This window comes from Myripristis murdjan, chromosome 15 (assembly GCF_902150065.1).
Source record: "Myripristis murdjan chromosome 15, fMyrMur1.1, whole genome shotgun sequence".
Taxonomy (NCBI): domain Eukaryota; kingdom Metazoa; phylum Chordata; class Actinopteri; order Holocentriformes; family Holocentridae; genus Myripristis; species Myripristis murdjan.
Genome location: NC_043994.1, coordinates 7,408,848 through 7,553,026, shown reverse-complemented (window position 1 = coordinate 7,553,026; position 144,179 = coordinate 7,408,848). Strand labels below are relative to the sequence as shown.

Below are 144,179 nucleotides of genomic sequence, written 5' to 3'. Positions count from 1 at the left end.
TGTGGCTATTTTTGAAGTCTCACTTTGTTCTCCAATCTCAATGCAGCACTGAGTACTTTCTGCACTGTAACTTTTTTCCGTCAATTATAAACTGTTTATACTTTGTAACTGACTGTGCCAATAGTTATGTGGTACCGCATTTCTGCTGAGTTCTTTTTATAACATCTGAGATAGAGTAGGCAACAGTGGCTGCTGTACTAGTACAGGATGGATGCAGGACAGGCACTTCTTTAATGACTATTACTGGAATATAAGTCAGCTAGTGAGAAGAGAAGAGAGAGAAATGCCTATATCCAAAGGAAGGGGAGGTGGGAAAGTTTAAGCAGTAGGATGGCTCCAGATCAACTGGGATAATCTGTGTGGGGAATGTGAAGGAGAAACATTCTGCTTTCCCCCAGAAACCAAGACATTTCAACCATCAGTTTCTCTGGTAGCCAGCAGTATGTTTTGTACTGGGAAGCTTCCAGTTGTGACAGCCTGATCTGTATGAATATGAAGTGGAATGATGCTGAAAAACAGGACAGATCCTCAACAGACCTTCCAAGGGCCGGGCACTGCATAAAAACTGACTTGAGTAAGAACATCGATTGACAGTGGAGTCAAGCCACCAGTGTTTTATTGCAATATTTTAAACAGGTGAAGGATGGCTGAAGGTTGAAGACAGAGGTTGTTGTCCATGGAGAGGACCACCCCTGACAGCACTGGTCATTTCAATTTAATTCACATCAGAGAGCTCAGCCTGCTGCTGTGAACATCAATCACTCATAACGTCACTCCCTGTGTGAGAGAGATGCAGACATTTATGACGCATACAGACGCATTTTATGCTTTTTGAGTATCCACCAAATTAAATTGTAATTTACATGAGATATTCCTGAGGTCTAGCGTGGCTTCAAGTAATAATTCACCCTAAAATTACAATTGTCATTATCTGTAATGTGGCATCGCTCAGTGGTCAGCTCTTCACTGCCTTCTATTCCCTATATATTCCCTCTTTTATTGCTACACAGACAATACCAAGCTGTCTGCATCCCTAAAGACAAGTGACTCCAACTACTTAAATAACCTCTTAAACTGCCTCTCAAATACTAAATGCTGGATATGCTATAAAGTTCTTTAGCTAAATACCAGTAAATCTGACGTGTTTTCTTACGTCTCTTTGGACCCTTCAGATCCGGATTCAGGGCATTTGCAGAACACTTTCGGCCAATATTAAACCTGCCACAAGAAATTTGGGAGTGCAGTTTGAATCGGAATTCTGCTTTGGGCTACAGGTTAAGAAAGTCATTCAGTGTTGCTTCTTTCACCTGAGAAATATCAGAAATATCAGATACAGTTTTTCCTCTACTGCTCTTAAGAAAGTTATTCATTTTGCTACAAGAGGCCATGGACTGAGTGAAAGCTCTCGGTCATCTGCAGCTTGTGCAGAAGGCACCTTCTTGGTTTCTAACTAATTCAAGGAAGCCAGATCACATCCGTGCCATTTTAGACTCTTTGCATTGGCAGCCTGTTGAATACAGCACCAAATTTTAGACCTTAGCCATCATGACAATCCACTTTTTGTGTTTCTGATTGTGTTCTTCTGTGAGCCCGATTGCTGATAACATTTCTATGATGGCTAAAATAATTGCATATGGATTTTTTTTTCCCTCGCTAAGTTAGAGGTTGAAAATCCTGACGTCTTACTAGCAGAAATGCAGTGGAATGTGCCTTCAGGTCAGAATTCCTTGTAGGAAACTTGGGCAACAATTCTCCAAATTTTTCATGGTGCACTTATCTGACATGACATCATAATTGCAGCATACATTGTAAATGCTGCACAGCATTAAGTTCAACATGTTTATAATCCTCAACATACAATGCTAATAAGAGCTATTATCAGCCTCTCATGACCTTAAATCTGTCAATACACCTTTTTGACAAACTGTTAAATATATAAATTTGCACTTACAGTTGCTAACACTCTATGTTAACTAGCTTGCTAAAATTGCCAAATATAATTACTTCAACTGAGGGAGCTGGACAGGGATTATGTTTTTGACCCGTTCTTTTTGTCTGTTGGCAGGATATGTTGGAAGTATTCTCATTTTACAGCTAAAGTGGATAAGAGAGGCTGGGGAGGTATGGTGCCCTGGAGAAGCAGGTTGTTAAGGATTTGTAGGCAGGTCAATATTTGCGCTGCTAATATTTAAACTAGGAGGCAAAGGCATGTGACTGGTGCATAAAGCAGATAGAAAGGTTAATGTGTTGTTGTAGGAGTGCTGGGTAATATATCAATACACCTGTAAATCAAACTCGTCATATCAGGCTAGATATTGGTCATTGTATTCGCGTCAGTAATGACTGTCCAACTGTAGTGATTGTTCATATCGTGCAGCCCTAGGTAGGTTAGATAATCTACCTGGGTTAGCTTGGTGTGAGCATTAGCTTGGGAGTTGGTTGATAGTAAGACTTACAGCTTGCATAAATGGGGCCTAACTGTTTAGAAGCAGCACTGAGGTAGGATTTGAATGGCAGTGGCTGACTCACTGTGTGTTTAATGGCTGTACAAACATGGAGCTTAAAAAATAAATCAGTTTTCATTTGGGCAAACTGTTCCCTCATAGACATACAAGATTCAAAAGCATTGACTCTGACAAGCCGAGCAGCAGCATGTTGTAATGAGTGCAGAGGTTGTCTTTCAACCAGAGCAGCCATATTCAAACCTTCCTACTGGCAAACATCTGCCTCGCTGAAGTGTCCTGAAGAAAGACGCCTAATCCCTACCAGCTACTGGCTGAGCCTACCTTTAGCCTCTGACTAGGACTACATAATAAATCTTTTCATATATCTTTGTGCGTGCAATAGTTGCAGGACATGTGATGTCAAGTAATGCAAATTAACTTGAACATCATGCTAGAACTTCTTTGTTGCTTGATACAAAAGGAAAAGTCACGTCATGCTCTGGTGAATGGGTGCAGTTAATGAGTGTATAAAACCACTAGTTGCCAAGCACCACCTGAAAATGCATCCTGCCTATTTTGGTTGTTGTTGTTTGGTTGTCAAGTGCATCCCTTCATCAGAACACATAGTGAACTGATCACTGTGCATATAGTGCTTGCATGTCACTTGATGCGGCTACACAGATACTGTCGCCTGGATGTTGGAGGGAGGTGTTCAGTGACTCGAGGCAGCTTTTGAGCGCTTGCATTCCTGTTATCAATGGTACCTTGTTCTGGTGCTGGTTAAAAGTTAAAAAGTTAATGTCACGGAGCTGGTCTGTTCCCTGATTAATTAAATTGATTACATGGACACACACACACACACACACACACACACACACACACACACACACACACACACACAACTTGCAGTATCTAGATCTATCTCTACTTACATCTTGCCAGTGCAAATAAATGTGTTTGTTGCTTGAGTCTGAGAGTTTTACTATTCTGAGCCACTGTGGCTGAGAAGATAACAACAGTAACAATAGTGGAGCAAAATGGTAGATTACATGGAAATAACACAACTGTGATACAAAAGTCCATTTGTAAAGTTTATTAATACCTCTCCACCTGTTCTGATGTCGCTATGGCAGTTTTTTCCAATATCGTGCAGACCTAACTCTGACCTCCCTGTGGACGAGAGCAACAAAAAACATAATTTCCCCAATTATTATCTTTAGGTTTTAGTCAATCTGTGAGATTGTCAGTTTTTGCTTACATTTCGTATGTTGTTGTGTGGGTGTTGTGTTTGTGTTCTAATTACAGTGTTTCCTCTTGTTTCAGGAGACCCAGTGGTATGAGGAGACCACGGTGGAACTGATGGCTCCCACCATGCTTCCTGAGCTCCACCTCCTCAAACGGGTAATGCCTGGGGAGCAAAGGTTTGGTTGAGCGCAGTCAACAATGAGCCCAGTTTTAAATGGGTAGTGCCCTGTCAAGTAGTTGAAGGTTATCTAACTGATGTGGCTGTAGAATACCGTTAAACATTGGTTTTGATTATCACTTCTCACAGTATTAACAGTATTAAATATTTTTACTGGCCAGTCTCAGTGGAGATAAACTGACTGTGTTTAAACTGGCTCTTTCTGAAGCCATGTTTCAATATAAGTATTATACAAAAAAGTAGAATCAGCTGTTGTTTCTAAAATATACTGACCAGGTGAATCAAGTAGAAGCCTGTGTTTGGTTATTGATGTTATCCATTAAATCAGTAATGAAGGGGAGGAGACATCGTAAAGACAGATATAAAACATTTGCTTCAAGATGAAGTTGAAATTATCGGTTGGTTGCAGGTCAAGGTGAAGGGGCCGCGGTACTGGGAACTGTCCATCGACCTCAGCAAAGAAACGCAGCACCTGAAGTAAGTAGAGGGACTTCTAATGCCACCTTTGAAGATCTAGCAGGGGAGCTTGAAGAGGGTCTAGTCAAAAGTCTCAAATAACTCAAAAAAATTAGAATATCATGGAAAAGTTATTTTTTTTCTGTAATTTAATTCAAAAAGTGAAACTTTCATATAGTCTAGATTCATTACACATAAAGTGAAATATTTCAAGCCTTTTGTGTTTTAATTTTGATGATTACAGTTTACAGTTGATGTAAATCAAAAATTCAGTATCTCAGAACATTCCAGTAGTACATAAGACCAATCACAAATACAGAAATAGACACACTCAATACTTGGTCGGGGCCATCAGCCTGTGGCTCTGCTTAGGTGCTATGGAAGCCCAGGCCGCTCTGATAATGGCCTTCAGCTTGTCTGGACTGGAAATAAAGTTTTTATGAAATTATAAAACATTTTTTGATTGGTCTTATATATTCTAATATTTTGAGATACTGGATTTTTGATTCTCATCAGCAGTAAGCTGTAATCATCAAAATTCAAACAAAAAAAGCCTTGAAACATTTCACTGTAAGTGTAATGAATCTAGAATACTTGAAACCTCTTAAATTAAATTTTTGAGATACACTTGTAGAATCAACAAATATCAGGACTCCTCCGCAGTTCAGAAAAGTATGCAGAAAATCTGGAATATGATTTTTAATCATTTCAAGGTCTGGAAATGTATGGAGAAATGAAGAAAAAGTAGCAACAAATGGATTATAATGCATTTTTCCTTTTGAAGAAGCAATGTTTTATAGAAAAAGCAGTGTGTAAATTATGTGCTAAATGGTTTGATACTGTATATCAGATATGGATGAGGCAGCCGTTTGTAGTCACACAGAAGACAAAAAGCACACAGGTTTTAAAAGCACCATCTGGGCATATCATCTGGCAAATACCTTGATATAGATATAGAGATGATTTTTTGGGGGTTTGGCATTTTTGATAAATGAGTTTTTTGATTATTATTTACACAGAGGTTTTTGATATATACGTTTGAAGAAACATTAAGAAATGTACCTCACTTTACTGTAAGGAAGTGTTTAAAACCAGGAAAAGACAATGCTTATGCTATATCATGATGTTACAAATATCCAGATATCCAAAATCCCAGATGATATCAATATACTATCAATATATTGCTCAGCCCTACCGAGAAGTCTGGAAATTTTGCTCTGGAAAAGTATGGAATTTTGAAATGGAAAATGTGTAGGAGCCTTTAAATACTGTAAAAGTGTAAAAGTTGTCAGGGACCACCTGTTTAATTCCATGAAAAAGACAGATCGAGTGAACGCCCTGATCCTTTGATTTGGCTTTTTAAATCAGCCTTAGGTATGACAGAGCAATGAAGATAAGGGGGAGAACACATGTTCCAAGAGGGATTTTAGGCTATAAAACAGTTTAATCCCACAGCTGCATAACAAATTGTATAAATGTAGTAAAATGTCCCTGTGAATGCTTTGAAAATATAGTAGAATGTAGTACAGTCCCATGTCACATTCTTACATTGCTAGAGGTTATTCCTAAGGGATGTAATTGATTTTTAACCAAGCCAATGTCATATTGAACAATAATATAGGCTGCTTCATACCATCACATTTTCTGTCTGACTTATAATCACATAAGTTAAACACTTGTCTTAATGTGTGACAGGAAGCTCCATCGCTTGCTGTGGTTAGCGCTCTTACCGACACATAAACACACAGCACACATTCTCCACTCCTTTGCCTCATAATAAACCACCGCACCGCCACTGCCCATTTCTTCATGCTGTTTTGGGAGTCCTCCAAAACAAGTACGTTGGCAGTTCTCCCCTCTTTGGCCAGTACGTTACACATGACACATTACTCATTTAACTGTAACAAAGATTTTTCAAGGCTTTGGTTATAAGACGTTCTGTTGCTTCCTCTAGCCTGTTTCCTTTTACTGGCTCTCTTGTGAAAGCAGAAAAAACGGAATTACTTAACCATTATTATTATTTAAAAAAAAAAAAAAACATTGACAAAAACAGTTTAAATTCATAGAATATGGTTAAATCAACACAACATTAGGTCTTCATGGATTATCATGAATTATTCAATTAAAAGCATTTCATATCAATTCAGGACAAAATCAGAGGGTCTCTATTTCTTTGAGCAGATCAAAGCAGTTGAATCGGCAGAATTTCTAACCAGTGCAGCCTCTACAGAAAGCAAGAGCAGGCCTTTTTCACAGGTTTTTCGACCTGCTCCGTATTGTGGACTGTAACACTGTTTGAAGGATACGCTGCATGTTGTTCTCTGAGTGAATCTTGGCATTTCCCATTGGCTGTGGTCAGTTGAGCCACCGTTTGATGCGTCCTGGGTGGATCCACCAAACCATCAAAATTCCAGGATCTTTATCCATCCTCCATCTTTGATGATGATTGTTTTCGAAACACACTCCAGTAGTTTGATACAAATGCCAAACCTGCCCGTCTGTCTCACTCTCAGGTCCATCCTGTCCAGAGACGGGGTGTTGTATGTGAAGCTAAGGGCAGGCCAACTGCCTTACAAAGACGACCCACAGGGCTGGAAGAGCCTGCTGGCCTCCACTGTCAACCACCGAAACTCTGGAGTCAGAGCCTTCAAGGTAAACACTAGTCCCGCGGGGCCGGGTGTGGTTCTCTTAGACAGTTTTCTGCAAGAATATGTGTGGGGCTGTTTAGGTTAACAGGTGGCTGTGGGTGATGGTGAGGTCACACAGAGGTACAACTACGCTGATTGGCTGTCCTTCGTGAACCTGTCCCCTTGTGATTAGTTTTGAATAACGGACAACAACACAACCAATATCTAGCCAACAAACTAACTAGACTAACAAACTATCTATCCTCAAAATGGACGTCTTGTTTGAAAATTCTACTTTCCGGTTTTACTTCGATCTCACATTTGGAACATCTCATTGTTGTCACCCACATTAAAAGCAAAACTGAACTTTTGTAGAGTGTTGGGTTATATAGTTCCCTGGGTGTGAGTCCACATGGTGGAGAAATATTCTCAGTAGTTACTCTGTACTCCCCTGGGCTGCTGTGCCACAATACTGTTTCTATCTCTCCATTCACTTCCACAACACAACAGCTCCCAAAATTATATAAATATTAAAATATCTAAATATAAAAAACAAGAAGTCCCGGTGCCCTTTTTTTTTTTTTTTTTTTTTTTTGGTGGTGGTGGTGCAATTACAATTTTTTGTACAATAAGCCTGTTTCTTCCTGATGCATGGTTACTATCTAGATGTTCCCTCCAGACACTACCTGCCAAATCTACCTTCCAGTAAAAGAAGCTATCATCAAAAAAAGAGACATTTTATTTCATTTGATTCCTCCAAAAATGGGTACAGGGGCTTGTTTTTTATATTGACATAATCCACTTTGTTTGCATTCATTTATGTGCTTGAAGTGTTTTGCTTTAAGCCAAATCTCCCACAGTTTTGGAGCAAAGAGAACAACTTGTTTCTAGTTTAGTCAAACCTAAAGAAGTCACTCATATCTAACACCATCTAGCACCCACCAATCAGCAAATAACACCCACTTAGAGCAAGTAACACCAGCTAACCATGCCTGCACACTGTCAGCAACCCAATTAACAACTCCAAAAGTCTATATCCTGTCGAGCTCAGCAACCAGCAGAAGTTGGCCAGTGTGTGGACACACATTGAGCTTGCTGGCTGAGAAAAGTTGACCTTAGCTGAACTTTTTGCAGCCATTGGCTAGTATTTTTTAATGAACTGCTAGCATTTCCTGATGTTTTCCATGGATATTCAACATATCTATAACCTATTCCCATATGAAACTCCGTGGTATCTGGATGGAATGAATGGGAATGTGGAAATATCTCAACATGATTTTTTTCCGTGCCCATTTGGACAGTTACTCATGGGAATAAGGCAATGAGCATGTTCTAGTGAGAAACTGGAGGTGAAGTGCCTTGCTGAGGGGCACCAGGCTATAAACAGAGGTGAAATAACTGGTTCCCTAATGGCTGGGAGTGTCTGGTCAGTTTTGGCAGGTTGTCACTGCAGGTTCAGCAGTCAGCTGTGTGGTTGACAGAATATTACTGGTTTCCTGACAGCCTGCTTCCCTGTTCCCTCTGCAATGTGCCGCTGTGTACTCTGTCAATACGCCTGCAGGTCTGCATAAAAAACATTAGTCATTCCACTTGTCTTCTTCATTTTCCCTCTCCCCCTCCCATCCTCCCTTCCTGCAGCCACAGTTTCCTCTTTCTATTTCTCTCTCCACTTTACTTCTAACATCCTTCACTTCTTCCCCCTGACTTTGGATTGTCCAAAACCATGCAGACATTTCCCCTGGGTCTCTCTGGTTTCCTTCCCACTTTGGAATTTGAATTGTCAAAATAATGCAACCTGTTTCCCTCTGTATGTGTGTTTGTGTGTGTCTCCTCAGCCTGAAGCCATCTCCACCTTCACCTCAGAGCCAGCCCTGGTCTCCTTTGCTGAGTTCTTCTGTAAAGCCTCCGATGGAATGAAACACGTGAGAATTCAACGCAACATAAATCCCACTTTTTGCCAAATATTCTGTGTTCTTACAGTCACTGTGCTATTGTATTTACCTGCGACATACAAAAACATTCCTGCGACATAACGGATAGAGCCTCTAGTCAGCTCCAACAATCAGAAGTAATGTAAAATGAGCCTATAGTCATGTCTACTTAATAGCACCAACAACAGAAACAACCCAGAAACATAAAACCCTGAATGTGATATGGCTACATTTAATTACAACCAACAGGGTTTTTGCTGTTCCATGAATTCCCAGTATTTGCTGTATGTTTGAGAGGTATATTCCAGAAACATCAGGTTGTTAGATACATTTTCTTGGATTTCCTGCTCAACTGGAATGGAAACCAGACTTTTCAACCAATTAGAAAACATGATCGACAGAGCCACAATGATAACCAGCTTTAGGTTTGTCTTAATATGTGGTGGGTCCAGCTAAACACAAATCTTCCTTCTTCCTTCCTCCTTGAAAATCTAAATAGGCGTATTTGCATTCCCCCAGTTTTTCAGCTAATGTTTTGCATTGTGATGCAGGTGTTCTTCAGGAAAAGCTGTTTATGAGCATCCTCATGTTCAGCTGCTGCATGCGTGAAAAAAGGAATATACTGGATATTAAATTATAAGCACAACTTTAGGAAAAAAATGCAGGAGCCAGCAGTTAAATCAGCACATCATGTCGCTGGAGTCCATGATTGCACGTGGCAAACAGCACCACCTTTTAAGTGAAGTGTATAGATTGTGCTTAATGACCGGTGTTTAATCCTCTTGTTAATCACTTGACTCCCATATTCTGAGGCAAAAACAAAAAGGTCGCTCCACTACAGCCGTGAGTTAATTGGTTAGACAGCTCAGTGGCTGGTCGTTTCAGCCCACACCGTGAAATGGAAGCAAATTTGTAATTTTCTACCATAAAGTTCTGTAATTGAATTTAAGGACAAAAGGAAATTAATTTCTTTCCGTTTATCTATCAGCTCAAATGCACCATCTCTGATTTTCTCTCTCTGTAGCCATCTTACTAACTTCCTCCTTTTCTTTGCATTTGCATTGAATATGTGTTTCCTGGCAGTTAATTACAAGTTCTGTTGACGTCTGGGTTTCAATTTAGTGTGAAATGTGTCCATGTTCATCTGTCTGAATGTATTGGCTGCTTATCTGTCTCTATATTTCTGTATGTCTCTCTACCTGCTGTCTGCCTATCTGTGTGTCCGTTTGTTGTCTCTCCTGTTCTTTTTCATAGTTATCTCTGAATTCCCTGCCCCTTTTGCCTCAGTGCTTTTCAGCGGTTTGCATTATTCTGCAATGAACATTAAGGCTACAGGGATGTTTTCACCCTTTCCATGAAACAGAAGATGCTTACCTTTTCTTATACTGTGTGTGCAGTTAAAAGTTACAAGTGATTTCATATAAAGAGAGGACAACTACTCCCATGAATGAACTGCCACATTCTTCAACTCATGGAGGCTCTTCTTTATTGAGTTCATCATTAATCAATGTCATTATATAAGAATCTCATCTTAATGTTTGGAATTTCTTGACAAGTACTTCTGTCCTGAAAAAAGCTGATTTAGCAGCACCAGCAGCCCCTCTACATCATGTGCAGATAAAATATCTGTTGTTACTTTGGAGGAAAAATATCTGCCAAAATTTTGAGAGTTGGCAAACTGGAAACATTTTGTCTTACTTTCTAAAAAAAAAAAAAAAAAAGCATTGGAATCTGATATTGCACGTTTTTAATTAGTTTTTTTCAATTTCATAATCATTTTATAACTACAGTTAGATAATTGTGTCAGAAAATGTGCACTGAAATGTCTGTAACCTGTCTGTGTTTTTATTGAATCAGCACACAAACCCATTGTTTTCCTGTGTTGTGTGCAGAGAGAGGACACTCTGACCTTGTTTTCCGCCATGCTGTACGAGTGTGTGACCCAGGAGAGCCCAGAGATGCTGCCCACATACATCGCAATCGAACAGGTAACACACACACTCACACGCACACACTTGTGTTTACCAAAACGATCCTAGAGAATGGAGAATGTGTTTGTCACTGCATATTTGTCCTGCTGACTTTTATTTATTACTGATTGTACTGTTACAATCTGGAATGCCAAAAGTACTGTTTAATTAAGGTTTATTATTATACCAGGTGACTCAGACATGCTGGCAGTTAATATTTTACTAATATTTTATGTATCTGTGCCTGTCTGCTTACTTGATGCTTCTCTGTTTAGCACTCAGCCTCACAGAATTACTACTTATTTTACTTATTTACACCATTTGTCCCAGAGGGAAACACTGTCATCACTAACTCACTGACATATTTAAAAATTAGAAACTACCGATTTTAAAATGACGTACTCCTCCCCTCAAAATACATCTTTGACAACAGAATAAATAAACGTTCGGAAATGTGTTGTTGGGGAAATGGTCAGTAACGCTCCCCCTTGCCTCAACAGCTGATGTGATAGGTACCAGTCTTAGACACTCTTTGATATAAAAGGGTGGACAGTTACACTTCATTTGGCTACATTTTGAGTAAAATACCCTGTTTCCAACATACTCAGACTGAGACAAGATGTTCCATACCGTTTTCACATCCAGTGGTTTGGTTCCTACTGGTAGCACTTGTGTTAGCTTGTGTGTATTTGACATACACATTCTGGAATTTTAAAAAAACAAATGAGAGTCGTTTTAGAAGATGTGAAATCTTGTCGGATCTACCTACAGCTTCAACGGTGTGTGGAAGGATACATACATGTGTTCAGCGGTTAGAGTCCTACCATCTAACTTCTCCCGAAATGACTCTTTGTTTTTTTAGAATAAATTCCAAGATGTGTATTTCAAATACACATTATCTACTGTGTACATAAGACAGCGTCAGTGTTCCTGGAAGATTTATTTTTTCCTCATTTATACTTCATTCATACTTCTTTTATAATGCCTTTCTGTCACACATTTTACCATGACCAAAAATTTGCAGCTCTTGCGATTTGGATATTTCACATGGATATTGAGATATTAATTTGATTAATTGGTTCAGCCATAATTCAGTCTGATTTTGTATTGGGCAGCTCCCTGATGAGCTGTGTGTGGAATTGTGTCAAGGTGAAGGACATCATGGAAAATAGCAAGCGTGCTCTATCAGTTTTCCCTGGATAAACAAAGGGTAAAACTAGAAGGCACTTGGTGAGCTTAAACCTCAGCCAGCTCTGAATAATTCTCCAAGTTGCTCTTACCCCCAAAGACTTTATTCCTCTCTCTTCAGGTTTAGGACACTTATGATCTGCTGCTATGTTATGAACCACCCAGACCTTTCAGATCATCTGGGACAGAATGGCTTAATGTGTCTAGGGTCAAGACAAAACATGATTATAGTACATGTGCAGGTATAATAATCAGCATTTTTGCTGGTCTCTTGCAGGCAGTGGGTGCTCTGCGCCGAAGTGACCTGCCCCAGACCTTCCCGCTGTGGCAGATGCGTCTGGTGGTGGAGCTGTGGGACAGCAGGGTGCTGCGGGGCCCCACCAGCCGCAATGGGGCCCTCCTCACCTCCGAGTTTCTGCCTGTCATGAAGAACATGATGGATGTTACACTGGACAACTGGCTTACAGGTGAGGGGAGGAGACAGGTTGGACTGGGTGCCTGTCATGCATGTTCTACACTAGTGAGGGGCGATATGGACTAAAAATTTTATCACGATAATTTCTGGTATTTATTGCGATAACGATAAAAGTGACGATAAAAAATATAAAACAATTCAACTCCATCTTTTTGACTACAAATCTATCACCACATTCAGTCTTGAGAACCCCACAAATACTGCTCAAAAATAATACTTACTGTAGTCAAATACGCTACTAAACTATACCAATTAAGTTTAAGTAGTACACCTGTACTGCATCCTTTGTAATCACCGCTTTTTTGCAAACTTTGCATATGACAGATGTTTGCTCCTCGTCAGACTTACTGTAGCCAAACCAGTTCCAGATAATCGAGCTGGAGCCTCGTTTAGCAACGAGCTCTTCACTATCAGCCCCGCCTTCCGCCATGCTTGTTATTGTGCTACACGTGTGAGCTGCCGGCTGCCAGCGGCGAGTGCGTTGCGCACGTAATTACGTCATCAACAGGAGTTTATCGTTATTATCGCGAGATGACATATTCTTACCGTGGGGAATTTTTTTGACGATATATCGCAAACGATAACATATCGCCCATCCCTATTCTACACAGAGTGGTGGCACCTAAACGTCTGCCAACTTGTAGATAAATATGCAACATGTAAATTGATCCCCCTGGAAACTTGCTACTGGAGAAAGAAATGTCTCAGGCTCTGGAATTTTTGTTGTCTGTACCAACATAGATACTGTACCCCAGCACAAAAAGCAAGCTCCATAAAGGCATGGTTGGCTGAGTTTGGTGTGGAAAAGCTTGACTGGCCCGCACAGAGCCCTGACCTCAACCCCATCCAACACCTTTGGGATGAACTAGAACGGAGACTGTGAGCCAGGCCCTCTGGTCCAATATCAGTGTCTGAGCTCACAAATGCTCTTCTGGATAAATGGGCAAAATTCCCACAGACACACTCCAAAATCTGGTAGAAAGCCTTCCCGGAAGAGTGGAAGCTATTCTAGCTGCAAAGGGGCACCAACTCCATACTAATGCCTATGGATTAAAAATGGGATGACATAAAAGCTCCTATAGGTGTGATGTGGAGGTGGTCCAATACTTTTGCCCATATCGTTTATCTGTCAACAGTAGTATGCTAGTTAACATTTGCCTCAAGGGCTAGAATGTTTCCTATTGCTTGGCAATGGCAGCCTTGTCTCTCTCATTGGCTAATGTGGTACCACAGGGAGAGTGGTGTGGTAATTATACAGATTTTAAATCCTTGATTTCCAAGATGTTTGAAAATTTTATGGGCAACCCCAATGAGTCTGCAAACAGTTGGAAGGTGTACGATTGGATCTGTAAACCGCTCACATTATCAGGTATCTGGATCTGTAAACCCCTCTCATTGCCAGATAATCTGAGCCAAACATCAGTGCCAGCCAAGGACCCATTGCACACAGTACGGTGGGCAATGCATTTCTTCATATCAGACATTTTGTCTAGTAGAAATTATTCTTGGCAGGCACATTCTTTTGTTTTGCCAGCCTTTTACCTGATGAGCCAGAAATTAAATTTCCTGATGCTGTTGAACACAAACTGCCTGCTGAATCTGTATTTGTGGGAAGATGGTGGGAGTTGGATCAGTTCGTTGAATATTTCACAGCCTAGATGTGTCTCAGCTTGTTATCTAGGGTGTAACACACTAATATCATGGGTTTAAACAGTCCATGCTCATAGACTCAAACAAACACATTCCATTAGTAGCTCACATTCTCACACACACAAACACACACACGCACACACACACACACACACACAGCGTGGGAAACAGGTGAGGTAGTTGAACCAGACTGTGATTATATAAACAGGCCTCAGCTTTCACATTCATGAAACTTCTCAGCACTGGCAGACTGTTCAAAGGAAACACCAGCTAGCTTGGCTCCAACGGTTTCATTTTTTTCCACGGTCTGGTCTGATATGTTCAGATGTATCTTGTTTATTTTTTATGTCTTTTTCTCCTCGGTCTTAAAAAGGCATGATCGCTGTAGTGAATTTGTGAATGAAGGGTGCTGAATCTCTGTGTAAAATATTGAGTCCACCTCAGTTCCTCAGGCTCCTGCTGCTCATGAAATTCTTGGCATGTCAAGGAGTTTTGGGAGGTGTACACTCGACAGGAAAAGTTAAGGAATTTGGTCAATTCTCTCGGGGAGTTAAAGAATATCCCAGAATGTGTTCAACAATTTATTTCACACATTCATTGCATTGACCGGAGGTCTTTCAGCCAAACCAGGGTGGAAACTGTTCACCCCTCTAGGAAAACAACATTTAACACATTAACAAGGAATATTTGTAGGTCCTTGAAGAACGTGGATACAGTTACAGAAAGTCATGAAATGTTATGATGGACCACAGTGGGAGCGCCTGTTAGAGCTACAATGACAAATATTAAAAATGATCAAATAAAAGTGCAGTCTTTGTACTGTTTGAGAAGAGGCGATGAGATCTACTTTATAAACTCCTTTATTAACCCCAGCTGTGAAAGCAACACCAAAGCACAGAGAAACACAACACACAAATGACCCACAAACTGCCAACCATAAAGTGGTAAAGATGAAAATTAAATGAAATATAGCAACAGAATGGACAAAGTTTCTGGTTAATATTAACTGCAGTGTAAAAACATGGACTAGATAGAAAATACAGAAAGCTATCATGAGGAATGTAGATTAATCTGTGTATATTGGTCACTAACAAATAATTTAATGAGAAATTTATAGAAGAAAAAATGTGAAACATGATGCAGACGTAAGATTAATACTTGTTTTCATCAACAAAATCCACACTAAAACTAATAATTCAAAGGACTAAGAATGCATTTCAGCCAAAAGACTGAAACTAAATCAAAAAGCAGGAGCATGAAATAACCATGTTCAGAGATGCAGTGATTTTTTATCAACTTTAGTAAATTATTTAGTTTTTTTGTTTGTTTTTGTTTTTTTAAACTGGTTTTGAATTCAGTAACATGTCAGATTAAAAAAAAAAAAAAAAAAAAAAAGATGTTTTCAAAGAAATTTTAAATGTGGCTTCCTGAAACCTGCAGATGCCCTGCATAGAAATGCAAGCTCAACTGAAGACGTGCCGCTGTGTGTGTTTCCTCCTCCAGACAACAGCTCAGTGCTGAGGTCCTACATGAGGGGCGAGGCCCTCACTAAGGACACCCAGTCCACCATGTTGGCCTGCTTCCTGGTGTACCGCTCCATCCCCTGCCTCAGGAACACACACACACAGCTGGAGGGTAAGAGACTCACACAGAGAACGCTCCCTCCTATTTGTATGCAAACACACAGCCACATACAGTACACAGAATCACAAACCTAAACACACGAGCAGGTCTTTTCCATCAGGGCTCCTACAGTTTTTGTTTTATCAGGCACTTTTAAAGCTTTGGAATGAGGTTACATCAGATTACACAGAGAAAACTGAATAGTGTGACCTCAACACACAGACGTTACACGGGACACTTTTTTCATGCAACACCTGCAACTGAGTTTTGTCAGAGTTGCATGTACCTGCAACGGCGCATTAGGACCACCATAGGGGGAAAAACAAATTACGGAGCCAGGGGAAGGAAGGTAATATTCTGGAAAAAAAACAAAACAAAACCAAACAAACAAAAAAAAAAAAAACGTTGATTTTCTCTGGGATTCAAGTAATAAATGTACAAGAGAAAAGTCACAAATTTATGAGAAAATACTCAAAAATTCTGAGATTAAGTCACAAATTTATGAGGAAAAAACTCTGGAGATTAGTTTATTTATGTATGTATGTATGTATTTATTTGTTTATTTATTTAGTTATGGGACAAGGAACTGTGGCAGTATATTAGGTTCACTGTAGGGAAAACAACAAATTATGGAGCCGAGGAAGAGGGGTAATATTCTGAGAAAAAAAAAACAAAAAAAAACCTCAGAATTTCAAAGATTAAAGTGGTAAATTTATGAGAAAAAAAACTTGAAAATTCTAAGATTATAAAGATTACTAAAGATTACTTTTTGGCCAAAGAAGTACATGGCTTGACTCTGAGAGGCTGGATCAGCCACATAAACAGATGCTGCTGCTGCTCGCTGTGTATCAGGCCTGCAGCTGATGACCTCATCAGATTCTACTTTGTAATTGGATTTAGTAACAAGGAAATCCCGCTGATTTTACCCCAGAATCACAATATTATATTTTATATATATTATTTTCTTCTGCATAGGCCCAAGTCACAGCAATGTTTCTTCAAAGTCCAGATAGTGAAGAGAGCTCTGCAATTTTTTGTTTTTTCCCTACAGTGGCCCTAATTCACCGTCATTATTCATTATTCATCATTCAGTTAACTGAAACGTTGGGTGAAACTTAGTTGCATCAAGTTGAAACTGTTTGAAGTTGATGCTGTTGCTGTGTTGGTGCTGTGTGAAGCCATGTCCTCTCTCCCTGCAGGCTGCACCTCACTGGGGGACATGCTGCTGCGCTGCAGCCACTTGGGCATTCCTTTGCGAGACCTGATGAGACTGGTCCCTGTGCTGCTGGGCTCTGCGTCTGGACCACAGACACTGCCTGGCCTCTCTCAGCACGTTTACTGACACCGCTGCTCAGCACAGGCCAGCTGGCAAGTAAAAGCCTCAGAGATGCAGTCTCACACTGCTAGCAGATAGAACTGATCATCCACAGTGCCTGATCGCTAGCTGCAGCACTCGAGGGTTTGCAGCAGCAGGGGGGAACAAATCCAGTACAGGAATAGGAATAGTTTGAAGAAGAAAAAAAATCATATTTTGTTTTCTTTTCCGCCAGTAGAAGAGGGAAAATGCTCTGGTTCAAATTGCAGATTGAAAGACTAGTGTGTTGTCTTACTATTCATTTGTATTTCCACCATTAACAAAGAACAGGCTGTAGCGGCGTTTAAATACCAGTACCAGCTGCGGTAAAATGGCACAATGAATGCAGGACAGGGACTTTTTTAATGGCTGTCACTGCAGCAGAGCTTGTACTTGACTGTTGTGCTGGTGGGCAGAAGTCACCCAGAAGTTCAGCTGCTGCAAACCTTTTCTTCACCAGCCACAAAGGAAACTCTGCTCAGCATCTCTTTGGTTGTAGAAAATGAATGGGTGACAGGTAAATGCATTGTAAGGCTTTAAACATGGAAATGTGTCAAGTTAAGCCTACAGGATGGACACTGATATGACTACAAGGCATGGAGGAGTTAATGTGCACACGTCCAGACTCCTCATCAGGTGCCTGATGCCAAAGGCAAGACAATAAAGTAGACGTTTGCCTGCACACTGGATTAGTGCTGTGGCTTATTCAGCAACATTACACCATAGGTAGTTTTAGCCAAGAACTCTGATAAATCCAAGATGTTAGCCACAGTTGGTCTTGTGCTCGCTTTTGTTTTTCTTGTGTATATATACAACTTTGAATAAAACTCCTCAGAAAGTAATCATTCAGAGAAGGTTGAGACTGACAAGCTGCTGAATAACTATGGAAGCACTGTGCAGTGCGTACTCCATTTTTGTCTGTTTTATTGCCTTCAGTCATTGGCTGAGACTGGTCAGCCTGCATATATATTAAATTCAATCCCATTTTTTGCATTTTTGGACACCAGTGTGGTATCTCTGTTTCCCCCAAAAATGAGCTTTTAAAGCAAATTGAGGTACAAAAAATTTTGCAAGAGTCTCCTAATCTCCCTCTGGTATGTTTTTGTAATGAACTCATGTCCTCAAACGAGACTGAAAAATTCTGCTCTTCAGCAGAAAAAAATGTCGACTTAGCTTTGTTTTCCAGTTTATGACTTAAATAATCTTTATGAGTCAGATGTTGCTACTGGATCACTATATGACACCACCATGATATCTTCAAGGGCCTCAGACCAGGAAGCCAGGACACGGGAGCAACCTTTCCCTCCATGTGTTTTGCGTCGTTGTGTATTTGCAGTGTAATGAACCATTTCAGCAACTACAAACACAGTGAGAAGAGAAGCTGATGGCTAATTCAAGCAGTTTAAAAAACGGAGGGGAGAGGCTTCCTCAAAGACTGAACTGGGAAAATAGAAAGTAAATGATGATGGGTAATGCAGTACAAAATTCAGTGGCTGTTTTCACATTTACCCTCTAAAATGATTTTCAGCCTATAAAGTGCCTGGTTGGTTACCTGCCACAGTAGCTGCCCACTGTCCGTGTGATTCCTCCTCTGCACCCTGGACAGTGTGCTGATCTGAGACCAGTTTGCCTCTTAAACAGGAAGGGAAACAGCAGCCAAATGGCTGGTGCGTTTGGTATTGTTATGCACTCTACCATCCATGTTGGCAGGCACCCCTGCTACTGTCTGGACGGTCTGTTCAGAACATCAGTTTGGCTGGCTAAACAGTGAAAGTGGCTGGTCACTTCTGGAACCCACAAATGACAGTGGATGGTGGACAAAAAGGCTTGTTTCCAGCCCCAGGAGTGTCAGTGGAGTGAATGTGACCAGGGGTACGACGCTGAGATCAGCCTGCTCCGTCTCAGAGGCATTACGCATCTTGGACCTGATCGATGTTTTTCAAACTGCATTTTTTGAGCAAAAATAAAAGAGGAAAAAGGACGCTGTCATTAATCAAAGTCAACCAGTAACAACGTTCATGACTTCACAGACTTTTCCATCTTTTCCTCCAGGTTTACACACAAAGTGGCCTGACTACACAATGATATTGCAGTATCATCCTCACTGTAGATTGTATGTAAGATGTTTGTACTACAAATGTGTGACTATGAATGAAATAAATGAAATGGGATTCGTGGCAAGCGAGTGATTTGCATTCCTGGTGGTCTCATCAACCAATCCATCTTGATTTTCATTACAGTATGAACTGTATCTGAGTGATCAAGCAGTGGAGAAGTTAGAGAAACATTCAGCATCAGTTAATGCTCTGTGTTTTCATATATACTCAGTCATGTGCTCTGTGTGCTGGTGTTGAGTTTTCCGACAAAACAGAACATGAAAGCAATGCTGTTTAACAGCAGACCTGGAAGTTCCTAAATGTCAGACTTCCTCAGCAGCCCATGAATGCAGCATATTAGTTACAGCTAAAAACAAGCACTCTAACGGAAGAAAAAAGTTATCAACTGATCTTTTGGTCAAGGCAGCACCAACTGTCTAATTTTGGCCAATTCATGTTTTGTCCCAAATATCCCAATATATCCCTGTCTTTAGTCCTGGAATTTCACAAAACAAGTCCTTGAAAGTACCTCAGAAGTCATTGAATTTGATGCAAAGATGAATGTGGCAGCCCTAGTTACTGTATGTGTGTGTGTGTGTGTGTGTGTGTGTGTGTGTGTGTGTGTGTGTGTGTGTGTGTGTATCCGCTGCATGTGTGGAAGGATGTGCAGTGTGTGGGCTGTTAGTTGTCAGCCAGCAGGACGCTCGGGGCCACAGTACAGTACATTTCTTAGATCACTGCTAACTAACAGCTCTGAGAACATTCCAGAGCAAATGAAAAACATGACAACAAACAATGTGGCCTACACCCTTTTCCCAGAGCTGCAACACATAGAGCAGGTATTCACATTCAAATCAAGCTTATTGAATGCTACGTTTTCTTAAATGCCACTAAAAGCTTGGATTTTCACTGTCTGCACATTAAACCGCAGTCATTCCCACAACTGCATGATTAACAGCATATGGGTGCCACCATGGCTGTTCCGAAAGAGATGCACATCGTGGAGCAGAAAGTGTCCTTTCTATGCCTTGTAAACCTATGCCATTCCTCATACCAAAGCTAATTCCCCTGGTTTGGGTGGATACATCACAGGATTGTTGCATTTATTAAGCACTGAAGTTGCTGGTCCGCCCACCCAGCATTTGAACATCAGTGCACTTTCTGCCAAAAGTTGAGATTTTCACCAGTACTTTTCACTGTCAGGACGGCAGGATAACAAAAAAATCTTTATCACTCCTTTTCTCAGGAGTTTTTTCAAAGTGTTTTAATCTTGAAACGTTCCTGCACTCAAATATTTTTGAGGTCTGACAAATGGCCTTTAAACTGTCAAACCCACACAAGAGCTGGGACTTGAATACCACTTTTATGGTAATTTTTTTTCTTTCTTTTTTGTCTTATGCAATTCATGGCTTCCGAGACAACCTGGATTTTTTTCACAGATATCTTAGATGCAGAAACTTGATATCATCTCATTTCCTTATTTATAGTCAAATGAACTTCTTTAGAAATACATAAATTACAGCATATAGCTTTGTTAGAACAGCCATCGATCTTTGCAGAAGTTATTTCCCTAATAAGAGAACCTGCTTCACATGTTTGTATGACTCCGAGCAAGTAGAAAAAAATGCCAAATTCTCCAAAAACAAATTATTCCTGGGAATATATCCCCAAGCATAACTTTAGCATAGATTTTGAGGGAAATATGTGAAAGATGAATTCATGCTTAGACAGCAGATACCAGGTTAAATCAGATTAATGTGAAGGGTTATCTGACAAGAAACCTGGCTGTTGTTGGGGTCAGACTGCTCATCTTTTGATGAAAAGCCAACCTGTCCAGCCAGGTACTGTCCTTTGTGTATTTTACAGTGCCTCAGGAACATGTGGTGTATTTAGATAGGTAATGATCTGTGTGTTACATTACTGTGGATTTAAGCTGGGAGATAATATGTCCCAGTTTCCTGGATACAAAGCTGTTTGTCAGTCAACATGCCTCTCACCAAACATTCCAGAGAAATGTCACGGGGCAGTAACCAGTACACTGCAAAACCAGGACCAACAGGAACTGGGAGGGCATGTGGGCGGCTTGGTGTTTCTGTGCAAACATCAAAGTCTGGTGGTTTTAATAGGCCTGCTCTTTCCACTAGGGGCAATTAAAAGGACTGTGCTTCTTTCCTAAACTTGAATCACCGCTTGCTGGATCTGTGCTGGTGTAATGTCACAGGGCAGTATGCCCACACATTCAGTTCAGACAGCTGGTACTTAGCTCAGATTTGACGAGGGAAATAGTGGGCTTCTAAATGATCTATGACCGTTACAACAGCGCAAGAATATTTGTTGTATGTGCTGTCTGAACTCAGATCGGGCTTTTAGTTATGCAAATATTTCTTGAAAGCAAAGCTGCTCTGTAGGCAGAAATATTCTTGTTGGTTAAACCTCAGGGGGTGAAGTGAAAGAACCGCTCGAGATACGAGGGGAGGAGGCTGATGCTAATACTAATGGTCTTGATGCTAACTTAAAAGGTATTCTAGCCATACTAAAGGCCTTTACACACTGACTCTGACACTTTTGTCCGTCATTAAAGTTTTCGGAACAGGTTTGGTTTTCTGTGTTTTTTCACAACAAGCTTAATAAATTGATGGAACAATTTAATGGACTCTCAAGAAGCTGTAGATACCTCATGCATGATCTATGCAAAGAGGCAGTTCAGCCATCATGAATGACCAGATCTACTGGGATCTCTGGCACAGCCCTGAAACACAAATACTATCAGCTCTGCAGGAAACAGACTGATCCCAGGACAGCTGCTGGCCAGGATCGTGTTTTGAGGTGATGCCCTGAATGTCTGTGGATCCAGTTGAAAGGCTGATCACCACAGCTGGGCTGTTATGTTTATCTCCAGATTCAATACTATCATGATACTTGAGCGCCAATTCAGCTTTAGTCCCCGTGCCGACAACCTGGCATGACATGCTTGGTATCAATGGATTTCTTAGGTCATCGTTTTCTGTATGATACCATTATCTTAAATTGATTCAGTAATTTAAAAAAAATGTTTAAAAATCGTTTTTAAAAACATCAAGTGATTTTTTTCCCCCACCCCACTGATCACCTAGTGCACAATTTTCGATTTGCCTATTAAACTCTTTGCTGTTCTTAGCTGATTCTCAGGAATGGATGGAACCAATATTTACTTTTTCTCTCGTTTTGAGCATTTTGGTAATACAATTATAAAATGTGTGCAAGGTTTCTGTGCGTAACGATTTTTACCAGATGACTAGGTCAGCTAGTTTGCTTAGCTTCCCACTTATGACTTACCATGCAGTCTGCTTAAACTAGTTACCTAACCTGCTGACCTTTCAAGACCATATTTTGATTTCCTTTTTTGCCATGAAGTTCGCCAATAAGCTAACTTGTTCTCTGAAAAATTATTTCTTTGGCGCCACCCATTAAAGTTTAACTCACCCAAAGACATTCTGCCTCTGAGAAATGTCTGCAGAGCTGATACTGTGTTCTCACCAAATCAGAGAGATTGTAGGTACAGCTTGACAGCTGCTGTTTATGAAAAACTTGCATTTATGGTTATAACGATAAAGTGTTGACGCAGTATTAAATTCTAACAGAGCAGGAAATTGAAGGAATGAATGTCACCAGTCATTTCCCAATGTCCCCAGCTGCCATTTGCAAGTTTTGCAACACCATTTTAAACAATTTTTAGAAAGTTGTGGTTTGCCGTCAACCCCTGGATAATGTATTTTAATGTCATCCTAAAATAAATAGGTTACTGTTATTCTGATCTCTCACAAGGATTTTTTTTAAACCTTAACCTTTTCATCATTATTTAGCACAGTCACAATCTAAACGCTACACACCCCTGTAGAACCATTGGCATTCCAGTCTCCTGCACTCAAACATGAAAGCACCTCTGCTTTTTAAGGACAACATGAGAAGTTCTCAGAGGGGGAAAAATTATTGAAGTCTCAACAAATTTCGTCATTTTGAGTTTCAGATCAGAGGTTCAGATGTCCAGGTGAGGAGGACCACGGTATCAGATTAATCTGGGCAAACCTCGCTGTGCAAAAATGGATGTATTTTGTGAAAATGGAGTACAAACAGGACTACAAATCTTTAAACATTATGTTTTCAAAACCGTTGAGTTATCCTCACATTTTATGCCAGCAGCGATTCCACTCTTGAACCATAACCAATCTTAATTTATGGTATGATAGTGTCAGACTGAAGCGTATCTTCTCATTGGCTCCTTATTTCCAGAATTGACAGCTAATCAGTGATGACACGCCCACTTTCCTTCTCTGCCTGTTGCTATTGCTCAGTTCCTTCACCTCGCTGCCACTGGTGGCATGAGCACCAAGACAGGGTAGAGGTCAGGCAGGCCATTCTGTAAAGGAATGCATCACCTCAAAACTGTATATTTTGTGTTATTTACTCACCCTGAGTTGTCTTGAATGTTTAAGAAAAAAAAAGATTTAGTTACATGCCTCATAGAAAACAAAGGTTCCAAAAGCTGAAGGCAAATCTGTTAGAAAAGAAATGATCAGCAACTTTGACCAACAACATATATATATACACTACTCACAAAAAGTTAGGGATATTCGGCTTTCGGGTGAAATTTCAGGATGAACCTAAAATGCATTATAACCTTTACAGGTGAACTTAATGTGACCTTCTGTAAACTTTTGAATGCACATGTCCAACTGTTCAATGTTTCAGTACTTTTTGCACAAGTTGCTGTTCTCTAACAAGGAGTTTAACGGCAAAATTCACAACAGGTGTTTGATCCATGAAACGACCAATAAATTTCCTGGTTCAATTAGAATTGGTATTTAAACAGTCCTCCTCATTATGCTGTTCACATTTTGACATCATGAGACCAAGACGACACCTAACAATTGATCAGCAGCACCTCGCCATTGCGAGGCTTCAAACATGATGTTCTCAGATGGAAGTGGCCACTGAGCTTAGAGTGTCACAGAGTGTCATCAGCAGGTTGCAACAGAGATACAGAGAGACTGGAAGAGTCACAGAAAGGCATAGAAGTGGACGTCCTTTGGCCACATCCCACACTGATGACCGCTTCATTGTGAACAGTGCCCTGTGGAACCGGATGATGAATGCCACTCAACTCCAGGCACATTTAAGGGAGGTGAGAGGCACCCAAGCGTCACGTCAGACCATTCCAAACCGTTTACATCAGCATGGTCTGCGTGCTAGACGACCTGCAAGGGTACCTGACCACACCACCAGGCACAGGTGTCATCGTCTTGCATGGGCCAGGGAGCATTTACGCTGGACGAGGGACCAGTGGGCCTCAGTGCTGTTCTCTGATGAAAGCCGATTCATGTTGAGCAGAAATGATGGCCGCCAACGATGTTGGAGACGTCAAGGAGAGCCCTATGCATCAGCCACTGTTGTCACCAGATGAGCCTTTGGTGGTGGTGGTGTTACTGTGTGGGCAGGTGTGTCTAATCAGTACAGAACTGTCCTACACTTTGTGAATGGTACAGTGACAAGCCCATGCTACCTGAATAACATGATTAATCCAGTCATTGTGCCCCTGCATGAACAACACAGGCCTAATTTCATCTTCATGGACGACAATGCTCCAGCTCATCAAGGTCGTATCATTAGGGAACGGTTGCTGGAGACTGGGTTACCTCAGATGGAGTGGCCTGCACTTTCTCCAGACCTGAATCCCATAAAAAACCTATGGGATCAGCTGAGTCGCCGTGTAGAGGCTCGGAGCTCTGTACCCCAGAACCTCAATGTCCTGAGGGCCGCCCTTCAAGAAGAGTGGGATGCTATGCCTCAGCAGACAATAAGTCGACTTGTGAACAGCATGAGACATTGTTGTCAAGCTGTAACTGATGCTTAAGGGCACATAACAAGTTGAGACATTGACATTTTTTGTTGTGGTATACCCATCACTGTTGTTGGCTTTTGTTTCAAGAAATTGTTTGAGATGAGGAAATCACCAGTGCATGCTTCTACTTAAATGCCCTACTTTCATGATATAATATCACTGTAGCGTGAACTTTTTACATTTTCCATAAATTTCACCCGAAAGCCAAATATCCCTAACTTTTTGTGAGTAGTGTATATATACCGTATTGATCTGAATATAAGACGATATTTTTTCCATTGAAAATGCCCGGAAAAAACGCCCTCGTCTTATATTGGGGGTCTAAGCAAATACACATGTATTGTACTTGCATATGTTCCGTGCTTGAATACAGTACACTTCCCCCGCTCTGGCACGGTTGGAAGGAGTGTGCTCCAGCACGGTACGGGCGTTCATGCACGAGCACATGCATGGTCACGCACGCGGCGCGCGAACGTGGATACAGCGTAAACCATGCAACTTTCCTCCTGCCTCCACAAAATCGTTTAATGCGCAGCGCGATTACCGGCGAATGGCCGCGTCGCGCAATCAATAATCAATCATGTTGTCTGTGTCGCTGTCCATGGTGCTGCTGCAACCGCGTATAAACAAAAGTTGATTTATGATGAAAGGTATATACGGCAGTCTGTGTGTGCCGCGCACCTGTCAGATCCTGCAGACCTGACCGGGTGGGCGCGGTGCCGACTGAGGCACCGGCCGGTATCAGGTGGGCCGGCCGGTGTGCGCCGCCACCCGCTTGAATGTAGCAGCCAGCTGACATGCCGCTCCGGCTGTCAGTTGGACGCTTTCTGAAGTTACCTCCAAAACTGTCAAGGTAAATAAACATCCCTTAACTCCTTAACCCTGGCCATGAGTGCAATGTGAGACAGTGGCGGTCTCAGAAAGAAGAGCTAAAAAATGCCCACAGCCAGAGAAGGGCTTTTCGTGGTCCACAAACTGGTCGATTCAACGAGACTGACAGGAGGGTGTGCGATTTTGTGAATGAGAAACATAGTGAAGGACTGCCCGTTACGAGGGCTGTGATGCAGCAAAAAGCACTTTAAGTTGCCACAGAGCTCACCATACCCCACACTGAGTTTAAAGCTAGCATGGGCTGGTGTTGCAGAATGCAGTGGCGGATTTAAGAAATTTGGGGCCCAAGGCAAAGGCAGGCATGGGGCCCTCTGAGATGAGAGGACAACACACAAAACAGGGGCCCCGAGACACACATAATACGATAAGCATTCTGCTGGCATTTTAGCGAAAGTATTTTAATCAAAAACATAATTAATGTGCGCAAATAAGTAATAACTGTATTAACCATAAGTGTATGAGGAGTTTTATGGGGCCCTCAGGAACTTGGGGCCCTAGGCAACCGCCTAGTTTTGCCTAATGGTAAGTCCCCTCCTGGCAGAATGTCCATATAAAAAGTATTTTTCCAAAAAAGGGTCTTGAAAAAGAGGGGTCGTCTTAAAATCAGGGTCGTCTTTTATTCGGGTCAATACGGTATATATATATATATATATATATATATATATACAGTATATATCTATCTCTCTCTCTCTATATATATATATGTATATATATAAACATGATTTCAAATTCTCAAACTCTCCATGCAACGTAATCCAAGCCTTGACTTACCAGTCATGTGTTGAGCACATCCCAAACCAGCGTACTTTTGTTAAAACATTGCTAAATAAACCAGCTCTGGAAAACACCTCATGCACAAGAGCCTGTCCATAACCTTCCTGTACTTTCCCCCAAGGTTAAACTCGGCCTCCAGCTTGTTCATTGGTCAGGAGTCCAACTCCAGCCTAGTGGCCAGCAACAAATACTGGCATTTTACGTTTCTGCAAACCATGTATATGTTGAAGTGTCACGTTTTTGAGTTTTGTTACATAATATAAAGCGAGCGAAAAATACATTAGGATTCAGGTTGGATGGTAGAAGGCACAATCAACAGGACTTTGCTTCTGCACAACAGGGTTTGAGTCCCATGGCAAGCAAGAGCCAAGTTTATTTTTAGCTAATGTTCACTATCTAATATTAGCGAATATTAGACAATATTTGGTAACATTAACCATGACCTTTTCCTAACCTTAACCAAGTAGTTTTCGGGGCTAACAAAGCTAACAAAGCAAACGTGAAATGGCCACATCTTATTCTGACAAGTGGGTAGTCAACTCAGTTACTGGCTACACTTACCCCTCAGTTTTATGTCCTTTTTGTTGTTTCTCAATATCACCAGTCGTCTCTGTTCTACCAGAAATGGCTGCATTTTGTGGAACATTTGTTCTCCATGAAGCGTGGGACGAAAACATTTGTCGTCAGACATTCGAGACAACTCTGGGTGAGTAAATGATACAAAAGTGAGAGTTTTTGGTGTAGAATTACTTCAGCCAGAAGACCTCAGTCTCCTGTTTTGGCAAAACATCCACCGTGCTGCATTCCTGAGCATGACATTGAATCCCTACCTGCTATAGGAGTGCTGCTCACTAGCTGACCTTTGACCTTTTATCTGCAACACAGAGAGAAGATAATTTACCCTTCAGGGATCAATAAATAATCACATTTGAAAATCATTTTGATATTGGAGATGCGGGAGCTGAAATTCTCTGTTGGATTCATCGTAAATCAGTCTAGATGAGCGATGTGTGTTGAGATAACTTCACTCAGATATGTGTTGGAAATGGGACACCCTTGACCGAGTCCCATGTTTGTGAGGACTGTCTGTACTGAGCCTGTGGGAAAAAGAGCAGAACCTTGAGGGAGAAGCCTGTTGTGTTTGTTTCCACAATAAACCAGTGTAAGTATGTCACAGTGAACACACCCTCTGACTGTGGCTTCCTTGCATCCTGCCTGAACACTGACACACAAGCTATTTAAATGCATATTTTTAAGCTTTGCTTATTATAAACATGTTACATATATATATATATATATATATATACAGTCATACTTGGGAGCTGCCCAGTGCAACCGCAGTCCGCTACTGTTGACCACCAAAGGATCTCTGGCTTTTGAAGGCAATGCGGAAGTCGTTGGAGTGATGGTGTGTCTATCGCCCTCTGCTGGCTCGCTGCAGAACAGTCAAACTCCACCCACTTCACTGTAAAGCAATGGAGTGAAGAGCTATCGCCAATGTAGAAATGTAACACAGTGGTTTTTGTCCAATAAAATACAGCTTCACTACCTGATTTAACACACGTTTTGAATACACATGAATACACATCACTTGATGGAACATCCATGTAAAATCCTGTCGAACCCTTCGGAGGCCATTCTCCCCTAACTCAAGTGCACAGATCAGATCCAGCCTTGCAACACAGAATCATCACTTACTCAGAGATATTTTGTAAATCTATACAGGAAATTTATCATGTAGCATTTAAACAGAAACAGGGTTGGGTTCACCTCAGGATGTCCATTGCTTCACATAGAGAAGTTTGTTTCCGCGTGAGGAAGTTGTCATGCCCAGCCTTTTGAGAGGTCAGCTATAACAAAAGCTGCAGGACCTAAATCCAAACCTCCACACCCAATGGGAGCAGTCTTAAAGAGACACACTTTCCTCTCCATTAATAGCTACTGTCTGGGTGCCCTTGAGCAAGGCACCAACCACTCCAAGGTACTAACTGCACTCTGCCTACCTCAGCCTTCATTACAACTCTTTCAGCAGTGTTCATTGTATCCATGTAAGCTGTTTGTGCCTAAATGTGGTATTATCACAAAGCTCTAGGATAGCTGGTAGCTTGGCAATCTGAGAACAGGCCTGTACATCAACCTCATTTCAGTGTCGACACATATGCATGAGGAGCTTCCAGACCGTGGCAAAACAGCACCAGCAACTGCAAGTCATTTTGCTTGCTTTACACTGAAATGGGTGGGGTTTACCACATCAATAACACCCAGGCAAGTTATCTGTCATAGAAAAGCATAGCCTAAACAGACTTTGAGACACGCTCCTGTATTCAACCAGATGTCCTACATTCATTGTATTTTTCTGTATAGACACTGACTGCGACTCCACCCATCTGGCTCCTAAAGGCTAAAATAATATGAAAAGTATTTTTAAACCTTATGTGACCCAAGACTGGATTTTGTAAATGCAGATGCAACTTATACAGCTATTAAGATGAACACACTTATCTATGTTTTAACCTGCAGCCATTCATCAAAAGATAAATGATATGTATGTATATGCATGGGAAGTAAGTGACAGGGTGTATGTACATCTGGGGGTGTGTGTATGTGTGTGATCTAGTTTAACTGGCACAGATGAAGGCAGACAGAGGACTCCATTCATGAGTCTCGCCTCAGTGCAGCAGGGAGGGCAGGACTGACAGCTCTCTATGGAGTGGGTGTGACCAAGTATAGACAGAAAAAGTATTACAGTGCAACTCTCTCAAAGCGACACTCAACCACAGTATGAATGGTGGAGCTGCAGAGGCGAAGCCCATTTGCAGCAATTAAGAAAGTTAGTGGGAGTAAGGGAATTTGAGGGGGGTCGGTTTGCTCTTCTTTAAGTGGACTTTTTTTTCCTCTGAAGAGCAAACTTTTATTAGGTTTTTTTTTTTAAATGGTTAAGGTCCAAATCGGCGCAGAGTGCGCCTCGCAAATATTGTTTGAGTTTAAAAAGAAGCGCAAAGTGTGCGCCCCGCCGCCTGTGATGTCTGGTAAGTCCGTGCATTCATTTTAATTTGTGAATTGAACACATTGAAAAGTCAGCGCTTCTCCACTTCACAGCAGCACTGTCCCTGACAGCTCCAAATGAGGAAGCGCACTGTGTGCCTTGAGGTACTTTGATGACACAGTGCGTTCACTGGGGTTAAATGTATGCACCATAGCAACGATATTTCTTTCTCTCTCTCTCTTTTTTTTTTTCTTTTTTTTTTTTTTTTTGCACTCGTGACAAGCGCACAGCTAGACAGTGCAGTATTGGTAACGGGTAAGAGGTGCACAGGGCTTTGGAGAGCCAGCCGTGCAGAGCGCACTGATGCGTAATGGGCGGCATATGCGCACAGATAAAAGGAAGTATGCGGTGTCAGTGTGAGATAGTAACCCGGTCTTCCTCTTCCTTTTGAATTTTTTGAAAAAGTCATTGAATGACTTGCTCTGAAATAGCTCCTTCGCCATACACTGGTCTTACCACAATTTTGCCACGATTGCACAACAGAAATTCCCATTGGCACAACACAACACTAAAAATAATCCTGACTTGTGTCACCTTCTCTAATCTATTTTTTAGCCTTTCTTATCGGTGCATGAGGCCTGGTCATCTCTTGGAAAGAGTCTTTAACTCAGTGCGTCACTGCAACAGCTTCAGCCCAGCTCTGTGGCCAGGGAACGTTAACTGAGAGATGCTGCTTTCAGGTCCTGTAGGAATAATCCCGATTACAAGTGCAGTGCACATGAAAGTTTGCAAACAAAGTTTGAAGGTAATGCTGCCTTCAAGTGCTGTTGGAAACATCTCAATTTATGACTTTATTGGGCTGCTTGTAATATGCTGTAAACTCATAATTATTCCACATTATGATACATGATAAAACTAGAGGGAGGGACTGTTCATTTTTCTTTTTCATTCATTGACTTGTGTTCATTGCACATGATATGCTCAGACTCCTGTGATTGAGCTCTGAAGAATCTTAGGGAAACATTGCATATCACCACCATGCCCCAGTGTTTCCAAAATCACTTATTGGAAAAAAGGCAGCACTGCAATTACAACTCAAAGGTGGTGTACTCATTTCTGATTAAATTATCACTCATGGGGTATGCTATGTTTTTGTTGCATTGTATTATGTCCAACAGAAATTAAAGGCAACACCACACTGCAGAGTCCATGCAAGTGATTTGCCCAGCCTTGATACAGTAGTCACTAATGTCCTATGCATGTGTTACTTGTTTTCTTTATTTCCTCTTTGTGAGATATTTCTTACTTCTGTGTTCCCGTAAAGGGTAAAAAAAAATATTCAAACATTTTATTAGTCACTTTTCTTCACCACACATTTCACTGGTTGCATTCAATTTTAAAACCAAGATGCATAGATAGATAGCTGCAAGCAAGGGCATATCTGTCAACTCAGTTAAAATACACAGAGCCAAAGGTTATCTTCAATTTAAATAACAGGCAGGTGTTATTTTAGAGCTTCGGTAACAGTTGTTTCACAACAGATAATTTCCTGTCATAACTGCCCATCTTCATGTCACCACCTCCTCTCTGCATTATTTGGACTCACTAACCCTAAATTTGTAAATGGTGTGTGTGTGTGTGTGTGTGTGTGTGTGTGTGTGTGTGTGTGTGTGTGTGTGTGTGTGTGTGTGTGTGTGTGCGCGCACAAGCATGAATGTTTGTTTCATTATGAGTTGCATGGGACTTCCCTGTCCCTGTTTCCTCAATTCATGTGGCTAGAGACAGAGCAGCAGTCAACCCGGATATGGGCTGAATATTGAGAGAGGGAGAGAGAGAGAGAGTGAGAGAGTGTGTGTGTTTCAGGGACAGAGAGGAAGAAAGATTGCATATGTGAGAAAGAGAGAGCGGGAGTGTGTGTGTGTGTGATAGGGAGAAAAAGAAAGTGTCTGTAAAAGCGAGACAATGGAAGTGTGTGTGTTTGTGTGTGTGTGAGAGAGAGAGAGATATGGAGGGAGTGCGTTTGCATGTTTTATTTATAAAACCTTTATTTAAACAGGTTAGTTCCGCTGACATCAAGCAGCTGTGTGTATGTGTGTGTGTTACAAGGAGAGGAAACTGAGCAGAACAGTCATTTCCTTATTCCTCTTCCTTGCAGCCAAGGTGACCTCAGCAGTAGATGCTTCCTCTTGTCATTTGCACCATTTTGCATCCCCAAAAATTTCAAATGTCCTTTTTTTGGAACAGTTTTTCACATTCAGTTTCCAGTTTGTTTGTTGTGGCAATGCAAATTTATTTGATTGGCAGGTGAGGGGCATTTTAATTTCAAATATGACCACCAATTAAAAAGCATGCGCAGGATTTGAGTTAACACTGACCAGGTCCAAACTAATCCGCATTCACACCATGTAGGAGAAACTGGAAATCTGACCTGACAACTCAATGCTGATGACTAACTATAAGAGTGTTCATGCATTTGTTCAAATTATCGTCATAGCGAAGAGCGCCGCAGATTTACACCAGCAAATGCTAAAGCTAACACTAACATGTTGCATGAATCAACTGAATAAATATGTAGCTTCCAGCTCCATGTGTGCTGATTACATTATTTTATAAAGTGGGCGAAATCGCGTGACCATCCAAGTAACAGCAGGGTTTGATTTTTTTATGTTCAATACGAACGTTACTTTATGTTTTGAACCCTTAACCATTACGACAAACTTTTCCCTAACTTCAACAATAACCTTTTACAAACCGGAACCAAGTGTTTTCAGTGGCTAGCGGGCCAGTTCACTGGCTTGTGTGCTAGCTTGCTCACTAGATAATTTGCTCACGTTCATTAGCCAACGTTATTTTGCTCAAGAAACAGTCCCCTGCGTTGTATCAAGGCTAATTTATACTCCCTTTACATATGAAAATAAATATGTCCATTTCAAACCATCACTACTTTCATGTGTCCTTTTTGTGAGCATGGATGTTAAGCAATAAATCCACTAGAGGGCAGCTCAGAGTCCAAAGTTTCTACAACAGCAAACATGGCAACGGTGGAGGAGATCGTAATAATGGAGCAGCTACAAAGAGGCAGAAGTGGAGGCAGTGTGGTAGACGGTGGTGGTCATTAAACACATCACCACAGGAGGACGATAATTCTTTTCTTTAATGGATGAAATGCATGCAGAGGATGGACAAAAGGCCCCATCTGTATTCGTATTTAACAATGAGCATAAACCTCTCGAGATCTCCTGTGGGTGGTATGCACTCATAATTTAGAAAACGTATAAGAGGACTGGAACAAACGACTGATGTGGTCATGTGGGTTGGAGGAGTTGTTGGGAAGCGAGACGAGGCAGCAGGGAGTGTCTTAAATATTTACTGTGACAACAGCCAACATGAGGGATAAATAGCAAAGATCTCACAGAAAAGCAATAGAAAACAGGGCTTTTGATGTGCAGTGATGTAAAACAGTAAGGAATTGGCCTTTAAGGAGTGATAACTAAGTTATGATCACTGCTTCCCTCTATGGGCAACCAATGGGAACTGCAACAGCATCAATAGTGTTCCTACCCATCCCCCACAGGACCCCTCCTCTTCATCTGAGCTGTGATGGCCTGTATGTGACAAAACAGTCAAGTTAAATGTCCTTATAAAGAGCACAAAACAGCTCATTGGAGCCAAGATCCAACAGAAACGTACAGTTAAGCTGTCCTATCAGCACTCTAAATACTAGTGGACTGAATGTCATGTTTGTAGTGAGGTAATTGAGCCACAGAGACAATATTTGTGGCCAGTTTGTGCTCCAGGTTGGTAAAAGACTATGAAAACCAGTCTTGCACCCTCCTCCTCATTTCTTTTTGTTAAAGGACCATACCAGTGATTTTGAACATGTGGCCCATTTCCTACTATTTCCCCTCAATTTAGTTTAAAAATAGACTATTTTGCAAATAATGAGGGCATATTGAAGATTCGACAACATATAATCAAAATTTCAGTTTTTGGTTATAACACCCACCTTACAATGTTGTGGTTCTACAGCTTGCCAACATTATTAACCACAGAAGTGATAATTGGCTGTGAAAAGCAAATGTTTCTTTAGAAACCCTTTTCTGGCGCAGGGACGATTTCACTGCTGTATTGAATGAACTGTCTTTCTCTCTCTCTCTGCACGTCACAGATGTTCTTGTCAGCTCTGACCATACTTGTCACTTCCTCTTGATAAGCTCTCTCTCTCTCTCTCACACACACACACACACACACATGCACGCTCACATGCAAACTCAAACAGTAGAGTACAATATGTGCTGGTTTCAGTTCATTTTGAGATGTAAGAGCATGCCCGTCCACCAAACCGCCATGTTCTTTTGCTCAGCATTGCAGGCCAGAGGCTTCTTCCAGTACACCAAACTTGTTCACACTGCTCAGCCAACACCAGTCCACTAGTTGGAAAAATGCACTAGATCATGTGAAGGAATGAATGAAGCATTTTTTAGAAATAGGTCAAAATGCACAAACTGTAGAAGGTGTTGTACTGTAGGACAACCCTCCTACTGTGGTAACACTGAGCTCTTGAAGACTTCTTCTTGGCCCATTTACTACAATTTACCCAATTTTACATTCAACACACCATTCTGCAAATCATAAGGGCGTACTAAAGATTTCACAACATATCATCAAAATCCCTTGATTTTCATATTTGAACTTTTTGGTTGAACGAGACACCGGATAATGTTCTGTTTCTGCGACTAACAAAGTCTTCACCATTCATAGCCAGCAGAACTGATAATTGGCTGCGTTAAGCTAATGTTTCCCCGAGGACTATTTTCCTTGACATAGGGATAGTTTTAATCCACCCAATTTCAAGTCATCAAGACCCAACAGTGCTCCTGCTTTTAGGAAAACTAATGTGGACGACTTTATTATGGTGATGGAATCGTCGTGTGAAGAAAGCTTGAAGTCTCTTGAAATTCATTTTCATATCGTTGTGGAATGAATGGAAACCAATGGCTGGAGAAAAGGGAGGAAAAATGATATTGGAGTTCTAAAATATGACTGCTTACATTGAGGAAAAAATAAGCAGAAACATGAATTATACACATTTTGTAAATATAATCCTAAACATGTAGAACCACTAGTATGCCCATGACCTTTTGACCTTTAATGTCATTCATTACCATGAAGCCGCTTTTCCATCGTACCATTATCACAATTTAGCATGTCCAGGTTTCGTGATATTCAATCAGTGTATTGTGTCAGCATGCGGAGGAGTAACTCAAACCAGGAACTGTGTGATTATAAGTTTCTGTGTGCCGTGCCCTCTGACGGACGTTTTGCTGTGGAGACAGAGATAGAAGGAGGGAGGAACGGGTTAGAGAAGACGCGCGGCGAGACTGAAACCATGAGCTTAAACTGTACAGTGGTTCTCAGGTAGTGTCCCTGTCCGTGACCCCGCTGAGGGTGCAGGCACACATCACTGCTCTGTGTGCCTGGCTGCTACATGCACTGCAGTCACAGAGAGACGCAAACCACAGCTTGCTCATTCAAATGAGCTGAAGCTTTGTGGCTTTTTTCACAGGGACAAAAACAAACGAGTACAGAGCATTTACATCACACACACACACACACACACACAGACATATGCACATATACTGTATTTAGCTCTGAGTCATCTCATTGTCTCAGGACTTGGGGGTGGAACACATCATGCTCCTCATGTCTCTGTTTCACAACCAGCCCGCTGGCTTCTGATTGGTCAGGTTACAACCTGGATTACAATGCACTGTCTTGTCAAATATATCGGGTTGATATTAGCGTTCATTAAAAATATGCTATCAGTTGATATCAGCTTTTTTTTTCAGCTCTGATATTAGTCAGTCTCAGATACGATGAATATGAATTCAGTTAGACTATATATTTATAGTAGTATATATTTCTAACGCTATATATTCTAACACTATATATTAGTAACACTACACTGGTTCTTCAACTATTCTAACATGACATTAGAATAGTTAGAGTAGTATTATAGGTAATATATTCAGAAACAGAATCAGAAATACTTCATTGATCCCCAAGGGGAAACTCAGTCAGTTTCAGTTCAAATTCTCAAGAGAAGAATATATTATCAACGTAAGTGAAATGATAAGAAATATACAAAAGAAAGAAAGAAATCTAAAAATATGAGCATCACAAATTTGTGTAAAAAAAAAAAAAAAAAAAAAAAGCACATTATCAGGATGATCAGAATTGGAAATACTGTATTGATCCCCAAAGGGAAATTGGCTTATATTACAATTGGGTTAATTATGTATAGATACGTGCATTAATCATACTTGTGAATGAATCATACTTGCAAAAAGTCTGCATTGTTTCTAAATATGTGCATTAATCTTACAAAATATTACAACAATGAATACATAAATAAGAAATTGCACACATGTAAAAAGTATACCTATACACCATATATACACAGGGATATTGCAGTGTTGAATTGTTGTCAGGTCCTACAGGTATAAATGATTGCACAGTGAAATTAAAGTTAATAAAGTTAAATAAACAGTTAATAAATTGTGTACAGGCTATCTGAACCTGAGCGGTAGTAGTAGTAGTGGTAGTAGTAGTAGTACTAGCAGTAGTGGTATTAGTAATAGTAGTTGTAGTAGTAGTACTTGTAATAGCAGCAGTACTTGTAGTAGTAGTAGTAGTAGTAGTAGTTGTTGTTGTTGTAGCAGTAGTTGTTGTAGTACTAGTAGTAGTAGTAGTAGTAGTAGTAGCTGTAGTAGTAGTAGTAGTTGTAGTAGTAGTAGCTGTAGCAGTAGTAGTAGTAGTTGTAGTAGTAGTAGTAGTAGCTGTATTACTAGTAGTTGTAGTAGTAGTAGTAGCTGTAGTAGTACTAGTAGTAGTAGTAGTTGTAGTAGTAGTAGTAGTAGTTCTTGTAGTAGTAGTAGTAGTTGTAGTAGTAGTTGTTGTAGTAGTAGTAATTGTAGAAGTAGTAGTAGTAGCTGTAGTAGTAGTAGTAGTAGTAGTAATAGTAGTAGTTGTGGTAGTTGTTGTAGCAGTAGTAGTAGTAGTTGTAGTAGTAGTAGTAGTAGTAGCTGTATTACTAGTAGTTGTAGTAGTAGTAGTAGCTGTAGTTGTAGTAGTAGTAGTAGTTGTAGTAGTAGTAGTAGTAGTTGTAGTAGTAGTAGTAGTTGTAGTAGTAGTTGTTGTAGTAGTAGTAATTGTAGTAGTAGTAGTAGTAGCTGTAGTAGTAGTAGTTGCAGTAGTAGTAGTAGTAGTAATAGTAGTAGTAATAGTAGTAGTTGTAGTAGTTGTTATAGTAGGTGTAGTAGTAGTAGTAGTAGTAGTTGTAGTAGTAGTAGTTGTAGCAGTAGTTGTAGTAGTAGTAGTAGTGGTAGTAGTAGTAGTTGTAGTAGTAATTGTAGTAGTAGTAGTTGCAGTAGTTGTCATAGTAATTGTAGTAGTAGTAGTAGTAGTTGTAGTAGTAGCTGTAGTAGTTGTAGTAGTAATTGCAGTAGTAGTAGTTGTAATAGTAATTGTAGTAGTAGTTGTACTAGTTGTAGTAGTAATTGTAGTAGTAGCAGTTGTAGTAGTAGTAGTAGTATTTGTCATAGTAGTAGAAGTTGTAGTAGTAGTAGCAGTAGTAGTAGTAGTAGTAATAGTAGTAGTTGTAGTAGTTGTAGTAGTAGTAGTGGTAGTCATAGTCGTTGTAGTAGTTGTAGTAGTAGTAGTAGTAGTAGTAGCAGTTGCAGTAGTTGTCGTAGTAATTGTAGTAGTAGTAGTTGTAGTAGTAGTTGTAGTAGTAGCTGTAGTAGTTGTAGTAGTAATTGTAGTAGTAGTAGTTGTAGTAGTTGTAGTAGTAGTAGTTGTAGTAGTAGCTGTAGTAGTTGTAGTAGTAATTGTAGTAGTAGTAGTAGTTGTAGTAGTAGTTGTAGTAGTAGCTGTAGTAGTAGCAGTATCGGAGTGGGGAGTTTTTGAGTCTCATGATGGTCTGAATGCATTTTCAGAGGCTTTTACGACATTAATAAAACAGAAATCTCAGCTAAACATATTTCTGGGCGGTAGCATCTTCCGCATCTTCCTCGAGTACCTTTTTTTCCTTTCTCCCTTTCCGCACCTTTCCTCTTTTCCCCCGGATTTGGGGAATTAATTTGGGGGAATTCATTGTTAACTTCAATTCAATCACGCAACCCTTTCTTCCACCTCCTCTCCTCCCCTCCACAGTCAGACACACACACACAAGTCACGACATCCCCTCCTCAAAATGCTGCCTGTGTTTACAACGTACTCGGACTGTTGGGGCGGGTGTTAATCAAAACAAACCAATCACGTCTTGATCTCTTCACAGGTTGCTGGCCTCTGGTTGGCCTGCCCTGTCTCTCTGACTTAAAAAAAAAAAAAAAAAAAAAGATCTGACTGACCGGACCGGCCTGACAGCTGATTGGCCTGGCCGGCAACCTGTCTTAAAAAAAAAAAAAAAAAAAAAAAAAGACAGGCAGGTCACCAGGCCAGTGACGGGCCGGCGCTTCGGGGATTCTCCCGGTTCTCCCGATGTACAGTACAGATGTCTGGGCCTGGAGCTGGGTGTAGCATGGCTGGAGTTGTGTGTTAAATCAAAATCCACATAATGTAGACAAGAGACACAAGAGCTCACAAACGCAGCACCAGTTTCTCTTCCTAATCCTCAGCCCTGTCAGCTGTGTGTGTCAGTGTGTGTGTCAGTGTGTGTGTGTGTGTGTGTGTATGTATGTCTTTACAGTGCATGCGTGTTATTCCCATGGCCGCCTGTAACCTTTATCCTTCATGTTTGTTTTAAAAAAGCAGTGAGATGTGAAAGGAGGTGGCTGATCAAACTGAACTGGGAGGAACATTGCTGTCTTATCACAATGTGTTTGGCAGTGTCTAGACAGTTAATAGCTAACAGCATCTGGTCCATATGGCTTGCTTGTGTTATCACATGGGTATTGTTATGCCTTCATCAAGCAAGTTGGAAGGATGCTGTGTTTTCATGTAAAAAAAAAAAAAAAAAAAAAAAAAAAAAAAACTGCCAATGGATTTGTCTGAAATTTGGTGGACAGATCAGCCTTGATTCAAAGTTCAGTTGATTGGATTTTGGTGGTGATCCAGATCTGGAATTTCTGCCATTAGACATTATATTTTTTTAAGCCATCACTGTCATGCTGCGTTCATGTACGGTCAGGAGAGTCCAACTTCTGGAAGTTTGAAATCAGCTGTTTAATACTGTTCCTTCCATGTGCTGCTTTCAAGCCAAATCAAACCCCAAAAGACAGATAGAAAACAGACAAACTGCTCCAGAGGCTCGCAGCTTTGCAAGTTGGAGAATTGTTCCGCGCTCAGGTGGACATTTGAGCATTATTGACTGACTTACATACTGAACAAAATTTGAAACGCAACATGTGTAGTTTTAGGTCCATGTAATTCCTGTATTTTATATAATTCCTCCAATCGCTGTGACCACAGTTTGTTCCTTTGTTTGTTCCAAACCTCTTAACACCACCAACAGCAGCTTCTCTGTGTTCAGACTAAATGCGAGGCAAGTTTTTTACGCAACTCTTTTACATAGAAAGTCAATGTAAAGACGCAAATCAACTCAAATTTGCACCAGGCAACGTGAACTCATGTCAGGCGACACGAAAGAATGCAAATTTCCGCGTCGTGAATGATGCGACAGTGCAATATTTGTGTAATTCATGTATGTGTGAGTTGGTATTTTTCAACTTGGATTTGTGTTTGTATTCGCGGAAGTCAGCAACACAAAACTTCACTTCATATTTGGTCTGAGCACGCCATTATATGACCCAAAGGACCAGTTCCTGAGACAGCAAGGTAATGAGTTAACTAAAATGCAAGCCACTAAACATTCTTGGTTATGGTTAGGAAAAGGTTCGTCATGACGGTTAAGGTCAGGAAAAGGACAGTATTAACATTAACGCTAACGCTAAAGCTAACTAAAAATGAACACTGCTCTGCGCTCTTTGGAGTTAAGCTAAGGTCAGCTGACTTAAAAACATATTGAATGAACCTCCTCATGCAGACTTTGTCGCTCCTTGACACAACACCATAGTGTTACTCACTGGACTGCTGAGGTCGCCTAGAACAGTCGCTAAAAAACATTGACATTTCTTTCATGTTGCATTTATATTTTTATTAACTGTAGTTTTACATTGTGATTGCTTATTCACACTATTTAAAGAAAGTGTAGTTCTGGCATTTAGTCTGCACCATATCTTAATAAATTTGATGTGGTGGCCTTCTCGTATCAGTTATCTGTATTTGAAATTTGAAGCAAATCCACTTCCTCAATTGACTGCATTGAGAAATCATTGATCTTTTCAGGCATATAACAGTAAAGTCTTGGGGAGCCCAATCTGCCCACTTATTTGCAATGTTGTGCAAAGGTTTTTGCAGACTACTTCTGTTCTGTGACCAATCATGCTACTCAGTCAGAGCCAGTGCTTTCCAGTAACTGAGGCTCTGCCACTGGTTGCAGGTAACAGAGCAGAGGATGTGAGACAGCTCTGGTGTACACGCCAGCGAGGGGTTAACTGTCTAACCCGAACTCTCACCCTGTGCAGCGTTTTGGTAACTAACGGCTGCCACAAGTGCACCGTACAACCCGTACTCTACCAGTGTGTTGTTTTTAGTCAGAGTTACTGGTTTCCAGTAAAGATCTGCACCCAGTGGCTTCACAGCAGAGGAAGTGGTGGCGGCGGGGCCTGAAACTCCTGTCAAGAAAAGAAGAAAAAGTAGGCTTTCACTTGCTAGTTGCTACTTAAATCCTAAACCTAATCTATTCATGTAAACTGTGTTATTTCCTTTTTTTTTTTTTTTTTTTTTTGCTTCAGGCGCATTTACATCATTTGCTTCAGACGCATTTACATCATTTGCTTTAGATGCATTTACATCAGTTCCTTACTGTGTATTTACATCATTTACATACTTTTCACATGCATTTGCATATTTATTTTTTTTGCATGCAGCTTCACTGCTCACTTACTCAGAACACCCTACAGTCAGCACATAGGTAGAACAAGGAGTCCACCTCTGTTGTGAAGAGGTCAAAGGTAAAAGCCATGGCTCTCTGATAGTAAATATCACAAATATTTCTGTGCTTTACCTTGAGCTTGTGCTCTTGCTCTGCTTGACTGTGCTGTTGTCATATTTCAACCTTAAATATGCAGCAGGCACAGTATGATTTAACATCACAGGTCTGAGTTTGGCACTGAAAGCTCAAATATGCAAATAACAAGTCAGAGCATTCATAATGTCTGATTATTTGAATAATAATACTCAGATACTGTCCTGTCTGGTTCTGTGTTTAGTATATGAGATTTTGCTTTGACTGTGATGGATGCTGTATTCACAGTCACCACCTGGTGCAGTGCATGAGCTTACAGCACCACTTAGTGGAGAGGTACAGCCATTACATTCAGTGTAGCTAACCACAGCTGCTGCTACAGCGCAGGTATCCTGTTGTCAGCTGGTACAGGCTCCTCTGCAGGTTGTCATATTCAGATATAATCATAGATACATCTGACCTCTGTGTGGAATAAGGAAAGAAATCAGTATTCTTATGTGTTGTAATTAATGGTATTATCTCATTATTTTACTTATCATTTATTTTTATTTTACTTTGGCTTACGAAGACACAATGCTCTTGTTAGAAAATGCAGGTTCTCGTCTAAAAAATGATCAAAAATGTTATTTTAATTTTTTTTTTTTTTTTTTTTTTTGGCGGGGGGTGCAAGTAGCATTTTGGATTTTTGTGTTTGTTGGTTTGTTTTTGTATAAAATTTTGAAATGAAATCAAATCAAAGGGTTATATTAATCCTGCCAAAATTAAAAGCCCTCTCCTGGGCTTCTGGGTTCTATAGGGTTAATTTTAGCTGGTAGACTCAGTATCCATTACTACCTTTCTGAAGAATAACAACAGATGCTGATTTTTTTTTTTTTTTTTTTTTTCTGTGAGAATCTGGTGTAAATACACTCAGAGTCAGAGTGCAGTAGCACCAGGGAAACTGAAACCACGCTATCACACTTGGCAGTGAGAGGTAACAGTCTGAATAATTTGAAGTTCAGCACCCAGAAGTCTTGTGAGGTGAAATCAGTAAACAGCACAGCACACTCCTGTTCACCAGGCCCACCTGTCTCCCATGTTTTATACCAAAAGATACCAAAGAAACAAGGAAGTTTCATCTGAACAGTCTGACAGACAGACTGAATCCACTGTGTCTCAGTTATGGGAGGCTGATTCTCCTCTCTGTTGCAGGACAGTTAGTGATTTAGGCTGGTAAGATGGTGGATATGTACATTATAAGCTTGCTTTGTGTAGCTTTAACACCAGCTGCTGCTAAATTGTGCCTGTGCCTGGGAAGTCTGTCTGCTCCACAAGCCACTTTGCAGGTAACTGATCTATTTGGCTATTTGGCCAGTTAAAACGGTGAAAGTGTCTGACAGACACAAACTAAAGTGACTTAGCTGCCCTGACACCTCACCAGGAAGTCTGTAGTTCAGCATTTGCATCTGCAGGGGGCAGCATTTCTTCATTCCCACCATTTCAGTTAAGCTGCTGGGTTCCATGTCCTGTGTTGGAATTGGGAGTCCCCGTGTGTTTCTGCCCTCCAGCAAGCAGTCAGTGGGCACTTTCAATATCCAGCATTTCTGGAGCGTCCGTGAGCCTTGTCTGAAGCTCCACCCCCCTGGGGAATAGGAAGGTATTGATTGGTTGCAGGGTGTCAGCTGGCTTTATTGACTGGCATATCCCAGACAACAATGGAGGAGAGCAGTGAGAAGCAGTCAGAGTTTGGTTCACACAGTTGATCAGCTCACTGAAGACAGAGACGCAGCTGAGGCAATGCATTAGGCTAATTCTGTGTGTGTGTGTGTGTGTGTGTGTGGACTCCCTCTCCCTTATGGTTCCTAGTTGCTCTCTGTTCCCACACTGGGACATCCACACCATTGTTACTCTTTTGAAGCCTTCCTATCATCACGATAGTATAATAGTATTAACTGCTGATGTATTATTAATAGTTAATAGTTATTAAAGTCCATATAATTTCATTTGTTTGAGTTTCTTCTCAAGTCTACCACAGATTAGAATAGGAATAATGATCTTCCTGATGTTTTGCAAGCATTACAGCATGTATTACAGTCAAGTCATTTCAGTCACTTACTGGCAATGCAAATCCAGAAAACAAACCTCATACAGTGCAATTTCAAAATCACCAGCGGGGTATGTGTTTCATTTTAATATTGTCATGCACGCTGATTAACATCTGAAAAAAAGCAAGCCTGTCCAATCGCTTTTAAATGAGGCTCCACAGGGTAAGTACTGCACGGGCGCTGAATGATATCATTATGCCACCTACAAAGTGTCAGCCTTGGTGGTCTCACACTCATGCATGAATCACACCCTCAATCTCTCAATCAAACCCTCTCTCGCTCACACACACACACACACACACACACACACTAAGACCTACAACGTTCACACACAGGGCCACACACAGTATCTAATAGACAAATTGCAGGGCACTTTTCCTCCTACGCTGTTACACGAGATGGAGATGTACGCAAAGACTGGTGCACACAACTTGAGCTCATGCATGCAAACACACGCACACATTCAGTTTCAATTAACTCTGTCTGAACTCAGTGGACACACACCCACACACACACAGGGTAACCCCTGTTTTCAGAGGGAAAATGTGCGCGTCACCGCCGCCTGTCTGTGTGCTCGGCCAGGGTAATCAGAAACACAATAGCGGGCTCTGTCTACCACCTGGGAGCTAATGGTGTTTAGACTGATACAGAGGTGAGTCAGCTGCCCTGCTTCCTCTGACTCATGACCTAGACAATGACATTCAGGCTGGACAGGGAGCTGATGGGGGAGCAGTGGGTGTTAGGGAGAAAGAGATGAAGACATGGGATACAGGGGGCCACAGACGTGAGTAATGAATAAACATAAGACATCATGGAAAAGGCCCCTTAGATAGCTCCTAAGTAAGACAAAAAAAACATTATTTTCCTTATTGTAAAACAACATCACATCCACGTTGTGTATCTGCTGGTTGCGGCTTCATTGAAGCTACATGACACCTATACTGAGTGATAAATTCAAACCAAGATGCCGTCGTTTTATGGTTGCAGCATTACATCAAATATGTAATGTCCAGACGTCTTGTGCATCATTTTATACACATTTTCCTGTACGTCAGCAGGACATTGAAACCTCCTACAGAGTTTTTAGATTTTTTAACTTTACCGGTATTGCCAAGAACATGTGACAAGACCTTTTGAGTGAAATAACTTAAGATAAAATTCGGCCTGTTTAGCATTTACATTTAACTTAATAGAAAACCAAAGTCTGATGCAGTTTTGTAGAATGTATGGTAGCATTTAGATAGCACGTGCAGTCCAAAATCCCACGGAGAATGAAATGAACATGAAATGAAAGATAAACTAGCATGATTCACATTTTGCTTAAAGTACCTGAAAGGGCAAAACAGCATATTTCACAGATGTCCGTCTAAAATAATATTTTTCATCAGGGTTTTGGTCTACACACTTAATGGTGGGGATGCTAATCTGTTATTCTAATTTCTACTTATGAACTCTTTTTCATACAGTGTGTTTAGGACTGCCTGTGCTTTAAAACTGCGGGGGCCGGGCCAGGTCTCTGATGTCCGTGATGCGGTCGCCCTTGTTTTGTTTCTGCTCTTTGGCTGACTATTGAGCCTGAAGGAGAATGTGATTCAGTTAAATCTATGAAGTTTCTTATAAAACACAGACTTGAAAGGATTTTTTTCTTTGAATCAGACACCACCAGGCCACAGTGGTGTCTGATGCTATAATTAGAGGTGGAATTGCTCTGCTGAAGTAATTGCTGTAGCAGTGGAGGCGCACAATTTTGCCATAACCCTACCTGAGGTATAACGAAACACCATCAAATCTCTAAGGTTTCTCATGTATGACCTGGGATGACTTATTTTAAACAAAACATAACTGAAAAAAAGTAACAAAAGTGAGAGTATAACTCCCACCTGGACTTGGTCATGCAATAGCACTTGCCTGACAGAAAACCATTGTCTCCTTTTGTGATCTTGGCTTGTGGGACTGTAACCAAGACCGGGCTTGTCCCGAATCACTGGCAACAAAATCCAGTCCAGATGTATTGTTGGCTGCGACGTGCATTTTAAAGGCAGGCGGGAAGCCCAATCTCATTAACTTGTGGAGAAAGAGGTGGACTGGAGCCCAGTCTTTTGGAGATGATAAGACGGAAGAGGTGCATTGTGGGCCTAGTCTGGACTGCCATTCATGGCCCTGAAAGAGAGAGAGAGATGGTGAGAAATGCTGGCTCAAGACTACATCTCTTGTGGGTTGACAAGGGGGATTGAGCCTCCAAAGATAAAAGGAGAAGGGGGAAATGCGAGTGCGACAGCAGCCTGTTGACGTATTTTTCCCAACTTGGACAGATAAATTGAGAGGATGCCAGAGAGGCTAATAATAATCTTTTTTAGGAATATCCTCAGGGCATACTGTATACAGTGGAGACAGGTGCAAAGACTGAGGAGAAAGCAGGAAATGGAAATATGTGAGTCATCTTCCTGACCAGATTAGTTTGTAGTGTTTTTTGGACTAGAACTCACAAACAATAGGTGGTTACCTACCAAAGTGGCTGGTTTACTTTAGATTGATAGATAGAACACTTTTTTGATCCCCAGAAAGGTTAAATGAAATGTTGTTTTACTATCCAAAGCCAAAAACTGACAAGCATCTGACTGGTGACTTGGTGGTTATTTCCCATATTACATACAGACTGTCTGTGTATCTCTGTCTAGGTAGCTGGTGCAGGTGCAACATAGTTGATACATGATATAGTCGAGCCATGTGGTGTAAACTGGCCATTAGTTACTGTAAATACTGTGAAAAATGAGAATGAGGAAGAGGCTGGACAGATAGCAGGACAGGGGGAGTGAGACAGGGACAGATAAAGCAAAAGACAGGATGGGGCGGCGCAGGTGTGCAGCTGTGTGTGTGTGTGTGTGTGTGTGTGTGTGTGGGTGGATGGGTTTGTGTGGGGGGTGACCACATGTGGGAATAACCCTGTTTTCTGCAGCGAGATGCTTTACTCATCTGTGTATTCCTGAAGAACGCACATGACAGGTCTCATTTTGAAACATTACGCTAATACCCTGTGGTGATACACCCACTTATACATACATATGAGGATTTTTTTTTTTTTTTGTTAAAACAAAGAAACAAGGTGATAAAACCACAATCTTGAACACAATGATCAAATCTGCAGGAGGGAAAGAAGCAAACTTACATTTCAACACTGAGGTAAAAAAAAAAAAAAAAAAAAAAAAAAAAAAAAAAAAACAGAAAAAGGTCACACATTCTGTCATTCTGCTAGAGTTTATTCTTATGAGGGCCGAAAAGCGTTTGAAACAGCATTTGGACTATCATGGGACAGTGTGGTCAGGGAAGAACTTCCATCATAACAACAGCAGACCGCATGACTTTCAACTTTGAGCAATACAACAGTAAACAAAGCACCAGCACAACACCCAGTAATACTAAGATAAAATAGTGTAAAACTGCGCATTGACTCAGTGGATACAGTCAATTCAGTTCTTTACTGGCTGTTTTTTTGCTAATATTGAATAAAATGCTCAGACTGCTTAAAAGGAGCAGTCGTGGCATAACAGAGAATGACAAAAACACACTTATTAACTATGGCAACTGGGGTTGAATTGTGCCGAAATCAACAAAAACAGAAACAGCTGGTTATAATTTTTACTGGAATCAAAGTGTTTCTGGAAATGATGAAGCACAGCACCGGTACTGTCCCGGATGGTCTCTCAGCCCCGTGCGCAAACTGAAACAGAGCTACCATCCGCTTACATAGAGGGGGCAGGATGAGAGGAGATGTACGGCTGCCATCTCACTCTTTATCACTTTACAGCATAATGTAACAGCCATTTTACAAGAGCTTTTTAGTAACGAGGATTACAGGACTCTTCAGGTCAGATAGTGGCACCAGATGCTCTTTCACACTCTTTGACAGCAGTGACTCTGTTCAAGGTTTCATTCCCACTGGACGCCAAAGATAGATCACTGTACTATTCATTCTGATATGATGTGTGCTGTTATTACTGACTCATCTGTAGAAACGCAGTCTCCCTCAATTCTCCCACACCGGGGGTACGCTGAGCCAGCATTTCTCAGACTTTCTCTCTCTTTTTTTCCTTTCTCCCCCGTCTGCCTCAGACACGTTCCGTTTGGTGTGCTGAGGAAACAGACTGTGTAACTGCATACCAGCCCAGTGAGCATACCTCTTATCACTGTGTAGTAATGCAGCAACAATGTCTTCGAACCCACAAGATCCCAACCTTTTTTCACAGTTAACCCCACACTGATTTTCAAAAATTTATCTGATTTCGACATTTAAAATTGTTGAAAATTACATGCTCACATCATATTGATAATTCAGTTTATGATTAAACTTAGTAAAACTCAAGATTTTCATTTTTTCAGCATTTTCTTTTTTAAGCTCTTTGTAAAGGTTGTAAAGTTTGATTTTCTCTTTTCTTTGTCTCTTCAGCCATGGTGGTGCTCATGGCTCATGCTAACTACTGAATTTTCCCTCCATTTACTCCAATCCGGCGATGTAAAACGTGTGACTTCCTGTTTGCCAGAGGTTTTTTCCAGGAAAGAGCTGTCAGACATCAGACAGCAGCTGGAGGAGCTTTCATAACCTAGCTGTAGGTTGAATTATAGGTGTTTTACCAATTAGCAATAGCAAAATTAGCATTTGTTTATATGAATATGTTCATGTCACATGAACATACGACATGTACATTATCCCTTCAATATATCATTTTTGGGGAAATTTACTTTGTCCGATATAATACAAAACAGTTGTTCCCAGCCTGTTGAGCGCATGCTTTTGAATTTTATTGTGTCACTGCACTATATTATTATCTAAAGTCTGACGGTTGGCTTCAGAGTGGCTTCAGAGGGGCTTCAATCAGGCATGGTATCTCCGTATGTAGCCTATGCAGCAGTAGCTCTGCAAAACTGCCATATCCTGTTCAACAGTCAGTATACAGCATATCTAATTAAACCAAGCTGAACTAGCATCCGGTGCAGTGATATATGTGAGAGTGTGTTTCATATTTTGGTGAATGCAATTATGCATGTCTGAGATGTCTTGTCCAAATGTATTTGTCTTGTACAGTGTGTCTGTGAGTCCATGTATTTGAGCCATGTGTGTGCGTGTGTGTGTGTGTGTGTTTTCACCAGCGTGGGAACTGCACAAGAGGAAGTGTGTATTTATGAAGTCAGCTCAGAGTTCCCATGGTTTCCTCGGGACAAGAGACTGAACTGGACAGCATGGGAATTCATTCCTATAACAACAACAACACCAGAAGTCATGGCATTTTTTTTTTTTTTTTTTACAGTGGCTATAGATAATATTATGTAACAGTGGCCAAATCTGGACATGCTCTTTCATATTCATTTTCAGACTCAGCTTCTCAAGTATGTGTGCTTCAAACTGAAATTCAAGAAACTGGATTTGGCCGTTGTTAGGTTACAATTATGGACAGGTATAAGACAAACGTTTAACATAAGTTTTGCTGCTAAAGGCTGAGACACAACTGATTTTTTAGAAGGCCTGATGTTTTAGAAGGCCACCCTGGGGATTATTTCAAGCATTAGTTCTCTCAGCTGATTCCAATGTTGTTTTCCATAGGTTTTCAGAACTTTTCCACAAACCAATACACCCTGGGTGCACCAATGCATCCACCCTGAATGGTGGAACATTGGTCACTGTCAGGTAGAATATAGATCAGATCTGCTCAGCTTTCTCTAGGGGAATACTCTATTTGTCCTGGAGAGGACCCCCTCTGGACATTTTGTCGACCCCCATGTCTATGGATATTCTCGATGTCTATGGATATTCTGGATATTGTCGACCCCCATGTTCAAGGATCTGGGATGTGGTGGGCTCTGAGGGAGCAAAGGTGATGCTCTGCCCACATCAGGATGGACAGTGTCAGTCTGTGTAGGGGACCTGACACCCCCTTGCCTGATGCAAACACTGTATTCCCTTTATTCCCCTTATTATTTACCCACCCGTGGAGGCAGGGGAGCCAACCCCTCTGGCCTGGGTAGGACACCTCATGAGCCTGTTAGCACTAGATTTTGAAGCAACCTGAGAATAAAAATAAGTTGTGGAAGAAAAGTCACTAGAGAGAGAATACTGGTTGGCGCAATGCCATTTATTGAAACCAGTGTGATTGCAAGGGTGTCTGCAATTGGGAGGTCGACCAACTCCACCGTCCTGGCCCTGGCCACAGTAAGTGGACGGAGGTTCTTGAAAGATCCGGTGGTGTTTCTGGCAGGCTTTTCCAAGGGTCTCTCCCTGGAGGGAGACTGGAGCGCTGCCAGCCTAGCAGCCTCTGGTGCTGTTGCTGCTACCACAAATGAGGGGGCTCAGGAGGGTGCAGGTGGGACCAAAGTCTCATGGGAGATGAGGACTTGGCACTATTCCTGAGAAGTCCAGCCACAGATGCCCCTGACCCACCTGTGCAGTGCATTTGGCCCTCCCGCCATTGATAATGAAGGCCTGTGACATTCTCAAAATGGCAGCTGCCATCACCTGAACCTCTCTTAACTTTAACAGGATGAGTTTGGTGTGCTGACTGGCAAGTTTAGAGAACCCATGAGGAAGGCCCGGTTGTTAGCGAGTGCAATCACCTGATTAGCACAGGCATAACTATGGTCCCAAGAAGTGGTCATAAGCTTATCCTGTTCAGAGGGAAGAGATGGCTAATCACCTAGGCAGAGGGTAGATGAAGGGAGGAGGCAGGCCCTGTCTTCATCCTTACACAGGGGCGATTCCTGGTGCCACTCCCACCCTTCCACAGCTCAGTAGGGGCCATAAGGAATGGTAGGGTTCTTGACTTGCATGGGTGCACTCCATTCACATTGGGCATACTCATGGATGGGTGCCATCGTGGGGCAGACAACATGTTGGTGACCTGCTGCAGCAGCCCACTGGTTGGCATCATCTAAAGAAAGAGCCAGGGGAAGAGGAGTGCCCATCCTGACAGTGTCAGAGGCAACCAACACAGGGAGGTCATCAGCTGGGTAGTGGTGGGCAACCTGAGGCTATCCATCATCAAAGAGGTGGTCGGGGTCTTCCTCCTCAATGACATGATGGTCATCAGACTTGTCATAGTTGCTCTAGACGCTCTAGACGCTAGTTGCTCTAAAAACCTCTGCTCGCTCTCTTGCTTCTCACATTGGAGAGTGAGGCAGCCATCACAGGACCGGGCATTCTGCTTATGGCTTGTCCTCAGGCACACAAAGCACTCAGTGTGGTTGTGCTGGAGAGGCAGCAGGCAGGAACAGGAGGAACAGGTCTTAGAGGTCATGATGACGAGCTTAAGAAGAATGCTGCAACACTGGATGGTCAAACAAAACCTTGCAGAAGATCCAGAGGTCAGGTGGCTGAGTGAAAAAGAAAGAGGACCAGGCAGAGGTTTTATAGGGGTTGGACACTAGGAGGCGCCTAAAACCTGATTGGCAGGAGAACGAAGATCTGAGGCATCACCTCAGGTGCTGAGGTGATGCCTCGATATATTAAACCAATAGCCAAGTCCATTCGAGGGTGGAGCGTGTATGACATAGAACTATGTCTAAATATGTTCAATGACCTTTTTTTCAGTGACCGAGATGAGACAAGGACAAGATGACAGGCCATTAAAGACTGTGACTATGTTTACATGCAGTATTGTTGATGAGTGGCTATATTAACATGCTATATAGTTGATGAAAAAGATGAAATGAGATGAGATGAGACTAAAATGTAGTTTCAATCAATAAATAATAAATTAATAAAACCAATAAAACCAAACTCTCTCTTTATTTTAATTTGTTTTCAACAAAAGAGGAGATGAAATATTGCAGACTGTTTTTTTTTTTTTTTTTTTTTTTTTTGGTGGAAGTGAGGAGGTCAGAGTTCAATGAACCTGAACTGGAAATGGTTTCTTTTTCTTTTTTTCTTTTTTTTTTTGGTGGAAGTGAATGAGAAGTATAGTGAGAAGTTCTTATTGGTTTCATTTTGCAACTTTTGCATTCCTCTCTTTTTCATGGAATTCTCACTTGTCTCTTTTTTCTGAAGCCATGTACTCATCAAGGACCCCCAAATTGATACACATCAGGCCATGGACCCATATTTGATAAGATATAGTCTCAGGGATCCCCATCTGATCATATTTTGCCACATCATATCCGTCTATACTGTATATTGGCAGATTAACAATGGTGTGAAACATATGAACAAAATTGTATGACTGGGCTAACCTGCAATATTCTCTATCTTGAGTCGATGATCCTGTTGAGCTCACAGTGGAGATGTCTCGTATGTTGTCGTGTCTCGTTTGTAGTGTACTGTTTGTCTATGATTGTACTGAGTGTATATCTGTGTGCAGCTGTGCCCAGCACTTTTTGCCCAAGACAAATATCCCTTCGGGACAATAAAGTTGATCTTATCTTATCTTATCTTAACCTCTAGCACAACAAAATAATAATGAAATTAAAATAGTCCCCGTGTATCTGGGGATCCTCTGGAACCCCTCCAAGGACCCCATGGCAGCCACCGGCCCCCAGGTTGAGAACCACTGCTTTACATCCCCAAACTAGGGCCTCTATTATCTCAGAGCACTTAATCTCCAGTTTCTTCAGTAGAGCTGCTGAAGAGTCAGTAGCAGAAGACTGGTTATATTGAGAGTGTGACTGTATGAATGTATGTAACTGTTTAAATGTAAAGCACAGTGGTGCTGAGAAATGTTGAAGCTTCTCTGGATAAATACAACAGAGGAAATGTCACTGCTGGGAATGCTGAGAAAAAGGAATGCTGCTTTTTTCCAACTGAAGTAGATAGGGCTGTTTCTCATGACACACAGGGTGAGGTCAGCATATTGGTCAACTTCTCAGGCTTGGTTATGCGTACACACACACACACACACACACACACACACAGTCCTCTCTGGTTAAAGAGAGAGTGAAAGCTTTGAGGCCTGAAGTTTGCAAAGGGGGTGAAATTCTGTCTTAAGTAAGAAAGCCTTTCATATATGTGTGTGTGTGTGTGTGTGTGTGTGTGTGTGTGTGTGTGTGTGTGTGTGTGTGTGTGTGTGTGCGTGTGTGTGTGTGCGTGCATGTGCGCGCACCCTCCAGAAGTTGGCTAGTCATTAGTAGAGAGCTCTGTCAGTGGAGGAAGTGGTTACAGATGACTCAGCCAAGCCATAGCGCTGATGCATTTCTCTCTCCATTCTGTCTTTGCTCTCTTGTTCCTCTCTGTCATCTTTTCCTGTTCTGCCTCTCCCTTTACATTTGATTCATTCTGCTCTGGCACCTGATTTTCTTTCTTTATGTCTCCAATTCTCTCACTCGCTTCCACCCCCCTCTCTCCTCTTTGATTCATCTTGACCTCTGGAGGTATTCCTCGGTGTGTGTGTCTGTGTGTCTGAGTAGGACTCTCAGCAATGTGTGTGGGAAGATAGCTGGCTTCCTCCAGGGTGATTAAAACATTCCTCTTCTCTTTTTCCTCTCCCTCCCTCCCTCCCTCCCTCCCTCTTTCTCTCTGTGCTCCTGTTAGTTTTCAGTGAGGACGTTAAGAGGAGAGGCAGAGGATGAAGAGACATGACAAACTGGTGAGTTAAGGTAACTTTGTCATCTGTCTTCTGAACTTTGGGTGCTGTTTATCAAACCAAGTAGAAATGCGGATCTAGGACACCGAACGTCTGTTTTCATCTTTAAATGTTTGAGCTGGTCAATAATACTTAACCTCTGATTCTAGATCAACACTTACACATTTAAAAGCTTGGTAAAGGGTTAGATTTCTTTCTTTTCTGGTCCAGATTGAGTAAACTTGAGATTTTTTTTTGTCATTTCATTTTTGTATGATTGGAGAAAACACAGGAGTGAAAGGGCAGGAGAGATTTTAGAGCAACATGGAAAATATTGCAAATATTTCCTGAACTCTGTTGAATTGGCCTGTGTGAGGCAATGAATGGAAACTGAATGTTAGTTTAAGTGTCTTCAGACAGTAGCTGATCTTCTTGTAGATGGATCATTTACAACGAGAAGTGAGGTTTGTCTTCCGGAGTGCTGATTTAAAACTAGCAAATGTTACGATCTAAAAGTGAAAGTAGATGATCACAGAGATGATGAATAGGACCGTGAAGGCAAATGTTTACTGAGTGTTGGCTGTTGGTCAGATTATCTGCTATATTTGGAACTTGGCATAATACCCACATCTCCAAAGTTAGTCATGTAATCATGATGTGACGCACTGACCGCACCTCCACAGGGCACGAGTGAAATTAACGCTGTAGTATCGTATGTTGATATTAAAATCGTGTTTTAACATTTGTCTTAGTTGCCATGCACAATCAGTGTGCAGGAATGAGTCTTAGCGATGCTAGTGAGGGTTTCATACTTTGAAGTGACACATTTTGAAGAGACAACAGGATCTAATACTGTAAATTGACAGTGTAAGACCGACTATGAGCAGATTATCCACATGTATCACTCTGACTGTATCCGCTGCTATATTATACATATCACTCCAAGAATATCAGGGTGTAGAGGGTCTTCAGGAGGTGGAACACACCCTCTGGAGGCTACAGAGGAAGTCCAGCTCTCTCAGGCAACAGCAGCTGTGAACAGCTGATTGCATTTCAAAACATACAACTTGGCCATCTCAACACACTTAAAGTGGGAAACTGGGTGCGTCATCAATTGCTAGTCCCACGTTTTGGTAGAAAGGTCCAAAGAGACAAGAGCGGAATCACTCCTGAATTAGTGTAGGTGTCGTGAGGATACATCTGGACTCATTAAATGTTGTGTTTTAAGATTTGTGGTCCTGTACAGAATTTATTTGCATGAAATATATATCCATTTGAGCACCACAAGGGTCACAACAATTAATCAGATCCCGTGCACTGTTCCAGGTATTATAAGTTATGCTAGCAGTGTTGGAGAGCAGAAATCTGGGAGGCTGAAGGTTTTATAGATCACTGAAGCAGCTGAGGCTTTCAGGGCAAATCCAATTCCTTTATTTTTGCAATCTATTGTGAAAACAAATCGGGTTTCTGGTTCCTGTTTGCTGATAATTTTGTCCTGTATACATGTGAAACCATGATGTAATGACCACGTAATAGATGTAAAGCTCCATTACGTCGACTCAGTCTAGTTTTAAATATACATTTGCGAGCACATTAAGACTGGTAAACATGAGATGTTAATTTGAGTGTCAGCTACTGTAACTGTAAGCTAGCAAACACTGGATTTATGGATTTGGTTCATTTGCAGCTTAAAACCTATTCCACACCACATCAAGACAAGACGTACAGCCATGCTAAATCCAAAGCAATAGTCTGAAACTGCAGTTTCCCCCGCTTCATTTTCCCATTCCTCTGTCAAGACAACTAGAACTGAACGCTTCAAGTCACTTTGGTGATCTATAGACTCGGAGGCCAGGAGGCCTGGGATGATAAACTCCTCTCCCGATGCAGGCCTGTCATGATACTCTGATATGTACTGTGAACCTGCAAGTGCCGCGATTATTATGATTTATTGCGATTTTTGTTCGTGTTTTTTAACACGAGACGATGCGAGAAAAAAAAGTTGAATCATACACTTCTGCAGACTGTATATCATGAGTCATATTTCCAAAAACAATGCACATCAAGTATTTAAGTATTTAACCCTCCTATTATGTTTGGGGTCAGTTTGACCCCATTCAGTGTTTAATGTCTCTAAATAAATTATAAACATCATTTTTTATTATTATTATTATTTTTTTGCTTCATATTTAATGACTTTTCCTAATTTAATGGGTACTACCGAGTAAACATGAAATTCACATGATGATATGTTTTCAATGTCCTGTACACACTTTGTACGCATCTGTTATAAATAAGCCATTAAAACACCAAAAATTAATATTTCTTTCCAATTTTAGGTCAATCTGTGAGATTTTATGGTGATTTGCATATTTTTCCATAGTCGCGTAACAGGAATATTGGATGTATAAGTGGGGGTGGGGGGTTATGTTTTATTTAAAGGGCTATTTAGGTCATCAACAAAGAAACAAAGTACTTGACACATAAACTTTGGTAACAATTTTAGTTATAATAATTTTGTGGAGGTTTAAACTGCTGGGGTCAAATTGACCCCAAACTTAAAAGATGTAAGTAAATTTGAACATAACAGGAGGGTTAAACACTTAAGTATTGCAATTTGATATTATGATTTATTATGATTTTTAAAAATTATATCAAGAGGGAAAGAAAAAATTAGTTAAAAAAAAAAAAAAAACGGAATCATGATACTTAAGTGAATCAGTATTTTCTCCTACGCCTATTAGTCTGTAGTCTATAGATCATGATTGGTACTGTCATAGCTACGAAAAATATCAAAATAAACATTAGCATTTGAGACACATCAGAAAATGAATATTTATGTTAAAATTGCATTATGATATACTATCCCGGAGTTGATAGCAAACAACAAATCTCAAGAAATAGTTTTAAAAGTGAGTTTCAAACCCTGCAAAAGTGACATATGTACGCACTTCTGCTGACCTCATCGATTCTGTGCGTAGATAGCTTGTTAGCTAGCTAGCCACAGTATCTGGCTGGTTATCACCATCTGTTTTTAGCACATCTGGTTTACACATGTGTGAATCTACTTAGTAACTGTTTAGGATTTAGTATTACTGTGTTTCACCAATTAATAGCCCGGGCGTTTAATCCGCAAAATCAACTTGGACCCCAGGCGTTTAAAAGAACCAGACGGCTATTCGCTGCAGGCCTTTATTTATTTTTGCACAGACCTTCACCAGGCCATTATTGTGATGACAGTTACTGTCCAACATATTTACAGTCGGTCGATTTAAGATTACAGTACACCCTTTTTTTTCTAACATTAGCTAGCTCTCTTATTTTGCCAGAAAACGGAAGTGCCACACAGTTATTGTGCAGCTAACTGTTTACTTCTGCAAAAATAAGGTGAGTAGCCTCATTTTGGGTTACCTCAATATAATGCAAATAATCGCCCCGGCAGTTATTCGGGTGGGCGTTTAATACGCAAAATGGGTGCAGACCCCAGGCGTTTAGAAGAACCAGGCGGCTATTTGCGGCCGGGCGATTAATTGGTGAAATACGGTAGTTCCTTTGCTGATCCGGCCTACTGGCTAGTTAGCTATCTATAACAAGCGTCTCCAGCTTTCCTCCCAGGACGGGAACTATTGGCTGCTCAAAAATGAGAAGTTGTCAGGTGGCGTCCCACACTAATTTGCATATCACTGTGTTACTGCACCCCTCTCACTGGTGAGACGGGGCTATAGTGACCCGAACTCAACATCGTCCCTGCCAGGCCCTGATCCACTCCTGTCTATTCCAGTACACAGCAGACTGACTTGATATGATCAAACTGCGAGCTGTATGGTTTCCATTCTGAAATATGTTACAGAGGAAGTGTGTGTCTGTCATACCAGCCACCTTGTGTTTCAGCTCTTTCCCTCCAGTATGATGTGCGTGGGAAGTGTTGTGATCATCAGACCGTTTCAGATTAGACAAGGCAAGTGGCACAAATTAGCATTTGCCATACAAATTTGTCTGTAAATGCTTTCGGAGTCAACGCATTAACGTCATTTGCCACGACAGGAGAAGCCGTTAGATTTGTTGCTGGTTGCTTTTGAGAATTAAAGATGCCAGGGGATCTGTACAGTTGATAAATCTGGTGACAAAATTGCCAAGATGGCAGCGTGTTAACAGGCAGTTCAGGCTGGCTGAGCAGATGCTTAGAGAATAGGGCTACAGACAGCAAACAAATTTGCGTTCAAGAAGAATGCCACGGCAAAAATGAGACAACTACAGTTTGGAACAAACTGACAAAATTAAAAAATAACCCGACAACAAGCCTAATAACAAATAGCCCAAATAGACAATCCCTGAACCAACTGGCTAACTTTCCTTTAATAATTAATAAATAACTAAATAAATAAATAGATAAATAAATAAATTCTTGTATTTTTTAGTTTGTCTGCTGATTCAATAGGTTCAGCCAACCCCATCTCAAATTAATAAATAAAATATAGAGGACTCTTTCTGCCCACATAAATTTGGACTAATTCACAGCTGTACAAAGCTTAAGATCTTGTCAAATTAGCCATAAATTTGTCTGCTTACTTGCTTCATGTAAAAACTGGAACAAGTTAAACACTTTTTGATTACTATACTGAATTGGTTCATTCATCCATTGAAGCTATAAAATACTCAGTAGACCGCCGTGTCTTCCGACCAAAGGGTGGCGCTGTCCTCACATCCACGAAGGTTTGCTCAGTCTGGTCCCGCAAATGAAATACTACCTCAAACACTGATGGCTGAAGGGACTGAATGCATGACTCACTCCCATCTGTATGGTTTCTTTCGCACAGTCCGATACCTGAATCGTTTGTTTGGTCGAAAATGAAGATCTCAGTTAATCAACTATTACGCCAGCAACTGAGCTGAATGAATGAATTGAATGAATCAGACACTACTGCTTGTGCCATGAAGTAGCATGTTGTTCACGTGTCACGTTAATATGCCAGTGAAAGGATAAGCAACAAAGTTTGAGGATTTAATTTGTTTTTTTGACTTCATTACCTTGTTTTGGAGGGCAGCCTGGCGGCGCTGAAGTCACTGAACTGTTCACTCTCGGTTTACAAGTGTGTTGGCTTCCCAAGAGCTGGACAGAGCCCAGTCCAAACACAGATCCTGAGCCGATGTGAAACTACAGTTCAGTTCAGCTGGTTTGGGAATTTGTGAATTAACCCACCTCTATAAGGTATCTCTCTTTTTCGATCCCACTTGTCATATTTTTTTCGTATTTCGGATGGACCTTCATGATGGCATTGATGTGGTTTTTAGGACATTTGTGATGCTACTGCAAAGCCTCTATGCATACAGCGCACTCTTCAATCCATATATTTTCTTGTCACACTGTATGCCATCAAATATAGTAGTAGTACGGTAATGCACTGGTAAGCGGGCTGTGGGGCATTCAAGTGAGATTACAAATCTCAATTCCATTTTAGATTTGTCCTGTACAGTCAGTCTCAATGTGGCACAACACACAAAATATCTCTTTCACATGCCCTCCTGATTTTTCTCTCCTTCCTCTCACCTTGCTCTGTTTTATAAGTGGTCGTGGTTTCCATATATTGTCAGAGGAAGGTACACACTTACACACACACGCACACACATATATGCCAGCCCTGTTTCATCAAAGCAACCCCCCTCCTCCTCTTTTACGGTAAATGTCTGTTTTTGTGATCTGTGGGCATGGATGAAGTGATGCAGTTAGTTTTGGTATCATGTCCGTAGCCGTGCATCTCTACCACCGAAAGAGACCGAGAGCAGTGCAGCGGGGGTAGGCGTGGGAGGGATGTGACTGAGATGACTCAGCGCTCTGTTGCTGGGTAGAAAAGCACCCAGCAATCTCCCACCCCCTTATCAATAAACTGTATCTGATGTTAACTGTCTCAGGCGAGCACTTATGTAAACCATACTATGCCTGTGTAACATTTGCATCACAAATCACCCAGCAACAACGTTTGAGGCCATCATGGAGGCTCTATGGAGAGTGGGCTGTACACAAATCATGTTTAAATATATAACAGCCGGTTTAGAAAAAGTGAGATAACCCCAAAAATTGTTTTGGATACAGGTCAATTTAGGTATGACTAAAAGTGAACAGTCTGATGAAGTATTTGTTTCCAAATGTGGGTTAGGCTGCTGTGACACAGTAAACTTTCTTCTTCAATTCTAGTCTCTAAATTTAAACAATTGATAGACCTTTTCCACAGGGGCTGTTTTGACATGAAATAGCAGGGTAAACATCAGCCTTGCTAATAACATTGAGGTTAAGGTTTTGTTCCATTTACAGAGCCAGAGTGTTGCTGTTGTTCAAGCTGGTTCACTGGAAAGACTCTTCTACACTTAAGTGGAACAGAACCTAAATTAATGTAATCAGTAACACCTGTGTTTACCCTGCTATTTCATTGCCACCAGGCCTATTTAGACAAGCAGCTGATGTTAACATTAAAATGTGACTACTGTCCACGGCTAATGCTATATCCTCCACTAGATTCCTTAGCTAGTGTGCAAATCTAATACAAAGACAGGGGTTGTTAGCTGATCAGATACTATGCTTTGCTTTTTAAATACAAAATCAGTCCAATGTGTCAGTGGTGAAATAATCAACAGGAATTAACTGTGTCTGTCACATTCTGTGAAAATGATAAACTTTCTAATATGGCCGCCGGATGTGCTGTGTCACCTGAAAGGCCTCTAATGGACAAGGCTCTCAAACAGTTCACTGGAATTATTATTAATTGCTCTTTCAGTGAAATCAAATTATAGCTTTTGGTGAATTCGGGTGATATGTTTGGTCGTTTATTGATTTCACCCAGGAAATTAATTTTATTTATCAGGAACATGAATGAAGGGATAAGTAACAGATGGCCTTGAGACAAACCCCATCATAGTTTGCACTGTCACTACAGTTTGCAGTGGCATTGTGTGGCTGTGACATTACAAGTGCAGCACCGATGTGTTCGGTTTGGGTGACAGGGAATATATTTTAAGGTTTTTGCTCAGCAGATAAGGGCCACTACAGCAGATGTGAAATCTTGATATGTGTCATGCAGAGAATTAAAGCAGAAACGAGAGAGCAGAAAATGAGTTTACACGTCTCCCTCGGGGTATAAGGTGATCACCCCGTTGTTTCACAGCCTTAGAATAGACCGTATTTTACATTTTCGTCATTAAATTCCTTCACGATATTCAAAATGTAACAAACAGATTAATGCAGACTCATCAGATTTTTTTAGTGCTCCATCTAGATTAGAGGCCTTAATGTTGTTTGCATTGTAAACCAGGTGAGGAAGGCCCACAACTATCAGTCCTGACAAGACAACTGAAGGCTTTTTTTCCCCTAAAGGAACTCAAGGAAACAAAACCAGAACAAAAAGCAGGCATCCAAAAAATCCATTGTTCCCTGATAAAGGCCAGCACTAACCATGTTTTTTTTTTTTTTTTTTTTTTGGTAATGTCACAATGTGCCTTGGATGTCCTTATGGGTATACCAAATGTTTCACTCAGGAAGTACCCCAAAACTTTCTTTGTTTCAGTTGTTATGTATCATTCTTGAATTAAACCTTTCATTTGGTCAGGCTTGAGTACAGGTGAGATTGGCCTGGCATCTTCTAGATGGGGCAGAATATTCAGCGTTCCACCCCTGTGTGATAATTATAAAAGGATCAACTCAGTATCTCCTAATATATCTGCCTCCCACCCGTCTTTTGCAAACCCATGTCTGAGCTATTTCAGGGCTTCAAAATCTCTGTCTGATCTGTCACTCCCTTTATCATCTCCATCTCTGCTGATGACGATGACGTGTATTTAACAAATCAAATTCAGTAACAATCATTGTCTTCAGTCATTTTCTCCACTCGAATGTCTGTTTCTCGCTGTATATCTGACGCTCCTAAAATGGCGCTGAGGGTGTGATCGCTCTTCAAAACACCTATTACTAGAAATATCGTAAAATCTGTAGTGATATTGTCTCAGTTTCAACCTTAGGTCTAGTGTATTTTTAAGGTTCCTGTAAAGTGCTCTTTAGCAAATAGAGAATACCAGTAACAGATACATACATGACGTAATAATAAAAAGGTAAAAACAAGAGGAAGAACAAGCACATCATAAACCTGTGTGTGTGTGTGTGTGTGTGTGTGTGTGTGTGTGTGTGTGTGTGTGTGTGTGTGTGTGTGTGTGTGTTTGTCTTCATAGTGGGTGGTTTCAGTGATGTCAGATATGAGATAAATAAATGTCAAGTCGAAATCTTGCCAAGGAGAAAACAGTAGTAGGCCAGGAGTGTGTGTGTGTGTGTGTGTATGTTCTGAGACACCTTTACTCATCATGAATTACGGTCTAAACTACAGTAAATGACTAAGAACACAACAATCATTACTCCACAAGTAGTAAGAAAAGTCACAAATTACAAGGAGGATTTCAGAAGCACATATTCTGCAGTTGGCTGCTCGCCGGCTGTCCGCTGACTCTGTCGACCCACGAGGGAAAATGAACCTCGTCGTTCCCCCCGAGGTTACGGGGCTGGAAAAAGCTTCAAAAATGTCCTTTCTGTCAGATTTAAAGTTCAACATGACTGCCATATTTTGAGACGGTAGTGTAGGTCTTTCACTGAAAAACAAATGAGCTCTCACAGGAATCCTTTGAAAGAAAAATATACCGCCCCAAATTCATCAGCATACATGTGCTTTTTGAACCTCTCCAGCACCCTTAGGAAATCTCTGTTCTGTCTAATCTTGTGTAATATCGTGTCTTACCTCTGAATGATTTGGAATTCTTGAATGTCACCAAACAAGGCCTTGAAAACCATGGAAAAATCCACAAATTCAGTGTCCATGTGGGTGTGGGAGCCCTGCACCGGGGTCAGCTAGGCGACAACATCTGCTGGATTGCTTTACAGAATATAAAAAAGAAGAAAGAACTTAATTCCAGTTTCATTGTTCTAATTTCATGCTAGTTTACCTGGTCCGAACGTAGATCAGCTGTTACTGCCTCTCAGTAGCGGTGCCGCTGTCTCTGTGGCAGGAAGCAGTGGGGTCTATGGGAAATGTGGTCCTGATTTAGAGAAGCACTAGCTCCAACAATAACACAATTCAAATGTAGGCGCTAACAGACGTCTCCACCATGGTCATTTGTTTCCTGGTAATGAGGTATCCTGGTTAATTTGACAAACATACACTGATTTTTCAAAATCCTTCATATGAGATAATCCTACTTGTGTCCAATGGCAATAACTGACTCTTTTCCAGACTTTTCTTGAATCAAGTGTCATTTTGTTGATGCTAGTGAGATGATCTGCCTTGTTTCAACATACATACGACAAAAAAAACAAAAAAAACAAAACAAATTATGTTGGAAACAATATAGTTGCATTGGAAACATGTGTTTTATTTATTTATTTATTTATTTTTAAAGAAAAACAAGATTTCCCTCTTGTTTCCAATGCTAGTGGAAACGACTGTGTCCAGATTTTCTTGAAACAATAAGTTTTTTTGTTGTTGTTGTTGATATACTAGTGGGATGATCTACCTTACTCTGCCTTGTTTCAGACTTAATTATACATGTTCCCTGGGAGGAAGAAAGCAGTCCTGAAACAAGTGAAGCTGTTTTGGAAACAAGCAGGATTATCTCACCCCACTGGCAGATTTTTTTTTTTTTTTTTTTTTTTTTTTTTTTTTTGAGAAAAACAAGATTTTAACCCTGAATATGAGGCTAAATGACCTGTTAACATGGTGAATCTTTGCAATGTGCCTTCTTATGATCACTGACTGGAGGTCAAATGTAATAGCATGGCATGAAACCTGTGAACTTACGGTCACAGGACGCCTCCTCTGACTGATATGGTGACCCATACTGGCCTGTTTTGGGTACGTGTGAATCTAGCACCCCCAAAGAGTGGCCCTGGCCTAACCATGTTAATCACATGGACTATTCAGGAAACATCTGACTAAGTTTTTGAGTCGGTGTGTCACTTTGTTTCCAGTTGCCTTGTTGCATTAACACCATGTGTAAGTGTGTAAATGTGGCCTGCACGGGGCAGATTTCATACTGTATGGCTGTTTAGGAAACTGAAAGCAAGCATGTGCTGTCAGATGACTGACAGTAATATGGGGTCCTGTGTAAAGGTCACTGAGTCTGTGTGTGTGTGTGTGTGTGTGTGTGTGTGTGTGTGTGTGTGTTAGAGAAAGAAATTTAAAGTTGCTTATTCATTGTTAGAGTTGCTAAATTACTGTCATTAAGTTTCACCTTATCTAGAAGAAAGAAGTGAGAGGAGTGGGAGGGAGACGACAGAAAGAAAGAAAGAAAGAAAGAAAGAAAGAAAGAAAGAAAGAAAGAAAGAAAGAAAGAAGTTGTACAGTGACTCATTGCACTTTGAAGGCTGTTTCTAGTTCCCGTTTATTGACCCTAGTCACCCAGTCCATGGTGACAGCAGCAGCGCTCTCACACAAAGTGCGTTTCTCTTGTTCTCCACTAGATGGCGACGTGTTCACACAGAAAACCAGCCGAGGCCCTCCATGTATTCTTCCTCTTACAGCAACCCCCCTCAAGTCTACGCCTAAAACACCCCAAATCAGTCTTTATTCTCGATGCTTATCTATTCAAGGTCGATCTGTTATTCACACAAAGCACAGGCAGGCTCTGCATGTCACAGCAGCACCAAGTCTGGCTTGTCTGCAGAAGCCAGTTTGCAGGGCAGCTCATCCTCAGTGCAGCAAGCTCTCAGACTAAACGACAGCGCTCCTGCAGTCAGTCGCGCTGATACTCCTCAGGTGTTGTGATCGTGGCCTGCTCATGGTGTGCTGTTCTGCTCAGCGGCAGGTTCACAGGCTACCATGGTAAATTATGTTGTTTTTCATCTCTTAAAGCATCACTAGGCTGTAAGATTCCTGGGAGGGAATGAAGGTTTTGCTGTGACTTTCATAACAGTACGCCTACTTCTCTATTTTTAGTGATTTTCTCTTTAAAAAAAAAAAAAAAAAGTGGTAGAATTTGCATTTTAAAAACCTAGGTGGGCCTACATTTCACACGCTGTTTTTCACATTTATCTCAAAATACACGCGAAAATGTCGATGGAGCTTTTTAAAGCAGCTTTTTAACGGCAACCACGGGTGCTATATTTTTTTATTTAAACGAAAAAAACTGCATTAGAGTTTCCCAAAGGCTCCCATTACACAACTCCTCTTTAAAGATCTGATCTGAGTATCTCACCTTCAGTTTAATAAACTACAAACGCAGCGCCGCTGAAATATGAATTCTGACACATTCTGAGGCCGTTTAGCGTCCATTTTTTAATTTTAGAAACTGACATGGACAGGAAAATAGAGCCTACGTTTTTGTTTTTTGTTTTTGTTTTTTTTTCGTAAGTATCCCAATTATAAGTTGGAAAAACTGTTTTGATAAGGTAACAAGCAGCCTATTAAATCCTAATGTGCAGCCAAAAAATATCGAAGTAAACTATTCTTATTCTTCTTATTATTATTGTTGTTATTATTGTTATTGGTATTATTGCATTAACCTATTTATGATGATGATGATTATTATTATTATGTGGCCAGTGTGATCAATAATCAGACATGAAGTCAAAGCACTGTCAGTTTAAAGGGATGACTGGCCCTACAAACTGTTGTCTTGCTTCCAAATGAATTTCAGTGTTTGTTTGTTTGTTTTTTTCCTTTGTTCTCCATTATAATGCCAACATCATATCCGATCCATTAACCCACACTTTACCAGAGGTAAGCCGTGCGAAACGACGCCCAAGCCACCGTGGTCCTCAGGCAGTCCGGTCGGCCCGGACCGCCTGACGCTGTGCGTCGGCGGTGCCGGTTTGAAACACAGCGAAATGGGAGGAAATCTCCATGTTTCCTTCCATTTCCATCGTCTTGTTTTAATCTTTCTGCTGCAAACGCGCTGCTCCGATGCGCACTGGAGGACGTTAATGGGAAAAAATGTTTATGGCAAGAATGTCGTTTGAATAATGAAAAAAACAAAAAAACAAAACAAAACAAAACAAAACAAAACAAAACAACAACAACAACAAAAAAAAAAAAACAATAAATAAATAAATCACAAAAAACTCAGCATTTTTGGTGTATCAACTCATTTGTCCAAACACACACAGAACAATAAAGGTGCTAAACGGAAAACAAAAAAGGTTCTCTAGAGGGATGCCACAGAGGAACCATGTTTGGTTCCACAAAGAACCTTTTAGCAAGAGATACCCCAGAGAACCCCCTAAGGTGCCTCAAAGAACCATCAAAAATAGTCCCTTTAGGAAGCAGAACCCTTTTTATTGTTCGTCAGTAATTTTTCAGAATAAAAGGTTCTTTTAGCGTTTTAAATCAAATGATTGTGTGCAGGTTGAAAACCAACATGATCATGTTGTTGGCCGGTTCTCCACGTTCCTTTATCCTTCATTGGGTTCCAGACGAGATATTAAAAATGTCAGCAGTGACGCTGTGGCATTTCTCACTGTTTTCTGATGGTTTATAGACAAAGATATTAATCCATTCACTGAGAAAATAATCTGCACATGAATCCACAATGAAAACAATTCTTAGCTGCAGTCCTGATCTCATGCTGCCACCAAATAACTCCAATAAAAATGAAGAACCTTTGTACTTTAAAGAACCACATAAAGTGTGTGAGGAACCATTTCCTAAATAAAGAGGTTCTTCAGCTGGGGAACCAGAGATTATTTAGTAACTTTTTTTTTTTTCCTGAGAGTAAAGCACAACTAATTTATTATAATTCACATCATATCACGCTGTTACTAAAGCAGGAACAGGCCGCATCAAATTATTTTTTTCTTCATTAGAAATCGAATAATGAGGAGCTCACTCAAGAGAGGCATTCAGAGATTTTCCTTCATGATAATACTTTGAAGCAAATTTACGTCCCGACCAGAATGAAAAACATCCCGATTTCTTCTGCAACACACCAAGCCTGTGTCGCCACGGACTCGGTCTGAGGCAGCAAACATCCGAGTGCAGGATCACTTTCTAAACAACAGGAATCGATAATCAAATGTCAGGGCAGATAAGCTTCCTGTGCAGCGGCATGACAACACCTCTGACATTTGGACCTGCTCAGGCGCCTGGTTTTCCTGCTCGGCCGCTTTCCTCAGCTGCACGTCCCGAGCCGGCAGGTTTACTCGCGTCACAAAAACAGGAGTAAGAGCAGAAATAACAAAAATATACGTAGAAAAATGCATGTATTAAACCTGCTCTATAGCTGCAGAAAGGTTTCTGCTCTATTGCCCGATAATAAAGATCAGTCTCTTACCTCCTATGGTATTCCTGCAAAATTCATATAATTTGCTGTAATATTTGCCCTCTATTATAATAATTTCCTTTAATATTTTCTTTAAAAAAAATAGACAAACTTATTTTTAAAAGCCTTTGCTAGACTTATCGGATTTTTTAATTCACACCGACCCATTTGGTAAGATCGGGTATGCGCTTCTTTTTCCTAACAATTACTGCAATAAAGCGGTGGAAATATCGAGGGGAAAATAAAGAAAAGGAAAGTGATAAAGTAGAGATCTAAACGGGCACCTTAGGCGTATCGGTCACTTTTTATTTCATAACTGGCAGAAAAAAGATGAATCTGTCGCCCTGATATGAAATCAGCTTCAGCGTTTGAATTTCGCTTTCTTTGAACTTTGACTACATCAAGTTTCACGTCTTTAATCTGCTGTGAGCGTGTTTGTGTGTCTGAGTCACCTTGGATGCCTGCGGTCGTGTGGAAAATAATATTCACCTCTCACGTTAGCGCTGTAAGAGGGAGAATGATTGACAGGCTTACTGCAGGGCGTCAGATGCGCTTCTTAATGTGCACATGTTTTTTATTGTTTCTCAAAATAAAAGAAATGCTGAGGGACAAGAGAATATTTACAGCGATGCGGTGAGAGGAAAAAAAAGGAGGTAAAATGTAGAACCTGATGCCAAGTCAAGCAGCTACCAACACGAATATGAATCAAATGATTTTAGAAGAAACATTCATTTATTCTTTCCTTCCTTCATCTCCCATACCACGATATGAATTCACCTCGTCCATTTATGAGATTAAAAGGTGTGCATAATTCTACAATCAGTTAAATCCAGGATTATTATCCAGAAGAGTTCTTTTTCAGCTTTTCCAAAACAATTCTAAATTGACAACAAAGTATTAGTTTTGTTGTAGATTTTCACATTCAAACACACTGACCGACTTAATTATATGGACTTGTTTATAAAAATTGTAGTAGCCTAACTTATTACTTATCGTATTAATTGCATTTATAGTAATTGTTGTGATAGAGGTGGGTATTTGGAGTGTTTTGGGGGGGTTAAAAATAACATTTAAAATATTCAAAACATGTCTGTTAAATGGAGTTGTAGCCTGTGGCTCCTCGTGATGGTTGCATATTAATTTGATGATCTGGAAACTGAAGTTGCTCTCAATGCAAGTCACAACAAAATCCACCTTAACTCGGCTTTCTTTCCAAAGGGAGACAATTCCTGTGAACAGACTCATTGCACTGCCTCTGTATAGATGTGGGAGAAATGAAGTCTTTGTCTCCTCGATGGAAATTTATTCTTAATGATTTGACCTTATAGAAACACCAAAATTCTAAATACCTTCATTCTAAATTGCACCTTTCAGAGGAAAATGACACCTAATATTACAAAACGAAATCCAAAAGCACACCATAGGTTACAATTAAAGACATGAACCACAATGAGACTCAAAATGGTTACAGTGCAGTGTGTTTCTGAGGGCAGTGTTCTGTGTGTGTGTGTGTGTGTGTGTGTGTGTGTGTGTGTGTGTGTGTGTGTGTGTGTGTGTGTGTGCGTGTGTGCAGAGCTGACTGCGGTATTAACATGGGAAAAACTGAATCCAAAATATTTTGGAGTGAAAGCCTTCACTTGGAATGACCTAATCCACTCTGCTGAGTTCATTATTGTCCCAGAAGGAGAAATAAAACTGTTCCACTGCCTCTACCTCGTATTTCTTTATTTAGCACTTGCAGTATTTATTAGACATGATCATTGCAGGGGACAGAGGAATGTCCTGCCCAGACCCTGTGGTTTAGACTCGGGGCACTTCTTCTTGCATTAGTACTTTATGATCGGACTCAGATGTTTTCTCCCTTCAGTTTTAGCTAATACCTGCTTTCAAAAGCAATATTGTTATCAGTCCAAAAATCTTTTTTTTTTTTTTTTTTTGCCTATCTTTTCCTGTATGCAAAATTTGGCATTTTGTGCCATTATTGCAGCTGTCAAATTAGCAGCAGAACAAAACTCACTATGGTGGTGTGTTTGAACAAAATAATCTTACAACAGACCTGTCCTGAAATGCTGAACCTCTTTTGCACCTGCATCTTTATTCTGGATCTTACAAAAATTTATATCAGTTATCTGCCTCAAAAATATACATTGCATTATACTGTGATCTAGATTTTTGTGCTTGTTTTTTTTTGCAATGTTAGCAGCTCTAGATAGTAGTGTCATCATGAAAATGTAATTTAATTTTGTTGCAGACTGTGAGCATCACCAGCTATTTCTTTGAAGTTTAGCAATGATTTTGATTTGCTCACACATGGCACTCTCATGGGAAGCTTAAATGACTATTCTGACATTTTGGGAGTTTGGTGCACTGGTCACCTTATCTAATATGTGACAGGAGGGTTGCTGCAGAAATCTGTGCCTCGCCACATAGGTCTGTCCGGTGTGCATGCATAATGTTTCAGAATGAAATTAAGCCGGAAACATTAAGAAAAAAAAAAAAAAACTCCTTGAGAAGATTATCAGTCAGTGTATCTAAAATACAGAGGAGCGTGGATAGCTATCACCAGGGCTCGAATTGAAAAGCAGTCTATTAATCTTGTGCCGTCCGGTGTTTCATAAGACAAGGCATCATATTTTGAAATGGTGGATAGCTCAGTTTGGAATGCAACATTTGATGTGTCGACTGACTTGTTGTTGCGAGGTTGAATAAGGGAAGTAGTGCTACACAAGGCCTGCACCAGAGAAACAAGAGATTACTATCATTAAGCCACCCTGTCCCGCTCACAACACTCCTAACCACCTACATACACACAGCCATACCTGCTCACACCCTCATAGTCTGTCACGCAGATAACACTCACACACCCACACACCCACACAGTCTCCCTCGTCTCTTCTCTCTCATACACACACACACACACAACCGCACATCCACCGTCCATCCCTCAGCACGCACTGGTGCAAAACATTTAGTATTCATATTTGCCAGATGCAGGCCACAGTGTGCTGGTCGCCTTGACAACTGTAGACCTAAATGACAATTTAGGGTTCCTATACCACCGTTTGCACACACTGCTTTTCACCCTTCTTGCCAATTCCCACTGACAATATTTCAGCTTCTTTCCATTTTCACCAAATGGCCATAATGATAAGGTGCACCTAGGCAGTAATTTAAGTGAAATGTTACAGAACAGGTTAAAGCTTCATACAGTGAATGTACATGTTTTGCAAGTGGCAGAAGCACAGAATCATTCATCAGCGCTGCTCCACCACTGAGATGAATCAGTTATCCTCAGTTTATTACAGAATAGATGCAAGCAACTGCTACTACTGTTACAACTAATACTATCACTACTGCAACCGAAGTGTTACTATTGCTAATATTATTCCTTCTTCTATTGACCTTTTTCTCAATATTTTGACATGAAATAGCAGGTAAACACAAGAGTTACTAATGACCATAATTACGGTTCTGTTCAATTTTGGTCTAACAGAGCCAGGGCCTGCTGTTGTTCATGAAAGGCTCACTGAAACGGGACAGAGCCTTAATTAATGTCGTTGGTAAAACCTGTGTTAAGCTGTGTTTTCATGTCAGAATGGCTGCAGTGAATAGGATTTATCAGAGCTACCATTCCTACATATATTATAATTACTATTACAACAACCACTACTGCTATGACTGTTACTACGATTACAACAAATAATTCAGTGCTTCTTCTACCTCTACTGCTACTACAGCAAGTGCTACTCTATTCTTACTCCCACAAAGACTGGCTTTGCATGGTGCAACTGAAATGCAACTTCATTCTTTGCAGCGTACTTAATTTTTGGGTTCTGTAGGAGAAACATCCTGTTGGGTTTGCACCACGCATCATTTGTAATGTTCTGTATGGTCTAGTGAAATACAGTGGCAGAAAAAGTTACAATTAACTTAGTTGCAACTTGCAACTAACTTCCAACATGGAAGTTGCATTGCGTAAAGCCAGTCTAATTTTAGAGCAAGTACTAAAATTAGTACTACAACTACTATTGCATCTATTACTACTGCAAGGAGATGACTGCTACCAACCACCAGACTTTCTACCACAGTTACTGTGCCATTACTACTACTATTGCTGCAAGTACTGCCATACACTGCAACTACTAACACACCTACAATTTACTATGTTATTCATGTACCATTAGTTCCACTTTTTATTGTGTATTTGCTGAATTGCACAGTGCTCCGTCCTCCAGAGGTTTGGATAAAAATAGTTTAATGTCTTTTCAGTTGTTGAAATTCCATGAAATGTTCAAGAGTCCAGAGGTATTAAAGTTTTACATTGCAATATCATGGTACTTCAGTTGTCTGCAGGATGGAGGATTAATGCAGAATAAATGGACAAGACAGCACTCGATGCTGCTGTTGTAGAATCAGCAGTAGCAAAGTCATTTTTGTTCCAATCACTACCCAAATCATGTTAAATATTAACCACCTGTGTCAGTTCTTCTGCTGTCAGAAATGTCACTTTCCTCTCCGCTGTTCAGTGCATTTCCTGGTGCTCCACGCATCGCTACCATGGCATTTAGAGCAGACGATCATGAACCTTGAACTTTAAGATAAAAAGGTTGTGAAGAAAAAACAAAACAAAAAAAAAAGGGTATTTGAATTTTGCACACAGCTGTAATTAGCAGGTGGATGATCCTGTTATGTGCCACAGGCTAAAAATACGCAGTGTTGCCAAGGGATCTATATAAGACTCCAGAGCCTCACCTAGCTTCTAGGGAAAGAAGACAAAGACGGGAAGGGAAAGAAAGAGGATAGGGAGATGAACTAGCTTGTGTGTAGGTGTGTGACATAACATTATTCCCCTACTTCTTTTGTGTAGAGAGACTTTGTAGTGTGTTCGCAACCTTGGCTGGAGCCATCTTGGCGGTTCAGCCAGCAGAGAATGAACTGTGCACATAATGATTTAGATAGCCATGCTTGAAAAAGGACACCTGAAGAAGCTTGTTGTGGCTGCGGAGTCATTCAGTGACGTTCAAAGTAAGAGTGAATATATAGGCTGGTAGATTTGTTTCTAAAGTTAGGTTACAGTAAGCTGTCTGCCCTCTCTGCACTCTGCACAAAACATTGAATTGTAGCATGAGACAAGTCAGCTCAAACCAGAACAAACTGGTTAAAAGCAGGTGAAATTAGCAATATTAGCCAATAGTGACTTCTAATAGGTACATTAGCTAGTGTGCAAATGAGATAAGTTCTCAAGAAAACAACTCGCCAACAAACCCAATATTATGTAAACACAATATTGATAATAAAATGATCAGTTCCCAGTCAAAAACAGCACAGAAATCTACGGAGCCCCCCCTGGAGTCAGCTGAGAAAAAATGAAGACTCTCAGTTTAGGAATGGGTGTGCACGGTTTATAAACTGTACTGTCGGATTGATAATCTGTGCCCTCGAATCATGAATCCATGTTTATGGAATTGTAAACCGTGCCCTCGGATTTTCAATCCACACTGTTCCGGTGCCGTTTGAGCGCATGGATTGCAAATCCAAGGACACAAATCCATAGACGTGGATTTGGAATTCAAGTCTGCGCAGACTTCTAAACTAAGAGTACATGGGTCTTTTGGTCTTTTTTTAAATTAATTTGAATTCTGTGTGAAGAGTCAAGATGCAGTTCAGGTATTGCTCCAGTGTGGCTGAAGACGGGGTGACAGGAGTTTCTAGTAAGAGAGCTCGGGAGGGAGACAAAGACAAAGAGGCAAATGAGGAGAAAGAAGGAAGAGAAAAAAAAAAGTAGCATTAAGTAGACAAGGGTTAAAGTGAGGGGAGTGCGTGGGCTTGATTTGACTCCACAGATGGCACACACACACACCAAACACACAAAATGTTGAAATGTCAGCAGGCAGCAACACCAGTACCTCCTGTCAAACACCTCTCCCTGAATAGTAAGACTTGGCCTGAAACCCACAAACCTTTTCTCGGTTTTGTTTTTCAGAAGTTGACAAAAAAAAAAAGAAAAAAAAAGAAAAGAAAAAAGATAAAGAAAAAATGTTGTTTTACCCTGAAACTTCAGATGATATGTGTTGATGTTGCCGAGACATGTTCATATTCCCGGAGGCCTCAGCCTGATAACCTGTTGGTTTATCAGAAACTGTTTATCACTGACTCGGTGCCTTTCTGCAGATTAGTCACACTATATTGTTTGAGGGAAACAGATCACTTATTCGAAATAGAGAGGTCATGTGCTGAACAATTACTTGGCAACCCGCTCACCGCCCACTTCTTTTTTTTTTTTGTTTTTTTTTTTGTTTTTTTTTAACAATTTGAAGCGCCGTCATTCTTAAAGCATAACTCGAGACATTTTCCCATCAATTTCAACCCTAACAATTTGAAACCAGACACACAACAGCTAATCACATCTATGAATTTATCATATTTTTGACCCTGCCTCTCTTCTGTTGACTGCTGCTTAAAAATGCAGTTTATCACCCATATTTATCCTTAAATTTCCCATACGTAGAAATATTCTCCATACTGTACAGTAAAATCACATGTCCTGTATCTTGCTATGTCCTGCTCATTCGCATGCTTCACTGGAGCTCTATCACAACTATACTCAGTGGAATATTCAAATCCAAGAAAGTGTTTTCTAGGGCTGCACCATTACATCAGATGAAAAAAATCTCAATGCCTCGCATGTCATTTTGCACACATCCACATAATTCACCAGGATATATTTAGTATCTTTGGAAACCTTGGGAACTTAGCTAAAATTTAAAATAAAGCTCTGCACATAATGAGTTTGTAATGATGGACCGTGGTGCGGTGTGGTGCTGGCAGACTGGGGAGGTTAATCACCAGGGTTTAACATGACGTTAGAATAAGCAAGGTTTTCCTTACAGGACAATATGCTGATGATATGCTACTTTTCAACAGAGTCACACTCTTGTTACATTACCATCTTGCCCCTATTCACAGTAAATAATTCCTTATTTATCCTGCCATTGTTTATTATTGCTATAGGCCTATTTGACCCTGGCGGCATTAGCAAAACATGAATACAGCTTATTTGACCCTCTTTAGATTAGGTGTGGCACGGTGGCCTGAAGTCTCAAGAGATTGTACTCCTTGAAAGCCACAGAGTTCAATTCCCATAGCAGCCTTTTGTATTTTAAGGGCCCCTGATAGAAATGTGTACATGTACTTTTGTTTCTCGACAGGAAAGGCAAAGTTGGCAGTGTCACATGGCAACGTAGTATCACCAATTTCTAGATTTAAAACATGATCAGTACATCAGAGTGTAAGTAGTGTAAGAAAAAAGGATATGAACTGATAGTAGGCCTGTTGTCTATCACAGCCTTATCAACTGTGAGTCAGTAAGTGTGTGCGTGTGTAAGATCTCTCCCACCTGTGGTCGTGCTGAGTGTGTCTTCCAGACTGTGGGAGGCCTGCAGACTTGTAGAACCTTTTCAACTGTCTGCCACCAACACACACACACACACACACACACTCACACACACACACACACACACACACACACACACACACACACACACACCGTCCAGTGATGCAGACTGATTAACACATGCCTAATTCTGTGGAAAGTTCACGACATTTTTTTGATGCACAATAGATAACAGCAAGATGCTTATTCACATATTTTAAACATATTTTTCTGTAGCCCTTGCATTGTGTATGTTGGACACGGCATTCGTGTAATTGTTGACATTCTGTGTTTAAGGTAGAGAGCAATACAGGAAGGTTGACCTCGTGGTTAGACTAACCATCATGAAACTGAAACGTTACAGGTCTCATTCCCACAGCGGCCATATGCCCTGTTGGAGCAAAACAACAAAGCATGTTACTGCTCACTGCTCCCATAAGGCAACAGCCAGATCCACAAAGTGTAAACTGGACGCTGGGGCACGTGACCTTCTCATAATTTTGATAATTCACCTTTCGTACAGCTGTCTCTCTGCAAACTGAGGCGGGAAAAACAAACAAACTTTGAACTCTAGTTTTTACAACCAAACGGAACAGCAACAGTGATTTGGAGCGGCCTAAGTGGTGAATGTGTGTCGTATCTTTGTTTGGTCTTGGTGTTAGTTTCACTGTTGATAGTAGCACACACTAATCTCCATCACTGGCTGACTAACATCATGCTGGATGGACAACAGCGGCCAAGAGGTCAACTCATCATCTGGGCTCAAATCGCATATTTGTACAAGTAAACGTGAGCAGATTGTGCCTAGCATTGGTCCTTGCTGCAGTTTATCATCCTAAAGGTCCTAAATGAGCCATGCAATAGTGCCTAAGCAGTTGCCTTAGTATGGCTTTAATCATATATGAATATGTTGTAGGGAAATATGTCAGAATTTCGGACATGTATTATTTTGTCTCCATCTTCAGTGCCAGACATCCCAGACATCACCTGTCAGTCAAGTGTGGCCGGGCTCTGTCGTGTCTTTCTCCTTCGATTTTTTTCTTGACGGAGTTTGTGTTTCTGTAGGTGTTGCTCCTTTCCTCGTCACGGTGGCTGTTGTTGCTCACTTTAACGACCCAGTTCTTCTTTATTCCAAAACACACCACTGTCTCTACTGCTGGAGACCCTACAAACACATCATTTCCTGTGTACCAAAGGATTTTGCCGGGGGAAAGCTCGCTAGACACAACAAAACATTCATGAACGGCGTATAGGTTGATTTGGATGAGACTGTCATCCTGCGTATTGTTGTCAGGACGGGGATACTTCTGTGATTGCTAGGAAACTGTTTGAATGGTGCTTTGGCGGCGTGTTGTCTCGCTTTGTTGTCTGTCGCCGGGAGCGTTGCCCGACAAAATTACCGAGCGCATCGCCACTCGTGACTGGAGACGCAGAGATGAGAAGCAACAGTTGTTGTTGTTTTTTTTTTTAAACCATTAATTATTCAGGGAAAGTGCAATGAGTATGTATGCACTTTTTAAGCATCTTCCTGTATGCTGCTCCACATGCTCATTCTTTTTTGTTTATCATCCAGGGCGAGTAAGTGAAATGTTTAAATGGATAAATTAATTCATTTGACTGAAACTGAGAGTGATCATTTAAAGAAAGTCAGTTAAAGTAATGGTGGTGTGGAGGTGTATGAGGCCTAATTATAATCAGTTTTGTTTCCTCACCACTTCAACACTTTCAACAGATGGTGGAGTCATTTTCACGCCTCACTTCAAAATGGAGACGAGTGTTTGTAGGCCACAGCTCTCCTACCCACTTTTGTTCTCTCTCTGTCTGTCTCTGTCTCTCTGTCTCTGTCTCTGTGTCTCTAAAGCCTCCCACATTTCTCTGCTCTGTAATCTGAACTGTCATTGGCAGGTCGACATGCACCACAGTTCAACTATCATGTCTTTCCGTCTCCCTTTTTCTTCGTTTCAACCTCTTTGTTGCCTTCCTTTCCTTTTTTTTTTTTTTTGTTGTTTTTGTTTCTTTCATTTTCTCTCACTCTGCGTCAAGGGGGAGCAAAAGAAGATTTCGGCTCCTCTCGCTGCTTTGAGAGTGAATCAAAATGAGACTAGCTTTGATCGGTGACAGTCGTTGAAATTGATTCCACATCTCTGAAACTATGATGCCTCAGAGTGAAATTGAAGCTATGACGTGCTAACACGCTGTAGCATTTATCGGTGTCAAACTTGACTTGTAGACGCATAAATTCTAAAAAATGGCCCACATTTCTTTCCTGTCTTATCTAAAGTGTTATTTGGAGAGGGTGTGCGTGGTTCATGATGCAAATGAAATGTGCTGTTTTCTTTTAAAATGTAAATTGCTGTCCTGTCTATCCACTTTAAAACATGAGTAACAGAAAAAGGGAGGGAAAACAGATTTCATCTCCTGAAATGAAAAGGGGAACTGTTTTTTGTTGTACTTTTTAAATCAGAAACCAATCTGAGCTTTTAGAAAACAACTATCATGCCCTTGTTTCTCTATTTTTTTCTTTTCTCTCCCCTCTCATAGCCTTGCTACCTTTTTTTTTTTTTTCTCCCCCTCGTCTTGAAAATATCAGCGACAGAGAGAGAGGAAAAGCTGATTTTCAGCTCCACTCCTCACCGTTCTCTCATCCTCCCAGCTTCCTTTTTCATTTTTTGAAAACGCACAACCGCGACTCAACGCATCAAAGACCAGCCTCGACTCCTCTCCTTTTGCTCTCTGACTAATTTTGATAGTAAAAAGACGCAGAGGGAAGCCGATCTGTGTCTTCTTATATTTTCAGGCGGCACAGTCATGCTGGATTATGTCATGTTTTTTCAGGTGCACCGTTCAAAATAGGTCGGGCTGCCCGATCGTCTCATGGCGAGGGTTTTTCACATCCCCCGGAGACAAAGCCAGTCTCTATCATCTGGGGAAAAATTGTCCACCTCAGTGCCAAACTGTCTTTTCATGTGCTGCATCTGCTGGACGGTAGAAAATTGTAGTCGGTGGCTGGGGGCTGGTGTTTTGTCACAGGCCCTGAAAGTTCCTCAGCGTGCCTACGTGTGAAAAACAAAGTTCAACTGTTTGTGCTGGTGGGGAAAATGATGCTAAGTAATTATTTACACTCAGACCTGTGCACTTTTGCGTGGTTTGTTTGTCCCAGCTTCATGTTTTTTAATAAATAAAACCATTAGTCATATTGAAACTCTGAATCAGAATGAGAATTACTTTGATCGATGATGCTGTAAGGCTGACATATAAACTCTTAACTTGTGGGTGGAGTAGTGTTAATCGTTTATTCATTTCTTTATTTTAGTATTTTTTGAGATAAAATCCACATGACATTTTGAGAGATGACACAGACACAGAAGAGCTGTTTTTTTTTCTTTCTTTTTTTTTTCATTGGCTTATAAGCAAAGCTTTTGCTTGTGTCAAAGTTATTTCTGTAACACTCAGATCAATTAGTTTCTGACATTTAGCTCTAATTTCTCAATGTGCTCATATGTGTTTTCTCAATCTTTTTTTTTTTTTTTTAACAAAATCAACAAATCCTGTTTATGAAATGACAATGCATAAAGCTCATATGCAAATTAACATATGGCTCCAGCCTAAATTTTTAAATTCAGAAATTTGTGGGTCATAGTGAAAATAAGGTGCTCGGAGCAGACAGTGAAACCCAAATTTGTCTTTTATTCGAGTCAAATTTGTTTTTCACTACGTACAACTTTGTCATTGTGAAAATACAGTGCTCAAACTGATACATGAGCCTTTAAGCTGTTGAACGCAATTGTGTTTTATTTGTGTCAGACTTGTTTTCTTCTTATAAATAAATTTGTAAGTCATAGTGAAACTATGATGCTTTGGAGTGATAATATTACCAGAGCACCAGGGGAAATTTGCCTTGTGAAATGTTCTGTTCTCTCGCAACCCACTCAGTTTCGATTGGAAAAATCTTTTAACCTTTTCAGCAACAACAAATGCTTATTATAAAAGCAGAAAAAAGAGAGAGAGAGGCAAATGAGCGTGGCTGAATATTGTCAGGGTGCTGTGTGTCCTCGCCGTCAGGTGAAAGAGAAAAAATCCTGCCATGCGGCGCACAGAGAAGTGACAATTTGCACGATAATCAAGTCATCTATAAAAGCACAGTTTGAGTCACTCCTTTTGTGAATTTGTGCTTCGGCGTATTTATACGTAACATTTCCAATCCCACAGCACATGCACTAACAAGCACGGGGGATAAAGCTGAGGCTGAATTTCTCTCTAGCACTTTCAAAATGAGACTCATTATTTCACAGCATGCCTGGTACGTACACGGTTGACTTGATTTCTTTCTGCCTGCCACCAAATTGTAGTTGCTGTTCAAACACTTTGTTCATGATTAGACAGAATTTCCATGGAGAACTTTCACAATAATGTTCTGCTTTCCAGTTATTAATTTGACTGAGTGTGTGTGATGAGTGTGTGTTGAGTGTGTGTTGACTATATTTGCTTCAGCCTGCCATCCAATTGCAGTCACTGCAGTCAAACATTTTTATTCCTTATTTTGAAGCGTTTGTGATTGCATTTTCGACAGTTCTGGGTATTATTTTTATTGTATGTGTCCTATTTGTTGATTTTATTTCCTTTTTCTCACACTTAGCCTTGTTAAATGTTTCCTCAATTACTCTGCCTGTTTTGTGGGGTGGATTGTAAAAAGAAGCAGTTTGTAATGATTAATTTTACTGTTCACTGTTCATTACATTAGACTGGGAGTTCCTGTTGCCAAACTGAAACCGCTCATCCGAATCATTCTGCTGATGGGATGTTGGATAATGCTGCCGCCGTATCGCTCCTTTTTTGATTTCATATGCCTGAGATCCTAATTCAGATATGACCATCTGACTCTCGCCGAGGTAAAAAAGTGACATAATTCGGAGTAAATGTGTCGGGTTTTGCTTGAGCTGTCAGTCAGTTTGCCCTGCTGAGAGACCGTGGGTGGCATTACTTTGTTGCTTTGACTAATCTGCTCAGTAACATGTTCCATATGTGTGTGTGTGTGTGTGTGTGTGTGTGTGTGTGTGTGCATACACCCAGATATAGACTATATCTGGGTGTATGCATTCAAATCTGCATGGTTGTGTGTGTATATGTGTGTCTCTGTGTGTATATGTATGTATACCTGCATGTATATGTTTGTTTATATGCATGTATGAATTTGTATGTATCTGTATGTATGTATTTGTGCAACTATAGGTAAATGTGTATGAATGTGGGTACATGTGTATATCTGTAAATTTGTATTTTGATGTGAGAGTAATGTGTGTACATAATTCTGTGTATATATATGTCTGTACAGATCTGTGTGTGCATTTATATATGTCTGTTTGTGTTTTTTCTTATGTGGACAGTATCTGTGTGTGTTTGTGTGTGTGTGTGTGTGTGCGTGTGTGTGTGTGTGTGTGTGTAGAGTGCTATGTACGTGCACATTTGCATGCACGTGGATGTGCATGTGCCTTCAGCCGCTGTGTGAAAGGAGCCTCTTCCCTCATTTGAACCAGCTGACATTTTCACATTCAAATGAGAGATTGTTTATCATTGTTTGAGGCACATGACACGATTTGATGCTTTGTTTGAGCTCGTCACACACATCACGGCAACACGCAGCCACATAATACAGCGTAATTAGGCTCATACCAATAATTATGTAATATTTCAGCACCGCCGGGAGAAGACCTTGCATCTCCAAACTGTCAGCATTTAAGGAACTAGGAGAAATAGCCTTGTTTTTAGCTTGACCACCATGTTGTGAGCTTTTATTTTGATAAGTACATTGAGTCATCATATTTATTAGAATTTGAATGTTGCGCTGTGATTGTGTGGTGTTACTTTTTGAGCTGAAATAATAGTTGCTGGTATGTCAAATTGATTTAATGCTCGGTATCTCTGGACTGCACTCTATTAATATTTAAATTTAGAATTCCAAGCTCCCCATGTGTTTTTGAATGTGCCCAAGAGGCTTTTCGAGGTTTTCCACAAATCCAAGGAGCTGTAGGATTTTCTCAGTCCATGGCACGGATCCCTGAAAATCCTTGTCATTTTGGATTTGAGGAAAACAACATGAAAAGTGCTGCTTTTTAATGAAAATACCACACCCAAACTCATCAGAATGCCTCAGATCACTATGACTGAGAAAAATTCTGCGATGAAGATGAGGAAATGAAGAATTTCATCAGGATCACTTGATTATTTGACATGAACAGGAGTAAAACATGAGGCCTCGGTGATGGCTTGTTTTGGCCAGCGTCAGTCTTACCCCAAAACATGACGATTTTCAAAAACAAGACCTTGAAAATCATCGAGATAAAACCATTTGACATCCAAGTGAGTGTGGGAGTGCAGAACCTTCATTTGCAGTGAAAATGTGAATTTAAAACATAAAAAAAATCACCAAAATTGCCGTGATGAGACATGCTAGGGCTGTGAGCATTCCTGAACCTGTGCTGTTAATGTCACGTCGTGGGCGCTATTTGTTCAAGTGCAGCCGTGTGAAACTGAAAATTCAAATGATTCATATAGATATTTATCATGGCATCACCACACATGGTATAGTGGCCCGTCTTGTAAAGGAGACAATATTGCAGTCATGTTGTGTGTGTCAGAATGAGAGGTTTTCTTCTGCGTTTTCACTCTGTGGTTGCTTCATATTTTGCCTCGATTTTGGTGAGTGAAATCAGGTTCATGACTGCAAAGCGTGTCACTGTGCATGTTAGAATGTGAGACTTTCTAATCTATGGTTTCAGATGAGTGTGATGTGTGGAGGTTCAACGTCATTTTGAAAACGTTCCTGCCAAGATTTATTTAAATTTACTACTCAAGCACTTTCTCTGTGTCAGAGAATTTTTTGATGCATTCATATGATTTTTGAACGTGTGAATGTGTGTTGAGTGTAACACCATGCTATATCCTGCCTGCCAGTACGCTGCTGCCGGGTAAAACCCACACAACTGCAACTTCACTCATTTTTGCCTCCCCCCCTCCTTTCTTCCTTTCATTGAAAGTTGCCCTGGTCATTTGTTGTCGGCTGTTTCATGACCCCTGAGTCCTTGAAAACCAAAAAAAAAAAAAAAAAAAAAAAAAAAAAAAAAGGAAGAAAAAATAAAAAGAAAACACACACACACCAATACTCTTCATCTGACTCACCACGTGTATGTTTTTCTTACGGGTTTCCACCACCCCTGCCAACACAAACGCTCTCGTAGAGGATTATTTTAAGTTCCCTCATTGTTCCAGGCTTTTGCGAATGAATCACCGGTTCATTGATATTACTTTATACACTCCTGTTCTTAGAGCATCGTTAAAAATATTTTTTGTCTAACTTTGTGTTGCTTTTTGATATACCTTTAAGCACATCACATAATTACTGCCTCACATATTGACTTGATATTGTACTTGACATGAAACTGGCTTTTTTTTTTCGTAATCAAATTTGGATTAACCCTCATATTTATGCTTTTTAGATTATAACCTCTCACAGCCAGACCCATATCATTCCAAGCTCACAGTGAAATGTGTGCATCATGTGTGGATCATGATGAAAAATAACTGTAAATGTGTGTTATCTTAGATTGGATGTACTGCCACTAGTATCACCACCACTTTTACTGCCTGTATTACTGCTACTACAGCATGCATCATTACCAAAAAATCACAGGGATATTACAGATGATCATATTCATTCTAGTAACAATGACAAAGCCTCTAAAATCATGCTTCCTCTGCTTGCTCATTGTGTTTAGCCTTTGGTAATATTCTTCTTTTCATTTGATTTGCTTTCATTTCATTGGATGAATTGACTGGATTCGATTTGAGTTAATAATTGCTCAGCCTGGAGGAGGCTTCCCTCTCTCTGTGGTCTTTCCCAAGATTTCCTCCATGTTTTCCCATTTTGGCTTCTGGTGTTTTTTTGGCCAATTTGTCCTTGCCCACTGTGAGGGTTCCGGTCAGGGGATGTCGTGTTTTTTCCTAGAAACTGCGGACTTGTAAAGCCCTTTGAGACTGTAACAGTGATTAAGGGCTCTACACACACTTGAACTCTGAAATGAATACGCACCAACCTTCTGGATGCAGGTGAAACATGGCTCTGTCAGATACATTTTGCCAGGTGAGGATTTCTGAGGTCGTCAGTGGCTGCCATGAACAGTTTTAAGAGAAAATATCAAGCAGGCAAATAAAACATAATGCCTCTGTCAATATGGATTTATGCTGCAGAGATGTCTGTTAACTGGAATAATACGGATAAAACATGTAAATTAAATTTATTGGGTATACTGTGGTAATTAACCTGATCCTGATGATGAACCCAGTGAAACGCTTCAGTTCAGCAAATATGACACTTCACTATCAGGTGACGAAAAGCAAAATCAAAATCAGGTGACTGTCACATGTCACTTGAAACCATACAAACACGGGAGATGAAGTATCACCTGCCTGTTTGCCTGCTGTTTGAAAGCAGCCTTTAGTCTAACCCGAAAACCCTATAGCACAAACCCTAACCCCACTTCAGCCCCACAACCCAGATATTCTGGGGGGTCCAGTACCAGAATTATGAAATTTCAGAGTCTGATTCAGTTACTTTTGTACCTACATGACACAGGCTATTAGCAACCATTATGATCACTATTCCCCCTATGAATCCAGAAATATCTTTTGGTGTGTGGCACATCATTTTACATGAACATTGGTGGTCCTAGGGGAGTGTGTTACTGTGCCTGCGCAGAGCTCCTCTATATTTGGCATTTACTTCAAACTTCAAACAGATCACATTTTTCCCGTGGCTGCAGTTAAATAATTTGCCAAAACTGCTTATTAAAAAAGGCCTCTGTGTAAATACCCCTGTTGTTGCACTTTATGTTCTGTTCCTTGCTACATGTGTAAATATACTGAAAGTACGTTATATAAAGAGTGTTGACAGAGTGCATGAATACCGTTGAAAAGGACTCTGTGACTCCAGCTTTTTTTTTTTTTTTGGCATTTGCATTTGAATTTGCCCGTCAGAGCGCAGTACCAGGACAAATACAGTGAGTGAGATGTGTGTTGACTGAATATGGAGGCTCACTGAGCCATGTGGGAGCTTGGATTTATGACTTTGTCTGACTTCTAATCCAAACGGAGTCACCCACCAACTCTTAATCTCAGAATGTTACTTTCTTTACTTCTAAATAGCTATATTATTATTATTGTTATTATTATTGCTGTTGTTGCTGGTAGTGGTGGTATTATTATTATTTTTAAATGAAAATTTCTGTCTAACAAAGTCGATTGCAACATGGTGCTAAGGTTTTATTTCCCATCCACTTTCCAAGGCAAATGCTATACCTGCTGGCCATGTCCTGGGAAACAACAGAAGCTGGCAAATGTAGCTGAATGTTGCAATAATGTCACAGAAACTAGTTAATAACATTTGTAAATTTCATGTTCACTTTTTTTGTGATAATAATGAAGCAAATCTCTGAATGTTACTTTTATAAAGCTTTATTTCCTAGCCAGTTACAAAGCAAATGCTATACCTGTTGGCCATGTCCTGTAAAACAACAAAGGCTGGCAAATGTTGCTGAATGTTGCAATAATGGCACACAGACTAGTTAATAACATTTGTAAATTTCATGTTCATGTTTTTGTGATAATAATGAAGCAAGAACAGTGAGAGGCTTAATCGAGGCTAATCACTTTTTTTTTTAGCAACTAAATTGTTAGCTTCTGACGTGTTAGCCAGCACAAGCTAGTTCACAGCTGCAGATAATAATGAAATTTCACTTGTAAAATGCAAAACTAAACTTTCTAAAAGACATGCAGGGTAATATCAGCTCAGTAAATATGCTTTATTGATATTGCTGTGTGTTTTGAACATTGAAGACTGTATATTTCTAGTCTAAACCTTATTTACTAGCCCTCTGCTGTGGCTCACAGTGAGACATCTACTCCATTGAAGGCTCTGGTTTGCATCAGAGTGAACATCAGTGAATGTTTCCATTTTCCATGTCTATTTTGCCATCAGAATATGACAAATATTCCCCATTGCACTTGTGTCAAAGCAGCATCAGAGTTTACTGGCCAAGCATGACTCCTCACATCAAGGAAACTGACTGACAGTTTCCAGTAACTCTCACTGCACTTACATTAAAAAGACAACAACAAACAACAAATTTCATATTTGCATATTTCAGCTTGGGTGCCTCCAGTGGGAAACAAACTCCAGACAGCATAAGCTCTGGTTCATTATAGCCCACTGAGCTTATTTTACAGGGCGTATTAATAATCCTTTCTAAAAATGTATATATCTGTATGTATTCTGGGTGATGAGTGAGTTTTAAGGGAATCGGTAACAGTGATGTAATAACAGTGAGACCTCAGTCCTTTGTTCGGAGACAAAAGTAGTGAAAATCTGGTTTTGTGTAAAGTGACAAAGAAATACTATATATTTTTTCTGATTATTTCTTTAACTAGCACTTTTCTATTGTACACGATCATGATCACAGGATTATTAGCTGCACTTTGGGCACTGTGACCTTCTCTGTCCTGTTTGTTGCTGCTAATGCTGCTGATCTAGGAATCACCTGCATTGACTCTGCATGTGAACTTGCTGACAGCTGAAATGTAAACATATTCTTCAGTATATATTGAGTGTTGAAACATATTGTGGATTTTCCCTGTAGCTGTGCTCTGCCGCCTCAGCGGCCCGCTGATATTAAACCTCTCACTTCCTTTTTGAAGCTGTTTTGTTTACCAGCCAGCACGCTATTTTTACTGGAGGCCTCTGCGCTCCCTCAGTCTGATTCAGTGTGTTCTAGAAAAGGATGCATCCTTTTCGACACGTGTCTGGTTCGGGACAGCACACCGTTGTGCAACATTTTAATGCAACATTTGATAGTATTTTGTGGCGGTGCAAGTCGTTAGTGTAGGATTTGCCACATTGGATTATACATTACTATTACAGGGAGTATTTTCAAGGTATGATTAGTAGCCTATAATTATCTGTGATTGCCAGTTTAGCTGAATTTTCACGATGCAGTAAACCATACCCACACTCCAAGCAGGTTCAAATCAAAACCAAAATTACTGCAAATACTGTGTAACCCACTTCAGTCCAGAAATAATCACTAGCAATACCTGTGGGAATCTAGTGATTTGTAATAATTGCAAGATCATATTACTGTATTCATATGCAGGTCTGCCATGTGTGTTATTTGTGAAGTAAAAATGCAAGCACAAATGACCCTGTATTTTGAGGACAGAGACCCCCTGATAGTAATAATCTTGCCAATCAGCCTCAGTCGTTTGAGCTACAAATTCTCCTTTTCTTGGCGCACAATGTCTTCTTTGTCCTCGTGAAAATGTGTGATTTCTCGCAGTAGTGGGCACCGTAGAAGACAGTTCTGAATGCATATTCGATGCAGATGTGGAGTTTTGCTTTGCTCAGCCAGGAACTGATGAGTTGTAAAATCTTGACCTTGAATAAATGTATCTGGGGCAGTAGTGTTTTCATTTTTACGTGCGTGTGTGTTTCACAGAACGCAAAGGCTGTTGGGTAATTCATAAATTACACAACAGTAGTTCCTTTGTGACTATATGACTAAAAAGTCAGTCATGTGTGTGCAGGCAAAACAGTCAAACTGTGACATTTGTTACTTAATGGGAACTGATAGACCAGTGTCTTCTGTTATCAAACTGGGTGAATGCCCCAAATACAGTGTTTACACCCGTCATGATGGCTGAATTTATTACGTGGGCTTCTGCTTTCACAGAATTCTGGTTGCATTAGCACTACAACACCCTTTGAGGACTCAGTAGTTAACGTAAGCGTCCCAAATCCGCCCTCAGCCTGAAGCTCATTTCCTAAAACCTTCTTCCAACATCAAAAGAGGGACAGTGAGCACCCGAAGGATCCTCTCTGCTGAAAATAATATCTCCAGGTTCGGTCAGGGTCATGATAGGGTTCATCAAGGATGGCTGTCCCATGACTGCAAGTCAACCAAAGCTATTCACAGAGCATTCATTTTGGAACTCATTTCACAATCTGCGAAAAGTTGTTTTTGACACATACCAAAGACAGCGCTCACTTTTTTTTTTTTTTTTTTTTTTTTTTTTTTTTACTTCAAAAGAGCGAGGAATCTGTTTTCCCTGTGAGTCACAGAACCGGGTTATCTTCATTCAGGCGTTCATCTGACTAATCAATGAATCACTTTTCCTTCTAAAAAAAAAAATCGTAGTGAAAGCGGAACTATCAGAATGCAAGCCTCAGACCCTTTATTTAGTATGATGTATCTCAGTGTTGTTAGTGTTAGGATGTCTGGAGAAAGTGTTCGCCCATCTGTGTTACCCACTGACATATTAAAATAACAACACACAGTATATTCACACATTGTGGCGTGGACCAAATGTTCTGCCGTGTTCTTTTTAATGGAGTGCTTGACTTAAAGTAAGTTGCAGTATCTTTCTTTCTAAGTGGCCTTCTAAATGTGTGTGTGCGTGTGTGTGTGTGTATGCCCGCATTTGTTGTTTTAATCCAAGAGAGCTTTTTAAATCTTACAAGTAGTAATTGTAGTGTAGGTCGTAAAGTTGGTGATGGTGCTCACATTAGTAACACTTGATAGGAATAGTAGTAGTAGTGATAATCACAGTTAAGTTATTATTTCTATTACTGTGTTAGTGGTAGTAGCTTCAGCAATAGTAGCCCAAATAGTGCTAATATTGCTGTAATGATTATAGTGGCCATAGGAATAGTAGTGGCAAGCTTATCTGTATTTTATTGATTCAACAATGGGGAATTGTACTTGCTTGTACTTGTTACAGGAATGGTAATGATTACAGGAATATTTAATAAACAGAAATGTCTATTATCTGAGTGCTAGTGCTGTGCTTCAGTCTGTATGTAATGTTGGCGATCTGGGAATAGAAATTGACTGCACTTCTTATAAGATATTTTGGTTAAGGGCATCTGATAATGTGCATGTAAACGTCCTTACTGCTGTTTGGCATTATTGAATGAATTTCAGTGTATTCTACTGTTATGCTGCTGTGGGTAAGAATGCCAGCTGCGAGGGGAAATGCAAAAATGTGAATCTCACAAATAAAACAAACCCACAAACTATAAAAAGTAAGAAAAAACATGGCAAAAACACAAATCTTGAAGTTAAATCTAATGCTGCTTTTGTACATCAATGTTTTGTGCAGAGTTTATTTTCAAAGTGCTCTTTAAGTATCTCCACCAGATAGTTTTCAAATGAAAAGTGGCAGGAAAGATAACCACAATTAGATTATGTGCAGGTTTGCTCCCTCTCTCCCCACATCATGGTGAGTCACCATGACCAAACCTTGAGCACTGTAAAAACACACTTGCACCTTTCTCTGCCATTGTTCTCGGCTCTCATTTGGTGTCACATTCACTGCTTGGCTGCAGCAGTCAGGCAGCAGTTTAAGGTGAGGACTGGGGTTCAGGGTTAAGCTTGGACATGTAAAGAAATTGGAGCTCCTCTTAAGTACATAGTCATACAAACACGTTTGCATGTGTGTGTGTGTGTGTGTGTGTTGATACAGACAGTGCCCCTCAGGCGGAGTTGTTTCGTCACCTCACCGTCTGCTCAGAAGCGTGGGAAGGGGACTCGCAGAGAGAGACAGAAAGCGAGAGGCAGAAAAGAGAAGAGATGAAGAGGAAAACTTGAAATCCAAGACCAGGTCAGTTTGTACTGAAGGTGCACAGGATGCAAAATCTCATTTCATGGTTTCAGACAGAGAAAGAGAGGGAGGAGGAAATAAAATACAGCCCTGTGTAGTTGAAGGCACTGTCATGTTATTTCATTTCATTTCATTTTTTTCACTTTTTTGTCATTTTTAAACAAATTTTACACAAATTTTCTCGTCATTTTCTTAGCATTTTTGTTATTCTAATTTTCTGATCACTTTCTTGTATTTTTTTATACCTTCTCTGCTAACTTTTGGGGCATTTTCCTCTACTTTTCTTGCTAATTTGGTCATCATACATTGCACATGCAAAATGAAAATTCAATAGCAATAACTACATGCAAAAGTACTAAAGTATAACAGTAGTGTGGTAAACAGCTAGTAAATGTAAGATATGAGTGATTGTGAGCTGGGATGTGTGATTGTGAGGAACTTGTGATTCTTCCATGTAAAATGAATAACAGCGAAAAAAAACAGGGATAAGGAAGTAGGCAAGACCAGTTTTATTCATTATTGTATTTTTTTTTTTTTTTGCACCGTGCAAAGAGATAGCCACCAATTAGACAGTGAATGAAGCGAAAGGCGTTTTTATTTTTATTAACTGTAAAAGCGACTAAAGGATAGGAATCACAAGGTAAACAAGGATGTAAACACAGAAAACACAGATAAGAGAACAGGAGAGAGATAGGATTTGTGCTCCAGTTTTGTTGATGTTTAAGAGCTGACCTGAAACCACCCACATGAGATCTCTGTCTCTCACTCAACTCACTCACACAGAGAAAAACAAGCTTCAGGTTTAGTCAGCCCTCTGCCCACACAAAGCCTCTGTGCATCTGTCTGCTGTGTGTGGGACAGTCCGCAGACGTTGCCTCATGTGTTGAGCATTACAATACGCGCCTGAGTGGTGACCTTGCTGTGAGGAAAAATCTCACAAAATTTCATGAAATGAGAGCAAAGTGCAGCACAGGTTTGTGTGCTGTGGATGTGAACAAGACAGAGATGATGTTTCTGCACTGAGGTTAACTGACATTTCCAGTGTGAATTTAGGTTTTGCTCAGTTTCCACCACTAAAATGTTAAGTGACACAGTTTTTACATGTATGTGAAACAGTAGATCATTTTAAATTAGTTTTGCCAATGCCCTTGGGCTCATTCACATCCCAAATGGCATGAAAAAAAAGAAAACAACTCTGGAGTAATTTGCTCCACAAAAGTAATCTATCACTAAATAAGAAAATAAGAAGCCAATTGTGTTTTGCATACATGTTTAAAGTTCTGGTCACTGTTTCCATTCTCTGCCAGTACATAAGTACACCAGCTCTGGGTCCATACCACCTCTGCATGGCCCATATCTGTGGACCTAGAGCTACTTTTCTTCTTATGTCAACCACAACCCATTCAAGTGTGCAGACAAAGCAAAGTGCAAAGCTTCTGCCAGCTCTCATTTTTAAAATTACATGGGAAATAAAACTTGATTTTACACAACTAGTGCACCGCCTTTTCAAAACGTTTCCGTTCAGAACGGGCTGGCGGCTTGGCCTCCGGTGCTGCTGCCTGTTTTCTGGAAAACCGCTCATACAAACAACTTCACAGTCGACACTGTGCTTCTCCCCAGCAATACACCTGCCATGGCATAGCTGTGTCTCCAGGCAATAGTGTAGTTTATATGTCATTTGGATGCGTATCACTACTGCACCTCTGTAATAAAACACAAGGGGGGCTATTAACTATTTAACCTTTTATTTCACAAAGGCACACACGTCAAGGGGGTAGGGAGATAGTCATGGTGCTGGAGTCAGAGTAGAGATCTTGTTTTGGCCAGTTTGTATGTATCAGTGTCCTTGTTTGGGTCAGCTGGGACGTCCCTCTCAATGGATAGCAGCAGAAGATCTGACAGCCTGCCCTCCCCACATCTGTTCCTGAGCTGGGTCTTGACCAGCCTTAGTTTAGAGAACGACTACTGAAGCGGTTGTCACTGGCAATGTGGCATATAGTTTGAGGAGCTTGGTCAGGGTAGGGATTAATTAATTAGGGATTAGATAAGGATAAAAAGGTATTACTACACTTCCTGCCTAAGTCCACCAGTCAGCATAGAAATGGCTTGCTACCTAGCAATGCATCCTCGAGCATATCATAGAAAATGCAGTCTACAAACATTAGTAATGTACCTTCCTTAGTAAGATGCAATCTTTGCATTGATTTAAATGTAAAAAAAAAAAAAAAAAAAAAAAGTATTGCTGCATAACATGCTATAGTAGGATGTCAAGGTTACAGCTCAGAATGCACTAAACTCACTGACACCTACACAGTCTAAAGAGGGTGGGGCAGAGTGTGTGTGAGCACTGCACCAAAAATACAGGGGTACTCCACCCAAAAGAGGATTACACCTCATTTTCACCCTCTTTTGGAACCAATAAACACTTGTAGACAGACAGACATTTTTCTTTTTTTCTAAAGATGTTTAAAATTTACATGCTAACTTTTTAGTTCTACATTATACAGTTGTAACAAAACAAAAACAAAAAATTGGATGAGTTTACTGGCTCCAAACAGGAATGAAAATGAGATTGAAAATGAGGGAGCGTGATGAGGCCAACTAATTTTCCAGCATGCAGGGCAGCCTGCATGGCACTGTATTGCATTTTCTCCACTGGAAGGGTGCATATTAATGCACTGGATCATGTTTTCCACTGGAAGGGCAGCCCAGGGGGCACTATATCAGGTTGTCTTGCACATTGGGCCACCTAGACGGCACATTATCGTGTTTGATCTACCATTGTGGCCTCCAAGAAGGCACTTTTGCTGCGTTTTTTTTTTTTCAAACACCAGGGCAATGAACAATTCAACAAGAGTGATATAAGTGCTAGTGGTAAGAAGACAACACAGCAACAGTGTATCATAGTGTGACATTATTCACCACTTAGTAAACAGCTGTTGAGGTTGACAATATGGAGAGGCAGAGAGAGAGTATAGCCCTGGCAGCAAGACAGCTGAAGCGATAACTTTCTGACAGTGACTCCCAGGATATATTTAGGGATGGGAGCTCGCAGTCGACACTGCACTTCCTCAGCAATACACCCGCCAAGTGTGGAGGTGATCAGGTGGACCATGAAAATCAAAGGACAGACAGCGATTCCATTTTCATTAGATTTCCTAATATACTGAATCGATTTGGAATCCCTTTGCTGCCATTATTATTCGATTCTCTATTGTATTATTTATCTTTGTACTTTATTTCCCCCTTATTATTGTTTGTATTGCATGTTCTTTCAAGTCCCTACAGCTGCCTATCTTTTGTTGTTGTTGCTATGTCTGTGTAAAAATCACATGGTTTTGATCATGAAGGCATTTGGTATTTACGCTTCATTTCATCATCGAACAAAGTGTAGTCATTCGGCATCTTTCAGTGGTTACTATGAGCCATTTCACGCAGGTTTAACTTTTTTTTTTGTCAGTTTGGTGAATACCTGTTATTGTTCTGCTGGAAAATGCTTCATATTTCTAGGGAACCCTGAGTGACTCATCAGCACGTAGTCATATATCTGACTGAAATAATCTGTGCAAGTGAAAATAAAAGGAGTAAAAGCTCTTTCTCAGAATCCTCAGAATTTACCATCTCGGCTCAATCCAAGTTCTGCCTGCACACACACACACACACACTCATTCACATCGCATGAGCGATTGCAGGACTTGCACTTTTTATTTTTAGTTGTCTTTAAGTGTGTATTTGCACGACATTTAAAAATAAGTCCTACATTTCGGATCTCCATCATCAACACAAATGAGGGCAGCCATATGTGTTTTTTAGAGAGCATGTGTTTGTGTTTTCAGCATCCAAACAAGTTGATCTGCACTGCCTGTCTATGTCGTGTCTTTGTTAGGTGGCTGCTACTTGTTTCCAGCAGGACTTGGTACTAAGAATCTTCCTGATTGTGACCTTGACCAGATTAACAACTAAAACACTACTTAGCAGGGCCTTTGTGTGTCTCTAAAAGACGGCATAATTGTGAGAGGTATGATTAAAATCTTACCTCTGCATTCTTATTCTTTGATAAGAAGTTTGTATGCTTTTACACCAGACTTGAAATGCTTGGCATTTGGAGGCTAGCTCTACACCATGCAATCACTGAGGGGCTGACAGGCAAAGCTACCCCACAAGCCTGCCAGAGTGGCATATTTTCAAAGAAATAGAAATCAGCGAGTCAACATGAATGCATTTAAGAACCCACCTTCCCGTATCAATCCAATCAAATACACAAGATGTCCCACCAGCACCCTTCCACCTACCAAAGTGTGAGAACATCCACCAAGCAGCCCTGAAGATTCTGCCTGGCTTGGCTCCACATACCTTTGTGAAGCAGCTTTTCTGATATGAATTCAGAACAATTATAGTAGAGGAACATTTAAATGACTGTGGGAGTGAACAGAAGTGGACTGCACTGTAAAATGATGAGCTTTTGATACGTGAGGGCAAGTGATCTGTCATACTTTGATAAGAAAGCTCATTCTTCCATGACTTTTTGTGAATTCAAGGTGTTGCTGTTATGTCATGTGAATCTGATACACTAAAATTTCAACTTGGATTCATAAAATACATATCATATACCTTTTGATTTGCAATGTTTTTTGTGCAAAATGTGGGCTTCAGATAGTATTTGATACCTGCAAAAATGTGTTGCATTTAACTGGTATGGATTTCAAGTCCTTTGACGAGTGGTTTGATCTGATCTGTGAATAGATATATGGGACATGTAATATGGGACACGAGTTGCTCTTGGCCACTTTCATTTTCTCAAAGTAGATAAAAGGTCGGAGACCTCTACTTTAGAAACAACGGTCGCATTGATCGCCTTTCAAGAGAGGAAATGCAAGAACAAATGAGTTGCATGCCTTTGTCAATGTGACCACGACTGCATTATTTACATCTTAAAAACCTCCAAGTCAAGTTAGCAGCTACAGTGAGCCTGGCCCCTGCTCACTCAAGATCAGTTTTGAGCACAGCAGCTTGCATTTGTCTTGTGCTGATATCAAAACTAATCTTGAGTTAGCAGGGCAATGTATTCGACTCTGGTGATCTTTATGTCATGCTATCTGAATGGATTGTTTAGGAGGTGAAGAGCAAGAAATTCTTGGTTCTTGCAGTTTTTGAATGGAATTGTAAAGTGGCCTGTAATGTGAAATTTTTCTAACAGGCTGATTTAAGAGAACACAACCCAAACAACCACTGACATGTTGGCTAAACAGCACTCACCTTGGCTTTGGTGGTGACAAGACTCTCATCCTTCTTACAGACAGTAGCATTAGTTGTGCTGAGATAAGACTTTCACAGATATTGCCACAGTATTTGTGAGATTGGTAAGCAATTGGTAAGAAACTTCATTTTTCTTTTCATTAAGACAAAAAGGGCACAATCTACCTTTCAGGTTTTTGATGCAAAACTTTACTTAATACAAAAATACAGAAACAAAGCATGCATGCTCAAGATTCACTGTTTCTTATGTATGTAAAGCTGAACATGGTTAAAAAAAAAAAAATAATGCTATTCATTTTACAGATATTGCAGATGTGATTCACAATGCTTGTAGGAATGCAAATTTTTGCAATATAATTCTCATTTTCACTGAAAAAGTAAATTTTTTGCTGGGGTCTGTACAAACGAACATGTTTTCTTACATCTGGAAAATACAATTTGTAGGCCAGGGCATCTCTGTAGCACCATTAGGGTTAGAACAATAAATCACTAATGCAATACGTACTGATACTTCCTCTTGTGACACTTCAAATATCGATATTTGATTTTACAAGGATACAAGGAGGGTTTATTGGTCATTACCGGTGACTACAGGTTGTATAATGAAAGTAAAATTTTTCAGCTTAATTTGCACTGATGCTCATTTGAGTTCCTGTGAGTCGTAATTGTGGTGTTTTGACTGGAACTGCACATTATAACACTGAAAAACATGACTGCTTCCTGCCTATTGGAAATTATTTTGCCTTTTGTGGGTATTTTCTCCCTCAGTAACAGATACCGTGATGTATCGCTGCTGCTTATCTTACAATATATTGTATATTGCAAAATTGCCTGTATCATGATACCATCAATATTGTGGGCAAAATATTGTGCATATTAGTATCATATTGCCACTTACCCAGTGATTTGCACCCTCGAGTACCACAATACTTACAGCAAAGTTTTATCACACATTTCACCTTAATCGAAGAAAAAAAAAAAAAAAGCTCCTGCATATTGCAATTGGTCATATTGTGATTTTAGTAATATTTTGATTAATCGTCCAACCCTACCATATAGGCCTAATACAGGCCACTATGTACATGACCCACTATGTACATGTGCTTGTTCAACCATGCCACTGGGCTCATGGACGAGTGAGGCTTTGGAGGAGGCAGTTGTTCAGTTGTTTCCTGAGGTCAAGGCGGCTCACTAGTTTCAGTTCTTTCTTTTGGCTGTACTGCTTGAACAGGATTAAAGCATTGATGGCGGAAATGATAGAAAAAAATCTTGTACCATCTGCATCTTGTGCCTGACTGTGTAGTTACTAACATGGAGATTAGACAAGTTATGACCTCCCATGCATTTACTGTATTCCTTGACGGGAGCTGGTAGGGAAATGTACCTGTTTCCCATGTTCCACCACTCATCTTCTGCGTTGTTATCAGTCTAACCATCAAAGGCCTTGTGAATCATGGTCCCCTAGCTGTGGACAAAGAGCTTGTGCCCCGTCAGTGATGGTTTGAGCCGCAAGTAGTTCTTCAGGCCATTTTGTTGCTTTTGTGGGGACCATAAGTTCATCCGCTGACAAATTCTGTCTTGGATGGTCTTCTTGTCCATCTTTGCATCCTTGCCAGGATCACTGATGTGTGGGCACTGGCTGATTGTTTGAAATCTGTTTCTGGACATGACACTGCAGACAAATAGCCTTGCAAACACACTGGCTCTGGCCCCAATAGTCCTCAGCCTGTGGAACATGTGCAACTCCATGACAAATAAGGAGGTCTATATACTTTTGCAATCCCTCAGCACCTAAAGGCCACTTTTTTCCACTGAAAGTTTTCATGCTGCATTTTTATTTGTGTTCCTGCAGATTTTGTCCACACTGTCTATTGGAAAAAATAGCTGAAACATCTGCATAACACTGTATGTGAAAACTGAAAACAGCTGTGAGCCTGGGGTTCTACAGGGTGTAAACCTGAAAGTAGCCGGTCCCACATCTTGTTCTACCTCACTCCTCCATTGTCCTCAGGCTCACTGGATGGCTGTGGTGTTGTCAGGCCCATGAACTGTTGCTTGGAGTTTGTGGCACAATGTGGAGCTAATGGACTACAAGCTGCAGCTGAACATGAAGGGGTGGGTGCAGAATCCTCATTTGATTCCTCTGCCAACACTACGACCGGCAATTTCTTGGCTTTCCGATGAGGGACTCACTCTTCTTCCTCGTCCTGCTTGGAGGTGTCCACATGTTTTCCATTTGAGCTGGGGGAGGGGGAAAAAAGTGTCACAAGCGACCTAAAAAAATGTGCAAAATGCTTTAGGACTAAGGATGATGCTACATTGGAGCTGAGCATTGGAGCTATCGGTGCTAATTTCCAATTGGCCCCTGGGATTTAACAGCATGCAAAAAGCGCTGATGGGCTCTTCTGACCCGCAGGCAGGTGCCTGAACTGTGTGAGGGGGCTGTGACTGAAAATGCCAGAGGAGCTTTTACATTTGGTCTGAGGTAGCAATTTTTAACTAGTGTTAGTTTTTCACCTATTGTTTTTATGTTGAAGAAATCTGAATTTTTACTCTATTTCTCTCTTGTTGGTGGAGTTGTGGCTTGCTGCTGCAACTTGTTTTCTGATATATTTTAGCCCTGTCCCAAAAGCATATGTGGAGTTCTGGAGAGGCCATGGAGAGGCTTTTTTTTTTTTTTTTTTTTTTTTTTTTTTTATTTCATGCGCATGCTGGGTTAGATTGCACCCTCATCTAAAGAAAGAGTGCCCATGATTTAATGGATCAGCTGACAGCAGCCATCTGTGTAGTAATGGATAGAGGTTCTTTGATTAAGGTCGACTTTGATGCATTATGGCACATGTTAACATCTGCCTCTCACGGCATTAGAATGAGCAAGATTTTACCAGCATCAATATGCTGATTTGTATCAAGTCACTGAGTTCAATGTAAACCAACTACAAGGCAGATTGTGTGACTATAGATGGATGAACACAGAGATTAGAGGACTGTATCCCAGTTTTTAATGTATTATGAATTGTTATTCTTCTTTAAATTCATTTCAAACAAAATCCTCCAGGGACAGCAACCTTTCACACGCTGCACAATCCCGACATCAAAATAACACACCTGGCTGCATCTTTCACCAATGCTTTGTTTCTAGGATATTGCAAAAAATGTGAATTTTGACCTTTGGATGACCTTGACCATTGAAAATGAGAACTTCATGAAAACAAAAAATTGACCAAAATATCTGTTGAGGGTTTTTTTTGTTTGTTTTTGGATAGCTGTTTTTCTCATTCGAAGTTGATTGGCAGCAGAAAACATCTAGGTGTTAGCAGATGCTGCATCATTTCTGGATTGTAAAGAACCAATGCGGCACATTCAATTTCTGTTCAACTAATTGCCAAACAGTGCACTATGAAGATAAGTACAGTGTATAATGTTTATTATTACAATATAGTCTGCTTTTAGGACACAGTTTTAGTCTACATGTTGCAACATTTGGTGGGGACTGACTGAGCTTGTGAGCTCATCTGGTGTGATTCATGGAAGAAGCTAGAAGCATGAGGGTCAGAGAAGACTGTCTTTCTATATGCATTCTCCAGATTATTTTTTAAATTTTCTTGCAGTGTGTTCCAGCCCTAAACGGTGTGGATCTGGTCTGCAGAACGGCAGAGATAACAGGGTGTCAGACCCAGTGGTAGAGGGAAAGCTTCTACCACTGAAGCCCTACTGATGTGGATGGAGTTTGCACAAAAACACGTGAAAAGAAAGACAAATTACAAAATATTAAAGCTATTCATTATGTATACACGTTACATTCTTACCACGATGACAATAGTGAAAACAACTTGCACAGTTCGGATGGCGGGCAGTTTTCCTTTTGTCCTGTGATCTTCCAGGATCCTCTGACCATGCACAGGAAAAACAGAGTGTAAAGCATGGTTACTAGTAGGACTGAATGATATCATTATCTATATATGAATATACCAAATTTAGGGTTAAGGTTAGCATATGACAGTGATCGATCTATTCTGATCAAAAAAATTATATTGTTAAGTAAATGCATTTTCAACATGCAGTTGATATTATTATACTGTTTTTTGAGGAATCCTTAATTTTCACTACTGCTACACTTAAAATTTCAAATAAGTATGAGCCTGCAGTCATATTATATATCGTACCACTATCAAGATATCTGGCGTAAGTATCAGGGTATGAAATTTTGCCCATACATGCCCTTGTTAATAGCTAGACACAGTAAGAAACCAGTGAATGCAGTGCGAGGCGGACTGAGCAGCTGATAAGTCCAGCATACAGCTGAGCAGAGAGGCAGCGGCGTGCTGCGGCTGAGCCGGCCTGCCGCCTCCAGCAGGGACACCAGCTAGATCCTGCGCTGCTGTTTTCTCAACTTTATTCAGCTCGCTGTTAAATGACGCCCATATTTTACCATATGAAGGCCTCGGGGCTAAATCAACATGTGCTGAACGCCAAGTAGACAGTAAAAATAAAAGCATTTACTGTGCTTGCCCCGTCTCTCGGTTTCTTTCGCACGAGTTTGACAGCAGACTCACCTGTTTGTTCCAACCCTTTTCTTGACTGAAGTTGCGCAGTTACGTTGACTGTCCAGACATGGCTGAGTTGTTGGGACAGAGACTGACCTGTCCGTGTCTTGGACCGGGTCTAGCCGGGACACAACATTTGCTCGTCGCTATCCGCCGCGGACCCACACTCTTCCTCACACTCTTCCTCACTGTCTTCCTCACCGTCATCGTCGTCGGCGGGTGCGCGAGCTGCTTCTTCACCGGATGCGAGACTATCACCGAGCCGCTCGCCTGGTGCAAACCTGGCGTTAGCTGCGCGCCTCCACGTAAACAGTTTCGACATGTTTGTGTTTTTCTCGAGAAACACCCCCTCGCCTGTAGCGCCTGCTGCGGTGCACAGCAACGCCGTCTTCCTCGTTCTTCTCTGGGTGAGTTGTGAACCCGCATACCGCCACCTGCTGTCCCGGAGTGCGGGACGGAGGGTGGGAAGCTGGGAAGAGGGGATTTCTTGAGTTCTTGTTGCACCAGGGTTTCCTCGAAACACTGACATAAATAAAAACTAGACCGCAGGATAAACGGATAAACGTGATATTGTGCCCTGACAAAATTAACTAAAATAAACAAAAATATCCAGAAAATGTGTTTAGTTTTAGTGTTTGTCAGTGTGGTCAGCTCGGTAACTTTGTCCAGCATGAAGAGGCTTGGTGCTGATGTTTACTGAGACCTGACTGGGAGGCAGCTGCCTTCGCAAGGTGACCGGTTTGGACTGGATTACCTGGTCTGAACTTTTTATTTTTATTTCTTGCCCTTAACAAACGCCTGTATCATAATAATAATAAAAAAAAAAAAAAAAAAAAAAAACGAGAGAGAAAAAAACTAATACTGAAACTAATAAAAACCGAAAACTGACCATTTTCAAATAAAAAAAAACCTAAAACTTTATTTATAGGCTATAGCATCTCTCTTGTGATGACAGGCAGCACTAAGTGCTTTACAAGAGAAACAATAGAAAACATTATAATTATTAAAAACAGGACACGGGGAGCAAAATGTACAAAGGAAAGTAAAATGCAAAAGGAAAATAAAAATGATGAGGCAATAAAAACCTACAAAGATTAAAAAGAAAAAAAGTATGATAGTAGAACTAAAATAAGCCAATTGTGATACAATCAGTCCTAAGATATAAATGTATAAAACAAGTATAAATGGTATAAAATAAGTATAGGAAATGTGGAAGATAAAAAAAGAAAATATGAATGATGATAATACAGTTTTTGCCAAATAGGCTATAGTTTAGAGTACAGGTTGTGTAGCTGTCTGACTGGTATATCACTGAAAATACTGTATAATCATGTCAGACTCTGCACTTATGACCACAGTGATCACTTTATGTATGTATGTATGTATGTGTTTATTTATTTATTTATTGGACTAGCTTTTCTTTGGAGGTAGATTATTGTTAATTCATCATAGTGCAGATACATCAGCACATTAAGATATCATCAAGATACATACGTGCTCTAAATCTGAGGACAAGAACAAGCTATCTCCGCTCTGTAGCTTCTCAGTAAGAAAAAACATGACCGGACAGAGAAAGAGCCCAGACACACAGTTAAACGTGCACACAGACACACACAGACACGTATAGTGAGGCATGAGCCTCTGGCGTTGACTCGCCGTTGTGATTTTGCCCGCAGCCTGAAGCCGTGGCACCTATTGATCATCTAGGCTGTGATGGATGAATGGACTCCACTTTAGCTAATTAATCTGGGCTGCTGCTGTTGCACTCACTGTCACTCGTCCTGAATGGGAGTGTCAGCTAAGTCAAATGTAAAGTGCAGAGGAGAAAGGAAGAGAGGAAAAGACCGAAGAGGAGAGAGGATTAAGGATGGGACGGGAGACATTTGTTGATCCTGGAGACTGGGTGGCTGCAGTGAGAACAGACATAGGCCTGGATAAGTAGCAGGTCCCCCACACTCTCTGAACAGGGCTCTGTGTTGTCAAAGACCATTTTTAAAGGGAAAATTCACTCATTTAGTTCTGTAGGACAGTAGTGGTGCTACCTTCCTCTCATTGTTACTGAGTGCTGGATACTGGCTGAACACATGTAGGCACGTTGGAGGACAAAAATCACAACTGAAACTGAGTACTGAAAAATTAGCCAACAAGTAATGGCAAGTAAAATTTTTCAAAATGGGCAAACTATCCCTTTAAGGTATTTCTATATTATTAGAAAGCACATGGGTAAAGATGGGACATGTAACATTTTGATACAGCAGAATGCCATATTAATATTAATTGTGTGATACAATTAATTGCTGTATACCATGATTTTCACATCAGTGCCATTGAGTAGGGTCGGGTTTGGTCACGTCGTTATTTTAATGAAAATGGTGTAAAACAAAGGAAAATGATGGAGTTTACGTGATGACACTGAAGGCAACATGTAGGCTATTTCAGGCAGTAAATGTAACCTAGTGATGGAGGACGAGCTAAATCTCAGGCCTGGGTCCGGTTCAGACAAATACAGTATATGCAGCCCGATCAGCACTCTAACATGGAGTGCTTCTCAGAATTAATACCACAGGGACGACGATTTTTAAACATGTTGGGAGTGATTACATACATACAAATATCTTTAAATGACTGTGGAAAGGTTTTTATTGCTTTGTAGGAAATGTGTGTAATATTTTAAATCTGACAGCAAGAATACATTCTGACATTTTCAGAGTAGCAGTGCTGAAAACAACATACGTCGGTGAAATAACACTATAAGAATCATAGACACAGTGTGACACCTCAATCACAGCACAGCCCTGCTTCTTGGACTAACAGACTTTGTGAGAGATTTTGTCTCTCAGTGGGAAATATGTTTTCACTAAATGAGTAGGCCAGGAAGCAGCATCATATTTAACAAGATAGCAGAGATTACCCTGCTATCTTGACAAGACTTTACCAGAGTAAAAGTTCTCCTGTTAACCAGGCGAATCACTTAAAGTCAGTGTAGGGCAGAGACTCCAACAGTGTCTTATTTCAAGGCCATTATGTAGAAATATTAGCATCAAGATGAATTTTTAATGTAATGCTTCCATCTGTTGGTATGCTGCTTAGACATAAGTGGAAATGGCAGGGGTGTAGTCATTATTTCAAAAGTGAGGGGGCTAGAATGGTCAGGACTTACTTTTATGTATGTATGTATGGATGGATGTATTTAGAGGGGACAGGCTGCAGAAGTGCCCACCACGCCCCTGGGAAATGGCCTCAATTGACTCTCTAGATGAAATCTTACTATTATGATTGGACCATCATTGACTTTATTTTCACACCTTTGGTAAAATCAGGAATCAGAAAACCTATGTCCACAAAATTACACCTTCACAAAAGCTATAAATGACAGTCAAAGTGCACCAATAGACAAAAATATCCCATCATTTGATCAAATGACGGGGCGTCTGCTTTGTTGTCAGGCCAGCCAGCCTTCTGAAAAGCAGCCAGACAGTGTTCAGTGTCTATTCCAGCAGCCAAGCCATCTCTGTTTTATTGTAGGTAGAGCATCATGGGGTCTTGTTCTGGACAGTTCTCTATGTGGTGGAGCAGCAGTCTCCAAACAGCAGTGTACTCTGTGATAATAGTGCTGAATTTCAACATTAGTGTGCAGTAGTGCTCGAGGTATCAGGGGCTGATGGGATGATGATTAATGTAGTCGACTGCATCTCCACTGGGTCCCCTGCTGGAAGTTAGTCCTGGCCTACACTGACACTGATTTGTGTCTCACATTTGCTTTAGCCGAGTGTTCTCTTGTGTGTTAATTCATGATAATCCAGGTTCCGGTAACACGCTTACTATTTCAGAGTGACTGGCTTCATTAATCCAGCTCAGAACAGGTGCTGTGAAGCCATGTGATGAATGAATGAAGGGGTGAACTTCTCACTCCTCTCCTCCTGAGTTCTTCTCTCAGCCTGCTGCTATTTCTCCATCTCGGCCCCCTTTTCTGCTCTCTTGTTCAGTCTAATTTGAAGTTATCACTAATTATAGAAATTTTAAAAGCTTTATTTTATATTATGCAGCATGTGCTTGTCATTGAGTTCTATGTAATCAAAGGTTATTCTTCTATATGTTTTGCTATGCTTGCTAAGCTTTCGAGGTTAGTTTTTCCCAGCATGCTATTTTTGTGCATTGTTATTTCCTTGTGTTTTATTTATTACATACTGTATTGCACCATTTTGTTTTGTGATTGACTTTTTTGATGGAGGCAGGCTCGTCCCATCCAAGACATGAAGACAGAGGGCAATTAGCTTGTATGTATTTAATGTGCCACAGCCCACATAAATAGAGCTGACTGGGGGGATGACTAAGCAGCTGGCAGACACAGGGGACATTTTGTTTACAGTGATCCAGTGTTATAATGACTGTAGCAAGGCACGCTGTCTTTGAAAACATTTGAAAAGCCATTTTGCATTTAGACACAGGAAGTTTTTTAGCTGGAGCTTGTAGTCATCTAACCATGGAGCCATCAGCCAAGTCAGTCCAAGCTAGCAATCCACTGACCGATTCAAATTATCAGTAATTACATGACAGGCCCTGGCAGAGCTCCCACCTGATACCAGTGCAACAGTGTCCTACTGAGAGAGCTGCTGCTGCTGCGATGGTATTTTTTACTCGTACAAGTAAAAGTTGTTGGAAAAATGCATTTAATCCTTCAAATAGATTGAAGCCTGAGCAAATTCACTTGATTTCTTTAAGAAAACATGGAAAAACAATTGCAAAAAAAAAAAAAAAATGCTAAAATTATTATTCAAAATTATTCAAAATTGGTAATAAATAAATAAATGAATGAGAAAAAATAAGAAAAAAGTATTATAAAATAAAATAAATAAAATAAAATAAAGTAAATTTGGTTCAGAGGGTAAAATAAGGCCTTTCAAAATAAGAGCTCACCCACAGGCTCCTGGGTTTCAAAGGGTTATGTAATAATTATTTAGTCACTTAGTTGCACAATAAAGTGCACAAAACTAGTAGAGCCGGACCAGCAGAGCCACTGCTGACCACTGCAAAAGGCTCAGCAACTGGACACTTTATTTCCAGGGCTTTCAGCACAGACATATATTAGTCAGAGTAAAATTGCTGACAGCAAAAAAGCATCTTTTTCACAGTAACACACATGTAATTAGTTGCTTCCACCCTTGTGCAGACATAGACACATGAAGGGTAAACAGACAAGTCTGATATGTGCCCCAGTATCTATTATACCATGATAATGTACCCAAAGGTGGCTCGTCTGGCCACTAAACCAAACTGACCCCTCACTCTGTGCAGGGCTAACCTCTGCAGACACATTTATTTCCCGATCAAACAGTATTTGATGGCTAATCACTAAACATTCTCGAGGAAAGTCCTTCACTGTGCTCAACTGTGACATGGCCGCTTGCCCAAGCACACACAAATATCAAACACAGAAACAGCAGACGTCCATTTTTCCTTCTTGAAAAACTTGCGCCAAAAGCCTCTGTTTCTCCAAGTTGTTTTGACAGCTGTGTGTGAGAGTGAACAGATCACAATTTGTGGAAAATCTCCCACCTCCTCTCCTGTGGTCCAGCGAGTGTATCTCGAAATTAATCTCTGCCAGTCAGCACCGAAACCCCCTCGAGCATGAAATTACCCCTTGTTGCAGAAAAAAAAAATTAAAGGAAAAAGAAAGTGCCTTTTGTCCTCCATGTTTGCAGTCCCAGTTCCATCTGCACCAAAGAAGAAGATGCAATCATGACATTCTTCACCTATACCAAAGAAAATAAAATTCAATTAAAAATTAAAATGAAAGGAAATCCGATCCAATTGCCCTCAAGTAGAGTCAGAGATGTAAAGTCTTGTGGACTGTCGAAGCTGCAAAAACACACGGTCTCACAGAGTAATAAGTGCATATATGCTGTAGACACTAGCTCATGTGCTGGTTGAGGTTTTATTTAACGGGGAAGTACTTTACACTTGTTCAACGGCTTGTTTCGATATCAACATCATTTATTGTTTGCTCTTAATATTGTTAAGTCAAAAACTCCCGGCAAAATCTTTTTATTTTAAAATGGCAGTATCAACACCAATATCCATCCCACTTTACACTTCAGGATGTTTAGTGTTGATCCGATGGTGAAAGAGATGAGTATTCTCTATATTTTCCTGCCTGCTTATCCCTGTTAAAATATTCAGCTTTCTCATAATTAGAAAAATGAGAATATCTAGGCTGTTGTACTTTTTTATTGAACAAAATACTGAAGCATCCCAAATGATAGTGTGATAGGAATTTTTATGCACTTTAAACTAGGGCAACATGTATTTTTGAAATAATGGCAATGGTTTGTGATATTAAAGGTCACTGAAATATGATAACACCACTGGAGAAACACATTTAGCACTGATGACATCATACAGCAAAATATATGAATCCTTAAAAGGGAGGTGAGGCTTCTTGTGGGTTTTCACAGATCTTGACTTGAAGGCTTTTTTTTTTTTCAACTGACTGAAAACTCACATTTTGCAGGTGCATTGCAAACAATCTCTTTAACTGTAACCTAAAATGAGTTGCTGTTTTCAAGCCATCAGAGGAACATAACACACACACGCACACACACACACAGGATTGTGTGGTTTCTTTGCGCTGTTGTAGGTGGTTTTCTGTTTATTTGATCACAAAGTGATGAGTGAATCAGTTTGAAATGTTGATTTGTTTTTGGCACTGTCATGCGTCACGTATTGCATGCTGTATTCAAATAGGCCTCGAAACACTGAGCGGACACTAGGCTCACTGTATGTGCTCTTCAGGCCTGACATGTTTTCTCTGCTTTAACCAACTGATTAGCAGATCGATAAGAGCATTTTCATACTTGGATTTGGCTGGTCATTTACATTCAGTTTTACATGTTCAGTACAATAATCAGAACAATAAAAAAACAACTCACATTCACCAGTAAATTTTATGTTTATTTATAGTTGTGTGTTTTTTGGGCCAACTGTAATAACCATGACCAGTTAAAACTTGACTATCCTCTGATTTTGACAAATTCAACAATACATTTATCCAAAAAGCATGTGAGGAAGTTTTAACAATGCATTAATTTAGAATGTATGATTGACATTATTTGTAACATACAGCAAGTTTGTTAAATCAACTAGCAATGTTCCAGTAACACTGTTGTCAGAGCAGGCTCACATTACACAAATGAGGCACATTTTATTTTATTTTATTTTTCAGTATCAAAAATTAGTTTATCAGATAAAGCCACATGATTGCACATTACATTACAGTTTATCAGGATCAAAGAAAAACAAAGGTTTATTCTAACGGGTGGCTATAGTTACTGTATACATTGGGGTTAAAGCTCACTCAACACATAACTTTATAAATCAAACCACAAAGTCAAAACAAAACATCAACATTACGCAGCTTTTCCACAACAGCGGTGCGTTTAACACAGTGGTTTTAGTAATGAAGTGGTTATTCAGGGAGAGAGGATTGTCGCAGCGATGACATATCCTCTCCAGAAGTCCCTTGACTTCACCCTTGATCTCCAGCCAATGCATACAGCCGGTGTAAAGTATCCCCAAAGCTGCTAAACGTTGATGTAAGCCTGCACTTCATCACAAGGGACAACAAGACAAAGGATCTAGTCATCAGTTAGCTGGTTATTCTCCTTTCACCTCAATAATGTATAGAATGATTTATCAAGTGGAGAAATCCTTCGTCTTGGCCCCTGATCTTCAGCCAATAGACAGAGGCGAGTGAAACCTGCTTAATGTGTACTTTATCACCTGGAGAAGACTAAGTATCTTATCATTAGTCAGGCTGGGTGACACACACACACTGACTGCCCATAGTAACAGTGAAGTGAATGGCAAATTAGAGTTTTATTTCTCAGAGTCAAAGCTCCTCCGGAGGCACAAATCATCTCATTAGTCAAGAAGTTGGTGGAGTTGGTGGAACGACTCATGTTCCACCCACTAGGTTGTAAATGTTTCAAAAACGCCAGTGGGTCTATTCTCAGAGAAATATGAAGCTATTTTTTTTTTTTTTTCCAGAGAGGTTTAGCAAATGCACAGTCCTGAAATAAACTTCTATCTAAGAGGAAATCTATTTTGCTATTTGGTGACATATCAATGAATGTAGGAAATAACTGTGAATTGATGTTGCTTAATTGTATTTCAGTGTATAATTGAAATAATCACATGACATCATCGTGACTTAATGGTGAGCAACAGGAATTTTTGATACACCCTGCATTAATTCATGCATCTAAATATCACAAGTCAGGTATAAAACATTACTTAAGCATATGATTTGTGCCCTTATTGTAAAATACTACCCAAAATGTAAATTTAAAAAATAAATGGCAATTCCATCCACACATGGCCATGGCATGCATGATCTTGAAAAATGCAAATTTTAGCTTGACTGTAGACTTGGAAAGTCACCTAGGCTAACTAGCTAACCTAGATAATTTAGGATAGATAGATTGCAGTAAGTGACAAGAGTGCTAGTGTTAATAATAGACATTTTCACTGCGGCCATTTTGACAATAAATAGCAGGGTAAACACAGGGATTTCTGGTGACATTAAGATTCTGTTCCATTTAAGAGCAACACAGTTTTTCCAGTGAGCCAACATAAACAACAGCAGGATCTGGGCTCTGTTAGACCTGAATGGAGCAGAACTTTATGTCATCAGTTATGTCACCTTTTGCCGTTTTTAGCTGGGCTTTGGTGTAACCAGTGTTGCCATAGGAAGCAGATATTGGCTGATCTAATAGTTGCCTGCTAACATCACATGCTAATTTGCATATACATCTATTTGCTGCAGTGGAAGGAGGGGCCACCAGGTGTTTGATAAGTGCTGCGACTTTTGATTAGTAACAAATGTAAGATCTGTGTAGTGACAATATTTGTAACAGATTGATTACAAAATAGTTTGGGTGTCAACACAGTAATGTGTTTCCTAACGGTCTGAAAAAGCAGCTAGATTAGTCCTAAGTCACCTTTGACAAATGAGTGAAAAAGTCACCAGTGTTTACCTGTTTTAAGTTGGCTACAATAAGTTTAACATCTTTGCTTCTGGCCATTGAGGTCTGACTTGACTAATGGAGTTATTTCTGTCTCTGGAATATGTTTGTATGATAGAAATGCCAGTTTACTGCTGAATATAAATGTGTATGAATGGGCTACTGTCTAATATAATGTATGAAGTCCTGTTCTAACTGCATCACTATGGGTATTTATATGTATTTGCTGTCACAGGATAGGGTCTTAAAACCACAAAAGACACAGGCCTTTGAAAAAAAATAGATTTTTGCTTACAGGGTTGTTGTTTGCGTTATGATGATGACAGACCGGAGGCTGAAATTTACCCAACTGTCTATTTTCCATATTGCTGTGCACGCTTATTGAAGGTCCTGATTCTGTTTCTGAGCTGGTCAGTCTATTTTTCTTGATAAATTACAAACTTCAATTTATCACACTCCTGGCTGCCTCCTAACACTCAAGTCATTTAAAGCATTTTATCACTTTCTTTTCAATAAACGTAGCTTCTCCACCGTGTTGAAAGCAGTCCTGAGCTGGCTAACTGCTGATCCACTTTATCAGGCAGGGAATATAAAGCACCCAGTCATCTATCAGACTGGTTAATCTGTTCCTGTCCCCTCAATAAATTATTCATAGTGGTTATACATCACTTTCCTCAGGCCTAAGGAAAAAGAGCAGTGTAGTGAATGGACAGCCTTGTTGGTCCCCTTTTCTTAATTGTCACGCATCACGACAGTCATATATGTTTTCCTTTTTTGGGAGGTTGATCGTGGTTATGGATGGAATACTGTAACTGCAGTTTTGGTTAGAGCCACTGTTTATTTTTCTTTTGAATGGTTAAAACTATTGGATACTTTATATCTGTAAAAAAAAAAAAAAAAAAAAAAAAAATCAATAGTGTCATTTAAAAAATACACAACTTTTCTTAAGTTTCTGAAAAATATGCATGTTGCTGATATACTGTTTTTGATGGCAATAACTAATATATAGTACCTTTCCTGGCTTGAACTGGGGATTTAAACATTTTTTCAGAGTGATATGTGACTCCTAAAACTGAGTGGTACTCTACTTAAAAAGGCCAACCATCTAATTAATCTCCTCTGCTCTTAACAGAATGATAAACAGCGTCACAGAGGACAGGACATTTTAAACCGTCAGCCTTGCGGTCGGTGTAATGGTTACGGTGTGAGGTTAGAAATGGAAGATTGTAATTTATCTTGTTGGACTTTTTAGAAGCTCTTTAATCACAACGTACACCTACGCTGCTTTGAGATGGATAAAAAAATTTGTCTTCGGGTAGGAAGCCTCTTGGGTGTGTGTTCAAATGACGGGAGAAATTTATCTTGGTAGAGCCTGTTTTGTGCTTGTGTGTGTGTGTGTGTGTGTGTGGGATGTGTATTTCAAGTGACCCTGTTTCTATGCACGGCAGGAGAGTAATGCTGCTATTTTGCCCTTTTGGTGATTTTAATTGTATACCATAGGATAGATTTGTGTGTGTGTCTGCACTGTATTTATGCATGTAAACCATTCCCCTAGCTCCACAGTGACAGACTGCCACAATTATTATTCTCTTTCCTTTATCCAGCTGTCTGCTTTGGGACAACACATACTATAATTATGCTACTTTTTTCCAAACAAAATATCTTAGCACATATTGACACCTATATTTACTATGAGCCGACAAGTTATGCTGCAAACAAGCACAGATGTTTGTTGTCTCGACATACATGGATTTTAAAAATGCGGCAGTAAAAGCAATCTGCATGTGATTTTCAATATTCATTGTCTTTTTAAGATTATTTTATTGAGAGCTGTTTCTAATATTCTTCTAATATTCCTTTCTAATAATAGGCAGGACAAAAACACCTCTCAATATAATGTAGTCCAGAACAAGACCTCTGCAAACTACAACCTCAATAATAAACACAGAGTTAAACTGACACATTCTCCACAATGTCAACACAAACTCAACATGATGAACTTTATTAAAAGGTAGTGTTCATGGCAGAGCTGCTGACCTGGACTGCATGAGATTGTACAGGTGGAGCTGAGAAAGTGGACACCAAGTGTATATCATAATAGCTTTATTATTTCATCCTCAGCAGTTTGACTTGTGCTTGCTCACATGGCACCGCATCCTGTCAGCTCTTCCAGAAAACAGCATCTGCTAAATGCCTGAAGTCTAAATTTCTATAAGAGGCATTTTGCCTCATCTTTTCCAACAGTTCATAAATCTCTGGAAAGCAAGTGTTGTTGTCTATTTTGCGCTAAAAACCAGAGGGCTGTTTTCTTGCAAATAGGACATAGCTTCAAAGTAAAGACGCTCCCCGACTGTGCTTTAATCTGTTCAGTCATGCGTGACCCTGTCCCCAGTCTAAACAAAGTCCGCTTGAATCGAAGTGAACTGACTTTGCATTAGCTTTTAAAATAAAGAAAGAATATTACTGTAAATAATGTTTTTTATTCTTAAACCGTGGTTTCAGGATTCAAAATGACCTGGGGGTATTTTTCTGGTAGGTCCACTTATAATTATAATAATAAATACTAACAGTAAGCTTTGTTTACACAGCACTTTTCAAAGCATATGTGCCTCATGGTCAAGCAAATAAAAAAAGAAAATACATTTGAAAATAGAAAAAAGAATTAGATGGAACATGGAAAGGCTCATTTTACAGGCTAAAAACTGGAGTAAATATTGAAGTAAATATTGCAGTACATAAGATATTGTACAATACAGTATCTTATATGCTATGTGCCTTTTCTTCATTTTCAGTTAGGGTGAGCAGATTATTAAACAGAATGAGGAAAAACAAGCCACTCTTCTCATAGAAATAAGGTTCATGTATGTATTTGAGCATGGCATTACAGAGTAAAAGCTGCACTGTGTGCATTGCAGAGTGTGCTGGGTTTGCTTTTCTGCACTGCTCCAGATGTCACACCTTGTTTCATTTTTATTCTATTTTTAATTTATCTATTTTATTTTTGACTTTGATTTTTGCTTGTGCTCTCTGTTGTATGTTTGAACCATTTACGGTAAAAGGCGTGGCCCTTGTGACAAGTGGCTGCTCACATGCAGCGTGGACAGATCCAGGGTGGCATGTTTCTCTCAAGAGGAACAAGCTATTGTGATGAAATAATATGAGAAATGCAGAAACATAATCACAGCAATTTCAGGGAAAATAAACCGTTTCTGCTGAAGTGTCTGCAGTGTGGGAAAAATTCTGTTTCTCTTTCTCTGTAAATATAGTCTATGATACATGATGTAGGGTGTGCTATGCAATATACAATATATAACCTGATGATTTTTGATCATTAAAAAAAAAAAACAATAAAAAAAAAACAACTTTTACTTCGTTGCCATTCTGGCTCTTTGTGTCTTTGTCATCCAGCTGCCATCTGTGACCAGCATGTTGATGGAAATAAAATTGAAAGAAGAAAAAAAAAAGCTCTGCTTTAATGAAAAAGAGCGGGAAGATCCCCTCTGGAATGTGACTTAGTGTGTATTCTTAGCCGAAATCATAGCCTGACATTTCCTTTGTTTTCTTTGACGGGGCACTGTAGTGCGTCTGCTCTGTAAGCAGTCATGTCAACACGTAGTTAAGGCTAATCCGCTCGGCACGACACACACTTAAATGCCTTTTTTTGAAGTCAGTAAATTTGCAAGGATATTTTGACCACGCATTGCATTACATTACATTATCATTTAGCAGACGCTGTTGCTCAAAGTGACTTCCACTATGTGCATTTTGTCAGCAGACATCCAACCGGCCCTATATGACAGTCCTCATCAACTAGGCCTTTCACTGAATAAGTAGCATTGGCAGATTTAAAAAAAAAAATGTTAATAGGGCAGGAGAGTCTTGCATGTATTATTATTATTTTTTTTTTTTTTCAGACCACACATGGTGATATAATGTTGTGTATATGGCCTTGGAACAGGGGCTCTGTCTATCTATCTATCTATCTATCTATCTGTCTGTCTGTCTGTCTGTCTGTCTGTCTGTCTACCTATCTATCTATCTATCTATCTATCTATCTATCTATCTATCTGTCTATTTCATGAAATTATTAAATCAATACCCATCAAGAAAATAACCATAATACCATATTATGTAGACTGGTAAACTTTTTTTTTGTATAGTTTGTATAGTTTGTCGAGTGTCTTTAGGCTTTTTTTTTTTTTTTTTTTGGCATGTATTTCCTTCTGTGCTAATGTGCACAGAGCAAATTTCTATTCATGGACAATAAAAGCCTCTATTCTATTCTGTTCTATTCTGCTCTGTGCACTCGCAGTCTGTGCTTATAATGCACCCCCATCATGCTTTATGAGTAAAGCATTACCGTATGTGTTCCTGCGTCATGTTTACCTTCCACATTTGTCGTGTTTATTTCCTTCAGCCTAACAGTGCTTTTCTCTCTTGTTTGTTCCAGCAGAGAAAATGCTGAGTCAGTCCAGAGCGTGACATCATCATCATGAGACGGGGAGGCTGGTGAGTGCTGACCACAGGCGGTGACAGAAGAGCTGGTTGCAGTGTGCTGGTGGTTGGCACACAGCGGTGCCATGGAGTCAGCTGGGGTAACATTTTGCTTTCATGTTGAAAGGAAGAACAAATTCGGTCGGTGTGAAGCTGCAATGTAAGATCCTGTTCTAGCAGAATGGGATTTTATTGTTCATGTCAGCTACAGACCACCATAAGGAGCCTGTTGCCTTGGTTACAGTTCCACTCAGTCGCAGACAGAGCTCCATAAAGTCACAGATGCCTTAATGCCCCTCTAAAGCTTAATTGTAAACTCCTAGACACTGATCTGTGGCGTGTTACCTGCTTTCTGACTGCTCCAACTCTGCATTCACATGCTTTTCTGACTGTTTGACAGCATCGCAGTCACATGCTGTTTTGTTGGGAAATCAAACCCAAAAGACAAACAAGAAACAATCATGGATGCCCCGCAGCTGAGCATGCTTATTTAACAAATTTCATATGTTAGTTACAGTGGTTTGTCCTGCTAACTACAATGTGTAATATGTTCTAAAGCTGCATGTCTGCTTCTTCTCCCTACAATTCACTGACTGCAAAGTGACTGAAAAATTTCCTCAACTTTGTGACCTCATCATCTGATATTTGGCATCCATGTGAAATTTCTAAGCAGGGAATTCATTATTTACAATATGTATATTTCAAGAAAAGTCCACTGAAGAGGACATGAAAGGGTATGAAGGATCAGTTGTTCCCTTGTCATGCAGCCCTGATGAAGGTCCATCAGCTCCACTGTCTTAAACGAGCTGCTGAATTTGTTCTTCCTCTGTGTGTGTGTCTGTTTCATGCACGTTGTTTGGAGTGTGAGGCAGGGACAGTTTGGGCTCTCTTGGTCTAATGTTGCACAAACCCCATGTAAAAGGACATGCCAGTTTACAGAGCTAAGTGAATCGAGTTTTATTCTGGTGACAGGAATCATGTATCTGTACAGCTTTTGATGAATGTAGGAATGGTTGTTACATGGTCATGGAGTTTTGGGAGAATAAAATGCAGTTGAAGTAGTTGATGATCGCTTCATTTGACTGGGATTTCAGCTCTCCCTAGTTGACCAGCTGCCCTCCTCTCTTCTATGGAGAATAACATTAGCAAACAAAGCTCATAGCATAGAGGCACTGATCTGATTATGCAACACTCTCAGTTATTTTCTCAATTAATCAGCTAGTTGTTTGGTCTGTAAAATGTATGAAACTGGTGAAAAATGCTGATCACAATTTCTGACCGTCCAAGTTAATATCCTCCCCAACCAACCGGCTGTAACCCAAAATTATTCGCATTTGAGATGCTGGAATCAGAGAAATTGCAAATTTTCTTCTTAAAACATGAAAACTAGACCAGTGAACACGCTGTAAAATCTGATTAAAACTAAAGTGGAACTGAAAAAAAAAGTAAAAACAAAATAAAGGAAAGGAAAGGAAGGGGAGAAACTAACCAAAAAACAAAAACCTTGATAAGGACCAAATCTAGATGTGATGCATTAAAGTGGCTTTAATAAAGACAGAGACAAACAACTGATTTCCAGTGCAGGGCTCTTCAAAGATATTTCAAGATTTACAGTTCAAATTTTTACAGTAATACACTTATTTCATTTTATTAAATAGATAATATTACTTTTACCCCTCTGTGATGAAGTTTCATAACACCCAAATACAGCAGAGGAATGAAGTGTCCCCCTTCTGTCAGAATATGAGTGCTGGAGACCGCAGCACTGTGGTACACAGTGTTAACACAAAGTGTTAACACACACTACTAACACACACGTGTGTGTGTGTGTGTGTGGGTGTGTGTGTGTGTGTATGGGTTGAGTGAGTTTCATGACCCTCAGGCCCTCGTCACCTGTCACAACCACGGCCACAACCCCATCGCAGGACAAGCCCTCTTTATTCCTGAAAGATTTACTTCTTCAAAACAGTTTTTTCCCCCTACAGTGACAGCGATGTGCAGTTTGTCCTGAGATGAACCGACTCTCTATTTTATGATCTCGTTCTGCTTCATAGTCAGAGCTGCCGGCTCCAACTACAGTTGCTTTTCTTAAACACTGAAGATGCTTTTCTCCCTCAAGAAAAGCCTCTTTGAGCCTCAAAGTGAAGGCACAGATCTGAGAGATAAAGATGTTCTGTGTCGAGGAGGGAAACTTGTTTTAAAAGGCCCTGCCTGGAGGCTCTATTTACCGCTCCTCCACAGAGAGCCAGACAGGCAAAGTGAGCGTGAGAGAGAAAACACTCAATACTGAGGAGAGCAGAGGGCCAACAGGGGATGCTGCTGAAAAAAAAAAAAAACACACCAACACGCTCTCACAAAATTTTCTGAGAGTGAACTCTGACATGCAGATAACACACTGAAGACATGAATAATGTAAAGAGTACAGTCCCCAACCCTGGAAATACTATGTCACCAACAGCATGAATTGGACAGGGTTATCTAACAGTTATTGTTCGAGCAAGTTCAACAACTTTGGTTAATAAGGTTAATAAGGATTCAGTCATGGTTTAATAAAAGCCTTTGCTCCAAATAGAAAAGCTGTCATAAGATGGGAATAGGCCTCAGAAGACATGTTGTCATTTGTCTCTGATCTGTTAGCATTTTCAGGATTTCTGGATGAAAAAAGAAGTTGTCTGTGGGAGAAATTAATGAAATCCCTCAGAATATGAGAAAAGAAAAAAAATCGAATACATTTTTATAACTTTTATACAACTAAGTGGTTAGCCTTCCATGTTAACATGTCGCACACAGAGGAGTCGTAGTGATTCTCTCCCTCTAAAACTGTTTTTTGATTAAAGAGAAACACACACAGCAGCTGCTAACCAGACACTTTTTTATGGCTCAGCGGCGAGAGAGAACGAATCTGGTTGTACGTTTTTTAAGCTTTTAGCTTTTTGCTTGCAAATGAAGGATTTGGGTTGGACAGCGGCAGCACAATTCAAAGGATCCAGTCTCATTTAAGAGAGACAATGACAGCTGCAGATTAAAAGGACAGGTTTTAAATGGGACTTTAAATCATACACTGTGACAGGGATGACGACATGAACACCCTGTGGATTTTCTCCACAGTTACACTACGCTGAAGTTAAAAATATCCATCAATCTGCACCCCAAACTCCATACCATTACTTTGTACTGCTCTGTTTCAGCATCAAAGTACTCCCTGTTTCCATCACCGAGTGCTGTCCTGGTGGGAAAAAATGCATTTCCATTATGTTTGTGTACCGAGCTTGTATATTTGCATGGTAAGACGTTGCACTTATTTCCTGAAATTCTGTGAGACCCAGGTGACAAGGAGAGAGAGGAAAACAGAGAGAGGGAGCCACGGTAAGATGCTGAGCAAAAAACAAGGAAGAAAAAAAGAGACACGAGTGTGTGAAGTAGGAAGAGAACGCCAAAGAACAAAGAGGGAAGAGTGTGTGTGAAAAAAGAGAGAGAGGCAAGGCGAGTGAGGGAGAGAGAGAGCAAGAAAGAGAGAGAGAGAGAGGAGGGGAGCTATATTTGTCTGCCTATAAAGCCCAGCAGGCTTCTTGTTTTGGATTCCTGGCCTGTTGACGAGAGTTTAGCAGAAGTGAATCTTGGTTGTGTGTGAATTCCCCTGTAACTCTCTAATGATGCCGACATGCCAATAAAACATCTCTCACCGAGGAAGTTGTCTGATTGGACGTCTGTTCTTCTTCTTCTTGCTCCTGTTGCATTTGAAAACAACAGGTAGTTTGAGTTCTCATAATACACACTTACAAATACACTGCTGTAACACCACATCATCTACATACCATTATACATGCCACATGAAGATTGTACATTAGACATGTTTTATTTCCATTAAAAGGGAAGTACATCATTTTACTTTAAATCTGAATGCTTCTTTTTCATATACATTATTAGAAATAAAGGAATAGTATTAATACTGAAGGTTAGGTGGGTTCATCAGATTTATTTTGGCCTTTTATTAAAATCTTCTGATGCCTCTTGGTCCACCCTAACATCTCTGGAGCCAGTCATAGCTTTGTTTTCTATTAGATATGAAATATCTACCTTGTTAAAAATAAATAAATAAATAAATAAACCAAATGATACTCTCTGAAGGACAGTGAGCATCCTTGATTAACAGTATAACTTGATGACAAACTTCACATAATGTTGTTCTTTGCCACAATGGATACATAATATTTTGGAGATTCATTCCTCTATCTCTGTTTTGGTGCTAAAACTTTCATGTCTATGAACTGAATCGTGATGAAAATTCTTCTTGTAAATTTGGTTGGTTATTTGATATTTTTCCACCAACATGGAAAATACTACTGTACTTTATGGTGAGTCTTGTGTCACATGGTATTACATGAGAAATATGGTAATTACATGACAAAGCTTCAATGTTTAAAGTAAAAAAAAAATATCATTAAGAGGTTGTCCTGATTTTCCGATATGAGTTCAGTGATTTTCTTTTATTTAAATGTGTATTTCTCCAGGGAAGGTTTAGCAGACCACACATGCTGTTGTCTATTTCTTATGCATTTTGCTCTATGGTGATACGTAATTTTTTTTATAAGCTTTGTATGCTATTTATTTACTTACAATGCTTGCTTGGAAACTTCTGAAAGTTGTGGTGAGACAACAGGATGGCTGCTTAAAGGTCAGGGAGATCAGCAGCTGGGAGGAAATGACCCTGACCTCAGAGGGACGAAGGTCACTGAGGTCACTGGCATCTCTAGTTCATGCAATATCCAAAGCAAGGCGAAACAAATATAAAGCTATTTTTGGTGTGTTACATTTGAGCTAAAGTTTAAATTGTGCTGTACCTGCATTCAAATCTAAATCTTTAATTTTAAGCCCTCATAAAGTAAATGTGATATTAAACCCATGATAAACTCAGGCATCAGATATGGCCTGTTTTTTTTTTTAAAACCCCGGTACAGTAGAGGCGTCCAAATGGGCTGTGCGTCTCTTCCTGATGGCCCACTGTGTGATAAGAATATGATGTGTCGCAATGTGTTGTCGTCAGCTTGAGTCTCAAAGCAAGAGACTAAACCTTAACTCTTGAAAAACCTGAAAATGTTATCCAGGGTTAAGCAGATGGGTTGTGCAGATATACAGGGTTCCCCAACGGGTGAATGATGTGAAAGGAAGACAAGGTTTATCATGGACCAAGACCCAATCAGCCACACACTCACAGCTCATGACCTTTCAGAAAGGTCAGGTAAGGTCAATAATATATACAGACACACACAAGTCACCAATGAGGTGAATTACAGCCAGCAGGAGTAGAGTTCTATATATAATGATATGCAATATCACTATATGAGACAGGATTGGTCATTGATTTCAGAAATATCTGTTTTTCTCCAAGTTATTTTATATTTTATAGGTTTCTGGACAGAGAGAGCTATGTTATCTATATTTATTGTACAATTCATTAATATGATATTGATTGTCTGTTGCAACGGTTCTCAACCAGAGATCTGGGGACTCCCAGGGATCCCTTAGGGGGTTCTACAGGGTTTCCTGAAAAATAATTTCACTATCATTTCACTGACTAGAAGGTAGTCCAATGAAAGAATGTATAAGAATGACTATTCTGCTCATAGGTTTCACACTTTTCACTGTTAATCTGCCAGTCTACAGTATAGACAGTCAAATACAGGTCTGTGCCCTATATGGAGGCCCTTACACTAAAAAGGCTGAGAACCACTGGTCTATTGGAAGCCCAGCTAAATTAATTCAGATGAGACATTTTGTCTGCACAAGCATGCATGACTATGTTTGTAGATCGTTCAGATTATGAGTAGTCTCAGTAGTCTTAGTAGTGGTTGTTTTGGTAACAGTATTCATAAAGGTGGTAGAATACAGTGGTAGCCTAGGTTTCAGTGAAACATTTTCATGCTGTTTCATAGGCTTTTCTTCCCTGATAAACATAGAATTCTAAGTGAAATACTAGATGAGACTGAGTCAGATTTAAAGGCTTTGGTTGCTGGAACACAGGCTTTGCTATCAGTGACTTCAATCTATAAGAGCAACTGGCATCAGCTCTCAAAAACTCATATCAGTCTCTTCACCATGGCAATGAAAGGGAGGGTGGGCACTATCTACAGAAACGATCTGACTGTGTGCTGAAAGGTCAAAGGTAATGATTGGAGTTTCGGTTTATGAAGTGCTCATAGTCATTTTGAGATTTGATGCTGTTTTGAGGTGCTAGCCAAAGGTTAAGTGGGCAACAAACAAGAGGGAAAACCATTTTTGACATTTTGATTAGGTTAGGTAAGGTCACACAAACACACATGCACATTTGTTTGCTTGGTTGCGGGTACACATGTACACAAACAGATAAGAGGCAAACCCACACTCAATATCGAAACACACACAAAAAAAATACACACATCATACACTTGCATATCTGACTCTCTCCCTCTCCCTCTCTCTCTTGCTCAAACACACACACTCACGTACACATACACACAGAGCAGGGGGAGCGTCAGTAGACAGTTATCAGTGTATTCCAGGCAACAGTCTATAAATGGGTTATCTCTAGTTTGACTGTGTGGAGAGAGGCACCATGCCAGGACACCTGGGACACGAGAGAGAGACGATGCATGTGTGTGCGTGATGTAAACCACGTTGTCTCGGCTGTCAGCAGTCTCTGCTGGCAATAGGGGTCCAGATGGTTACAGGCACCGTCCCATAACTGGAAGGTCACGGGATTTATCTGTGCAACGTACAGCCAAAGTAACAATGCCTGTCACTATCTTTGAAGGTGCTGAGTCAGAGTCATCCCAGACGCCTCAGCTTGGACTCATTTCCTGTGTTTGTATCCTGTGGCTCTACACTGCTGCCCCTGGCCGTGGCAGACCAGCAGCAGGTCCACAGTCTACTGATTCCCATGGAGGAAGATGTGCCTCAGTTTCTTATCATCGGTGCCAATGAGAATAAACTATCCAGTATCTTTGAGTGAACCCTCCCGATGCTCCACAGTTGACCTCTGATTTGTGAAACTTAGACATGTGTGACACAAAGAGGAATATGCAAAGAAATAATTTTTTAGCGCTGTATAACATACCGATCAAAAGTATGTGTGGACAACATGTAGGCCTACACAGGGCTTTAAGGTGATGTAACTTAGCCTCTGGCAGCCATGTTGCAGGTCTTCAGCTCTCAGTCAACTGTAGCTGTGAACAGCTGTACACCTTGGCCATCTGAACAAAACTGAATAGACATGATTAATATCTCTGTTAATTAACTGAGAATTGATCATTTCACCACTGATCTGTTTAGTATGATGTTTAGATATGAGCTTGTTAGCTAGTTAAGGGAGCATATCTATGTTACCAGAGTCCTATGTTCCCAAGGTGCTATGTTTGCTAGTTCAATATTCTGTTAGCACACATTAACCCTGACCCTAACAGTGAATACAGAGCTGGGGAACATCTTTTTCAGGTTCCAAATGCTATATAGAGGTGGGGAACATAGGACTGTGGGTACATAGGACCTTGGAAACACAGGATCCTGGGGACACTGGACCTTGAGAATATAGGACATTTGGGAACATAGGGCCCCGGGAATGCAGGGCCTCAGGAACATAGAACCCTTTGTCATATTCCCATTATGTACCATATAAGTCTGGAGAACATAGTACCTGGGTACATTGGAAATTCTGCCGTAGTTAACCATAAGCTAGTAGCTGTCTGTTCAGCTAACACCGCCTGCTGTTGGCACATCTGATATGTGCACTAGCTAATATATAGTGTCTAGTAGAAGGTAGACAACATCTCTGTTTTTCCTAGTTTGATTGTTGTGTATTAGCTATTATTTGGCTACTGCTGATTCCCCTTAGCAGAGACTGGTGGTTGCAGGGAATTTTGTTTTGTAACTGCAAAGCCTCCATTAAGAGCGACTGCTTGAGTGCAGCCCGCTGGACTGTAATCTTGTAATCAAGTAATCTTGTTTTCAGTTTTTAAATCTTATTTTTCAAAACCTGATATTGGGTAAAACAAGTTACCTTGTTTTATAGTTATAGATTTGAGTGGATATGTCTCCCACTGATATCAGACTGAATCTAATTCTGATGCAGTTCCCTTTAGGTTGTGCATTGCAAAATAAACAAATACAAGATAAATACATTTTTGGATTGTCTTCGGTGCAACAATTCCTCCCCCCTAAAAAAAGAGCCCTGTATAGCAACTGATAATGTAATGTCTTGATCCAAAATGTGGTAAACCTGTAATGTAATAGTTTATATCACATTCTTACATTAATTGGTCATTGTTATGTCAGAGGGGTGCTACATATTATTAGCTGATGATGTGATAATTAAAATGACTGATACTGTAACAATTCAAGTACATTGTTCTTCGTTAAAGTTGTTGCCATGGTATTATTGCATCGTTACAAAAACGACACACCCTAATAATTACCAGGTTAAGCAATAACGTGGTGTTTATTACATCAACACATTTTATTGCATAATTCATAATCACTTGTTTGCAGACGCAGGTTCACTTTGCAGAGTGTCCTTGATGCCTGTGAAATAATCTGATCCAATTGGTGTATTTTTCACTCTTTTTTTTTTTTTTTTTTTTTTTTTTTTTTGATTCACACAAGATGAACTGACTTGTTGAGGTGAAGTAAGGTGGCTTTTCAACAACTCTTGTCAGACAGAGAGACAGGCTGGCAGACAGGCTGTCAGACAGGCAGGTGATCCAGGTTATGCTACTGTAACAAGGTCATTACTATGTTTTGCTGCAGAGGAGCGTGGATAGATATTCATCATGATGTGCTTCACGTGCACTCTGGCTCCTGGGCGTCTGTGTGTGTGTGTGTGTGTGTGTGTGTGTGTGTCGTGCCTTCGCTTGACTGACCTTTACGCGCTGAAGTCGTTACACACACAGTTCGCTTCCATGTTCCCACAATAATACAGTCAATTAGATTTTAAAGGATGGTTAATCCAATAAGCGGATCTAGTGAATATATATAATGGGACCTTCCTAGGCAGTGTTTTGATCTGCCAGCAGTAAGTCATGTTGGCATGTAAGAACTGTTCTGTATGACTGGTTGTCTAAACTCACTGAAAGCAATGTAATTGAAAGCTATTAGGAAAATATGTATATCACCTATATAAAAAAAAATTCTTTGCAGTTGTCTGGCTCCATCATAAAGGTCCAGTAGAGAACAGACCTTTTTCACTGCAGCTGTTTTGACATGAAATAGCAGGTAAACGCATGTCTTATTAATGATATTTATAAAGATTCTGTTCCACTTGAACTCACCTAAAACACTCTGGTATACAAAACTGGAGCAGAACCATAATTAATGATATTAATAACATGTGATTACCTGCTCTTTTATGTCAAAGCAGCTGCTGTGAAAAATGTCTGTGGGCTGTGTAGAAACAAAGTCTAAAAATACAACAGCAGGACTAGGGAAACAGAGATGAATGTTCTAGTGCAAAGCAAAAGTGAATAGTCTGAGCAGATTTGACAGGTTACTGTGACACAGCAGATTGTATCATCATTAGCTTCAGTCTTGTGGTTGAAAACCCACTACTTGGGCCAGATGAGTGATGATCCACTTTTACTTCTTCAGTAACTGTAGAATAACTGAATAAACTCTGATGCAGTAAAGTGGTTTGTTACATCACCTTAGTCAGAGTACAATAAACCACGCTGGTCCATGAGCGACTGATTCAAAATCTATAGTTCACCTGCTTTCACACTTTTCATTACCTCCTCCTATTGTGAGGCCAAGTTCAAGATCAGTCCTGCCAGTTTTGTTTTTATTGTCAATATGAATCTTTTAAACCATTAAAATGTCTTAATTTAACAGTTTACTTATACGATTGTGTCTTGGATTTGTGCCTCCTACTAAAAAAAAAAAAATAATGCATATTCAATCAAATGAATACATTATCAGGTTACATATCATAATTACTGTCTGAATAACTTCATACTTTAATAAAATATTTTTCCACAGTCCAATTTAGCAGAGCAAATGGTGATAATAGAATGCAATTATTAGCCATTATAAATGCCATTACAGATGCAGCAGGCAAATCAGATTCTGTCAGTACTGACAAGCTGACATTACGCACATCAGGGTACAAATTACTTTGAAATCATGTCAGACGCTTGTTTTAGAGTCCAGGAGCTAACAACATGATTTCTATTCTTCTATACAGAGCTGACTTTCTATTTAGTATGCGGTCAAGCTGATGATATGTCAGATACACAGCTTGACTGATAAGTAATATCCAACAGAAAGTGAGCCCAGTGTAGTTTTTACAGGCAAGCGGGCTGACTAATTGTGAAGTAACTCCACCGCGTGCTGATGCACTATGTCTCGGCTTGTCTACCTGTTGTGAGATTATTGTGACTGAACTAGGTTCCAGACTCTGATGCTCATCATATAGCACCTATTACACAAACACAGAGAACAAATTTGAGCTCTGTGATGAGATACAATTGGAAATGAAAGAAACTCCCAGATTCTATGACAAGGAAACAAGTTTAGAGAAGTGGACTACTGGTCACCAAACAGGACGGTCCCAGGTCTGACTCCACACACTTTCACTTGTCCTCTCTGCAGGGACACACATGACAGAGCCATATTAATATATGAAACAACTAATCACTTGCTTTTGTATTATTATTATTATTATTATTATTATTATTATCGTTTTCATTTCTTTTAGGGGATAACTGCTTCACTGGACTAAACACTATGGCAGTGGATTCCCATTGTGTGTGTGTGTGTGTGTGTGTGTGTGTGTGTGTGTGTGTGTGTGCTTCAGCTGTGCCTGAGGCAGTTTACGCAGTACTAAGATGCAGTGACTGAGAATACGCCCAGACATGTCTGCAAGAAACCTTGACACACACACACACACACACACAGAGAGAGAGAGAGAGAGAGAGAGAGATACACACAGAATGAACCACTCCCCTAAATAGACACACATTGTGCAAGCACATTCACGTCTGCATGCTTGCATATGCACACCACACACGCACGAACACACACACACACACACACAACCACAGTGATCCACACATCCCAGCACACACACACACACACACACACACACAATCAGCCACACATTTTGCACTAGCTCTCACACACGCACACACAAACACTCGCACAGCCTTCCACTGTGGTACAGACCAGCTGTTCAGCTGTTTTACAACCCAGATAAGACAAGACTGTCTTGGGTTCAGCCGGTGACACTGTGGACTCCCTGTTCTCCTAAAATTAACCAGTAACCAACAGGAGCTAATGACCTGACCTGGCTGGCAGTGAGCTCACATGAAGAAACCAGGAGAACTATACGTTTCCCTGGCCAAAAACATGATAATCCAAGTTGTTTTTATAATGTTACATTTTGTCTCTATGTGTTTTATGTACTAGGCTTTGGGCTGACACACAGGGCTTAACCATTTGAAACAACATGATTGCTTTCAAACCCATCACATATTTAAAATGAAACTAAAAGTACCCCTAAAACTGTGTTTAAAAAAAAAAAAAAACACACATACATGAAAATGACCAATAAATGACCAGATTAGCAAAAAAACAAAACCCCCACCTCCAAAAAATACATGAACATGAAATTAGAAACAAAGAAAATACAAGAAAAATAAACAAAAGATAAAAAAAATTAAATTTAAAAAAAAAAATTAACCTTAAAAACCAAAAGCTACTGATGAAAGAAAAGCCACACAAACAGTTAAATACAAAGTTTATAGGGAGAGTCTTTACTGCAAATAGATGCATTCACTGTATTGAGCAGGACCACCCGCTATCCGCTTTTCCTAAAGTTTGGGCTGTTAGGAGAGCGCGCCCAGGCGGCTTCAACGCACGCCCCGACGGAGCCTCGCCACGCACACGGTCGGACTGATACCGGGACGCCACCGGAATGGACTGAGTATATTACTCATATAGACTGTTTAGAGGAAAGACTGTTTTAATTGGACACTTACGCCAGTGTGTTTTATTGTTTTACCATAAGCCAGCAGGTGTGCTATAGCCTATTTTTATTCTTAATATTTTATTTGCCTAGTCTACCTTGTCAATAAATTAGTTTACACATAGTTCCCCCTCTGCCTCTTGTGTGTGTGTGTGTGGTGTGACCCGGGGATTTTACTCAATCAGTACAACCTTGTGACACGTCCACTTGGACACATGTGGCTCCACCTCCCGAATTAACTCGCCTATAATATAATATATAATATGTATATAAAGCCAACTTGCTTTAGCCTCAGTGGAAGCCCTGAGAAAATCTACCTCCCTCTCTCCATCGCGGGTTTAGGATTTAGGATTTAGGATAGCGCATCCTGCCCTTAAAGGCAATGGCACCTGGCACACTGATTGGTCTAACTGGCGTAACGCCCAAAACACGCCTATGCATAATATAGCGGGTAGCGCAGGTGTTTTGCGGATAACGGGAGGTGCACAAGATAACAACTTTTACGGGGGAACGCCTCTTGCGCAGCCCTAAATCCGCAAATAACGGGTTTAGGGAGTCTGGCGCAAGATAGGGCCCTATATGTATACCTTACATTACCTTTTCAAAGCATGCCATGATATGCATGCAGTACTTTCCATCAAACTGGTCCATCAAAGAAAGCCTGCAAGGAATACAGTGAAGTTCAAATATATTATAACTGTGTGTTCAAAGATGTGAGCAGGCACAAATTCATGCAGGGCAGCTCAAATGATGCATTGTAAATGATGTGAAACTACATTCCTAAGGTCGCATGTTCCCCAGCTCCATATAGCACATAATGGGAGCTGAGGAACATAGCATCCTGGGAACATAGGACCCTGGGAACATAGGACCCTGGGAACATAGGACCTTGGGAACATAGAACCCTGGGAACATAGGACCTTGGGAACATAGGACCCTGGGAACATAGAACTTTGGGAACATAGAACCTTGGGAACATAGGACCTTGGGAACATAGGACCCTGGGAACATAGAACCTTAGGAACATAGGACCCTGGGAACATAGAACCTTAGGAACATAGGACCTTGGGAACATAGAACCTTGGGAACATAGAACCTTGAGAACATAGGACCCTGGGGACATAGGACCGTGGGAACATAGAACGTGGGGCACAAAGGACCTTGGGAACATAGATATGCTCCCTTCTGACACCAATCACAGCACCAGACTACAGTGCACTCAAGGATAAAGCAGCTGATCATTTCTGCCTGGCAACACAACATGGTGATTCACAGTTCAAGTGTTAGCCACACACACACACACACACACACACACACACACACATGCATGCATGCATACAGGCTCATCTTTGAACTTGGGACAAAACAACGATGGCAGTGCAGGCGTGTGAAGATGCACGTCGATATGTTTTATACTGGCAGAAATGATGGTGATTTCCTTGTTTGTTGTCACAGCAGTAAAACCCATCATGATTCACATCAGGGTGGGAGAGATGGCGGGAATAAGCGAAGGAAGGTGGTGGAAAGTCACAATTTGGATCTTCAGGGTTATTTCAAATTTTTTTATCTATCCAGGAAGGCTGACTAAGGAGAGCATCATTTCACATCAGCCTGTGGGAGGACAGAAGTTACAGCAGGGTGGTTAGCAAAATTAGGCAACATGCAAGCAGATCTGGGAGGTCTCCATTACCAAATAACAATGCTACTCATTAATCCACACTTTATGTTGTAACTACATATGTGTCAATATTTTTGCCCTGCTGGGGAGTGGGGGCTATACATCACCATGTCAGTCAGCTGCTTGGTCAGCAGCAGTGGCAGTGGTGGTTTTCTCTGTTGAAATTTGGTGACAGCATTGATGTTGGTTTGAAAATTAACCCTTACAATTTGGGTGACGTCGTGACCCTCCCTCTAGCGCCACCAGCAGCTCCAGCGGGGCATCTGCATTAGAGATAAAATGAACATATTTTAGATTGTATTTTCTTTGTATCAGTATGTTATACATGCTGTAGTTTCCTCCCAATCACACATTGCCAGCCTCTTTTCAAGACAACCGCTTTTAGCTGGCGAGCTGACTCTCCCTAATGCATTTTCCCAGGCAACAGAGCTTCTTCACAGCAGCCATTTTGACATGAAATAGCAGGGTGAACACAGGTGTTACTAATGGCATTAATTGAAGTTCTGTTCCAATTAAGTGTAGCAGAGCCTTTTCCAGGGAGCCAACATGACCAACACCAGGACTGTGGCTCTGTTAGAGCTTCATTAGTGTCAGCAGTAACACCTGTGTTTACCCTGCTATTCAGGTCAAAATGGCTGCTGTGAGAAGGTCTACTGTGCAGTTAAGGCACCTTCATATATTTCAGTGTGGCTCTTCTCTTTATACAGTCTATTCAGATGAGAACCCCCTGGGTCATATCACATATTTAAAACACTGGCTAATACAGGGACAAATTCAAACTTTAAACTGGTTTGTAAATATTAATCATAATAATAATAATGGCACCTGGTAAACATTTGCTTTATCAATAAAGGAACACTTCCACTTCCACCATCCAGAAATGGAAACTATCTCACGCTCTTATATCAGTGTGAGATAGTTAACTGCTAGATAGTATAACTGCTGAAGATGTCTGTTTAACACCATTTTGAACTGTAAAGAAACGCTTTTCATTCTCTACAGCTGTTTTGGTTGTCACTGTTTTCATACGGATTTTAATTCTGATTCCACATGTTGTACAAGTCATGCTTTGGTCAACAGACTAACCAAAACTCATTTGTGAAAAGATTCCCTCTGTTTTTAGTGTTGACTTCAAGTGGTTGTACGACCAACTATTGTACAGAACAGAAAGAGGAAGGGTTAAGATGTACAGGAACCACTGGCACTTCACCTGGCCTCTGTGCATGAAAGAAGCTGAAGAAGAAACAAGAGTAAAAGATTTGGACTTTAAATTACAGGTAAATTTCATAATTCACAAGCCAACTGCACTATTTTAACACTTGTTTTAGTAGGTTATAGTAGACTTAGTTAGAAATAATTTGATGACACAAATATTTAGATTTAGATTATTTTGTACAATGTGGCAGTTTAAAGAACACATGTTAAAATCTGGTCTTAATTTCAGAGCAGTTTCAATTCAGAATGCTGTAAATCATGGCCTAATTCACTTTCTACCCATAGAGCAGTCATTTTCGTACATGCCCTGGCATGTAGGAAACCACACATACACACACTCTCACACACACACACGCACACACACACACACACACACACACACACACACACACACACACAAACACAAACATGATACATTGTGCTATTTTGAAAGTAGCTGAGTAGATAAGATTTGCGTCAGTGTGTGGGGGCATAAAGTGTGGCGACTGCAAATGTTAAATGTCAAATCTATTTTGTGATGTTGTTGTTTTACACAAAGTTATGTCTTACATATGTGCTGCTTCTTTGTTAAGTGCTCTGTGGACATCAAGCATAGGAACCCGGAGGTCAAACAAGGATGCATTTGATCAAATAAAAAAAGGCTCTGGGTGAACATGCACTTCATTAAATTTCAATTGCAAGCCATGTTTTCTTGCCCAGCTTTCTCACAACTAGTTAGTTATTTGATATATGGTGTCTATAAGCTCAATAACCACTACTGTACCACTACTGTATGTGCTGTAGTTGCTATTGTCAGGATTTCCTCAGGGCTCACTCAGCAGTGATATACAACACTGCCATCACTGTGAGAGAAAAAGAGGAAATTAAAATAACAGGATAATCGAACCTAATTTCCTGCTAATATACAAATTAGTGCAGTGCTGGTGTATTGATGCAATGGGTTTATTCCAATAAGATGTTCGAAGAAAGTTTTTTTTTTTTTTTATAGTATTTTAATCTGTGCAAGAATCATAATTGGGGCAGATGTGGAACCAAAAGTGAAAAATCCACCCATACACGACTGCTACATAAAATTACAGAGGAAACTCCAGGCTTGCGGTGAGTGAAAAGGTTTTTCTGTAAGTCATGTCAAGCTACATGTGAAGGGTTAAGGGTGAGTTTTGGTTAAAATGGGGAAGCTTGCTGCTGTGGAGAGGAGGAGGCTGCTCCTGAGATACACACAAATACGCACACACGCATGCACGCGCGCACGCACACACACACACACACACACACACACACACACACGCACATACATACACACAGTGGTGGAGCTGCGGTCGACTCAAAGGAACACACTGTCTTTCCTGTTCAGACAAACCGGACGACAGGCGGACATGTTGAAATGTGAAACTGCACAGTCATACTTGCACCGGCAGTGGATATGATATCACCGGGAAGCGTTAAAATTCCTTTTATGTATCCCAAAATACTGGATACTGCCCTGTTTCATTTGTATGTGTTTACAAGAAATAAAATTTAATGTAAGGATTTTGCTGAAGTAAAATGGCTCTGTGTGATTGTATTTCCGTGTGTTGTTGTCTCACATATGGTCTCATTATTATCATTATTTTAATAATTAAAAGCTATCATCTTTGAAAAGCCACCTGCAAGCTGGCTTAGTCAATATGCTAACCATTTAAGTTATTCCACAAAGATTTATATGAACTGTCTTCAATGTCAGCCTAAGCAAATGGAGAATTTTCACTACATGATGTTCTGCGCTGGTAAAAGCAGCTTTGGAAGCTGCTGTGAAGGGAGATCAGGCACATTTGACTAAACGGTGCAGCAGCTCTACATAATAGTGTCTCCACTTACATTTTGGGACAGAGATTTTCAGTGTTGGTTCATGCCACCGCGTCAGCCTCTGCTTAATGTCAAAATATTTGGTGCTTGTTTCGAGTCGAGCTGGGTTTATGTTCCGTGTGCTTGCAGGTTAGAGCATTAGCACATTACAGTACCAGCTGATGTACTCAGATGTATGAAGCAGGTGTCGGGAAATATGCTGAAATCACTCAGGGAGGGTGCAGGCAACATTTTATCTTGTTGGGGAAATTAAGTTGTCTCCGTGGGGGAAAAGAAACAGAATATAAGCACACAACCTGAATAAAAACAAACAGCAAAAACCAGGAATTATAAAGCAATAAAACAATAAAAGATTGTAAATAAAAATCGATGTGCGATTATATGTGTGGTTGCGGCTGCTGACAGTTTAACCCTCCTGTTACCTTCAAATTTATCAACATTTTTTTTATCAGTAAGGGTCAATTTGACCCCAGTCATTTCAACCTCCAGAAAATGATTATAATAAAAATGTTACACACTGTATGTGTCTTGTTCTTGATCTAAACAGCTCTTTAAATAAAACACCCCCCACCCCACCCCCCCACCCATTTGGGAATCATGTTTTTCTCTCCCAAATGTCACTTTATAAATTATATATGGTGTGTCATAGTTCCTCAGTGTCTTCCAAACTAAAACAAATGTGAGTAAAATGTTAATATTTCTTGTTTTATAACAGCCTGGGGTCAAACGGACCCCAAAGAAACACCAATGCATAGAAAAAGTGTCCAGGATATTAAAAACATATCATCATGTTCATTTTATGTTTACCCATTTTCCCCATTAAATTAGAATAGTCATTCAATATGAAGAAAAAAAAAATTGTTAATCATGTATTTAGAGGTCAAATTGACCCCAAAGCTAGTAGGAGGGGTAAATTCATAAGGCAGAAAGGGAAGTGTGGGAAAGAGTCTGGATTATTAATATTCATGGATTTACACACAGTTGTTACAATCTTGTTTGCTCATTTAAACCTGGATAAGTCAATATGAAACATTGAGTATATTTTACTATAGGAGGCATAACTAAACAAGTGCATGTAATATTTGCTCTATAGGGTATATAACATTAGCATAAATATTAAAGTATACAGTATGTGTGTGGGCATAAAAGTTTCATTAAAAAAAAAAAAAAACTTGGAATAAACACTTTTGAAAGGATACCAGGTGAGTGACAGTGATTGAGAAGAACTACATTTACAGACCTACATAATATTAATATAATTATATAATGTGGTACTTTATTGACCATCAAAAGGGAAAGTGAAAGTGCCATGGACATCATCCCATCATTCAGTATGTCAATACTTTTGAGAAACTCAATGATAAATAGAGTATTTTTTTTGTATTGGTGTACTCTGCATATATGTGCTTGCACAGCTGTTGTTACAACCATAGCATTTACATAAAACCTGACATCACTTCATTGTAACTCTGTCAGCTTGATGGAGTCTACATATTGTAAAGCCAACCCATTCACTGTGATGACTGTGATCTATGAAGACATCAGTTTGCTTGGCTCGGTCTCTCCATGTCTCTTTCTCAGTTCATTTTGCTTTAGTGTTTGCTCTCTCGTGACCGGGGTTGGCAGCCATATTGGAGGTCCTGAGCTTTTTCCAAGAGAGACTTAATGTGTTTCTAAACTTAGAACATGGCAGCCTCAATAGAATCGAGTGTTTGTCCTGTTTTTGAATCAATGTGCACAGCAAATCCAAAATAAATCCCAATAAATGGTGTTTGAGTTGTCATGTTGACAGCCAGGGACAGACACAGTGTCGGTCAGAGCAAGTCCATGCGATCCTTGACCTTATTTTGTATATAGTATGTAACAATAGTTTTGTCAGGAGTTTTGTCAGTCCTATTTGACACAGAAATGGTTTATTTGTATGTTTCTGAGACTCCAACATGAATCATTCAATGGCCTGATTTACTCGCCTGCTACGATGAATTGCTGTGTTATATGTCATTGCACTTGTGCAGGCCACAAACATACACTAGTTTACACTGATGATGATTGGAACTGAAGCCAGTAATTGCCTGGAAACATTGCAGGGTTTAGAACATGTGTCTAAAATGCCGGTTAACCTGTTTACACTGAACCCAAGTTGGATGGTAATGGGATTTTAGGGCAGTGTAAAAGGGGGTACAGCCCATACTTAAATGGAAAATATGTACAATGGTGCCTGAAACCTAAAATGTGATCAGATCTTCACACTTCAAGTCCACCAATTAGATAACACAAAACATTACATTTATTCATTTATTTACTGAAGTATCCAATCTTACATATTTGTGTGAGGAAAAAGCATGTGAACCTCAGTGAACACACAGTTTTGTTGGTATGAACCATGCCTCAAACACAACAATTTTCACACTTTCCATATATGGTCATGTTAAAGACCCTTATATGAAACGTATTTCACATGGTATGTTTCACACCTTGCACTCACAATAGTAGGTGACTCTGATCACCCCCTCAGCCCACAGTTTACATTACTTCCTTCAAGCTGTAGCTACAGAACTCTGAAATGGAGAAGAGCTCACTGTGGTAGATGTTTTGTCCCCTCTGCTATAGCAGCACTAAACAAACTGTCTCACTTACCCTGTTTAGACCCAGGCTTATCTGTGTGGGTGGTACATGTATATGTGTTGGGACATATGGAGGGGGGAAGGTTATCTGTATGTATATCTGTATGTTGCGGTATCTGTATGTTTCTGTGTTTGCATGAGCTGTGAAAACAAATTTCCTGCAGAACAATAAAGACTGTACATATTTATCTATGTGAATGTGGTACATTTTTATATATGGACACATGTGTAAATGTGCCAAATTCGTAATGTACTTACATGTCACACCCAGGGGCGTCGTAGTGTGGGGAAAAGCGGGACTGATTACCCAGGGCCACAATGGGGAGAGGGGGCCCACGAAAGGCCTGAAATAAAAAGGCTTGCCTATTGGCTGGCTATATAAGGGCCCAATAAGATTTCTTTTCATGGGGCCCAAAATCCCTGGCGGCACCCCTAGTCACACCACTGTCATACAAGTGCATTGAGCTGGTATGGGTGGACGAATATGACAATATGGACAAATGTTTTGTTCTCATATATCCACATACATGAGTTCAGCAAGGGAATCTACACATTATGTGCATATGAGCATATTTGTAGGTTGACAGTGTTTTTGGCCATTAGGGTCTTCGTCAGGTCTCGTTTTTAGACCTAATAGAGGCCCGAGTGGCCTGGAATGCTGTCAGCCAGTAAATATGCTACCGTGTAGATAAGCGTGCTGGTTCATGGATTAAATAATAAATTAAAACAATAAACAAGTGGGAAAAAATTGCTTGTGCACAAGGTGTCGAGTCGTGGTGGCTGCAAGGGGCCGTCACACACACACACGCATACACACACACACACACACACACTACTGATGGACTGCAGGGTCACTGGTTTTAATATTCACAGCTGGTATTGTTCTGTTTTGCTTCCCTGCTGCTGTTTTCATTTGTTTATTGCTGTTATTCATACCATGCGTCCTCTTTGTTCCCAGTATATTTTTGTGTCATATATGTAACATATATGACAATATATCTCTGGTATAGTGGCATATATGTTTATATATGTTTAAACTACATTTCCATATGGTCAGGGTGTTTTGGAGCTGTCATTGTGTCATACTACATTTGGAAACTACCTTATCAGAATATTTGCACTATTAATCAAATTATTATAACATTAATGCACTGATTTACGGACTCGCACCACACCAATCTTCTTCAGGCCTGGTTTTTATGCTGTATATTTAGTCATGATTTGCGAACGCCTGCAGTGGATGCTCACACCTCCAGTGGACCAGATGTTGTTGCTAGGCGAGTTGTGATGTAACTGTGAAGCCTGCCAAGAGGCGTTGTTGGCAGAGCAACATCATGCTTACATTGCAAAAGTAAAGTAAACACAAAACTCTCTATCAGTAAATCTCAGTGTATACAAAAAATATATAATACATAATAATGCGATAATACTATATATATATACATTAGGATTAATAAATGCATAATAATATACATTGTTCTCTCTCTCTCTCTCTCTCTCTCTCTCTCTCTCTCTCTCTCTCTCTCTCTCTCTCCCCCTCCCTCCTTCTCTGTCTAAATACCCCCACAAAAAGAGTGCACTGTTTATATATCTGCACAAGAATAGCCCAGCCAGTAAAATCAGAGAGCACTGTCAGGTATGGCGACTCACCACCCAATCAGCTGCTAGATTAGTGACAGGTGAGATGAGTCATGATGGCTGAATAGAGACAGGAAGTTGATTGGTGACAGCACAGCTCTGAGTCACCAGGCAACAGTTCCCCATTGGAGGGAGCATGGACCAATGGCAAGTGAGACACAGGCTAGGGCTAAATGAATGATTTACTTATGCAAGAAATGAGGCACACTTAACATTTTGGTTAACATTAACTAGTGCTCAGCACCAGTCCAGCTGTCCATGAAGTGGTAGTGGTACTGAGGGGCGAAGTTTGATTCCAAAAGAAGGATTGAGGACATCTCCTCTTTCCAAGGCAGTTAAAAAATATTATGCTTTTTAGAGGTAGCAGTTGCTGAAATGCTGATATGATATGACTATCTTCTATATTTTAGACATATTGATGATGAACTCCAGTTAATGATGCTTTTTAAAGCTAGAGGAGAGTAGGGACAGGTGACCCTCTTGTAAGCAAAATGCCTCTTTTTTCAGAGCTGCCCCGCCCGGCTTTAGGTAATGAAGACCATAAACAAATATTCATGCCGTTTTTCAAACCTTGATTTATTGAAGGTTGACTGAACACGCCTTTTCCACCAAAACAATGCGTCATATTCATACCGTCACACACACTCAGACCTGGCAGCTGTCCAGTGTGACCGCAGTCTTCTACTGTTGGACAGTGGGACTCTGCACCAGACCACATGGGGGCTGATTGGCTGCTTGCAGCCCACTTCAATGGCGGTTATAGAGGGAGGGCAAAGCCTTTCTCACTCTCCCTGCCCAGTTTTTCCACAATTGAATGAGGGATTTGAACCCACGGCCTGCCAATCACAGCCCAGTGTCTCTCAGCTGTAGGCGACTGCTCCACCAAACATAAATGATGGCATTGTGAGTGTCTAATCTAAGACTCAGGGGTTTCGGACTCTCTTAAGACCATTAGTGCACCTGGTGAACGAGAACTTACTTGTTTTTTATACCGCTCAATTTCCAGCCACACCAAAGCAGATTATTTTTACATCGTGTTGCCAGCAGAGATTTTACATTTGTCAGCTTGGCTATACTTTTCATTAAATCAACTGCGGTTTGGATCTTGTGGGGATAAACACTGAGCTGGCTGGCACTGAGCCCCACTGAGCCCTCATCTGAAGAAGCTGCTAATGGAAGCCATACCCAGGGCTGCTCCTGCCGTTCTGAGAGGTTTTAGTGGTAACCATGAAAGCCTGGCGGGTTTCACACGGTGAGGGGAGGCAGAAAAGTCTCAATAATTATAATAAAGGGAAGAATAAAACATTTGAGATGGCCACTATTTGAGAAAAGTGATCCTTTTAAGAAAATTATTAATAGATCTCAAAACAAGCTGTGGTATATTTAAGAGGTTCTGGGTAAAATTGTTGGTTGACACAACTTTGAAAGCTATAATAGAATCTGAGGAAATTCACAAACTTCAGGCAAAGAAAACTTGATTCATAAAAAATATCTACAAAATGATCCAGAGTCTATTTGGCATTTGAAATTTTCATTCTTGTGGTTAGGAAAAACCCTTTGGTGGCACACGTGGGTCAAATATTAGGTATGAATAGCAGTTTACAGAATCAGGCAAATCCAGATTGTCAGGTGAGCTGTCATTCATACAACAACAACCCACACTGACTTCCACATGTTTGGATGGAAATGTCTTACCTCCCAGTCACATGTTATAGAGTTTCATGCTGTTATGCTATGTCATGTAGGTAGTTATCATCATGAGGCAACCACCAATGTGAATAAAACCCATAGCATTTTCACAAAGCTATTTTTTGTTAGTTTATTTTTCCTTAAAAGGCCATATCTTCTTCTAACATACACATTTAAGTCAGCAAAAAATGATGGGTGAACTGTTTCTGCAAATAAGAATCAGAATCGCAAATAATTTATTGATCCCTGAGGGGAAATTGGTGGACGAAACTTGACCACTACATCCCTGCTTGTAAAAAACAAACCCTGGTGAAATCTGAATATGTCACCAAAGTACAGTAGGAAGAAACAAACCACAAAAGTGTTTGGAGATGCTGTTTGACTTGGGTCTGCTAGATAGATCACCTTAGGATCTAATGGGCAGCACAGATCTTGATATCAAAGTGGAGCAACAAGGCTCTGCTCTATTCATTCTGTGTCTGCGGTCAGGCCGGCAATACAACATGGAAGTGATAACATCAACGTGCTCGTTCCAGTTTCAGTGGAAAATCCCACAGGCCGTTGCTGGCACTGCACGGGGCACTGTAAGGCAATCCTTAATCAGAACATTTCACGCTTTGTTCTCTAAATAGATGAATCCTGCTGGACATTCTGGTAGAGTGGCTTTCAGCTGCCAAGCACAATAAAAGTATTGGCGTTTCTCTCTGTGATATTAAAAGCATTCTATATTTTGCTGCGCATAATAAATCACACATCAGCTAATGTCTTCCAAGTGTTATTTTTTATTATTATATTTTTTAACTGTAGTGAGTCATTAAATATTTTGGTTCCAGCAACACTGTGCTACCACAGCACTTTGGTTTTATCATGTGGAGTGTTTAAAGTTAGTGTAGCACTAAAAAAAACAAAAAAAAAACAAAAAAAAAAAACAAGGTCTACTTACTGTAACTCAACCAGTTTTCCCATCACTATACCCAGTAGTCGAGTTGTAAAAAAAAAAAATCAGGGGGGATGGTCAATTTTTTTCACTTGATGAAAAGGGAGGATGGCAGTTTTACAGGGTGGATGATTTTTTACCATTGTTATTTCAGGGGGGGGATGCCATCCACCCTCATCCCCCCTCAACTTGAGTACTGACTATACCTGACTTACAGTGGGTGAGCAGGTACAATTTGGTGTCTTCTTTACTGTCACATTGCCTTAAGTGGCCACATTGGCTGTTGTGGGCAGTGAACCTATGACATTTTAGCTATGGAACCGTCTCACTAAATACTGAATTATTCACAATTAGCTTTTAGAGAAGGTAATGGTTCCAGTTTTCAATCCCAGCATGCTGCAATCACAAATAATTCAATTCATTATGACAGGCAATCCAATATTAAAGTTTGAGCCTTCCAAGATGTGAAGAGGGGAGGACTTATCTGATCTCCAAATAACCTCGAGGCCATTCTCCAGTTGCAGCGAGGACAAAGAAAAGGTCCAAATTAAACATCAGCTGTATATGCAATTACCGAACCATGTGGTGTTCATTCGCGAGGCTAGCAAAGTCAGGATGCACAGGCTTAAAAAAGACGCGTCTGGTTTGGGACAACACACACTTACACTGCTTTTAAAGTTTCAAGTTTACTGGCGGTTAAAGTGCATTTAACAGCTTGATCTAGGCACAACACGTCAGGGCAGTTTTTGAAGAATACCATTGGCTAGAGAGTTAAAATAAAACATAGAGATGAGTCTTTAATATTGAGAATAGTCTGTTTCAGATTGCCTAATGTGGCTTGGCAAGCTGTTCCACAGCAGAGGAAATAACATTCAACACAGCATATGTTAAAGTAATACTGTAATCCGTGACAATTTCAAATAAATACACGTCTGTTTTGCTCCTCCCTAGAAGAGATTTAACATGACAGTGATTCAACCTGCACCCTTTTAATGAATGCTTTGTATATGCTGTGCTAAACGAGCTGTGTTTGGAAGGTACTTCTCAGGAAAAAAATCCTCTGGGGAACAGGAAGTGACGCAATTTACACTAAACAGAGGAAGAACTGGGTAGTTAGCATGTGCAGTGAGGGACGCCGGTGCTGAACAGACCAAGACAGCAACAATAACAAAAGAACCCAAGAGGAGAGGCATCACAGTCCCGCCCACACTGTTTGACTGACAGGTGATCTCTGGGAAATGCAGTACAGAAACACCACAGCACAGGGAGCCACAGTGCAACCAGAACCTGTGTGTTTTGCTCCAGATGTGAGAAATATCATTCATAATCCCATAGATATTCCAAATGGCACAAACCAACATAAACTAGGGCTAATACTTAAAAAGATTCTGCATGTTTAGCCTAATATCTACAAAATGTATATACCTGACTACCTTTTACACAGATATTGGTTCCATTCATTCCACTATGATATGAAAATGAACTTTCAGAGACTTCAGACTTTCTTCACACCAGTATGCCATCACTGCAATAAAGTCGTCCACATTAGTTTTCCTAAAAGCAGCAGCACTTGTGTGTTGAGGACTTGAAATTGGGCGAAGTGAAATGCTCTGTCCACTAAGAACAGTCCCCAGGAAAAACACTGGCTTTACACAGCAAATTATCTGCTCCTTGACTTGTAAATTATAAACTGAAAAACTAAGATAACGCTGCTTTTGTGAAATGGGTAGCTTGGTGCACACTCTCAGAATGTTCCCTCGAAAAAGAGTTTGCAGGTGGATCATCAGAGTCTCTCTCTGCCCAGCCAGCAGAGTCCTACATGGAAGCAGGCAAAACAAAAGAATACTCCTGTGTAAACCCAAAATTGACAATCAACAAACTGCTTGGTTTGTAAGAGTATACACCGATCTTCCCATATTGGAAAAGACACATTATATTAATTTTTCAAAGCCATTTACGATGGGTGTGGGAGCCTGCAGCGGATGCACTGATATGATATCAGGATCAATACTGAAGCAACCAGTGAAGTGATGCTCTACGTCTGATGATGATAATCTGTAAATACGGCCTAGGTTCTAATCTAGTGAACTTGTCCTTTAACCAGTCTTGCTGGTTTGTTGGTCGTTCAAGCATTTCATATAACAGAGGAAACAAATGAACAGTATTAACTTATTGAATGCTATAAGCTAAAGATGTGGCAATTAGAGCTAAAAGGGTTGAAATATACAGGGAACATTTTGGGCAATATTCCCAGCAAAACGAAGACACAAGAAACACACACACACACACACACACACACACACACACACACACACACACACACAAATCAATTAAAATGTTTCCTGTAACAAGATGTGATTACCTGAGTACACAAACAATTCTCAGACAGGGAAGATCTCCCTTGCCAAGGAACGTCTTAATCAATCAATCAATCTTTATTTATATAGCGTCAAATCACAACAAAGGTTATCTCATGACACTTTACAGGTAGAACAGGTAAAGACCATGCTCTACAGATTACAGAAGAAAAAAAAAAAACAAAAAAAAAACAACAAATTCCCTCCTGAGCATGCTCTTGGTGAAAGTGGCGAGGTAAAACTCCCCTTTAACAGGAAGAACCCTCAGGTAGAACCAGACTCAGGGCGGGCGATCATCTACCTCTACTGGTTGAGTGGAGAGGGGTGAGAGAGAGAGACAAAGAGACAGAGACAGGGGGATAAGGACAAACTGGGACAAATGACAGCAACAGAGTATCCTGACAGGTAATCTAAATGGTAGTGACACGCAGCATCCAGCCTTCTCGTCTGCAGCTGGATGACCTTCCAGGATGAGCAGGACAGTATGACCTAGACAAGAAATAGAAAGCATAACGAAAGCAAAAGGGGCAGAGGACTCTGGAACAATAACATGCACTGAATAAAAAAAAAAAATAATAATTAAAAAAAAAAAAAGGGGGTGGGGTGTATAGAGGGGGAGAAGAAGAGAAAAGAAGAAAAGAGAAGAAGAGGGAAGAGGAAGATTCTTAATGTCAGTGGAACTTCCCTTTTCAGTGAAGGTTATCTTATTAAAAAAAATGTCTTTTACATTGAGTTAGTGGCATTGGATCAAACACTGGTCATGTCACCATGCGCCCTCAACACAGTGGAGAGACTCTCCTCAGCCTATTAGGAGTGAGCAGAATCACAGAGAGCTGTCTGATTAGTGTTCTGAGAAACAAGGCGGGGCTCAATACATCTTGTGATATCTGGTAAATGTGACTGTTCAGTATGGAAAGTACCTGAGTATTTCAGCTGGGCCTGGACTGGGTTTGTCTGTCTCTCTTTCCGTGTATGTGTGTGTGTGTGTGTGTGTGTGTGTATTTATGATTGCGTGCCTGTGGGCATGCTCTCCTGTGATTTCAATAAAATCAGTTGCACTGGGGAAGGATTTCCCAGAGAACACAAATGCTATTTGATCATTAATAACCTTTTATCAGAATGAGCAAAATGAGTGGGGGTTTTGTAAACATATGTGAATCAACTTAATTAGGCAATCTTTAAAAAAAAAAAAAAAAAAGTAAAAGGTTTGACAACTAGTCTCCCCTATCTGTGGGATGTGATGTGTTGATTTTGTAAGGAATTATCAGCACCAACCTATTGCTGCTGCTGATGTACTCTGACCCCTGTGTTTGATGAGAGACAAACACACACATTGACTCTGCAGGCACATACTGTATGTACACAAATGCAGCATTTATAGACACTTCTTTAAAATAGAGGAGACAAGGAAGATAGAGCAGAAGAAAGAAAAACTGAGTCACGATTATGTATTATTGTAAAGTACATGTTTTCAAACTGAAAAATGTTTGGTGCGGGCAGCCAAGCAGAATAATTGGAGACTTGTAGCAGTGGGTCACACTGACACACACACACAAACACCGTCACACTGAGGAAGGGTGAGGGCTGAAACATCTGTGTCATTTTCCTCCCCATCTTTACCAGACAATGTTAGAATGTAGTCTGCCAGCTGTATTTTTGAATGCAAACCACTGCTACAAGTCTTTGATAAACAACTCATGCTCATAAAGTTATTGAATTGAGATGAGAACAGAGAGGGTAAGGGAGATAAAAACAGAGAGAGCCATAAAGACAGAGATACTGACACAGAGTGAGAAAGAGAGAGAGAGAGCTACACACACAAACAGAGGGAGAGAGAGGCTCTCCTCACATTAGTATATTGTTTGCCTTGGTTTGGCTCAGTGACACATATTTTCCATGACCCTCCAGGCCTTCAGATGTGGTTGACCTGACTGGGCGACGGCTCTGGGTCCACATCAAAACAACTCCAAATTACACAATCATGTGTGCAATAAGAGCAAAACATTAGCAAAATAGGATCTTTTTTTTCTGAAATTTGGCCATAAACAATGGTGGATTACAGCTGGTCAGTGGCGGGTGGGTGTGTAACACATGTGGTGACTCAAAGTAAGCTTGAAACAAAACAAGACGTAAAGGTGCTATATATGTGTTGCACGTCAGCCTCAATAACTCAATAACACGTTCATCTGCGACTTTCCATCAAAAACAAAAGAGATTTTCATGAGGTAGTTTTCCTAGCATCTACACCGCATCTTCAATCCGATCTCATCAATCAACATACAAATAACATGACATTACACTATCAGATTGTATGCAATGCATAGTCCAGTTTTGCATGCAGTTGATATGCCAAGCCTTCCCATTAACTTATGTGGAGAGCAGATGCATCCAAATACTATGCATCACCTTCAATGGTCATGATGAGGCTTCACAATGTTTGTGCATGTGCAAACAATATGTAATATTATCTTGTTAGCGGATCGTTACCTCATTAGATAATCATTAGCTCGTTAGCTAATTGTAAGCCACCAAAACTATTTGGTCAAGCATAGTGAAAGGTTACAGTTAGGATTAGGGAAAGGTTATGGTTAAGGTTAGGAAAAGGTTATTGCAAGGATTAGGAAAGGATTATGGTTAAGGTCTGGAAAATGTTACCATAAGGATTAGGGAAAGGTTATGGTTAAGGTCAGGAAAAGGTTATCATAAGGATTAGGAAAAGGTTATGGTTAAGGTTAGAAAAAGGTTATTGTAAGGATTAGGACAGGGCTATGGTAAAGGTCAGGAAAAAAATATTGAAAGGATTAGGACAGTGCTATGGTAAAGGTCAGGAAAAAATTATTGCAAGGATTAGGACAGTGCTATGCTAAGGGTTAGTAAAAGGTTATGGTTAAGGTTCGGAAAAGGCTTTCATTAGGGTTTGGAAAGGGTTATGGTTAAGATTAGAAAAATATTTATATTAGCTAATGATAGCCAGGGAGCTATGCTATAAAAACAAAACACTAGGTAGCAGGGGACTTCAACTCAGATCTCTGACAGGAAAGTCTGTGTGTCTGACCCATCCACCACCAACCTATCTACCTTCTTCCATGGCATTTGTCGCTGCCTTTATACTCCATCACATCAGCAGCAGCTCTATTCCAGGCTTGGGCATGCTGCTGGATTGGTGTGTCTACTGCACAAAAAAAATTGGTATATGCACTGCATCCAGTTTGAAAGTTGTAAAGTTGTGTTATTTGTACATTGACTGAAGAGACCAGGCTGGCATTTTACACTGAAAACTTCTTATTTAGGTAATAACCAAGCTCACTGCCCATGACTCAAGTTATTTTCGCAGCCATGTGTTGGAATTATTGGTTATTTGTTGCAAACTCGCTCATCTTAGATATGTTGGTTTATATAAGTTTATTTTGGCCTGTTGCTAACATGGATTAACATTGTATCATCACTGTTAGCTGGAGCTGATCTTTATGGTAGGTGATATGCAGCTGCTGGACAGAGTGCTGAAGCTTGGTGACTTACAGAGCTTCCTCCCAGCAGCCACTCTGACACGAACAGCAAGTAAACACAGGTGTCACTGATGACATTAATGAAGGCTCTCGAACAGAGCCGGAGCCCTGCTATTGTTCCTGCCAGCTCACTGGAAAAGGCTCGGCTACATGTGGTATTGTTGAGCGTGACTCACGGCCTGAGCACTGATGTATGAACTTACAACACTGATCTTTGAGTGTGAACGTGCTAAACACAGCTTCCTCATTCTCTTGGTTGATTTCTGAGAAATAACAGTAGGGACACATCTTGGAAATGATTTCTGTTTTAGAGATGTTCTAATTGCGTGGGCATACGTGTGTAATCTAATTTGGGGTGATTCTGTGACATTTTTGACAAATGTTTCTCCAGTATATTACATTGTATTTCCTCTGTTTTTGGATGACAACTATTTTTTTATGCAGAGACCTACCAGAAGGTACAATAAAGAGACTCTGGCCACTGTTATCTTGGGCCTACTGTGCAGTGCTGCTTGGGCCATTTTTATTGCTACTTAACTCATATAAACAGATTTACCTGTAACTCGTTAATGGCCTTCGCGAAGTGTGAGGTCATCAGCTTTACATAACATAAACATATGAATACTTTTTCTGTTTAGTTTTCCCATTTTTCTTTGAAACTACTCATTTTGGAATCAAATTTCAATTTGTGTTTCTTTTAAATGACTGAAGAGCATTTCAACTGGAAAATATGTTCATAGTCGTGACCCTGACTCACTGATGATACAGAGATGAATAAACCACAAGATGATGACACAAAGCTTTTCATTCCATTCTTTTGTTTCGTTATTTGGTTTTATCATTTCTAAGGAAGAATAGGCAAGCCCAGTTGAAGCTGGACTGCCACTGATATGAATCCAGTAATTCAGACTTGTAATCCAATAATATGTCTCATGAAAGATTACATTTTTCACTAATAGGTACACTGTAAGTAAAAGAAGAAAAGTTTGTTAGTATTTTTTGAAAGTCACAATCTCTCAGTATTTGGTATGTCCACTGTTTGACTTAATCACAGCTTGCACTCACGTCTACAAGGTGTGCAGACACAATGCACATTATTCCATCTTATTTACAGCATGCCAGAGTCTTGTGATGTTACAGTATTTTTCACCTTTTCCCTTTTCAAATGTAAAGCGCTTGATTCATCTGGATCTTGTTTCCAGATGAATCAAAGGTTGATTTCAGTTCTGGCCTGTTGAAGACGTGATTTAGAAACTGCTGGTCTACCATTAAGGCTGAAGTTGGCCGGCAATTGTCACTATAATTTTACTAAGTAGTAAACGACACTTTGTTCAGTTGGCTTTGTGTCTGGGATGCAGATGCTGCTCTGTTTTGTCCAGATGGTGTGGTCACTTTAGGCCACTGCCAGGTCTTGCTTTGGATAAAAATGACTTAGATGTGTGAAAATCTCTCCAGCACTTGTTGAACTGCCTCCTGGAAACTTTTAATTTGGCTGCAATTTCGTTCTGGGATACTGTTCCACCATGCAGCAGAATAATTTGGCCACAAATAGCTTCGCTGAGCTCTTGTGACACGTTTAGGACGAACTGGGAAATATTGTTAATGATAACGCAGAGGGCTGTATTTGTTTAGTTATCTAGTATGAGCTGTTAAAAGACCAAGCCAGTTCATTTTGTATATACACAGGATATATTTGTTGATATTTGAATAAAATATAATGTTACCACAACTTCAGAAAACACGACAAAAGTGTGCAAACAAGATTCATCTCCAAAATATCTTTTTTTTCTTGAATTTGTATCAGTTTTATATAATGTATCACTGAATATTAAGCATCAATGGGGTAGAAAAAGTTGCATACGTTTTTGAAAATTAATGAAAACAAGAAGCTCTTGGTGGTGGCCTCATACTTCTGAACCCTGCAGGTTTCTCAAGCCGACGTTCCCTTTTTGTTTCTGTAATTATGCCTTCCTAAGGTCTGTAACTGTCCACTTTACTACCTACTTTTACACATTTGTATCGCAGCACACACATAACAGCGTGCAACACAATGCAATGCACAGCAACCCGATGTGATGCAGCAACACAAAACAACAAGACAACAGCACAACGCAATGCCATGCAACCCAGGACATCAAAGCGGCAGTGTGCAGCTAAAATAAATAACAACAAAGCATAAAATGAGACTTTCATCAAGGATGCTGCACCAAACTTCCAAGTCTTCACTTTAGTCAGGTATATCTCGCATCATTCCCCCGGCTGTTTGGTTGCCCAGGGTGATAGAGCAGCTTTGATACCTTTGTTTTTGAAGATGCTTTTGATTCTTGAGTCATGTGATGGTGTTACTTCAGCACTAGCCCGTTTTTTTTTTTTTTTTTTTTTTTTTTTTAACCTAAGCGGGTTTTAGAGCGTCTTTCATTGGCTTCACGGAGATTAGCTGTGTTTGTCTGCGCTCTTGTTTTACAGTTTGTGAGTCAAACAGCTGATGAAATATTTCAGCCCTGCGTGGCGTGTGGAGGCACATAGCATACGATGGAGTCTTGTGATAAGTGCGCAGCAGAGTGTGAGGCTGCTAATCTGTTCTCACCATTCCTCCACTCATCAGTGTGTTAAAGGGGCCCTAGCAGAGGAATCCAGTTCTGTGTATGTAGTTGTATTTGATCACAGACATTGTTAAAACTCAATTCAGCATGTTTACCTTGTTTGTACTGCTGTTAGCCCAGTATATTGTGAGTTAATCTTCAAATTTAATCAGTAATTGCACTTTTACCCACACAACATACATTTGCAAAACACCATGTGGATCATTCTTCTTATCCTGACCCACAGAAGCCCACGTGTGACAACAAAACCATAAAAACCGGATAATAAGGGATTTTTAATGTTTCTTTTGCCAGGCAGGCCCATGAAGAACAAGTTATTTTGCTGGGGGAATATTATGAAGCAGAATAAATCTTGTGAATCTTGTGGTGAATCACTGAATGACGTGTTTTCTCTGTTAACTGCCAGGGATTATATGTGGTGTGAGACAAACCTGTCATTAAGCCTGAGGCTAGAGTAACACTGGCTGAACACCAAACTCCAGATCAAATTTAAAACTGTTCATTTGTCCTTCGAACATTATCTGTCCGGCTGAATGACATCAAAGTTGGAGAAACAAAATCTATCTCGGGTTTAAGTGTTGCTTTTTAATGTTTGGTGAGAATACTACACTGGAGGCTGCAAGTATTTATACAGTTCTTTATTAGTGAGAGATTTATTTCAAGGGCAGCCAGCTTCCTGCATGCTCTGAGTCTGAGCGCTGCTGCCCTTTTGCCCTCACTCCCAGCCTCTTGCGTGACAGCATGCCACATGATATGCACTAAGAAAGGGAAGATAAAGTTCCTTTTACTGTGATGACGATGGAAATGATAAATCATTAGCCATTTCTAAAATGCTGCATATTCATTTTGATGGGGAACACAGAAATACCTTAAGGTCGTCATTTACCATCTGATCCAACTAAAAGTGCTGTCAAGGTGTCATAGAAGGACTTAAATGGATAGTTCAGCCTTTTGATATTTCACTTCCCCCCAAGATGTTATGTAGGACAGTTTCTTAAGGAAGCAGAGTGCTGTAATTTAAAAGGAATAAGACAAAAATTTCAACAAACAATCCTCAACATCCAGGCGAGATAAAGGAAGACATTTCTGGCTCCATTAAGTCCCACTCAGCCAACACCCTCGACTGCGGTCCCACCACTAAATGGGTGTTATCAGTCGTAATCACCTACACTGGATATGTGTGGGTCGGGCCCTACTGCACCTTCTAATGGGTCACAAGGCTGCTGTCATCAGTTTGTATTGTCAGTCATGTTTAACCTGTCAAGTGGGACCCTGGAGCCAAGCATATCATGACGTAATATAGAGCCTGTGAAAAGTCAGCTGCATAAGGAGGAGGATGGGCTGGCAGCTGGATGGAGAGCCAAATTTGTGTCCCATGTTAAGCAACAGCGGTGTGTGTTTTCAGCAAACATTAGCTAGCTAACTAACTTAGTGAACGTTACATTATATTTCCTAACCTTAACCTTGACATTCTCCCAACATGTATGACATGTGACATGTATGACATGTATGATTAACCCTTTCCTGACCGTAACTGTGACCTTTTCCAAACCTGTATGACCTTTTCCTAACCCTAACCCTAATAATGATGACCAACCCTTTCCTAACCCTAACCGTTATGTTTTCCTATCCTTAAAACCTCCAGACTACCAGTAGTTCAAATTTGTCCTCTGTGGAGGACATTTGTAAACCTGAATATCTCCCACCCACTGCATACTACTGCATTAACTCCTTTTGCTATCTACAGAGGACATTTAGGGCTTTTCAGTGATACCAAATGTGAAGGGGTGGGGCTTTGGTACCTTTCACTTTCTCATTCAGGAAAATGGCATCCGTCAGTGCAAGCACATTTTATGGGAAGAGGAAAAATAAGTACA

General features: G+C 40.3%; 1 protein-coding gene and 1 long non-coding RNA gene across 4 annotated transcripts in view; both read left to right on the top strand.

Moving 5' to 3' along the window:
- The window catches only part of anapc1 (anaphase promoting complex subunit 1), a 101,601-nt gene extending 82,284 nt beyond the window's left edge, over positions 1-19,317 (top strand). For both annotated transcript variants that reach the window (XM_030069903.1, XM_030069902.1), the window contains exons 46-53: positions 3,768-3,845; positions 4,277-4,344; positions 6,837-6,975; positions 8,786-8,872; positions 10,774-10,869; positions 12,317-12,506; positions 15,668-15,799; positions 16,987-19,317. In XM_030069903.1, the coding sequence (XP_029925763.1) occupies positions 3,768-3,845; positions 4,277-4,344; positions 6,837-6,975; positions 8,786-8,872; positions 10,774-10,869; positions 12,317-12,506; positions 15,668-15,799; positions 16,987-17,129 (933 nt within the window). In that variant the 3' untranslated portion in view covers positions 17,130-19,317. The remainder of the gene's footprint in view (positions 1-3,767; positions 3,846-4,276; positions 4,345-6,836; positions 6,976-8,785; positions 8,873-10,773; positions 10,870-12,316; positions 12,507-15,667; positions 15,800-16,986) is intronic.
- A 10,226-nt stretch (positions 19,318-29,543) lies between these two features.
- Positions 29,544-113,959, top strand: LOC115372221 (uncharacterized). Of its 2 annotated transcripts, none has more exons than XR_003929433.1 (4): positions 29,544-29,809; positions 52,448-52,502; positions 86,764-86,901; positions 110,178-113,959. It is a non-coding gene; the product is annotated as an uncharacterized LOC115372221 (long non-coding RNA). The 2 variants fall into 2 exon arrangements; XR_003929434.1 differs by having other exon boundaries at positions 52,448-52,512.
- The last annotated feature ends 30,220 nt before the right edge of the window (positions 113,960-144,179 follow it).